General features: G+C 35.7%; 1 protein-coding gene and 1 long non-coding RNA gene across 5 annotated transcripts; both read right to left on the minus strand.

The window, feature by feature from the left end:
* Window positions 1-4,971: 4,971 nt before the first annotated feature.
* On the minus strand, window positions 4,972-6,343 carry LOC149529387 (uncharacterized). The gene is made up of 3 exons (XR_016359041.1): window positions 6,034-6,343; window positions 5,684-5,939; window positions 4,972-5,464 (listed from the first exon to the last, which is right to left on the minus strand). It is a non-coding gene; the product is annotated as an uncharacterized LOC149529387 (long non-coding RNA).
* Window positions 6,344-15,212: 8,869 nt separating this feature from the next.
* Window positions 15,213-117,606, minus strand: LOC149529388 (uncharacterized). 4 transcript variants are annotated; one of them, XM_089810082.1, is made up of 13 exons: window positions 117,315-117,606; window positions 117,027-117,230; window positions 116,878-116,937; window positions 97,811-97,978; window positions 96,657-96,741; window positions 79,659-79,712; window positions 79,312-79,526; window positions 79,077-79,220; window positions 78,828-78,861; window positions 47,259-47,407; window positions 16,056-16,112; window positions 15,773-15,847; window positions 15,213-15,680 (listed from the first exon to the last, which is right to left on the minus strand). In XM_089810082.1, exons 2-13 carry the CDS (start codon window positions 117,228-117,230, stop codon window positions 15,618-15,620), a joined length of 1,308 nt encoding a protein of 435 aa, XP_089666208.1. In that variant the 5' UTR covers window positions 117,315-117,606; the 3' UTR covers window positions 15,213-15,617. The 4 variants fall into 4 exon arrangements, with proteins under 4 accessions (XP_089666208.1, XP_089666207.1, XP_089666210.1 ...); XM_089810081.1 differs by having other exon boundaries at window positions 117,027-117,513; XM_089810084.1 differs by lacking the exon at window positions 79,659-79,712 and having other exon boundaries at window positions 117,315-117,451.
* Window positions 117,607-144,179: the final 26,573 nt, after the last annotated feature.

The following is a 144,179-nucleotide window of genomic DNA, read 5'->3' on the forward strand; positions in this document are numbered from 1 at the left end:
GGCTTGACATGTAGTAAAGTCAATCCAAGTCCAAAAGGTTAAAGCATCACTACATGTTGGATTTTCTCGTCCTGGCCAACAAGCCCAAAAGGGACTTCGTTCTCTTCGAAAGAAATCAAAATCATGAGTGAAAAGTCAAAGATAAGAAATACACCTCAGAGATCCATTATGTGATGCACTAAAGGTAAAACACACCTTTTGAAGAAGGCAACGACTATCTAGCCAGTTCATTCGACATGGTTGGATGCCCATAGAGCCACCATGCCCCTTCCCCAAGCATCATACTGTCAAATTTTATTGTTGTAGGCAATAACTCGACGTCAATGGAGAGGCATTTTTTTTTTGGTTATAGTACTTGTGTAGAAATTGTGGCTATATAGTTAATTAAAAATATAATATTAAATAAAAGTTCAAAAAAATAGTGTTCTCCTTGCTAAGATACCTATGCGTTTTAGTTTGTTCTTATACTTTAAAAAAAATAAACTTCAATTTTTTATTACTTATTATTTTGTACTTACATTCTAAATTCTAAACTATTAGATGTTATAAATTGTACTACATACATGTTATAATATAATAATTATTGTAGGTTACCAACTCGAGCCGAGTTCATTGAGTACAACTTTTCATTTATAGCTAGCACATTCAATGAGAAGAAAACAAGATGGAGAGGGGTTATGTCTAGAAAGTGATTCCAAACACAAAGGATCCCCCAAACTAAATTCCCAAAGACACTTTAATACTTTATGGCTCTAGTCTAAAATGAGAAATTGTGGACATCTTAATATTTCTATATGGAGTCAAGGGCAGTGATAAAGCCTTAAATTTTGATAAATTTTCCTTCTTCTTATTAATTGGAAAAGGCGTATTACAGACAAATTGTCCAAAGGAACGACATTAATTGGGCTTGTGTCCTCTTGGAAATGTTACATGAATGTATGATAGCCGCTAAGAGAAGCTTATATTTATTCACGTTGTCGTACTTGGTGTATGCCCTAGCCACCACCCCAATTTGGTTGGGATTACCTTATGTCAAGGATTTCAAGGAAGATGCCCAAATCTATGATTTTTACCCCTACTTACAACTTCATAGGAGTTATGATGACTTCAGGAGGGTGAATGATAGGTTCACATTACATCTTTGTAGAGAATTGCAAGGTTTCCCTAAGAGGAGACTATCGCCTGAGGTTGTCATGATAGTTTCCTAGTTTGATGTTATTTCACCGAATTGCCAACCTTTAGTTATATCAGGGTGAAGGTTTTGGTGATTTCCCATACAAGTATTGCCTAGATACCCAAATGATAAGATGACTCTAATTGAAATGTATAGATAGATTTTGGAGGTCAATGTCCTCTACGGTTGTATTCGCAAAACTTGCATACAATTCCCCATTGTCGTAAGTTTTTATTTCTATGCATCTAGCTCACATGCCAAGAACATGATGAAGCTAACTATATCCAAACTTAACTTCAATAAGTATGTATTTATTTGTTTGCAATGTGCTATTTCAGACTATGTTAAATTCATTTACAATTGGTCTTGTCATATATACATATACATATCCTAGAAGACTATTGCAAAATGGTTAGATCCAAGTTAAAGGGATAAGGTTTGTTAAGACCTTAGGTGACTTAGTGGGATTAGTTAATGGGGGATTAAAGTTAGGAGACATGACAAAAATAAATTAATTATTTAAATTTAATTCATTTTTGGATCAAAGAGGAAAAGGACTAAGTTAATTAATTAAAATAAATTTATTTCAATTAACAGAGTAAATAGGAAATGTTAATTAATAAAATAACTTATAGGTTATTATTAATTAATTATTAATATCATAGCCTAATTAATTAAATTAATTTAGCTAAGGGATAATATCAATTAATTAAATAACATGTTTTTATTTAATTAGAAAATGCATAAAGGTTAACTCATTTTGATTAATATAATTAATCAAATTTACATGTCTACAAGTTGAATATTATAAATTATATTGGCACACATGAAGATTAATAGGTTGAGATTAGATAGGTTATAAGTCATTATGAGTCCAAAAGTGCTTGACTCGCAATAATATGGTTGGCCCAATAACATATGTTGGTTTTACAAAACTTGATTATCAACTCATTTGCCATTAATGTTATTCCCCATGAATGTAATAGACATGTAAATGGTATGGATAGTGTTGCCTCATTTATGAGTCTGTAAATGATATGGATATTGTTGCCTCATTTATGAGTATGAAAGACATTTATATTCATATTAAATTGAGAATATTTCCTTTTAGTGCCAAAAAAGCATTCATATTTGCATATATGTCATTAGCTAAATATTTGATTCCTAGGGATATCATATAAATGATTTTAATGTTTTATTGCCTTGAATGATCATAAGAAATCTATTGCTCTTTATGAAGCCCATGTGATCAAATGTGGTGATCACGTTAGTACTAAGTGATTCATACTTGCTCATTCATAGATTCATACTTGCTCATTCATAGGTTACATCAATAAGTTGTATCAAGATATTTCTTTCTTCGTTTGTGTTACACGGGTTAGTAGTGATTTCATGACATTTATATTTATACTAGCACTTGTACCTACAGGTCCAAGATTACGCCGATTGTTATGCTGAAGATTGTGTTAATAGCTAGATAGATATTATTGATTCAGTTGTAATCATCTCTATGAAAAAATTATATTATTGCAACAGCAGAGGCCAAATTTCATATTTGCTCACCCAAAATTGAACATTCCAGCAATCAAACGATTGGATAACATGAAAACCAATTCATCAATAATTGTTAATTTCTAAAATTAATTTTGGTTTGCCAAATGAACTTAGATAGAAATTTGGTTGTCTCTATGCTTGGCATTTGGAGGAAGGGAATCCCATGAAACTCTAATGCATCAAAATTTTATCTGCTTCTCTGACCAATTTCTTGTCATGCAACTCTTTTCTGTAATGTGTGATTTTAGGACAGCGGGTTTTCATCTACTTTAGTCTTGCAAGAGAGTGAAACAGTTCAATTAAAGACAGTCCTCTCTATGTTTGAAACACAGTATGCTACAAATTTCAGTATGCTATGTTTTCCCCTATTTTTGGAAATTTAGATAATGGGAGAGACGTGAGTATGCTACAAATTTCAGTATGCTATGTTTTCCCCTGTTAAGGCCAGGTTGCGTTTCTTTACTCCCTGTGATTCTTTCTATTTCCAAATTCATATTTTGCAATCACCTTCATGTTGATTGCACTCATAAGATGTAGGGACATTTCTTGTTTCTCTCTCACATTTTTAAGAGTTTTTTTGGTTTCTTGTTTTCGCCTGCTTTCACCAAAAAACTATTATTTCTTGATGTTCAACTCAGTCTAAATTGATGTTATCAACGACTTGAATTTCAAACTTGTCTGTGAAATATAGTAGGGTTGCATAAAGTAACCATTTCGAAAACAAATTGCTCAAGAAGGAAAGGCTGACAGCCATCATTGATTTGGAATGGGATCTATCAGGACATTTAATTTTCAAGAAGCCAACCTGCCTGCTACATCTGATAATTTAGGTATTTGATTTTATCCTATATTGGAATATAAATATAAAAATATATATTATCATATATATATATATAATATTAAAGAAAAGTTCATTTAACTAAAAGTGCCATTAATCCCAAACAATGCATATGTCAAAGAGAAAGCAGCTAAAATGCAAAGGAACCTATTTTAGGAGGTTTTAGCATTTTATTCCTCTTTGTGATCAAAAGAGTAGGTTGGGTTTAAAGAAGCTTTAAAGACATTACTTCATTATTATTTGATCCCTAAAGCTATCACTATGAGCTTATAAATAAGCGCCCTAAAAAAATAGATTGTGAGAACTGAGAAGAAATGATTGTTTAGACTTATGCTACACAAGTTTTCATTCAATCCAAGAATTTACACCATTGTTCTGTTGTTGTGAGAATTTGACAACTTAACAATAGAGAAGATTTATGCTTACCTTTGCATAACATCTATCCTCATCATTTGGAGTAGCATTTTATGTTTCAGGGATATTATTCCTTGTTGATCTCATGCTTTGTCCCTGCCATTGTTCTTTTTTTTTAATTTTTGGTTCAATGGATCCATTTTGTGTGAATTCATCGATCTCTATTTTAATCAACAAATGACATTCATTTTTCGCTCATGTTATAGTTTAACTGTTAACCATTGAAACAAAAATGCTTATGGTGAGATACAGTACTTTCAGTCTTGTATCCAAACCTCCTAGACCAAAGGAAATAGGACAAGTTTAATTTCAACACTCTTTTACTTTCCTGCAAAACCTCTAAGGATGTTTTGTAAGGTATACATAAGTAGCAAGCTTGTTCATTGTTAAGATTTTAGGAGTAGATTAGACCAGGCAGCTTCCGCTACAGTCATGAGAGCACTTCCATAGACATTGTTCTGGTTTAAGTTGTTCAAAAAATGGAAAATTAAATGGTAAGACCCATTTCCCTAATTGATGCCTTCTTCCAATAACTAAGGCTATCAAATTGGAGCCTCAAACCATCAAATATTAGTCTCATCTCCATTCACTTCAATATAAAAACATAGACCAAAGAGAAATATGGAATCAAATGAGAATCAATACCTTCACAAGACACCTTGCTACCAATAATTGTCATAGGTGAGAAAAGACACCTGTCATTTCAGACGACATACCAAACAATCTTCATCATTTAGTAACCCACACTGCCACATTTTTTAACATGTCTAGTATTATTGGAAATGCATACCCTCACAGCCAGGCACATGAATGATTCCATTAGCATATTATGAAATATTTTGGAGACTACAGAGATTGTCTCTAGATTGCTAATGTAACGCTTAGATCCTTCATTGATCGGTGGTTGTCATTTCCTTGGTTTTTCCAAAGTTGCATATTCTCTTAATGTAGTAAATCAATATCATTCCTTGATGCCACATTTCCAGGCGGTAGTATTAGATATGTATGCAAATAGCTATGTTAGAATTGTATGCCTTTCTTTCCAAATTTGTGAGCAACGCACTTAAGCTAATATTTCCAGCTATACCTACAAACTCAATTTCATATCAGACTAAACAACCATAGAAATCTCATAATAGACTTTGCAGACAAACTGTTTGATGAAATGTATGACCCTAGACTGAAAATTTAAGCTCAGAATTAGACAGGGATGCTTTGGTCCGATGCAATAAACTATTACATCTGGGTGTTGAATAGTTTTACCTTTCTTTGATAATGTGTGTGTATGGGAGTTGCCAGGTTGCCGGTGGCCATTCAGACAAATTGCAGATGCTATTATGAAACTAGAAACCTTCACCCAAAACACTGTTGAAATAAAACTCAAACCTTCTCACATTTACCCGCCTGAGGAGACCGTTTGAAATGGTTTTCCCCTACCCTGCTACTAAGTGATATAGGCATTGGACAATCTATTGCTACACCTCCTGCATAAACTTGTAATTAACATATCAGCATGATATAAAAACCAAATCCAGTTTAAACTTTAAATACATGAATTTTTATTCGGATTTTTGCAGTACCTCCCATGAATTAGCAAATAAAGTAATTAAAAATCCATGACAAACAGGCATATTTCTTACAAGAGACAGTAATGAATTTTTCAGATACATTACAAAAGCATTAAAATTCCCAAACCTCCTTACCAAGGCAGTAGGGCGTAATCGTTGTCGGCAACCTAGATCCGTTATCCAACCCCTTCCTGTCTGCTTCTGTTGTCGTCTAGTTGATAACTCCAAACAAGAGTACAAGCAGTCAGAGATAATACTCTAGAATAAAAGTCGTTTAAACCCAAATAATCTAACAAAAAAAGATCAGAGATAGCCTGCTAGCTTGTTGAATGGGTGCAACGTAAGATCGATATCCTGCTGAATTCAATAAACTTATGAACCCTTCCAATTCCTGAAAACAAAAGGTTCACATTACAAAGTAGATCAACACAATAGATAAACTATCAAATTCACCATAACCACAACAGAACTAGGGCACAACAAACCTATTCTGATGCGTCTCAAAATCCATCTGATCTCATCGCAACCACTCCGAGGAACCAATTTATATTGTCACAACAACACCGACTAGAACGTTGGTCGCCCAGCCCACATTAACTTGTTGCCTCTGTGGCCAAAGCATCTATCGCATGGTTGAAAGTGGTAAAAATCCTAACACCACGACGATAGCAGTAACAATCCCAACATCTCGATGGCTTCTGGTGGCCGAAACGCCAGGCGAGAACACAGGCCACACAAATCCGTTCGAAGCAGCTTCGTGTCAAACCCCAGGCATTCAAATCTCGGGTTGAACCATTTGCCGGGCCAAACAAGACACTTCCCGGCAAAGGGCCCCAGAGAAGTAGCCTATCGACTAATTAAATTGGGAACATTTCTTTCTCGTGCTCATAAAAGCATTCATATTTGTATATATGTCATTAGCTAAATTTTGTATTCCCACGTATATTATTCAAACGGTTTTAATGTTTTATTGCTTCGATGACCATAAGAAATCGATTGTTCTTTATGAAGCCCACGTGATCAAATGTGGTGATTGATCACTACTAAGTGATTTAAAAAAATGAACACGAACTATTATTGGACTAAAATTGAAAAATATTAATATGATTTTGTTAGAAAATGTGGAATGCACATGTGCATGAGCTTCATCCAAGTTCTTCTTACTTGTTAGTAGGCAAGGAACTAATGTTTCTAGTTGCTCATTCTTAATTAGTTTTTAAATGAAAATTATTCTAGCTCTAACGTTTAAGAGAACATTTCTGTTGTTATATTTTTTAATTAATTTTTAAGCAATAATTATTATTTTCTCATTGGTTGCCCCTAATTGTGTTGGGGGTATAATTATTTTTTGAACTTAGAAAATAACAAATAAAACCTTATCTAGAAGTTTTTGGATAATATTTGGAAGTTTTTAAGTAAGATGAAGCTTGGAGAATTGGATTACGCAATAGTCAGCTCTTCTGGCTCCCTGCTCAGGCCGCTAAACCACCCAAAAAATCAACAAAAAGAGAGAGAAGAAAGCATCAAGAAGTTTAAGATTTCTTCTGTGGACATTTGGATTGATTTGATGTTGCAGCAGAGATGGAAGACTCCATTGCAATACCACGAATCAACTCCTCACTCTTCCCCTCTAAAAACAACTCCGTTGCAATGCAATTGGCAATAATCATAGCCCCCCTCAACTCTTGTCAAAGAATAAAAGGTAGCAATATGCCACTTTTATTCATCCATTTTAACCTTGATTGTTGATCTTGCATATATCGATATGGCTAATTAGATCTAGTTACTTCAACTTTTTGATCACATGGAATTCTTGTCATAGTCTCGACAACAAAATTAGTGGCCGCATAGCCTCCGTAGTCGGGCTTCATAGTCTCCAGAAGTGAGCTGCTCACATTCATAATGTGCTTGCGATCACCTAGTACAAATTTGTTCACGGCTTCAATTTATTTTATTTTGAGCAAGTATGGCTAGGAACTATTCCCGCCTTTGAATAAGACATCCTCGATTTCCTCTCTTCTCTATGAAAATCGTAGGGTAAATTAGTAAACAGGGTAGAGGGAAAGAACAAACTTTTCGCCAAAGCCAAAGGTAGAAGATAGTACAGAAAAGAGAGGAAAGGGAAAGCCTCTACATAGTCTCTAGGTGCCATGTCTTCAAAAGGTACGAATCAGTAAAAATGTCTCTATTGAATTTTCTAGAAATTAAATGTCTAAAACTTTCAAGCAAAATTAGTTGGAAATGTAAAAAGCCCACTAAGTAATTATAATTTTTAAATTTGAAGAAATATTATTAATTCAATTTTTATTTAGTTTTACTTTATATTTATTATTTTCTTGTTAAGTTAAATTTTCAATTTCATTTTACATTTGTTAAAACATTATTTTATTGATTTAAGGTTATTAAAGAATTAGTTAGTTAATGTATTTTATTTAAAATTTATATATTTAATTTCTTTAAAAAAACTTCTTAAAGATTATATTATTTATTATATTATAAGTTTAGAAAATTATAACTTAGACAATCAAATTATTTTTCCTCATGCATTCCTAGAAATTATGATATTATTTATTTTAATTATACTTATATTGTCATAATATAAAATATTTACAATAATTTACAAAATTATTTTTTGGGTAATGTTCTTATACATTCTTTAATTTTACATGTTTAACTCTCTCTAAACTATTCTAACTAATATCCCTAAGTAAATATTGCACCTAATCATCTACTTTGTAAGAAAATCTCTTCATCTATTTTACCAATTTGTTTCTTAACAAGTTTTTCTTGTCCTTCAACCATTCTTTGGGCATATGGGAATAATTTATGACTTTTCTATTGTTAATAATTAATTACTTTTCCATTGTCAATAAGAACCAATATCTTCTTGCGAATTGGATTAGACTACTGCAAATTGAACTCTAAAACCATAATCTTTTAAACAATACTATCAACTAACAAGTATACAACCTTCATATATAGCCCATCTAGCATCTTTCCCTCAAACAATAGGCAGGGACTCTAGCTCTACCAGAGCTCTTATTTTCTAGATGGTGATGTTATTTGATTGGTAAGATTTCATGAGCACCTCTAGCGGGGCTCATCTTTATAGTGGCTATGACTTATCTTATTAAGAGGTTCAACCCATCCTCCTTAAACCCAACACATCATCGAACATTTGTGTTATTTCATGGATAGTATTATTTATATAGTTGCATTGTCATCTACTATTATTATCAAGGCTCATTGTACTCTCAGCATTATGCAAAATGGCAACTTTCTTATTTTGGATCCACAATAGAAGGGTAAACATGGAGAAGATTCAACCGAAAGATTAATTGGTTCTCTCTCGGTCCCTTAGACCATTGATCCCGTGGATGTCATTAAAATTTGCTCATTTATCTCCTCCTTTGGTGAGAAGGTTAACTCCTTCAAAAGAAATTTTAATATGACAATGGATGGAAATGTGTACATATTTAAGAATAATTGAGAGAAAAAATTTATTCGAATAAAATCATTATCCAACAACATTTCTCTAGCGCTAACTATCCCCAAGTGAATCATTCAAATGCTACTTCATAAAAAATGGTTGACAGAAAATTTCCTTTTGTAGCTCATGATACCAACCATGTGTTTTTTGGTCTATACATGGTAACAACAATATGGGACTATCCAACTAGTGCCTAATTGTGATACAAATGAAATGTACATGCACTGCCTCCAGTGGATTTTGAACTTGTGAGCTCTTGTTCAAGAGTACAAGTTCCAACCCAAGCTGACAAAAATAGTGCAATTGGCATACATGTGTTATTCTTACTCAACATTTTTATCAACATGTTTATTGGTATACATCTTACTCATTTTCTTGAAGCATTAATACATTATGCTCCTTTATAGTTAGATGACATCTACATGTGTTTCTTGTCATACTAGCATTGTTATGCATATCTCAAAGGCGCCACTCAATTTGAAAATCATTGACACCTGATATCCAAAAAGGATTAACTACATGACCAACAGATAGATATCTAGCAGAGAAATACCCCATAAGGAAAATGGAAAATTTTAACCAATGTAACTAAACTGTGCCATATCATTGGTCCTATTGTTTGTAATGGTGTTGAGGAATTTTTTGGTTCAAGAAACCTCCTTAGAGAATTAAATGGGACCTTCATTGCCCTTATTCCTAAGAAGCCAGGTGTTGATAGTTTGGATCAGTTTAGGCCTATCAGTTTATGCAATTCCTTTTATAAGATTATTTCCAAATTTCTGATTCTTAGAATTCTTTCCATTCTTCTAGTTATTATTTCTGGTCAGCAAAATGGCTTTGTTCCTGGCAGGTAGATCTTGGATTCCATAATCACGGTTCATGAAAACATCCATTCTCTTGTGGCATCTAAGAAAGAAGGGTTTTTGCTTAAGCTTGATCTCTCTAAAGCGTATGATAGAGTTGACTAGAACTTTCTCCTTAGGTGTTTAGAAGCATTTGGCTTTAATAAGAGATTCAAGTATATTATCTTTATGCTTATCTCTTCGGCTTCCTTTTCTGTTATGGTTAATGGTTCCCCTTCCTCCTTTTTTAAGACTTCCAAGGGCCTTAGACAGGGAGACCCAATCTCTCATATTCTTTTTATTATCCTGGCTGAATGCTTGGGAAGATTCATTAATAATATGGTTGTTAAAGGAGACTTTGTTGGTCTTAGCCCTTCCTCCTCTTCCCTAGTGTGATTGCATCAGCAATTTGTGGATGATTCTATTGTCATGGGGGAGGCCTCGGTGAGAAATGCTAGGAATATTAAGAAGGCTTTCACTGACTATTGGGATGCTTCTAGCCAAATCATTAACTGGAATAAAAGTGTGATTTATTTTATTAATGTTAGTGAGGCTAGACAATTAAAGATTAAAAGGATTATTGGGTGTGAAAGTGGATCCTTGCCTAGAACTTATTTGGGGCTACCTTTGGGTTTATCTCCCCCTGATAATTTTTGGAACTCTCTAATCAACAAGATTCACTTGAAACTTGCTAGTTGGAAGGGATTCCTCCTTAGTCAGGCTGGGAAGGTCATTGTTTTGAAATCTATCCTCCAAAGCGTGTCACTCTATGATTTGAGTGTCTTTAAAATCCCGAGAAAGTTTGCACTTGCTATTGGGAAAATACATAAAACTTTCTTGTGGACAGGTATGGAGACTAAAAAGAGACTTCCTCTTATTGCCTGGGAGAATGTTTGCATTCCCAAGGGGAACGGAGGGCTTGGGCTTCGAAGGATTTCTTTTATGAATGAACTTTTATTGGCTAAACTTCTTTGGAGATGGCATAAGGAAGAGGGGGAATGGAGGAATATTTGGGATTATAAATATAATTGGAATAACTTTGATTTTTAGCATCTCCTTCTTTCTGATTCTGATCAAGGGGGATCTCAAATTTGGAAGAATGCTCAGAAATTTAAACACATTTTAAGGAAAGGAGTCAAATGGAAGGCTGGAAATGGGTTGAAGATACTTTTTTGGGAAGATATTTGGATTTTGGATTACCCCCTCTGTGAGGATCCAAGATGGAATGGGTTTATGGAGCAGCGCAAGACTCAGTTTGGTACTCTGGTTAGTGATTACTAGAAGAATGACTCATGGGTGAATCTTCTTAGCGTGGATTTGAATCTTGCTGAGCTCGCTAATTACTTAAATGCCTATTGTATGAACCATGAAGATGATGTTCTGATTTGGAAAAAGGGTCCTAGTGGTGTGTACTCTACTTCATCAACTTTTGCTAATTCTTTTAAAGATTATGAGGTTCCCTGTTGAGCAATGGCTTGGGTAAAAGGTATGACTCCTAAAATTAATATATTTTTTTGGATCCTTTTGCAAAACAAAATTTTAACCCTTGATAATCTCAAGAAAAGAGGATTCTTCATTGTTAATTGGTGTGTTCTTTGTAAGAATGATGAGGAATCAGTGGATCATTTAATGCTCCATTGCCCCTTTACTACTGAGGTTTGGGATAAAATTTGGGACTTAATGAATATGGACTAGGTCCCTCATGCTACTATCCAATTGTTCTTTTTGTCTTGGAAAGCTCCTTCTAAGAACCCTCTGATTATTAAATTGTGGCATTTTATACTTCCTTATCTTTGATGGGGGGTTTGGAAAGAACGTAATGATAGGATCTTCAGAGTTGTGGAATCCAACTCTATTCAGGTTTTCCATAAAATCAAGGTCCTTCTGCATGAAAATATCAAAATTTGCAGTAAGGGACAGCAACCTTCTAATGATTGGGATGTGGGGGTGATGAATAATTGGAATATAAGTTACCTGATTCTGGATGCAAAGGATCCTAACCCAAAGGAAAGTGCTAAATGGGATTGTCCTCCGACTAATTGGTTTAATTTGAACTTCGATGGGGCCTCAAAAGGGAATCCGGGCCTTGCTAGTTGTGGAGTGGTGATTAAGAATTCTAATGGTGATTTTGTTGGTGGTATTGGTATACCTTTGGGGTATCAAACCAATCATGTTGCGGAAGCCTCAACTACTCTTTATGGTCTTATGTATGCCATAGACCTGAATTTGGCAAATATTTGGATTGAAGGTGATTCCCTCAACATTATAAATTGCTTAAAGAAAATATATCCACCATCATGGAATATTAGTAACATTATATTTAAGGTTGGGGATATTATTAATTCTTTTCAAAATTGTATTATTTCCCATAATTATAGGGAAGCAAATGGCTTAGCCGATTGGGCTTCCAAGGTGGCATGTTATAATGATCAAAAAATCATATGGGATTCATGTCACTTTACCTGCTGATGGCCGCGAGTTTGTCAAGCATGACAAATGGAAATCCCAACAAATATCTTTTAATAATGACACTGTCAGTGAATTATGATTTTTACCTCTTTGTAATGAAGTGGGCTATTATTTTTGGAAATGCGAGCAGCTCGCACGGATTGTGGGTTACTTCTTTCTATCAGTGTTTAGTTTGTGGTGATTGCAAGGTGATTGGGGTTCTTCAATGTGAGGAAACCAGAGCCTCATCTTGCAAAGAGTTTGGGGTTTCTCAATCAGAGCAATTTAGGGTGTTTGTTGCAGAGATTATGGGGGTAAAGCGAAAATGGGTCGAACCGCCTAGTTGTACGGAATGGAAGAATAAACTAGAGGTTTGGAATATCCTCAGGCGTGGCAATTTTACCAGCTACATGGAGAGACTTAAAGGAAATAATCCTACTATCATGCACCAATTTGTAAAATCTTGGAAGGATGGCTCGATTTTAGTCAAGAATCAGAGGATGGAGGTTACGATTGAGACCATTGCAGAGGCTACTAGGTTGGATTTGGACGGGAAGAATTTCTATAGGGAAAGGAAGATTTCGGACAAGGCAATTAATGATTTTGTTGAGACCGAACAGGAAAAAAATCGTCTGGTTAAGATAGGTACTTCTTACTTTAACCCAGCTTCTGTGTCTCGTCCATGGCAGTTTATTTTCTTTGTCATTATGGAATATTTAACTTTGGATGGTCGATATACCAAATTGTATGGTTATCACTTTGTGCTTGCAAACCATTTTCAACATAATATTAGGGTGAATTTTCCTTCTTACTTGTTGCAATCTCTTGCAATTTCTACTCAAACCATTCAGCATGACCCAACTTGGGCACATGTATGCCATGAAGGGCTTATGGTTTTGATCATGAATGTGCTCAAATATTAAAAAAATTAGAAACCAAAGAATTTTAAAGTGGAAGATCAAGATACGGAAGGGAGTATTCAAGAAAAAGGCTATGACTCTAATACACAAGATGAGATTGAAGGAGGTCTAGCTAGCCCTAAAATTGGTTCCAGTGGCAGCAATAAGAAAAAGAAGAAGAATACTGAGAAGGAGGATTATAACCGGGAGAGGGAAAGTGATTTTGTTGAAGAGATTGTTCGCGAGCACATAAAAAATAGGGTAGGCAGTAAAGGTAAAGGTAAGGGTTGTTTAGATGAGAGAGTGTCTATGCATTCTGATGATGAGCCTTTGGCTCATCGCTTGGAGAGGAAAAGGAAGCCTGCGCGGTATGAGGTCAATAAAAATGCTAAGAAAGTTAAAGATGATTTTGATGCTGATATTGATGAGCAGGGATCTAAATCTGACGGGGGTGTTAGTGGGTTAGGGTTTTCTAAAGGTATGTTTGGCAACCTGGGCTCTATTCGGAAGGACATAGGCATCTTAAAGCATAAAATGTTTCTGCTAAACAAGGAAATGGAACAATTTTCCAAAATGTCAAGAGGGGAAAGAACTCTAGGACAGCATATTGACAAGCTCTCGAAAGTCATAGGAAATGCTGAAGAAGTTAAAAATTTGATGCATAAGATTCCTATGTTGGAAGCTAAACAGAGGGTTATGGACAAGGATATTACTACTATCCAGGGGAAGGTGTCAAAACTTGAATCCAGACTAGGCAACATGGACAAACAGCTTAAGCAAATGGTGGAAAATGTGTCTACCTTCTTGAAGAAGAATGAGGCAAGTAAAGACCAGGATTCTCCCTTGGGGGGCTGATTCTCAAGGACCAAGTGTGCGTACCCGAGCTCATTCGAAGAAGATTGAGGAAACCAGTAGGAAAGACAAGGTCAAAGCTGCTGCTGAAACGATGCATTCTCTGGTGGACCAGGTGGTGAATCTAATCAACACTCCTTAGCTGGTCGGTTGCTATTCCTTTGCTGGACTTTTGCTGTTTCTTCCAGCACTGTCCTCTATGACCTCTTTTTTGTTGTCTAAGGTCTGTTTCATCCTTCGTCTTGGTTTCTTTTCTCTATAGTTCTTTTCTCTTGCTTGTTTCAAGAGCTCTGATGTTGTATAGGTTTCAGGTCCTTTAAAACCTGCTTTTACTTGATCAAAACTAAACTGTGCCAAAAATTGTTAGTGATCCCATTTGACTTGAAACACCACTTATTCCTATGTATTAAAGCACAAATCCATGGTACCAAAAAGGTTGAAACTCAGTTTTACTGCATTTTTATCGGCAAAATCATAATTTAATTCCAATTTGATAGAGCTATTAAAAAACACTAACTTCTCTAGTACAATTGACTATAATATCCTGTCGCAGGCAAAAAGAGGTCACAAGATTCAATTGCTCCCATCCCTACAGTGCTGGAGGGCATGTCAGACCAGCATCGACAGTCATTTGAATAAAGTTTAACACACTGCAGTTTATGGGGGTGCTACCTAATTCCTACAGTCTTCAAAAACACTACTCTCTCTCTGTTTTTATGAGTTTCAGACCATTTTAAATTTCCCAGTTTCCCTTTGGTTTTTCCAATTAAATTGTGATTAATTAAACAAATATTTATCATTTGGTTTTGGTTAGCCATTCCTTTAAAAGACTTTTGCTGCTATGATTTCACCCATAACGTGATATCTTAGAAAAATACAAGCTACTTAATGAAGGGCATTGTGATAAGCTACATAATATGTCCATAAACATCTGTTTTAAAGGATATCAACCAAAAAAACCTAAAGAGAAATTGAAAAGTTGAGCAGATACAATATATCAATCATGTCCCTAATTTCTATTTTATAAAAACTACCTGGTAGAAATTTGAATTTATAATGCCTAGAGCCAATCTCTAGATGTCTGTCAGCACAATGTTATGGGAACTATAATTTTGGTAAAAGAAGAGGAAAACTTTTTTTTTTAAAGGAATGCTTTTATTAACACATTAATGAAGATACACTTGTTCATTACAGGTGCTAGCATCAACAAAAATGGGTCAATACAGCACAACCATTCTCACTCCAATCAGATGATAGCGTCACCAAAAAAGGGTCAACATAGCACATCATGCTCGCTCCAATCACCCTTAGCTAGACCCTATTTTGCACTCACCTACCAAAACTAGTCAATAAGAAATACCTGCATTGGCACTTCGGGATAGCATATAATTAAGCACTGGTTTCCAAAATGGAGATACTCCAGATATAATATGACCAAGACCAACTCCCAATATATGTCAGAAAATACTCTGTTCCTCTGCATTGTGTATTTCTGCCTGCTCAGGAAATGGAATCCATCAAAATAAACAACCATAGCATTAACGGTTGGCTTTCTGCATCTTGAATCTTGAGACAGGTCTTGATGGCTTTGATTCAGAAACCTACTCAGATCATAAAAAAGAAAAAAAATCAACATAAAAGTTTGTAAATGCATCTTATCCCTTCGAAAGTGATTTTTCACATGAATCCTCACCTGTGAAGTATTTAATCCTTTCATATTATCAGAAACCTCATTCACACCATGCTCTACAACAAGACCTGTAAAAGCCTGAAATATAGGAAAGCTTTAATGAGTAATATGTTTCATAAATAGAAGTTGGCAGTGAAATGCCTAGTGAATCCCAATTTCCTGCAAGATTTCTTTAGAAATTTGCATATCACCTAACTTAAAGACCAAGAATCAATTTCAGATCTCAAGCATGGACCATGCTTTTTATAAAACTACAAATAAGTAAAGAATAGAGTTCACTGCATGCCTTCCTTGCATCGGTTTGTCTTTCATCCTCGTGCTCAACTTTAGGATTCTTGGAAGCCTGCAACCAAAAGTTAACAAATGCTATTCAAAATAATAATATTTGCATATTCTTCCTCAAATAATTATTTTAGTCGAAACTGAAACAACAAATCATACAGGAAAAATGCCTTGAATTCTCAGAAGTTGGGAATGTTTTTATAAGGCAGAAGAACATAGGTACATAAACTTGGAAATGAGTAAATAAATTTGTGAAGACTCATCTAAGGAAACTATGATTTAAGACAACTTGAGGCATCACCCCATGTAACTAGAATAAAGATTAAGACTCCACAGCATTCATGGAAGGAAGAAAAAAAAACTTATTCCTCTTTCTTCCTGGTTTCTCAAATGGCGATGTTTTTTCTCACAGTGAGACATTTTCTAATTTGTTGAGTATTCTCATTCAAAACATGCAAATTAGATCATTTTTGGTGTGCAAAAAATTCACAAGCAGCACCATCAAATATGCGTCAATCATTCCCATTTTTCGCTAGATTCCCCCATCCCACCTACCTTGCTTTGGGGATACATTCACAGTCAAGCTATTCACAGGAAGAAGAACAAAAGAACAGTGTTTGAAGCCAGATCAAATCTGCTCCATTTGTTCTACCTTATATTAGACTTCTTGGTTTTTATTTGTTTAGAATTCTGGCTTTGCTTATTGTAAGTCCCTTTGTTTAATGGATTAGAATTCTGTGTGATTAGTTTGCAGTATTATGTTAGAATAAATTGTATCTTCTTTTATATTTAAATTGATTGGGAATAGGTTGTTTCTCAGAGATTTCAAAACCAGCAACATTGAGATGTATAATCCAGACCTCATACTCTCATTCTTCAGAAGAAAAAAATCTGGTTGTGCTACGATAGATTTTCAATAGAGTTTTGTGCTTTATTCTCTCTTCTTCGAGCGAAAGTAAAATTTCCAACTTAGAAATGCCAGAACAAATCAAGCATGTTGAATCACTTCATTCACATTCCCAAGTGGACTTTCCCTATTCTGAAAGATATAGGGGTAGATTCTTAGTGGAAATTAACTTCAAATCTTCTCAGACAGTTTCCAGTATAGCAAAGTTTGTTGCAGTGTCCTTTCCGTGGTGATTGACATTTCAAGTTCTCATTAAATATTTGATTCTCTGTTGCATACGTAAGTTCATCGAAGATTTAATTTCTTGGTCAGAAAAGCTAAATATTTCCTGTATCAAAAAATCTGAAAAATATAATTAATTGTATTTAAATTGGTGTCATGAATTTTACACTTATTTCCGCAAAAATGAAAAAATTAAAGCATTGTTGATATTGTTTTATTATTCTTGCACTCTAGAATAAATTATTTTTAACATTTACTTCTTGCAATTATATAAGATCCATTTATATCTAATAGTGACCATCAAGTCAACTCACAACCAAGAGCATCCTAAAAGCCCTTGTGACCATGACTGATGTGGGGTTTGGATGGGATATGGGCTAAATTATCTCAAGCCACACTAATGACAATACCATATGAAGTTATGAACTAGTAGCAAAGGCAGCAACTTAATTTTTGCGGCAGTTGCATTTGACTCGGCAACTTTGTCCATAAGAATAAAAAGTTTGAAAGCAAGATCGGACTTTGCACCAAGCAAGAGACAACTATTGGGTCATAGAAATTGCACCTGATGCAACAAGAGATCCAAGTTCTATGGCACTACCTAAATATGTGGAAGTCATGGTAGGATTAATGGTGAAAATTGATAACAGTTGACTGAAAGTGACCAAGAACCCTAACATTGATAAAGGGTACTCCCTTAACTCACCCAAACACGCAACACAACAGATAAATAGAAAATTTCATGAACAGGGACACTTTCTTTCTATTATCTTCAATGAAATGACATTACCGCATTCTAGAAATAACCTGCTACTGTCACATGGGCCTTCTTATTAAAATAATCTGCAAGCCAGAGCCACAATCTGCACTATCAGAACTGTCTCTTGTAAACCGCATTTGTCTTCTTTATATTGGGAAGTTTGAGTGTCCTACAATGTTCTAGAACTAACTTACCTCTTTTGAGGCCGGCCACTTAAATATTATTTTTCCCAATTGTAAATGTAGATTGAATTTATTTCAGATTAGAATAAGGGATGTCTTTTCTAATTCAGAATTTGATGATTCCTAATCACAGATTTGTCGTATGCAGATTTAAATCAGAAAATATGGATCTTGATCATATGGCAAGTATGGATGTACTGCAAATTCAATATTAATAAATACTTAATATTTGCAAGGTCTGAATTTATTTTTGGTTATACTCGATCTGCTCTAGATGGCACATTACTTGATTTCAATATCTCCTTATGTGGATTGGATCTGCATTAAGTATTCATGGAAGAGACACATCCCATAAAAGGACATATCTCCATACATGTCCGTTCATGACATGTCTCATGAATGTGCCTTTTTCATATCAAATTAGACACCCAATCTGTAATCGGGATTTTATTACTTAACAAACACAATGTTTATTAAGTTCAATCTGATTTGATCTTGCACAAATAAATAAATATCCAATCTGAAAATGATTGCCAATAATAACACTCAATCGAGATCCTATATGAAGCATGAAAGAGCAATAATCTGCAAGTAATAATCTCTAAATGCAGATCAATAATATACTTGGGACATATGGTGTTTCAATCAATTATATGTATTATGAATGATAAATCATTTCCATAAATAATGATATAAAAAATATAAATATGTATGTGTATATATCAGTATATACAAAGTATGTACACACACACACACATACATGTGTATATATTCAAGATAAAATCAATCATCATTCTATATCTGTCGGAAGCTACTATCCTCAACCCTCCCTCTTAGCTAGGAAAGATAAAGGCTCATCTATTGTGAGAAGAGATGTCACCTAACTCGTGATATTGGAGGATATAATGTGCCCAAGAATATCAATTCACCTGACATTCTTCTTATATATCCAAGTTATGGTATGTGCACTGACATCAAGGCTCATGATGTCTACCATAACCAATCATGGCATATCTACGAATACCCTTATTCACTATGATTTATCTCATAAGGAACACAATGATCTTCAATTGATATCAAGTCTCATGATATTTATCAAAATGTCCAAGAGATTCTATCATGACATGTCCATAAATATCAAGTCAAATGATATTCATCATGATAGTGAACTAATCATTGTAAAGTTATCCCCTTACAATGTTAGAAACAAGTGTATATTATCTGAAAGATCGTCACCTTTCAATAATGTACACAAGGGGCCCATAAAGTCATGGAGTCACACACATGATAATAAAAGATTTTACACGGAGTCACCATGGATTTTCTCACATAGTGTTGTCATGTCGTTACACACATGACATCCACCATGAACCATATCAGAGGGTGGATACATCATAACTACTCCCAGAGGGTGGAACAAAGATTTCACTTTAAGCTTCTCTCACACAGAGAAGAATCAAATGAAGTACATTTCAAGAAATCATTGATGCTAAGACTCCCTCTTAGCAAGGGCTTCATTCTTCACAACTCCAAGCTAGTCTCCAAATGCACAAACTTTACATCAATAAAAGACTTGATGAGAATATTAGTTATTCATTCTTTAGCGATAATATACCTTGTCTAGAAACCATCTCCACGGTCTACTCCCTCTCAATAACTATGATCAAAGATCTACTCCCTCTCAATAACTATCTTCGAGCAACTCTCTTTGTTCTGGTCATAACATTATTCATAGAAGTAGTTTCTCGTACACAAATGTACTTGTCTGATTTCATAGTAACATGAGTGAATGTAACTAAGTATGGATTTCATCTGGGATTAGGCTATACCAAACATTCATGCTAATGTGACTCCCATCTTGAAACACCAATTACATGCATCAACCTCTTGACTTCCAAGTTTACCAATGACGGATGCGCCAAACTCCCCTCTTGATGGTGTCTCCTCAACAGGGACAACATTCATACAACATTAGAATTTTATATACTAGCTAGGGAGGATTCAAATTATTCAACATATCATCACCATGACAATCTTAGAGGGTGACTTTGAACATCATGGATTCTTTATATGACACCATCTTGCATACTCAGAGGATGGATCTAACTTGTATTGCCTGCAGAGAGTGTCAGATACAACTAAATGTATCAATGAAGGTGGTTAGCATGATCTCTCATCTTCCCATTGCATCCTCTTTTGAAAAGAAATCGTTCGTTGTTAGAAGGAATCACAGACACATCTGGTACTCTAACCTTAGTGCCATCCTGAAATCTTTTCACACAAATTAATAAAAGTCTAAGAGAAATATCAATGCCTGAATCCTACATGATTCACTATCCAAATACTATGGCATGAATTAATAACAGCATGAGAGATTGATGAGCATTATTCAACCATAAAGAATACTTATCTCTTTATACTTCTTGGTCTATCCTCAGTCAACAGATGTAAGCATAGAAGCCAGACTTGTTTGCATGCTCAAGTCATTAAACTTTCCTTGATGAGATTCTACAAAATGGCAGATTAAGTCCATAGCTCGCAAAACTACATCAGAATAGCAATGTAGTGTTGTATTTTGACTTCATTATAATCCATGACCTTCTAGAGTAGTATGAAATAGTAATATGTAATTTGGTTGCTTAATGATGGAAATTTGTTTCTATAACATTCATATAAGAGACTTTACAGCTTCAGATCAAACATCAGGGCTTCCAAATCTGAGCTAGTATCTCCTCCAAAACAAGAAGGTGTCCAGTACTAAAATTCACAACCTTATCCAGTGCCCAACACTAATGGGCAAGGTCAGTAATGAATATTGAATTAGTGCTCAGTCTCCTTCCAGAAAAGATTCACTCTAAATCCATTTGGAGGGGTACTGTGAAGAGAAGAGTCTTCTAAGAGTTCAGGAAAAGACACGGGAAATAATGTTGGAGGCTAGGTGAATACCATAGCAGAAGTTGCTTGCATCGTAGTTTCTTTCTAAGTTGTCATCATTATTGATTCTTATCGAGCAATTATACTTCTGTGTTTCTCCTAAAATTTTGACTATGTTCAATATTGCAATTTAACCATCCCACAAATCCTACTGGGCATGCATTCAGACATATATATATCCCGTAAATTCAGGTGGTGATTACATTTATATCAGAAGACATCATCATCTCAAAGACCATGACACACACCCAGTACAGTATCAATGTACCTGATGGAGCATTAAAATTTTGTAATTTAAGGCTTCCATTTATATCCCACTTTTAGATGATTATACCAAAAACAAAGTGAACAATGGATTCCTTGCAATAAAAGATGGATAAAGTTTGAATTATTATAAGTTGATGAAGACACGAACATGCAAATGAAGATCTTAGATAACAATCCAAATTACCTATCATGTGTAGAGTACAACAGTCTGTAGAGTTCCTTGTAATATTGTATGCAGTAAAACAAATATATACAAAGCAAGCATATTATCCACACCCAAAGAACTCAGAAAAATATGATGGAGTTCATGCATACTCAGAACGTATGCCCAGATCAGCAAATGTGGAAATGTTCAGGAAATATGTCTTAGTATCTGGAACATTGGCTTCTACTCCTGCAAATTCAAATATAAAGCAACAGACAAACTACAAAGATGACAAATATGTACAGAATGACTGACGGTTTGAGCAAAGTTTGTGGTTAAAATCTAGTCATCGTGGGTGGTTTGATCGGCACATTTGTGTTCCCAAATGGCATTGTTATTGAGTCGAGGATCATAAGTGTTGTTAGCAAAATCTTCTATTTTTGATAATGAGTTTGAAGAAATTTTTGAGCAGATATGATATGCCATTCAAGATGCTAATCATAAATTACCGTGTGGTACCTATGAAAGGAGAAGTTCGACTGACGGAGGGAACAAATCTCACAATGCTTGGTGCATCTTGAGGGTGGATGTTTATGAAGTTCCAGAAATAAGAATCAACACCACAAAACCGTAGATGAATCACCGTGAATTCACGAGAGTATTTGGAGTTTTATCATAGGTATTTGATCGGATTCAATTTCCAAATGTCAAACTTGCCAAATGCACAAAGCGATCTTAGACAACAAGGAGCAAATGCCATAGAAGAAGAATCTAAAACGATACAAACACCAATCGATTTATTTGTTTTGGTTTGATTTCTAATATCTATCATGTTGTGTTTGTTGCAGCCGTCTGAATAATGGAAGAAGGATTTGAATAAAGCCAAGGGTGACTCGTTCATGGTAGTCAATACTCTTGGAAGTTTGAGGGCCTGTACATTTGTCGTATTATAAAAAGAAGGTGTCATCCATGTGTGAAGAATTCATAATAGTTTTTGGAATAATTTCAAGTTGCTTGACTCTTCAATTAACCCATTGTGTAATCTAATCGAGCTATTATATGCTCTAAAACAATTGGAAAGATTAAATAATCCATGCGGTTATAGTCATTAAGCTGGGATTAGGTATATTGAGGAGGTGTGATGGTTGAGGAATGTTTCTCCATCCTTTATAAATATGAGATACAAAATCAAAGTCAGGGAGATACACAATTCATATTTTATATTTTAAAAAAATTATATATACTGATGCACTTATGATGTATTATATTTTCCAATTGGCGAAGAAATGAATTCTTGATCAAAGCCTGTGGATTGAATCATTGGGTGAATTTTGTGCAATCCGGATAAATTCGCAATAGATGGATCATCTGTAAGGAATGTCTTTATTGTGACTTTATTTATGGCATAATTATTTCTTTTAAATTTCGGAGTTTTAAATTATTATTAAGTTGTCCTTTATAAATATTTTTATTTATTTTTTACAGCCATTTTAAAATTTGGATAAGTGGACTGGGTCATTATTGCCTTTTAAACTTGATAAACATAGATATTGTGAAATATTTAATCGTTTCCATATTTATGTCTAGTTTGTCTCCATATCACAGGAGTTAAAGTGCATCCTCGACTAGTTTGGAATTGCATTCATATAATTGATCCGTTGCGTCTAAATTGTTAAAACTGTTTATAGTTTAAATACATTGAACTTTATAAAGTTATACGTTTCAACTTATAAAATTGACTCTGATTGCCCATTTAATTAAGCACTAGTCTTTATATTATTCTTGATTTATAATCCATATGCTAGCAACTGTTTCATTTCTTTCCACTGAGGAATTAATATATTCATTTGTTGTGTTCATTCTTTATTTAAAACATTATCACATTTATTTATTAATTCATAATTTTCAAGTTTAAAGTTTTTCTATAATTCTTGCTGTTAGGAAAACTTTTAATATATTCACATTCTAATCAATTTGCTATAAGCGTCTTGGATCTAAGTGTTTTGTCTAGGATCAGGTACACCCATCTTGGTTTTGCAAAGCCAGAAGTGCAAAGGATTTGGATCGCATCGATCAATCCCGTCAAGTTGGCCTTAACCGGTTGGATATCCCAACATCGAGCAAGCAAGGCTCATAGGATTCCAATCTACAATTTTAGGAACCAAAAATACCATCGAGCTTTATCTCTTGAAGAAACGACTCTATATTGCATCATTACATCTTCTGCAATCTTCTTCGATACACAACATGCATGCTACTGTTGAATACACACTAAAGGGTTTTTGAGGTTTCACTATAACCTGCAAGTATCCATTTCTTTCCAGTAGGTTCTAATCTAGACCTCTTCTCTTTAGGCACATGGATGAAGATAAGGCAACTAAATATTCTTAAATGACTTATGTTAGGTTTTACACCAGTAAAAGCTACTTCTAGAGTTTTATTGCCTAGTTGCAAATGGGGAACATCTATTTGTAGACACCTATCCTAGATGCTTCTGCCCAAAATGATGTTTCTAAGTTTTGGTCATACAACATTGCTCTAACAGCTTCTACAAACTTTTTTTTTTTTTTCTCAACCACACCATTCCCTTGTGGATTATAGGGTACAGTGAACTCCCTCTTAATCCTGGCATTAACAAAAAATTCCTTAATTTATGAGGTGTATTCCTTCCCATTGTCTTTTCTCGGTAATTTAATTTCTTCTCAGAAGAGTTTTTTGTCAGAGCTTTGAACTCCTTGAACCTTTTAATGATTTCTTCTAACTCTTTACACTTAAGGAAATATATCCAAGTCTTTCTTGAGAAGTCATCCACAAAGATCAGATTATACAAGAATCCTCCCATGGAAGCTACAAATATGGGTCCACATAAATTAGAGTGGACTAATTCTAGCACGTTTTTTGTCCTACTCAAAACTATTTTAGAAAGTCCCATTAGTGTTTATCCCAAAGGCACACCCTTTGCAAGCCCCGATATGAGTTTGATTTAGTTTGGGTAGCGTTGATACCAATTTCTCAATTGAAGATACGACACAAAAAATGAATATGTCCTAATCTTCGATGCCATATTTCATTTGAGTTAGAAGTCTCATGAATAAGGGCTTGATTTGTTTCAATACAAAGTTTGTATAAATGTCCTTGTCTTGTGCTTATAGTTTGAGCTTTCTTTATGGTGGAGTTCTTTGGCCATGCTAGAACTTTCCCATCCATAAAGGTAACCCTATACCCGTTATCTTCAAGGGCAAATATGGATACTAATTTCCTTATAATTCTTGGTACATATAACACCCCAATGAGTTGAATGGAGATGCTAGATTTCAATTTGATGGTGCAAGTTCCAACCCCAAATTATTGGATGTGTTAAATCATCCCTAATTGTTACTTCTTCATGAGTTTCTTCTACCACAGTATCTAAGTGTTCTCTGAATCCTATGATGTGTCTTGATGAACCATTATTAATCACCCAGGTGTTAAGTTTGTTTGATACTTGGCTTAAAGTTGACTAGAAAACAAATTTCTAAGAATCACGTTCTATATTTGCTTTTCCAACTTTAGTAAATGATGCTTGTTTCGTTGTTTTGTCAAGGCATTTGATTGCATAGTGTCCATACTGATCACATCTAAAACATTGAATTTGGGAGACATCTTTCCTTTGCTTGGATGAACCCTTTCCATGAAAATTATCTTTCTTTTGAAATTCTTTTCTTATTTTTCTTATGAGAAATTGTGTTTAAAACACGAATATCCTCATCTATAGATTTCTATTTGTTTCCTTTTGTCATTTGTCTTGTTTCTTCTTGTAGACAATCATATCTTAATCGATAAAATTTTGGGATTTTTGATCTTACACTTATTCCTTGAACAAATGACTCCCATGAATTTGGTAGGCCACCTAAAGCTATCATTGTCAACTCTTTGCTATCAATTTCATACTCGACTGTTGACAATTGATCCCTTAGCTCAGTGATTTTCATTCTCATGAAGTATGCAGTGGTAGATTCTCCTCTATTCATGCTTATATGATTAATTTCTCTCTTTGGTGCAAGGGTTTTGCAAGTGTTATTTATTTCAAATGTGCTTTCAAGGGATTTGAACATAAGATATGCAGTCTCTTGTTTTGTCAATATAGTTACTATATGATCCCTAACTGCATCCACTACAAATTTCATGGCTTTTTCATTGTTCTTAATCCATTGAGTTTTCTCCACGTCATTCTCAGGTTCTATCTTCTTTTCTTTCACAAATGAGTCGAACTTATTCTCTTTTAGTATCATCTGTCAAATCTGAACTAGAAACTGATAATAAACATCTTCACTTATCCTGGAAAAACCCTCTGATACGAGGGAAACAACCCAGCCCCAAAAGATGATTCCTTTATTTATATAGAAAAGTTGATTACACAGCACACAGATATATCTCTATAAATTCAAGAAACAACAATATAAGCAACTGATAGAACAGGTGAAAAAATCGATCATCAGAACCTTTCCGAGTGTTCGAGTTAGAAACATTACATAAAGGTTAAGAAAACAGATCAAAATGCAATCTGTAGACTATGCATGCTCAGAACGAGCAGACTGCCTGCTACACTTGAAACTGTTCACCTTATAAGAACAGATCGTATTTTCCATAAAGACGTACGATGCTGAGAGATAAAGATCAATTTGTATTAACACAGCTGCATGATTTTCTAATTGCATAAGTAGTGACCAGTGTTGGCGGTGACGGAGGAAAGAAGAGAGAGCACCCACATGCTAGCCGTTTATCTTTTATAAGTCGAGTTACCTTCACTCGTTATTCTCTTAGCCAGAAACGTAATCGCTGCCAGTTAAGATCCTTCTTCATAACTGTTGCCGGTCAATTTGCGGGACCCGGAGTGCAAGAGGAGATGTAATATAGTACACCTGTAAACTGCGTAAAACAAAATCTTCCAGAGACATGTTAATTAATAAATAATACAAATTTGCCAATACTAAATTATAGTGTTTGCAATATCATATAAAGCTAAAATATTTAACATCATAATACTCAACTTCCACAATGTGAAGTTGTTTGCACCTTCAAGGCAGTCCTCAAAACTGATCATGCTTGACATCATGAAGAATGAGATGTGACTGTAATATCAAGAGAGTAATCTGATATCTCAAATTTATTTGTATCTTCCTTAACTTGGCTTTGATACCATGTAAATGTAGATTAAACTTCTTTCAGATTATAATAAGGAATGTCTTTTCTAATTCAGAATTTGATGATTCCTAATCACAGATTTGTTGTAAGCAGATTTAAATCAGAAAATGTGGATCTTGATCATATGGCAAGTATGGATGTACACCAAATTCAATATTAATAAATACTGAATATTTGCAAGGTCTGAATTTATTTCTGGTTATACTCGATCTGCTCTAGATAGCACATTAATTGATTTCAATACCTTCTTATGTGGATTGGATCTGCATTAAGTATTCATGGAAGAGACACATCCCATGAAAGGACATGTCTCCACACATATCCATTCATGACATTTCTCATAAATGTGCCTTTTCATATCAAGTTAGACACCCGATCTCTAATCGGGATTTATTACTTAACAAACACAAATGTTTTAAGTTCAATCTGATTTGATCTTGCACAAATAAATAAATATCCAATCTGAAAATGATCACCGATAATAATGCTCGATCAGGATCCTTTATGAAACATGATGTTAGTTTATAGGACCTCTAATAGAAAGAATATCAGATTTATATCAGACTTTACTTAATTTGTATTGCTTGTATGCAGCAGGTGAGTACTTTTAGAATGCTCCTAAAGTGCTGTGTCTGGAATGCTGAATGCTGACAAGAATGTATTTAATAATCTGCAATGTTGCCCTGTCGATTCTGGGACTGCAAGTATGTTATGTATTTGATATTTCCTTGTCCACCGATGAGAGCAAATACTTATACAAAGTGAAGGGTTATGTCCCCGTAGGAGCATGGCTCTACATGGTCAAAGGCCATGTAGGGTCATGACCCTACATGGTCACAACCAACCGTTAGTTTAACATAAACAATTGGCGATTAATCATGCCCAATAAACATGTTCGATAACAATACTTAATGTGTATATCGATGGCAATATAAATAGAGCCCGATCCCTGATCGGAGATGACAATGTTTATTATATCAATAATGATAGTAACCCGATGTGAATCGGCAACAGCACTAGTATCAATAATGACAGTAACCCGATGTGAATCGGCAACAGCAGTAATATAGGCCCGATCTGAATCATGTCTTGTGTAACTTATATACATACATATCTATACATATATATGTAGGCATATATATATATATATATATATATATATATATATATATATATATATATATATATATATATATATATATATATATTCAGATACTCGATATTACTTTGACTGATGCTAAACTTTCAACACTCCCTCTTTAGCAAAAGAGAAGTAATAAAGAATCCAAATACTAGAATATCTACACATAATAAATTATTTGCCAGTACCACTCTAAGAAATAGAGACTCGTCAAATAACATAAATCACAATGTTATGAACACTATCATAACACAAATTATGATATCCGATCGTCCAAAACAATATCTAGAGTAATCATAATGCATTTGTTATTCATGACTTCCGGAACATTCAGACCAACAGTCATAATAACAGGCCTATCATTTGTAAGATTGTCACCTTACAAAGATTACCTCCTGAATATATATGTCATGAAAGATCATCACCTTTCATTACATATCTGAAGCAACAATCATAGAAGCATAAACACATATGAATTGAAATTAAATTCAATGTTCAAAATTACGATTTAATCATACTAAGTTTTTCTCTAAAGTATACCAACTTCACTTTAGCAAGAGGCTTGGTAAAAATGTCAGCTGTCATTTCATTAGTATTGATGTACTCGAGTTTGATGATATCTCGATCCACCATATCTCTTATGTAGTGATAGGGAATTTCAATATGCTTGGACTGATTGTGAAACACTGGATTAGATGAAAGTTTAATACAACTCTGGTTATCACAATGAATATTAGTAGGCTTCAAAGTTTCTCTAAACAGATCAAATAAAAGCTTTTGAAGCCATGCAACTTCTCTGGCTCCTAAGGAAGAGGCTATGTATTCTGCTTCAGTAGAGCTTAATGCAACTGAGGATTGTTTCTTGCTGAACCAGGAAATCATCCCAAATCCAAGACTGAAGCAACATCCTAAAGTACTCTTACACTTAGTAGAACTGCTTGCCTGATCTAAATCTGAAAAACCATGAAGATTTATCTCAACTTGATCATATATGATTCCCATGCCAATAGTTCCTCTTAGATATCTTAAGATATGTTTATTTGTCATCAGGTGTATCTTCTTCAAAGTAACCATGAACTGACTCAAGGTGTTAGTAGCATAACATATGTCGGGACGAGTATTCACTAAATACATCAATGAACCAATGATCTATCTCTAGAGAGTAGGATCAGCAAGTTCAGATTTATCCATGTCATCCTTTAGTTTATGTAGATTAAGTTCCATAGGAGTAAGAGCTGGTTTGCAGTCCATCATTCCAAGCTTTGTTAGAATATCAATAGTATATTTTCCTTGGTTTAGAAAGATGTAGTTTCCCTTTTGCCAAACTTCCAGTCCTAGGAAGCAGCGAAGAAAACCTAAGTCTTTCATGTCAAATTCAGCTGTCAATTCTTGTTTGCATTTGCTTACTAGATGTTCTTCCACTATAATTAATAAGTCATCAACATATAACACAAGAATAATCATGTCATTTCCATCCATTTTGAAATATAGATTAGGGTTAGCTTCATTCTTAGAATACCATAGCTTTGTAAGATAAATGTTTTTTCTTTCATATCATGCTTTGGGAGCTTGTTTGAGCCCATATAGTGTGTGCTTTAACTTACATACATGAGTATTCTTGTTCTGAGTAATAAATCCTTCTGGTTGCTCAATGTACACTTTAATTTCACCATTTAGAAAAGTTGTCTTAACATCCATTTGATGGACTTTCCGTCCTTTAGATGTTGCAATGACCAAGATGGTTCTGGCTAATGTATACCTAGCAACTGGAGCAAAAGTTCCTCATAATCGATACCTTCCTTCTGTGAAAAACCTCGTGCTATGTATCTTGCCTTGTATTTCTCAATGATGTTGTCAAGTGCATGCTTGATTTTGTACCGCCCTTTGGAAGAAACTACTGATTTGTTTTTAGGTCGGGGTACAACATCCCATACATCATTTTTTAATATTGAATTGTATTCTTCAATCATAGCTTCTTTCCAAGGTTGACTTGATAAGGCTTCTTTAGTGTTAGAAGGTTCTGATTAGATAAGTTATGTTACTAATGCAACATAACAAGATTGAGTTCTTGTTTTCTTGCTTTCTTTTAATACTTCATCAAGTTCAACATGATTTTCTTCTATGAATTTTCTGGCCCAAAGTGGTCTCTTTTTATTATTATTTTCAGCATCATCCGAAGTAGGTACAAGAGATGAAGTATCATTCTCCCTCTTAAACTTTGGAATTTTCTCTGTACCCGATGAGAATTCCTTTCTTCCCAAATGGTTCTAGCTTTGTTCTCTTTTCTTTAGGAATGTTCAAATAGACTCGACACCCAAATATCCTTAGGTAACTTAGATCTAGTTTGATGCCTATAAATACTTCTTCTTGGAGTAGTATTTTCCAAGACTGAGTGCGGACATCAATTTTGAATGTGAACAGCAGTGTTAGATGCTTCAGCCCAGAACGAAGTATGAAGGTTTGATCATGCATCATAGCTTTGGCTGATTCAACAATTGATCTATTCTTACGTTCTACAACTCCATTCTGTTGAGGATTATAAGGTATAGAAATCTCCCTCTTAATCCCAATAGTAATGCAAAAATCTTTACAAAATTCAAAGATGTACTCTCCTCCATTATCTGATCTTAAAGTTTTAATTTTCTTTCCTAACTAATTTTCTACTAGGGCTTTGATTTATTTGAATTTTGAAGTACTTCACTAGATTCCTTTTGTTTTAGGAAATAGATCCAAGTACTCCTAGAATAATCATCAATTAAAGATTACGTAATAGAGCACCCATTTAGAGAGGGCATAGACATAGGACCACATAGGTCAGCATGAATGAGTTCCAATATTGCTTTTGATTTATGAACACTTTTGGGAAAAGTTTTCTTGACATTTTTACCTAGGGCACAACCTTTGCAAACACCTAAGTAATCTGATTTTAGATTAGGTAACCCTTTGACAATTTTCCCTATAGATGATAATGCTTGGAAATGTAAGTGACCTAATCTCCTATGCCATATTTCTGTAGACTCTGGGATTTCATGACTTAGTGCAAAATTTTGTTGATTACAAAGTTTATATAAGCTCCCATCTCTAACACCAATAGTGATGGCTTTCTTGATGTTAGCATTTTTAGGCCAAGACAGAACTCTGTCTTCTTGAAAAGCAATTCCATATCCTTGATCAGAAAGGCCAGATATAGAGACTAAATTTCTTTTAATTTCAGGTACATATAAAACATTGTTAAGTTGAAGAGTAAAACCAAAATTTAGATGAATGGAACTAGACCCAATACCTTTAATTGGATGAGTGGAGTTATCCCCAATGGTTACCTCTTCTGAGTTGCATTCAGAGAAGTTTTTGAATTTGTCTCTGAAGCCTGTTATATGTCGAGATGCTCCATTGTCTATGATCCAAGTGTTTCTATTTGAGTTTAACTCACTGGAGAGTGCTAGATAAAAGCCATGATTTTCTTCTACTTCCTCCTTTTCTTCTTTTATTTCTGCAAGTGCAGCTTGAAATCTTTTCCGTTCAAGACAGACATTATGAGAGTGGCCAATTTTGTCGGATTTAAAACATCTCACTTTTGACCAATCTCTTTTCTTATAAGGTTTGTTGAATTCTCTCCTATTTCGATTAAATTTTCCTTTCCTGTTGGAGCTTACTTGAAGTGCATGAATGTCTCCCTCTTGGTTTAAGATTATCCCCCTTGAGACTAATCTTGATTCCTCTTGAGTGCATTCATTCTTGAGTAATTCAAATTTAGGAAGCTCAGGTCGAGAGCTTTGTCCTTGAATAAAAGTTTCCCAAGATATAGGAAGTCCCCTTAGGGCAATCATGGTAAGTTCTTTATCATCAACTTGACTTCCAATTCTAGCAATTTGATCTTTTAGTTCAGAGATTCTTAGAAAATAGGAAGTGATAGTTTCTCCACCGTTCATTTTTATGTATAACAAATCCTATTTTAATGTCAGCAACCTGGTAGTGTTATTTATTTCAAAGGTGTTCTTGATGGTGGAGAACATTTCAAATGCTGTAGAAAGGCTAGAAATAGATGGGAGAATGTGATCCTTCACAGAGTCTATAATTATTTTCATGGCTTTATTGTTGTGCCTTTTCCACGCTGTTTTGTCTAGATCATTTTCCGAAATAGTTTTATTTGATTCTACATACTCTTCTAATTTCATTTCTCTTTGGATTATCATGACACGAATTTTCCATGAAGAGAAATTTGATGCCTTCTCCAATCTATCCTCTAACCTCATGTGGTTAACCATTTTGATTTTGAAAGAAAATAAAAATTCAAAAATGGTAAAATCTGAATTAATTAATTAATTATGTGTGTGTGTGTGTGTGTTCTGAATAAAATTTCTTATCAAAATGGCTCTGATACCATATTAGTTTATAGGACCTCTGATAGAAAGAATATCAGATTTATATCAGACTTCACTTAATTTGTATTGCTTGTATGCAGCAGGAGAGTACCTTCAGAACACTCCTAAAAGTGTTGTGTCAGGACTGTTGAATGCTGACAAGAATGTATTTAAGAATCTGCAATGTTGCTCTGTCAATTCTAGGACTGCAGGTTTGTTATATATTTGATATTTCCTTCTCCACCAATGAGAGCAAATACTTATACAAAGTGAAGGGTTATGTCCCCGTAGGGGCATGGCTCTACGTGGTCACAACTAACCGTTATTTTAACATAAACAACTGGCGATTAATCATGCTCAATAAACATGTTCGATAAAAATACTTAATGTGTATATCGATGGCAATACAAATGGAGCCTAATCCCTGATCAGAGATGACAATGTTTATAATATCAATAATGATAGTAACCCGATGTGAATCGGCAATAGCAGTAATAGCAATAATGACAGTAACTCGATGTGAATCAGCAACAACAGTAATATAGGCCCGATCTGAATCATGTCTTGTGTAACTTATATACATACATATCTATACATGTATATGTATGCATATTATCATATGTGTATATATATATATCAAAGCATAATAGATTCAGATACTCAGCATTACTTTGACTGATTCTAAACTTCGAACACATGAAATAGCAATAATCTGTAAGTAGTAATCTCTAAATGTAGATCAATAATAGACTTGGGGCATATGGTATTTCAATCAGTTGAATGAACGATAAATCATTTCCATAAATAATGATATAAACAATAGAAATATGTGTGTGTGTGTGTCAGTTTATACAAAGTATGCTAATATATATATATATATATACACATACATGTATATATGCAACATAAAATCAATCATCATTCTATATATGGCCAAAGCTATTATCTATTACGATAATAGACAAACATCTATTATTAGTTAATGGTAACCTATTGTAAATATTAGAATGTTTCTAATATTTAATTAGTTGTTATTTGTTAGCTTTTCTAGCTTTCTTTCAGCTAGAATAGAATGTTTCTATTCTTTATGATCGTTTCTTAAGGAAAGATCGTTCCATTCTTTTGTATATAATGACCTCTTGGTCTCTGTCAATAATAAGCAAGTATTTTACCAATTACTTCGTAATATGATATCAGAGCCTATACTTCAAATTTTTTTGAAAATTTTATAATTTCTTTTGAAATATTTGTTCAGATTTTTCAAAATCATTTCTAAGGTTTTTTCTCCAAAACCCGCCTAGGCTTTCTATCCTTGTGAGAAATTCCTCTGTGCAAATCACGGGTCTTGGTCTTTGGTCATGTCTGAAATCATTGCAGGGCTCATTTCTTTTGAAAATCGCATCACAAATACATTCCTTGGCAGTGTGTGTCTGATATATCTAGAATCGCAAAATCATCTTCTTGGAAATGCTCATGATTTTCTCTGTAAAAATCGTGTTTTTTGGCTTGCAACTCGCAATTTTGATCAGCGCCATTTTTTGGTGTTTGGACACCTATTTTCTCCCATCTACGTACCCTAAACACCATTCTTTGGTGTTGTTTTTGCATACTCCAACAGTTTTGGCCTCTCTCTGCTACAAATCCAACCAGCTTTTTGCTTGCAAACACCATTTTTCCTGCAAATTCGACCTCCATAACCGCTGACTAGGGTTTTATTCGAAACCCTAAACTCTAACCTTGGAAAAAAAAATGATTTCAAATTCTTGATGGATTTTTTGAGAGCTCGACTAGGTTGTCATCTGTCTTTTTGGGTGCCTCAATTTTCATGCCTCAATTTTCGAGCCAGCGGATCTAGAAACCGACAACATATTTTTTCTAGGTTTTTTGAGCTCCCTTCTAGGTCATCCTTTAAATTTTCTAGGTCTTCCATTTTTTGCTGTAATGGACGTGCCTTCACAGATTTTCATGTTTTTTCATTGAAAAACTAAGTTGCCATATTCGCTGCTTCCTAGGTAAAATCGCTAGTCAATTCGATGCCAAGTCGTATGCGATTCGAAATCGCTATAAATTTGCCTACAGTCTGACATATTCACTCAAAGTACAACCCGCAGGACCCTGGACAAATTGCCATGAGTGCCAACGAAATTTGTTTTCCATTTTTGCACCCGAAACGACTTTGACCACGGTCAAGCAAATTCAAGGTGAATTTTGACTTCAATGGGATTTTTTTTGAGTTTTTTAATTTATTTTGTTTGCTACGTTACTCAACTTAACCCTAAACCAATGATCGACATTGATTCGGCTAAGTTAAAAATTAAAGATTGTAAAACTATACACAGTCACAAATACAAGGAGGAACGGCTGAGACATTTGTGACCTGACTTTCCTCTTTTGCGACAGGAAGATTGACGGGCATTCAGGCTATACACACCCGCAAGTGCAGATACAAGGAACGAAAACGTAGACTTGGAGGATATATGCAACCACAAATATACTATATGTGATATACCTGTATGTAAATACAATTAACGGCACATTTTTTTAATTTTTTTGCAGATTTTAATATTTTATTGTTGTTAGCAGTTACATAACAAAAGTTAATAGTTAATACTTCTATTTTAGAGCATAGCAAAGAATGACCATTTTTTATTATTTAAAGCATCATCACTAAATTAAAATAGACATTTCTCTGAATTAAAATGATGCTCTGAATGCAAATGGAAACCACTTCTAATCCTGTATAAGGTTAAAATTATAGTAACATTGCGAGTATTACAATGTCAAGTATTCATTTCAAATTTTCACATGGTGAAACTCTTCTTTTCTACTAGATAACTATTTCATCAAAATCATAATGGTTGTGTGTTCTTTGTAGATTTACATAATGGTTGCAAGTGGTTTTGGCACCGAAAACCCCCATTTCAAAATCAACATATGCTCCCCGTTATGGAAGTACGTGGAAATAGTTCGACCAATGTCAGGTGGAGGAGGTTGTGTACGGATTTGCAGCCGTTGGAAAGAGGAATCAAGTAGTTCCTATAGTAGAGTGAAAGCACGTCTATGCTTTACTCCTCAAAAAGGCATTAAACTTTGTATAGGGAAACCGAGAGTAAACGAAAGGCTACCTAAAACCCTCCTTCCAAACCACATTGTAAACAAATGTGTTCAAGAACAAAAGCAAGCAGATGAAGTTGCTAGGAGGGCAAGTGTTCCTCATCTATTACAAAGTGGTAGGCCTTCAAAGAAAGAGAAAATGTCATCTATGTCTTCAACTTCTGTTACTAATGAACCACTGGCTGAGGGTCATCCATTCTTATGTTCTCCCCAACAACAGCTTGTAAGTAAGAAAACAACGTGACCATTGGAAGCATCATTTCAAAATGAAGCCAGAGACATTGTCGATCAAGCCATAGTGAGATGTGCATATGCAAATGGATTATCATTTAATGTTGTACACTCACCATATTGGCAATACATGGTGAGAGCAGTTAATGAGGCTCCAAAGGGGTTCAAGAGCCCTGGTTATGAGAAGATACACACCACTTTACTTGATGATGAGGTGGCCCATGTAGACGCTGCCATGCGTGAGAGCAGTTAATGAGGCTCCAAAGGGGTTCAAGAGCCCTGGTTATGAGAAGATGCGCACCACTTTACTTGATGATGAGGTGGCCCATGTAGACGCTGCCATGCTTCCCATCAAGGATTCATGGACCGAAACAGGTGTCACAATAGTATCGGATGAATGGAAAGATGCAAGGAACCACCCTCTGGTGCATGTTATTGCAATATCTACAAGAGGTGAATTGTTTTTGAGAGTTGTGGATTGTAAAGGTCAGGTAAAGGACAATCCTTTTATTGCAAACATTCTCATCTAAGCCATTGAGCAAGTTAGCCCTCAAAACGTTGTTCAAGTAGTAACTGACAATGCAAAGAATTGTAGGGCTGTCAGCTTATTGGTTGAGTGGTAGGAACACATTTTTTTGACACCTGTGATGTGTACTCACTCAACCTAATGCTGCAAAAAATTGTCACCAAGGTTGAGTGGATTAAAAATTTGTATGAAGAGGCACAAGATCTCCAAATGTTTGTCACAAACCACCATATGACACAAGCCATATTTAGACAATTCTCGAAATTGGAGCTCTTGAAGGTAAGTTCAATTGTTTAAAATTTAAAGTTTAAACATGTTTAGAAATCTAGTTGCATTAGTTTAGTAAACTTTTTATGTTTTTAAATTTAAATAGATTACTTGATTTTAAATTTTTAATCTACTATTGTTTTGATCTTAAAATAGGTTGCTAAAACCCCTTTTGCCTCCAACACTATTGTTTTGAGACGCCTTATCAAAGTGAAAGAGGCACTATCTAGAATGGTAACCATTGCTAATTGGACCCTATGGAGGCAATCTAATAGTGAAAGGGCAGCTATCATTAAGTAAAGGATATTACGAGACTCTTGGTGGGATCGTGCTGAGTACCTTCTGAAGTTCACTAAGCCTATAGTAAGCATGATCTGATACACTGACATGGATAGCCCTTGCTTGGGTGAGGTATATGATGGCATTGATTCCATGATTGAAGCTATTAGAGCCATCATAAATGAGAAAGAGAAAGACCCTGATGAAAAGTTCTTCAAGGAGCTAAAAGTAATCATGGAAGAGAGATGGAATAAAATGACTACCCCTTTGCATCTACTTGCCTTTGCATTGAACCCAAGGTTCTATAGCCAAGTTATCCTCAAGGGGAACACCACTAGAGTTGCTCCATACAGAGATCCTAAAGTTTCTAAAGGGTACAAGGCAGCCCTTCGAAGACTCTTTCCCGAGCACCTACGATCAGCAGTGAGGGCTGAATTTATGACTTTTGCAAGCATCGATGATTGTGGTCTTGATGCTCTTGAAGACAAGAACAATGCTGATTCTCATAAATGGTGGTACTTCCATGGACAAAAGTACCAGCTCTTGCAGCCCGCTGCCATCAAAATTTTATCACAGGTAAGTTCTTTAATCTTAAGATTCTAATATGTAATTTCTTGTTCATAAATATTTAAAACTCTTCACTCTATAATTTCAAATTTGCAAATCTTGATACGTTGCTAGTTCATCATCATCTAAGAGGAATTGGAGCACATACTCCTTTATCCACTCAATAAAACACAACCGACTAAACTCCAAGAACGCAGATAACTTGGTCTTTGTGCATTCCAACTTGAGGCTCACAATTCACAAAGAGAATACCTACAAAAAAGGGGAGGCAAAACAATGGGATGTTGAACCAAAGTCTATAGAGTTGGAAGCCCACTTTGATGCATTAGCAATTGATGATGGTGAACATGATGATGAGATACATAGTGATGTTGAAGTTGATCCTAGTGCTACAGCTGAGACAACTGATGCTACTAGCACTAATGGTGTTTCTAATCTACAACTTCCTAATGATGAGGAATTCTTTGATAATTTTTTATCACATGATTGATAGTGATTACTGATTACAAAAAAAGAAAGGAAAGGAAAGGTGGTTTTATAGTCCACGACACTATGCCATAGTTTTTGGGTTTACATATGGTGACAATGATATGGGACTACCTCGTACTCTTTTTCGAGAGGCGCTTGGCGCTACAAACGAGGTGTACATACCCTACCCCCCAGTGGGATTTGAACTTGTGACCTCTCTTTCAAGAGTACAAGTTCTATTCGAAACATTGATATAGTGGTGTATTTTGACATTTTGTCATGCTATTCGAACTAAATCGTGAATAGGTATGGTGGTGTATGTTGCTAAATCGCCATAATATTAGCATAGTGGTGTATAAACTTATTTGTTGCAGCATATGTTTACATATATATAATTTTTCTTTTAAAAATAAAAATCTTGTACGAACGAACCAAACCTAGCCCACAAAAATTTTGAGCAAATGTCGAACCTACATACGAACCAAAATCTGAACTGGCAACTTAGTCAAAAAACGTGCCATGGAATCTCTAAAAAACATTCTGCTCAAGCACAGTTCAAAATTCAATGGTCGAAATTATGGCACTTGGAAGCAGCAAATCATAACAATTTTTGAATATCAAAACATCAATCAAATTAATCTAGGTGTTACGAAGCGTCTGACTGCTCCTAGTACTGATCAGGATAGTTGGGATCTGAATAATCGAGAGGCGATGATGCTTCTCACATTATCCGTGGCTGATGATCAGCTCTCTCAGATTCCATCCAGCAAGTCATGAGAAATCTGACAAAAGCAAAGCTTTCTTTTTGAAAAACACTCTATTTTCTATTATCATGGATGAGTAAACCTCGTTCCAAGCACACCTAAAAAGGATTCAGAAAATTTGTGATCAGTTAATTACCATCAGTCGCAAGATGAGGAAGAGGACATTGCGGTTATCACTCTTCGAAGTTTACCAAAGTCCTCTGAGCATTTTATCGAGACTCAACATCACATCTTGTAGTGTTGATCTGAAGTTCACTGATCTTTACACACTTCTGCTTCAGCAAGATCGGTGGAAACAACAGTTCGGTAGCAGTTCCAACTCCACCTCCACAGAGCAAGCCTTTACTACTAAATCTTTCAAAAGAATAAAGGCAAGTTTCAACAGTCGTCTCAGTAGAAGTCTTATGCTCCAGCTTCAAATAGCTCCCGGAAGAACATTCAATGCAACCATTGCCACAAGTTTGGTCACATGAAGGTTGAATGTCAGAAACGCCTAGTTGCACAATCTAAGCAATCAGGTTCACAGCCCAAAGTGAACAATGCAGAGCACACTGAGGAGACAGAATCTGCTTTTTACACCTTCATGGCTAAAAGATTTGCAAATCATGTGAAGTCGTCTACCTTGTACATTGATTTAGGTGCCTCTCGTCATTTCACTCACCACAGAGACTAGTTTACTAACTACCATCTTTTTTCCGATTCTATTATTTTTGGTAGCGGAGAAGAGTACATTGTTGTTGCCAAATGCAACATTCAGATTCAGCTTGCTGGGAGTAATCTCATTTTCCTTGATGCATACTATGTCCCAGGAATGGAACTAAATCTACTCTAAGTCGGTCAATTACTACAACATTCTCCACACTTGGATGTCACCTTCTATTCACATCAATGTATCATCACTAATTGGGCGACTCAATCTACTGTTGCAGTGGGTCTTGAGGATCATGGTCTTTTCCGACTTATTAATTCTGGTGATTCTCGGGACTTAGCTATGGCTGCCCCGCGATCTTCTATTAGCACACTTTAGCATTAGCGATATAGGCACTTAAATGTGCATTATCTATCTCAACTTGCTCGGAATGAACCTGTCCTTGGATTGCCAGAGATTCAGACTCAGTAGGTTAGAGTTTGTGATGCATGCCAAGCTAGGAAGCAACATCGCACACCTTTCACCAATGGCGATTCATGACGAGCTTCTCAGGTACTTCAGCTTGTTCATGTCGATATTTGCGGCCCTATTACCACTCCTTAGGTATTTTCTATTGTTTGTTGATGATTTCAATAGAAAAATGTGGGTGTATTTCCTTAAAAAGAAATCAAATGCATTTCCTGTTTTTAAAAAGTTTAAACCTTTAGTGAGTCTAGGTAATCAATTATTACTCTTAAGTCCGACAATGGGCGGGGAAATTTTGTTATAATGTGTTCTCTAGCTTCTTGGATACTCATGGCATGAAAAGTTAGTTAACCAAACCCCACACACCACAACAGAACAATGTAGTTGAACATCGGAAGAGAACAATCACCGAGATGGCTCTATCCAAGCTCGAACACATACATGTTCCAAAGTTCTAGGCAAAAGCAATTAACACTACAGTTTATCTATTGAACCAATCACCCACAATGGCGGTCAAAGGTAAAACTCTGGAAGAGGCCCAATCAGGTCGCAAGCCCAGAATCAGTCACCTGAAGGTTTTTGGCTTCCATACTTTTGTTTGGATCCCTAATGCGTCACACACCAAGTTAGATGCCAAGAGTTAGAAACTCATTCTTGCTAGATGCAGTAGTCGTCACAAAGCCTACCACTTGATCGACGCTGAGACATCTCGTCTCATCTACAGTCGTGATGTAGTCTTTGATGAGCAACGAGAACCTTTCATGCCTGTTTCTCCTGTTCCCTGTTACATCCCAATTTGACCTAATTTAAAATATAACTATTGAGGTTCACACGAAGTCAATTGACAGATAAATTTGTTATAATCCTATGAAATGGTAAGATGGTTAGTTGTTATAATTATTTATCATGAATTCATGGAATTGAATAGGCGGTTAGCCGTTATGATTATTTATGATTAAATAATTTGTTATGGTAATATGATTTAACTGCGGAGAATTCCTTTGTAGGAAGCACGTCGAAGGGGTGGAAGCATTGTCAGAAAAGAATTAGGCACAGAAACATCACCATCATTGGGCAAATGGGTTGAGGACCTAGCGACTTGAAAACAGGATACATTTGTGGGACCCGCATGAGCTATTTATATAAATAATTTGAGAAACATAAAATAATTGAGTTAAAATATAAAACATACCTCAAAGGATTTTTAATGATCTTTCACCATATTATTATAATAAATATTTATATACATACATATAAATATAAAAATGAAATGGCACCAATATATTATAATAACTTAATATAATGATGTCACCCCATTGATATACTTACATGAATGTATGCAAGTATATATTATAAAAATAATATTCAAGATATTATAACATTCGAATTATAATAATATTCGAATTATAATCTTCCAACTCTATTCTTTCCATTTTAATAACATTCGAATTATAATAATATTCGAATTATAATCTTCCAACTCTATTCTTTCCATTTTAATATTCTTTGCTTTTAAACGATTAACACTTGGCATGATAAATTGACAATAATCAAATTATAACTTTCCAACTCTTCTTCCATCCTTTTTATTCTTTTCTTTTTTAAATAGATTTATTACTTGGAAATTTGAATCGACTATAATCTTTTGTAACCGGTGGGAGCCAAGGAGTCATGTTCACTCTCCACTTAAAGAAGCCGTGAGGGAGAGACAGGCTCACCTTTTTCCTTGGTGCCCGAATTTCTTCCTACCTTGCTACATTCCAGATTTCCCTTGTTTCATTTACCAACTCGTCCCTGCATTATTACGACTGCATCTGCCATTGCAACATCTTACAACCTGCCATTGGAACGTCTTACAATCTGCCATTGAAATGTCTTACAGTCTGCTATTGAAATGTCTGCAATTGCCATTGATACATCTTACTATCTACCATTGATACATATGCTATTTACCATTTTTAAAAACCTTGTTCAGATTGTGTGACTTCAACTTCAAGTAACTTCCGGCTAGGATACTGAGGTCAAGCACCGAAGAAATCAAGAGGGAGCCCATCAGATTGCAAGTTCCCCAAAGGATACATATCAACTCATGAGTTACCCTTCTATATTTTTGAATGCATATTCTCCTGCAACCAACTAAGCTTAGTAGTCTCTTTCTTTAAGACTGTGATTATATTATGCAATTTGCTAACTGTACCCTGAGAATTATAATGAGTTTTTCTTTTCATCTTTCACTGTATCCAGTTGAATAATATCTCTTATGGGAGAGTTTTCCAAATGCAATAAAATCTGAAATAAATGGCACAATAACATCAAATTTCATAGCAACAATTCCCGGCATTTATCATGATGATATCTTGTTTGAATTTACAGATTGAACTTCTTTAAATTTAACCTTTTTCATGGCAAGTGATAGCCAAGTAACCATAGTATGGATCCATAAATCATTATGGCAATGGATATTAGAATTAAACAATCAATTATGCGATCTTTAAAGAATATAATCTCTCAATTCACAGATTGTGACAAGCTAGAATATATGTTAATTATGAAACAGTTGAGAATCAATAGAAAGAATCGGTTGTTCTGAGAATTCCAAACACCTGGGACTCACCCAGCTCTATAGCCAAAGAAAAGGGTGAAGAGGTGAGAGTAAGGAATCTGCAATAACATGAAACAGTATCAATTATGACATAACAATGTTTATCATTTTTAAAACGAAACATTTAATAGCTCACGCATAATCCTGTTTATTGTATTTCCCTACTGTCAAGTTGAGTGGTGTGATTAGATACCAGGATGTTCAGTGGATGACAAGATGTTCCCTATCTATTTCGGGTAGGGAGGGTCTTTCTTGTTAGAGATTGTATGGGGACAAGTTTTTGTCCGAGGTTGGGTGGTTAAGCCCCTAACAATGTTTCACCTCTCCCCAAGTTGTCGGACATACAACAAACAAAGATAAGCTATGCATTCAATTGTTTCTCAAAAACAAGTATTTTTACTTTTATGAAGTATATGCAAGAAGAAGGTAAGATTAATTGAGTTATATTATCGTTGCAGTTATTTTACGCTTAGTTGCGAGAGAGATTTATCTGATGGATTGTTATTTCAATCTTTCATTTATATGAATATTGAATATGAGCATATCTTCTAATCTTAAGTTATTGCCATAGTTAAGAAATCGGAAGCAAAGGAATGATATAGTGGTATCCGAAGCCCTGATTGATTTAGTGGTATCTAGAGCCCTAAATGATATAGCGATATCTGAAGCCTTAATTGATTCAGTGGTATCCGGAGCCCTAATTGATACAATGGTATCTTAAGCCCACTTGATTCAGTGCTCTCTGAAGCCCTAAGTGATATAGTGGTATTCGATGCCCTAAATGATCCAATGGTAATCAATGCCCTAATTGATACAGTGGTATGTGATGCCCTAATTTTATAGAGTGGTATTTAATGGTAATCGTCATTTGCTTTTTGATATAGCAGTATTGAATGAAAGTCGTTATATGATATTGTTATAGTAGTATTTGTAGACTAATCTGGGTGATTGCAAAATCATCCCTACAATGATTTCTCGGTTCAAATTCCACAGTATGTGGATTTTAATTTCTATAGTAAATTCCTTGATAGTGTTTTAAGTTCTTAGTTAAAAAAATTTGTTTAACTGATTTTAACCATCAATCTCTTTCATATGAATGAAACTGATTTAATTGTCTTCCTATGAAAATGAAGTAATGACTGTATTTCTTTGAGTATGATAGTTGTTAATTAAGACCTGGGAAAATTGGTTTTTACATTCCCAATCCAGCAGACCAGCCTATAAAGGCCCATGATTTGGGAGTTAGGCTTCCATTAGGTCCACCTAATGGGTGGGCTCCAGTAGCTCCTCCAACTCTAGTTATACTAGTGATCCCTATATAGACACCTCCAGCTTATCTTGCAAGATCACCTCGATTTGTAGATGCTTCACCTAAGTTTGATCCAAATTCTTCTGATGAGGAACCTAATCACCAAGCATCTCTTGATACTAATGTTGGTCGTTCTCCTTTCCAGCCTAAGTGGTTGGCTAAGACACTTACTGATCTTCATGATGATGAGCTCATTAATGGGAGAACTGCTCGAAGAAAGAGCAAACCTACAAACTCTGTTAACTTTGCTCTCATGGCCAACATTCATAGTGTGTTTGAACCTCAAACATATTCCGAGGCTAAAGGAATTCTAGAGTAGGAACAGGCCAAGACATATAAACACTAAAGCCTGCTAAAGAATAACACTTGGGTCCTTTCTAATCTTCCACCAGGGAAGAAACCCATTGGTTGCAAATGGGTTTACAAAATCAAACACAAATATGATGGTACTTTGGATAAGTACAAAGCTCATTTAGTTGTGAAGGGTTTTTCTCAGCGTCAGGGCATTGATTATGAGGAGACCTTTGCTCCTACTGCAAATATGAGCACAATCAGATTAGACCTGGTCATGATAGCACAGTTTGGCTGGAAGGTCCATCAGATGGATGTCAAGAGTGCTTTCCTGAATGGTGATCACCATTAAGAGGTCTACGTGACACAACCTCTTGGTTTCAAGGTTGTTGGTAAAGACCATCAGATTCTCAGATTGGTAAAAGCTCTCTATGGCTTGAAGCAGGCCCCTTAGGGATAGTAGATAAAAATTGATAAGTACCTTAGTGATCAAGGCTTCAAGAGGAGTTCTTCAGACTCAAATTTGTACATCAAGACTACTGACAATGACATCATCCTTCTGGTTATTTATGTGGATGATTTGATCATCATTGGCAGTTCGTCATCTTTGATTCAAGGAATCAAATAGAATTTATGCTAGTTTTTTGACATGACTAACCTTGTGCTGATGCATTATTGCCTAGGTCTTGAGGTTTGGCAACAGTCTTCTGGTATATTCATCTCTCGGTCTAAATATGTCAGGGCTGTGTTAGACAAATTTTGTATGCAGGATTGCAAGCCTACATCTACACTTATGGAGAAAGATCTCAAGTCGTTAGCCAAGTCTAATTCTCCTCCCATTGATGATACTACATACAAGCAACTAGTAGGCAGCCTCATCTACCTCTTTGCTACTAGGCTTGACATCAATTTCGCAGTCAGCTACATCTCACACTTTATGACAATTCCAAAGGGTGATCATTGGATGGCAGCAAAGCATGTGCTTCATTATGTGTAGGGTACTTCAGAGTATGGACTTCTTTACTCTCGAAGATCTAATCCTAGACTCAATGGGTTCACAGATTCAGATTGGGAAGGCTCTGTTGACGATAAAAAATCAACTTTTGGATATATGTTCAGTTTGGGATCAAGTGCAGTCACATGGACCAATAAGAAGCAGCTAGTAGTTTCTCTCTCCTCTAAAAAGGGACTGTTAAGGCAAGATGTGAATTTGTTTGGCTTCGTCAAATGCTTGGAGATATGCAGAGGTCACCAGTAGGACCAAGTACTTTGTTTGTTGATAACGAAAGTGTTATCAAGTTAGTCTGAAATCCAATCTTCCATGAATGAACCAAGCATGTGGATGTTCATTGTCACTACATACGACAGTTGGTTGAAGATGGGACAATAGCTTTGCAGTATGTTCCTACCACAGATCAAACTACAGACATTCTCACTAAACCTCTTAGTCCTGATAAGTCTATCAAATTTAGAGGACAGCTTGGTATTGTAGATAGATTAACCATTAAGGGAGGGTTTTACAATAATAGATAAATGTCTATTATTAGTTAACGGTAAGCTATTTGTAATCTATTGTAAATATTAGAATGTTTCTAATATTTAGTTAGCTGTAATTATCTGTTAGCTTTTTTAGCTTTCTTTCAGCTAGAATAGAATGTTTCTATTCTTTACAATCGTTTCCTAACAAAACATCATTCCATTCTTTTGTATATAATGACCTCTTGGCCTCTATTGATAATAAGCAAGTATTTTACCAATTACTTCGTAATATTATCCTCAACACTTATATTGGAATATGCTGAGAATATGCCCAAAATGGGTTTGGCACTCACTAAAATATTTAAAGAATTTTTTATTTTCCTCCTAAAGTAGCACAAATTCCGGGAATCATATCTTTGAATCCAACCATTGGATTGTCAATTATCTTACACCATTCGAAAAATCGCTAAGAGATCTAAACCATGCCTTGTCAAATTTGTAAGATCTACCTTGCTCTGATGCAGGGCTTCTAAGGCCCTCAAAAATGCATTTTGAAGTTTTCATTTGAGAAATTTCCCAAGAAATTGAATATCTCCCAAATGCCACAAGATATTGGGCAAATGCATTCACCAATAGCCCCATTTCATTGTTTCAGAGGTCTATAATTTCATGCAAAACTGACAACTTACAAAAAATAATAACCCTGCCAAAAATACCCCTTATTAACAACCAAACAATATTTTGGAGTGATGTGAAATTTCTCTTACACCCTGGATACACGATTTTGGTGTCCACTTCACAGAACTGGACCATACAGCTAAGCCTGCTGACATGCAGTTGACGGAACAGCTGACTAAGAAAGATCTGAGAGCTCTAAATTCAGCCCCTAAGATGTGAGCTAAATCTTGTCTAATTGCTGGTTCTTTTGTGCCACTCATGGTTCACATTGTGTGGGCAATGTCTTTATCTCTGTCATGTTTTTTGGAGTTTTGTGGTTTTTTTGTTGATTTGTCAAGAGTAGTTATGTGCATGGATACTTTCAGTTGATGGCAGTATTTTTTTGTGGTGGAGCAAGGCCATTGTTTTTTGGCTCACCACTCACGACACAAAGCATTTTGTCGGTGCCCATGAGGCATTTTGTGGAGTGCTCTCACCTTTGGCCTTTTTCCATTTTTCAGTCCTGCCTTGGCTTCTTAGTACTTACTCTTTTTTCTCAGATAGGGACCCCTAGAGATTTCCACAACAACTTAATCTAAAAAACAAATCTGCTTGTCATAACTAAGGTTCAATAATATGAAAGCTACTCAGATTGATGATTTTCCTGTTATTTGTAAAATAAAAGCATCAGCAATGAAATTTCTCGTCTTGTTGCACAGCTAAATACAAAAATTATCCGGAATATGCTGATATTATGGTCAGTAGATACTATAACATATTCTTGAACTTGGATTAAGTCAAGAAGAGAACTCCATTACAATCTCGTTATATTATCAGTGAATCTCATCGAAAAGATGTTTACTTGCATACTACATAATTAGCCAGAAAATATTGGCCAGAATGATAGAGTGTCATTGGCATTATAAATCAGAAATGATGCGAATGCCACAAATTCAAGTAAACACATTCCTGTAATGAACTTACAAAAAATTCCCTTGGGCCTTCATTCTTTCAATTAAAAATTGTATTCAGTGTAGTTTTTCAGGAAATGCATCCAAATGTTTGCAAATAAACACTGCAAAATAGTGGCACTGAACAAGCAACCAAAGGCTTTGTTCTGATGATTTTTTTTCTTTTTAAATATATTTATCTAATAAATTTTTAAAAAAGACCAAAAGTAATGCATCTACCAAATACGATGTAAATTCTGATTATTCTATTCAGAAAATAAATGCTTTTTAACACTAAAATTACACAAAAATTACCCATCACTTGTATAACAACAAGGACCAAAAGCAAAATAAGACAGTACTTTATTATTGATGCTTTTCACTTTCTTATACTCCATGACCCTGTAAACAAGAGAACACATATAACCAGGAAAAGTAACACTGTAAACAAAGAGAACACGTATAGCCAGGAAAAGAGAGTAGTACCTGAGTCTTTGATGGAAAATGTTGCTCATATTTGTCTTGAAAACTTGATGTTTTTCCAATCTTCTTTTCTTCCTTTAATCCTTTTATAGATGTTGATTCAACTGGATCCAACTGGAAAGAAACCTTTTTCGGTGATATGCGATCTACATCTAAACACAAAAATAACCTACCAATAATGAGTACAAATATATTAAATTAATGATTCCATGTTGATGATGCAGTTAATTGAGCTGGAAGGACAATGGAACAATAAATAAAAATTGCATTAACTCAATTTTCATGTCGGTTCCAAAACATTATTTAATAACTGGAATGTAAAAACCCTGTCTGGTTATAGCTTAATCAAACACCAATTTTTTTCACAATTTAAAGGTTTGTCATTTTTGTCAGGCACTTGGCAAGCAAGCTTGTTATTACTGCAAATATATAATGTTTGGAATGTATTCGCACATTTATCTCATTTTTGCAAAGATAGAACAATTTGCACAAATGATAAATGCTGAAGATGTAACTAACAACTCGTCACTAAATTTTGAATCATTTCAGATAATATTCAACCATAGATTTTAAATTCAATTTGTATGAACCTTGCATGGTCAACAATAATGAACTTGGTAATGGAATTAGAATTCCAATGCAACCAGATCCAAGCAACTCCACACACACGCCTCAATGATGCTGACCAAGGACTGCAATGATACTCAGGCCAAGACCAGGGTTCCCGAACTTGCAAAGATGCTGCTATTGGTGTCAATTTCATTTCACACGCAGGGACTGATATGCATAGAATAAACGCCCAATTTTGCAGGGCCATTAGCAGCAGTATCATGGGCAGTATTCCCACTCTGAATCGGCCAGTAGTGACACCCAGAATTCAGTCACGTTGACTTGAATGTACAGAAATAATACCACCCAGTCTTCAAGACAAATCACAAGCAACTTAAACTCAGTTGCAGGTCTCTTTTCTTGATTCAAGCCTCCCTGTGATGAACACAGATCCCCTGGAAATGATCACAGATCATACAGCCTGGATGCTGCTTCAGACAATTTCCACAGCCTCACAAAATACACAGTAGCATCCAAACGCAGGGTACATATTCTAATGGCAGCCACAACTCTCACAAAGATGAAAGACTCCCTTAGTATTCCACTCAAATGCTGAACAAACTCCAATGATAATGCAGTGGCCACAATTGCAATGCAAAAACTTCTCAGAAATAATTTGATGTCTCCCACATCAATTCACAAATCCCAATAACAACTTCCACCTGCAATAACGACATCTCCCTGCCATCGATAAATACAGTAGGAAATTCAAATAAGTAAACCAAATCACTATACTTCAGCAGTGATTCAAACAATTCCCAGGAAACTAATTCACAATACCTCAGTTGTGAGTTACAAAGCACTACTCAGCTCCAAAACCTTATACTTCAGCAAGGGAATAGGCCAACCTCAGAAATGTCACAAGACAACAAAAGCAAATAATCATCCGGATCCCTTTCTCATCAAATCGGCTCATAATTATAACCCCCATAAGCACAAAGTTTCCCAAATGCAGGTTCACTTAAGAAGCTTCACGAACACAGTATCGTTTTATAACATCATTATAACAAACTGATATTATAATAATGAAACTTTAATAAATACATAATAAATATAAACCCATACAACAAATATCCCCATCCGATGCATGTGACGACCAACTTCCAATGCCACCATCTGCACTGCCAAATATGGCAACTGCCTAAATTTGACTTAGTATAAATAGTATATCCACAACTAAGACCCACAAAACACCTTGTCAGCTCACGAGAGTCACTATAATAAACTGACTAAATCCAATGTACAAGCTTGCCAAAAATGGGGACATTACAGTGCTCCCTCCCTAAGATTGCTTGTCCCCAAGCAATCCCAAAGCATAAACATATATCACAGCCCACCTAGATCCCAGAGGTGAAACTGCGCAATACCTCTGTCACACACCGCTGACTCCTGAAGCACCAACACCCAAATAAAGGACGGCATTGATAGAATCATCTGAAAGCTAATTGTAGCCATTGATGGAGAAAACAATTCATCAGGACTCAACCCAACTGAAATACCAAATCTATCAACACCTAAGTCCCCACTGAGTTGACACTCACACCCAACTATATTGTGGAGATGATAACAACCATAGGTACCTCAATCACTATCACCAACTCCAACCTCTGCTAAGCTTTTTTGGGTGTGTCGATACTACAAGTGATCTAACTTGCAGCTACTGATCCTGTCGACAAAAGATGGTGCTAACCCATCCCATAATGGATGGTATGAAGTTGGAACCAACCCACACCGATGTGAAACAAAATCCTCTGCCAATGGGTCTAAAGTGAAATGATGAGCACTCCTCACTATGTAATGTTGATAAAAAGCCCCAGTATCTGATAATGGCTCATTGATACCAAACTATGAATCAGAAGACGACACCAATCTCTAACTCCGAACTACTGATCAGGCAGGATCTTGGGCATTCCTCACCATGTAACGTCGACAAAAAGCCCCAATATTTGATAATGGCTCATCAATACCAAACTAGGAATCAGAAGACGGCACCAATCTCTGACTCCAACTACTGATCAGGCAGGATCTTGGGCAACCCTCTCAACAAACCCGACCACAAAATCCTTGTAGGGAAGCACCACAAGGAAGCACCATAGACAAGGTCTCTACATTCTTTCCAACCAACCTTCGTATAGCAGGAGAGTCCTGAATCAGAGTACCCTTAGATACTCTGTATAAATCCTCTTGCAAATCCGAACTCTCAAGTAAACACTCCATGAACAACTTAGTCCAATAGAAATTGTTTGTTGAAGCATCAACTTGCTCCCCGCAACACACAATTGATCCCTCTGAAAATGTGGCACTACCAATTGTCCAATGCTACCAACTGTATGAGATTAAGGAATAAATTTGCTTCCAGCAAAAGGAAGCAAATCACCATGAGAGCTCGTCTATACTAATGCTCTCACCTCCTTAGTAACTACTACACTCATATCCTAGATGGACGTGACTGCCACATCATCACGACCCTCATCCCCAATTGTGGAAGCAAGCTCACCACCAACCACCACAATATGCAGTTGAACTAGATTTGCGGTTGGCTTCAACTGTACCCGCTACAACTCCACGGTAACCTCATCCAAACATGATTGTGACTACTAGAGAGCCAACTAAGTACACTGAAGAGAGTCCACAGTCACCCCAAGCTCATGGGTGAGCTCAACCACCTCCTCCTCTTTCCTTAACAATGTCTCATTGCAGGTGCTACTTTTAGAATATTTAGAATAACTAAGAGGAGGGGGATAGGGTAAATCAATTATCTCGGGTCCAAATTTACCAATTCAACTTTTACTAACTTCAAAAAACTTTAAAGTTCTCATTAAACCACTCAGTCCATATAGCAACTCATCAACAACTTAACATTTTGTTCAATATATATCGATCAACAGTAAATAGCATGCATCACATACAACATTCATACATACATGACACCAAGATTTAATGTGGAAACTCAATTTGGGATAAACCACCAAGTAACATACTATTCACTCTTTTGAAGTGAGCTTAGTTAAGAGCCAACCCTATTAAAGGTTACAAAACACATTGTTAGGTGTGACCCCGTTAAAAGATTTAATCACCCTATTAGGAGTGGCCTGGTTAGAGGAATTTGGATCCTTTCATTAGAATGTCGCCTTGATTAAAGGATTTACAAAATGACCGTTAGGTCAACCTTGAATCTTCTACTGAAAGATTGCTTACTGAGGAGGTGTTGTGAGGTTCTCACACCATCGCCAAAAAACTTTGGGGACCCCCCTTTTTTAAATTGCCTTGGCAAATATTTGAGTTGTCCAAAAAAATTTGATTCAATTTTTTTTTTTTTGAAAATTTTAGGTCTTGGACACCTTCGAGGCCAGAGGGGAGAGGGCTAGTTTTAGTTTCACCCGGTTCTAACTTGATTTTCTAGAACAACCAATTTCATCCTTAAGCCGAACAAAATTTCAAAAGGCAACGCTTGGAGAGATAAAATTGTAAATTTTGTACTTAAACGATTTCTTTTGAAAATTTGGATATAATTGTGTAAATTTGGATAATTTTCAAAAATGAAATTTTGTTAGATTTGAACTTTTTTGGAAAATCTTGAAAAAAAATTCGGTGAGAAAATTAGTTTTTGTTATGATGAAAGCAAATTGCAAAATCGATTTTAGACTTTAGAAAAATAATTTTATATGTTAAAAAACTAAAATTGCTTAGCAAAATCGATTTGAATTAAATTGCAAAAAATTGGCTTTAATGGATTAAAGTTGCCTTGAAAACTTTTTAGCCTTTAATGAAATTGGTAATTTAATATTGAGAAATGGCTTTTGGCTAGCCAAAATCCGATTTTAATGACACATTAATTACTAAATCTTCATTAAATGAAAATATTTAGCACCTCCAAGGCATTATCTATTTTCTTTTTGCAATTTTGGTCCAATTGGCAATTTTAAAAATTTAATTTTCATGATGGCAAAGTTAATTTTGGTTAAGCATTTATTGTTGGGCCAGATTTATAATTTAACTTTTGTTTTTTCCCCTCCAGGTCCAATTCGGCCAGCGGAGGAAGACATGTGGAGTTGGGTATAAGAGGAAACTTTTTCCTCTTCTCTCCTCACTTCTCATCTTCTCCTCTTTGGTGTTTGGCGATTTTTGGCAAGGGCAGTCTTTTCCTTTTGGGCGAATTTTACCTTGGAGCAGCTCTTCTCCTCCTTTGACGATTTCTCTTGGGAGGAAGATTTTTTGCATTTTGGGTAATTTTGCTTGTAATTAAGCATTTGCAGTCCTTGGCAATTTCTTTTGGAGGCAGATTTTTGCATTATTTGGTGATTTTTCTCCTTCTATTAGGGCTGGGATTTATGCCCTAGGTGACTTTGGAGGGAAAATTGGAGACTTCCCATGCTTAGGCAAATTGATTTGAAGGCAAAACTTTCCACTGTTAGCATTTTTTGAGGGCAGACCTGATTTCTGTGCCATAGGCGATCTATGATGGAGGTCTGATTTTCTCTATTTGGGGACTGTATTTTTCACATCAGATTTCGGCGATTTTATTTGGGAGGAGATAAATGAGGAAAGTCTGGAATTTTTGTAGACAAATGGTGGACAGTTTCAAGTGTTTAAATTTCTGATTCGCAAGAAGGTTTGAAATTCTCAAGGTCTGATCCTAAATTCCAAAAGAGTCAAGATCCAGCTATTGGTAGAGGTGACTTTTAATTATTTAGAGTTGAAAGGGGTCCTTAAGCTGACTTCCTTCTTTCATTCTAGTCTAAGGATTGCCTCTCTTGGTTCTACTAGTCTAACTGTCCACCACTTTACCATCCCGTAATAAGGCGACGAGATGGAGGATGTTAGAACAAGCAAGAATCCTAAGGGGACAAACATTAATAAAGACAAAGAGGATATGATGCCCAAAACACCTTTCTTCTTGAAAATGAAGCGAATAACCGACACCAATGTCGGTATAGTAAACATGATACAGGTAAAGGTAATTTCAAATTATTTAGAGTTGAAAGGGGTCCTTAAGTGGATTTCTCTCTTTCGTTCTTGTCTAGACATTGTCTCCATTGGTTTTTCTTGCATTCATTATCCACCACTTTACCATCCTATCATAGGTTGACAAGATGGTAGATGTTAGTGCAAGCAAGAACCCTAAGGGAACAAACACTATGAAAGAAAAAGAGGATATGATGCCCAAAACAACTTTCTTCTCAAAAATAGCTGATACCAATATATACAGATAGAGGACAAACTAAAGAAAGGACAATCTGCCTTGCCAAAGAAGATACAGAAAACGGTTGCACATCACAGCCCAAGTGTCGACACTTCCATTACAACCATGATGAGCGACATCAGAGCAGCACTTGATTTTGAAGACATCAAAGAAGAGGATATCAATGAGACAAGGCTTGGATCAAGATTGGATGAGCTAGGAAAGGCTACTATCAAGAAGAAACATTCAAACACCCTTTCCTCCCTAAATGCCTTTATTGGATTTGCAAAAGAGTATGAGACGGATCACAAGAAGATACTACAAGCAGCAAACAACGTGATGAAATCAGCGGAGCTCAAGATAAAGCACACACCTTGTCCTCCTATAGAGGAAGTCAACGAAAAGCTAGCTAAGTTCATTGCCTTAGCTAAAAGAAGAAAAGAAAAAAGGAGATTCGTATTAGAAGATCATTTAATGTAAGCCCAAGTGGCAATTTCTCTTTCTTCTAGGATAGGACAAGTGTCTAATTTTGATTGGCCACCATTTTGGTGCCTTCTCATTGGTTGCCACTTTTACACTTTTCATTTTTCCATTGACGAGGTGGAGTCTTTTCATTGGCCGATGGGGTGGCAACCCTAATTAGGGTTTCTAGGATTCAATTTGGATCGTCGGTTTTGTTTTTGATCTCTACTGTCAGTTGTAATTTCAGCATCTATAAAAGGCCATTTGCTCTCATTTGTAAGGGTCGGAGAAAATTGTTGCATAAGATAATACCAAAATTCGCTATTTCTTTCTCATTGTTGTGACTTGCATGGTGATTAAGGGTCTTTGGTATTATTGCATGGTTTCTACTTCCAAAAGTTAGAGTAGATTTCTTTTCAAGTTGTTGAAGCAAATTTCATTTCAAGTTGCTAAGTAGGAGTAAAGTAGATGGTTAGTTGTATGGTAGCATTAGTAGATGTTTGATAGGGATCAATACTAGATCACTAGCATCCCAGCGACTTATTGGGAAGCCTTGTGTAGTAAACTAGTGCATTTTTCCTTTGAATCATTGCACTTGTGGAAGTGAGGCCGCTGGTTAACTTTCATTAGGTTCGATCCCCGTCCATTTGCTAATCTTTCCATTCATAGGAGTAGGAGTAGAATAGTGAGTAGTTGAAGGAGTAGGAGTAGAATAGTGAGTGATTTGGTAGTTGGAGTTCGCTCTAAGAAAGTGAGGAAGGTAGAAGTCATTAGAACCATCATCACCTCCTCCTCACGCAATCAACATTATCTGGCGCTACATCCTCCACCATCACCGTCACCATCAACATCACCTGGCACTCACACCGAATCACCATCACCATCTCACCAAAAACCCAAGCCATCCTCGAATAAATAGCGTAAGGCCACCTACGTGATTACCAGCAAATCACATTGATAAAACTGAGCATCCACAAGTGTAAGGAACATTGGAGTTATTCTCATATCCCATGAGCATTAACTTTTCAAGAGAGGAATTGTGTGTTTGATACCCTATATCAAATATTCAATTACTAATATGTTATGTAGTGGTACAAAAACTCACATCAACAGGAGGTAAGGGAGGTCATGTTTGCTGGTTGGAGGTGCCCTTGTTGGGACATTGATTGGGGTAATGGTTTCCACCACAAGTAAAACAACCTTTGGCTGGTCCCTTCTTCTCATTCACCCTATTGCCATTGTTACCGCAAAAATTTCCTTTTGATTCTCTATCATTATTCCCTTTGAAATTAGACTTGTTGAGCTTACAGTTTCTAAAGCTCTTTTTGCGAGCTCCTATTTCAGGATTGGTGGTACTCCAATTAGCCTTTCTTTTGTTATCTCAAATGGAATCATCCCTCCTTACCTTTTGTTCCTGACGAATGACCCTTTCAAGAGCTTCTTCCATGGTTCTAGGTGTTAGTACATCTACTGCTCCCCCCATCCTATTGTTCGGTCCCATGACAAATTTCCTAACCTTTAGGTTCCTATCTTGTTGATAGGCAAGAACATATTTCAACAATCGGGTGAAAATTTCGCAATAAATGTGCATTGTTAAGTCCCCTTGCCTAAGGTTTTGCAAGTATAATAACTTCTTATCAAAGAAGGTTTGTGGTAACCATCGGTTCTTAAAGATATTGACAAACCTTTCCGAGTGAAGTCCTTAGTCTAAATGTTCAATTCTATTTTGGTGTTTCCCCACCAAATAGCTGCTTCCCCAAAAAGATGGTAGATCCCCCAAACCATCTTGGAAGATTTAGAAAAAAATTTAACTTCAAAATATTGCTCTATTTCCGTCAGCCATGCCTCAGCGACTTCACCGAATTCAAATCCTAAAAATCTAGGGGGTTTAATCTTCTTAATACTAGCAGACAAATCACTGACTATCTCCTAGTTCTTTTGATTTTTAGGTGGTGTTAAAGGAGGTCTAGTTTCGTGTGCACTGTGAGCAGATAATTCTTGCTTAGTTCTAGAGAAGGGTGAGAAGTGAGTGTCCTCTTGTCCTCGCCCAAGTTGGGCTGCTAAATCATTTATCCTTTTCTCCATATTTTCCATTTTGGTTTGAATATATCATAAGACTTGGACCAAAAGGTCCATAGAGTTCTGAGGATTAGCCTCACTGGATACCTCATTTTCTACGAGGTAATTTTTTTCGTTACTTGCAATAGTGTATGTTTTGTTTTTCCTCAAATATAGAGTTGGTTCATTTATCAATATTATGTTTACATACATCATTTGAAAGAAAGACGGTACAATAGTAATGTTTACCAAAAAAAATAGATTAATTACAAATTTACCATTAGTTTTTCATTATTTTCAATAAGCAAAATAGAAATCCTTTTGCCTGTTGCAATTGCAACCATACTTACAAAATTCTCCCTCTTCTAAGGGTGCAAATTGATAATTCAACATAAATACTTTAAGGAAATTAAACACCCCATATTCCTAGGTATCCTGTTTGTTTTCTTCCTTGGGCTTATCCTACCCTTTACAAGGTACATGATAAGTGATAAGTGGATTAGTTTGTTTGGCACTCCAAGTTTGGATAAGTTGGGTTCTCATAAGTGCCTTCCTGGCAAAGACCATCTAACTCTTTCATTCTTGACCGGAGCAAGGCATGCGATAAGAGTCTTGTCATCTTTAGGTATGGAACAATTGGAGTACTCATATTTTTGCAAGTTCTTTATCGGAAAGAAGTATACAAGATGGCAATGTTCCTTTTGAGGAGTAATTCGGGTTTTCATACTGTCCCATTTTAACATTACATTTTCAGTCTCCTTGAAAACAATGATGTACCCAAGGCTCAGTATCGAACCCAAAGCTCTGATACCATAGGTAACAAGTTATTTTTCCTAACCTTAATTAAAAATTAATTAAACATTGATTTAGTTACTATCCATGTTCACATGCATGAAAGTAAGTTATATTAGTTACTTTATAAATTCATATGAAAGAAAGTTAACGGCTATAACAGAATAACTGAATTTTCTTTAACTAACAAATGAAAGAGTATTCATAACAAACCATTACTTGATGGAAAGAGAGATCATTCAATGCTATCAAAATATGAAGATTTACTCGCAACAATTAATTGAACTTGACTTAGTACCTAAAAGAATAAGACCCAATAATTTAGGAAGCAGATCCTAACTTTGTCTTGTGCAAGTCCTAGCATTTGGTGGAGAGGACAAACATTGTCAAAGGCTTAACCTCCCAACCATGGACCCTAATTATCTCCACACAATCTCAATTGAGAAAGCCCCTCTCTGCACAGGATAGGGCATGGGACACCACTTGTCCTACGACCTGAGCATCCTAGTTGTAGAGTGTCATCTATACAGTCGGCTAAGCTATCAAGTCCTTCCCATCCATCCATCTATCCGACTACAAGCTACCCTAACCTCTAGTAATCATAGCAGCAAGCATTATCACTAACCTACCTTGGCCAAGGATTTGCATAAGCACTTTGTACTTGATCACCCATCACTCGACTTGACAAACAAGACCTATACTTATTGACCACCACGGGCTGACTCTGTTTAATACACACACATATTCATTTATTGATTAGTTTGTACTGACTTTGCACATTTTGTATTGTAGGTTATTACCCTTAATCATTAGTTATCAGCCTACACCCTTCATCTCAACCTTGATGGTCATCCTTGATGAAGCCCAATGTGGTTGTCCATGATTCTTGATTTAATTTATGCCTATTATAGACAAGTTTTCTCTACCCATCCTGGGACTTTAACAGACATTATGAAAAGGTTCATGGCATTTCATAAACAATATCATTGACTTTCTAATGAGGGTGCCTCTTCTTATCTCAAAGGTATATGGATTATACCCCAGTATAAGAATGTACAGATTTGGTTTTCTTTCCCACTTATTTAAGTTTTTTAAATGAAATCATGAATAATATACAACAGGTAATTCAACCGATTATATGTACATAAGCATTCATGCTAGATGATTGTAACTCATATAAACAATTCATTCATACACTGTCTCATAATACTCAAAAGAACATTCATACTACATGCTCAAATCTCAGAGCTTCCATTCATAAATAATAAAATAAAGGGAAGAGCAGAAGGGCGCATGACCTGACTGTAATAATGGGTATGTCACCCTGGAATGCTAGTATAGCTGGAAATTCTTGTATTTACCCAATCTCCTCTATGGCTGTGATAGCCACTTATAGATGAGGTATGAGGATGCTTGAAAAGGCTTGAGTTACTAAGAAAAATAAATCACAGGTAGAGACTAATGGAGAGTCTAGAAAAGTATGGCCGATTGTTATAGATCGCAGGTATGAATGCTACCGTTGGTGTTGAGTGCTATCACAGGTATAAATGACTGGCTTCTTGCACCTCGCACATGCTTGGTGACAATATACTCTTTCCCGATGAGTTACCAGCAAGAGAAGTAACAAGGTGGTGGTTACTAGTTACGTTGCTTTCTGCATAAACACAATTAAAAGGTTGATGGAAAATAAAAGGCCGATGGAAAATAATATCAAAGGACCAATTGAGAATAATATCAAAGGACTGGTGGAGATAATATTAAAACATTGACATAAGATGGAAATACTAATTTGCTTCTAATGCTTTAGTATAATGACACCATCTGTATCTACATATATTTGTATAAGTATGTACACATATACATATGTATACATAGTATTCTAAATATATGTATTTTGTATATACATCATATTTTAAGTAAACATATACATTCATGTACTCACATTTGAAAATATGCATATATATGTATATATGTATGTACATGTGCAAGTACGTGAGTACCATGGTATCACTATACTAGAACATGTTCGGCATAACAAGGAAGCTGTGAGATCGATCCAAATCATAAAGGTAACAATTGTTCTTACTTCGTTCATTTTATTATCTTATTAAGTGTGTTGACCCAGTTAGCTATCGTGGTCACTCGGTATACCCTAGCTTGCCTAGTTATTTTCCTTGGTCAAGGTTTTTAGGACTCATACCTATTGGTTCAATGGCAGGTTGGTGCCCCCATACCTAATTCCCTCTCTGGTAATGCTTACCCCTTCGTCGCATTCTTGCAAAAGAAATTTATCATGGTAATAACATTTTTCCAAATCATTTAATCATAATCAAATAATCATTTAGATCAAACATCGTAACAACAACCAATATTTCTAATTATCATAGAGAAGGTTTTTAAAAAGCTAGAAACTCCAGAATATTCAAGTTTGACAAAGGTGAATTCACAAATAAATATGGATAATGAAAAAGCTTGATTACATCAAGTTTTCAAATGATAAACTTGCAATCCATCAAAGAGAATCAAGAGGCAATCAAAGTATGCAATACCATGGTTATCCAAGTGAATGCATGCAATGGCTCAGAATACAGGAACTCCTGACAATTCCAACATTTTCATTATTTGGTTTCAAAATACATGTTGCGTTGTAATTGGTTTGCATGCAAGCGAGTTATACGTGCCTTCAACAAGGTTATTGAATAAGTCTTCTTTCATGTTTGACTTAGTCAAGGTGGTTGAGTTTCTCCGACCTTTTTCTCCTCCTTTCTCTCACTCCTTGGCTTATATAAGGGAGTGCCTTCCATTGTAAATATCATTTTCTACATGCAAGAAAGCTCTGCAAAATTTGTGCAAGCATAACTGTGATTTGTAATACAATTTTGGAAGAAAGGTGAATAGGAGAAGCAATTTGTTTTGAAGATGTGACTAGAAACAATTGTGTTGATACAAATTAGAAGTTGTGACTATAATTTGTATTGCTATCTTTATTTCATGTTAATCTTGTTTATATTTGGTGCAAAGTTAGTAGGAGAAACAATTTATTTCAAAGCTGTGTCTGGAAGCAATTGTGGTGATACAATTTAGAAGTTGTGACTGTAGTTTTTATTGATGTCTTATATTCATGCATATTATTAGAATTAAGTTACTTTCATGTCTGTGAATTGGAATAACTTATAGGCTTAGAGTTTACAAACCATCTACATTTGGAAGTTTGTATGCCCCAATAGTAGTGATTTATTTTCATAGAATATAAGATATAGACATAGATCTAAGCCGGTACGCTTTCAATCAGCCTGTGAGTTTATCGGCATCACTATTTTCAATTTTAAGATAGAAGTGCAGTCAAGAGATTCATCTTGCTCATTACCCGCTCCGTGAGTAAGTGGATTCTTTCCTGAAACTAGAGGAAAGAATATTGGAAATACCCTCTAAAAGTATCTCTCAACTTCTTGCTTACCTTGAGTTGATCCAAGGAGCAGTGAGAAGGGGGAGCCTTCCCTTTAAGGTAGGAGAGACTTTGTCTCACACGTTGTGACTGGTACTCCTATTTTGCAATGAAATTTATACAAACTATCAGTTGCAAATATCCACCCAACAAGTAGAACACAAAAATGCAGTCATAGGTTGTTGCAGCAGTATGAGCTAGCAGATAAAGAAAGCATAATAAACTTCTAGAAACTCCTAAGGTTAGCCTCAGCATTCGAATGAATTGGAATAGACATAGAATTTGTCCTTGTGGAACCACATCAACCCATGTTGTGGGTATAAACCTCACTGCATATGGTTAAAATATGCAACAAGATAAATTTATGCATTTAGTAATTGATCTAAAAGACCTAAGTATGGAAATTGCTTCTATAACTACTCGGATGAATAGAGGAGAGTGTCGCCAGTTTAAGACTATAATGTGGAATGCTAGAAGCTTGTGCTTTTATAGCAGGTAGATTTAGCCACTATGAGAACATAAGAGAAAGGAACCAAACACAAGGGACTATACCCATCAAAGTAAGAAACCAAGATATGGTATCATGGCAAGAGAACCCAAATCAAATTACTCATTTTAAGGAAACATAACCAGCAATTTAGCTTGACTAAGTAATAAGGAGGATGATTGTGTTCGCCTAAGTGTTAAAGACTAACCGGTAGAGAGACCGAGAAATTTAGTCATCAAAGGTGTTGTCATTGTTGGCAACACAAGCGAAGGGATCATGACCAATATACAGGCACAACCAACAAGGCACATCAACATGCGACCCTAGCACTCAAAGGAAATCAGGAAAGACAACAAACCCAATGGAAGTGCTGGCAAAAATAATCCACTAAGACAAAGCATGCTAAGTGAAGTCCACACTAGCAGAAGAAAGTCAAGAGGTAGGAACAACAAACAAAATAGCAAGGTGACTCTGTATGATGAGCACAAAGCAAGATAACCGTGACTACCTACTCACATAGAGGGTAAGAGTGCAATCAACATCGCATTTAATGGTGATGGGAGAAAGGACTCGGGCACAGTCAGAAGAACTCAAATTTGAATTCTTTACAACTAAAGCTAGTCACCAGAAACACACCACACTCGTGACTCTTGTACGAACATGCCACAACCTAACAAGGGCAACGCACCACTGCAACGAGCGATTGAGTTAGTAATAGGGAGGGAACTCAAATTTTGAATTCTTAGATCGACGCTTCCAAGTGAAGCAAGAAGAAGAGTATAAAAGCGAACAAAGTTGAAGCGAAGAAGGTTAGATTGCCAAGTTGATAGCCTAAGAGCCAAGTGCAAGCTAAAGTGGAATCTCATAAAGGGAAGAAGAGTGATCAGGGAGAGATTATCTTCAAAGTAGTGATTGCTTTGGGAAGAGGAGAGCAAGCCTAAAAAAGCACAATGAGTATTGTGTGCTCAAGTTGGGAGAGTAAAGCACACTAGTGACCGGAGACTGAAGTTGCCGAGCTCGAGGAAGGTAGAGCACAGATCTAAGATTGATCAAGTAAGTGAAAGAAGGATCTAAATCAAGCTAAGTTCAATAACTAAACTAATAGGTCCTTTCTTTGTTGTTTACTTATCTATACAACAGCAAATCCTGTAGATGGAGGACCCTAACAAGTTATTCAAATCCCCTGAGAGGGTGACACGTTAACTTGTGTTTCAAAGTCCTTTAACCAGGCTACTCCTAATAGAGCAAGATCTTAACGGGTCTTATTCAAATCCCCTAACAGGGTGGCACCTCACAGTGTCGTAATCTTTTGGCAGTGTCATTGAAATCTTTTAACAAGGATAAGCCCTAAAGTAAAAAGTTATGCATAGTGAGTATGCATATTGAAGCTAAATTGATAGGTCATTTCTCTATTGTTTACTCATCTATACAACAACAAATCTTGTAGAGGGTGGAACCTAACAAGTTTTTTGTACAAATCCCCTAACAGGGTGACACATTAACTTGCGTTTCAAAGTTCTTTAACCAGGCTATTCCTAACAGCGCAAGATCTTAATAGGTCTTATTCAAATCCCCTAACAAGGTGGCACCTCATAGTGTCGTTGTAATCTTTTAACAAGGATAAGCTCTTGACCAAGCAAACTTCAGAAGAGTGCAAACTTGTGAGGATCAACTCACACACCGTGGTTTTTACCCTAGCTGGGTTTCCACAAGATAAATATTGTGTTGTGTGTTGCTATTTTCATGTGATATGTTTTTGCTTAACCTTGACCAGTTGAGTTATAGCCTACACTAACCTATGAAGTAATGAGTATAATCTGTAGTAAAAAGTCAATCATAGTAAGTATACTGAATCACCCCTGTATATACTGGCCCGTGGGTAGGACTAAGAGATTGATGTTGTTCCTTAGGACAAGTATGTCAATAGAGTAAGGTTAGATAGAAACGCCTTTGTGCATTGTGTACATTAACTAGAAGAGTAAATCTAGTGAACCATGAGTCCTATGTGCTTACAAACTAGCCTATTACATTTTATAGGGTGCAAGTTGGTCTGGGTGAAGAACTAGATGGCATGTTTAACATGTTACATTTATCCTTAGGCAAGGTACACTACAGTATGTGCAGTGTTAGTCAGGTCATAAGGCTCCGGATACATCCCTAGTCAAGTGTCATACTAAGTCAGCAATAGCTATAGATTGTGTCAAACTAAGGCTTGTAGGATCCTACACTAGTTCCAGAATGGCTTGTTTATAACCATGCTTACATCCCTTGTGAAGGACTGGGCCTTTGAGTAAGGGAGTGAGCAATGTTGAGTAACATGGATCTTTTCTGCAAATGTAATAATATGGCCATTGTAATTGATATGTTCCAAATGCAGATTTGGATCTCATATAAATATGAGAGGAGACATGTCTCTAAGGTTTAATTATCATTTAATTTATATAATTAGTAATAAATTTGTATATATATATATTAATTATTACATGAATATATATATATATTTACCAATAACAACAATGTATCTCAAATCGAATTTATCCGATTGAAGCTACAACTTTAACACTCCCCCATAGCTAGCGAGGGTTTGTAGAACACTTTGTGCTCTCAAGTATATGAAGAGATATCATCTCAGTATGATATTCCTGGAATGACATATATAAGGATATCAACATAAATCCATCAATACACACACACACACACACACACACACAAATTACATATGGAATTTGCTTCAATTCACTATGAGGCTAAATTTCTCAACACTACATCTTTAGCAAGGAGAGAATTACAGCAATTATAATACAAGATTTGAACAACACCTTTAGTGTGGTCTATGATAGATTTAAGTTATGGTGTCCGGCAAGATCCGGCCCAAAGAACCATGATAAGTTGGTTATCAAGGTGTCTGGCAAAATCCGGCCCGAAGAACCATGATAACACTTGCTCCAACACATTTTGGTGTTAGGAGAAAGGTCAACTTGATGGAGCCCAAATTATTTCCAAAAATTTATGGCCTCCATTTAAGAAATAATATTAAATTGCGGGAATAATTGGCTAAATGTTAGAGTTATGTAGTCAAGATTATTGAAGGATGCACAAAAGAGCTACAAGCCATAAATAACCGATAATTAAGGAGAGATCAAGTTCTTTTCTTTCAAGTACAACATACCTATCATTCATCATTGAATTATTAGGAGGATTACAGGCAGTCTAAAGATTACTATTGCTTTATAAAACAGAGAATAGATACATACGACAACCATTGAGGACTTGGCTAGCATTTTACATTGGAACTACTGCTTAGAACAAGTGAGTTCAAACTCATAACACAATAAGCGACAATGTTGATCATCAAACATTGTTGAAGAAGATACAAGCCTCTATACGAATGATAGAGCATTCAACACTAAATAGCATGGTCAATAAATAACAAATTGGTTTGATTATGAATGAGATAGCTGATGCTCTTTATTGAACCGAACATATGAAAGTAAGCATAACAGTGATGTTCAAAATATCCCAATCAAAGGTCAAAGTTTACAGCATACAGGAAGCACTAGAATATCACGAATTTGTGAGGGCTAACACATAAATCAAATTAGAAGTCATCAGAATAAGTATACACAATACACGTCAATTCACACCAAGCATATATGTAACAGAATGAAAGCATTAAACATAAGGACACTATTTTCACTGTCAAGGAATACTCTACTAGAAGTTGAATGTTCAGATTCATAGAAGAGGACTCCATGGTAACATCGTCGATGTATGTTGCTATGAAATCAACCTAATACAAATTGCGGCAAATATCCAAGTCAGAATCACATTGAAATGACATTAAAAAGTGCATAGAGATGAAACATTGACAGTTACAGAAAGTCTTCATTGGTAAAGACGGCAATAGAAATGTCTAAAGTATTAAAAGGCATAACGATGGACTTCTGAGAAAATATTCAGAGCCTGGTACAATATGCATGCTAAAGACAAGATGATAAGACAAGATGATGGACAGGCTTGCTGGAGAAGAGCCACTGAAGCATTGTTTTTCACCAATCGTTGTTCAATGATTTATATCTAACGCATATTTTGTATTTGTTGTAGGCCGAAGGATTCCTTGCGGAGCTGGAGTATGGAATATTTTGAGCATGCTATGATCGTTCCTTGAATGCAGATCTTGATTGACATCTATGCATTCCAAGACTGGAGAGATTCGAAGGCCACGTATATCCTTGCCCGTGATTTTATTGTTGTTCAGAGTATATGAGGATAGTCGTGAAGTGTTGGTTTTAATCCCTTACAATAATACCAAATCATAAATTAAAAGCTCACGCTATATAAACAAGTGTTTAGTTATTTGTTTTGAAGCAGTGTGTCATTTGGAAATAACCATGTGACCCATCGTTCTTTATAAATAGGAGATTGAAAGCAAATAAAGATATAATTCATATTTATTTTTAAAAAATTACATATTATGATGCACTTATGATGTATTATATTCTTCGATTGGTGAAAATATGAATTCTTGATCAAAGCCCGTGGATTGAATTATTGGGTGAATTTTGTACAATCCAGATAAATTTGCAATAGATTGATCATCTGTAAGGAGTGTCTTTATTATGATTTTATTTTCGACATAATTATTTATTTTAAATTTCGGAGTTTTAAATTATTATTAAGTTGTGTCCTTTATAAATATTTTTATTTATTTTCTATAAACATTTTAAAATTTGGATAAGTGGATTGAGTCATTATTGCATTTTAAACTTGATAAACATAAAAATTGTGAAATATTTTATTGTTTCCGTATTTATGTCTAGTTTGTCTCCAATCGCAAGAGTTAAAGTGCATCCTAGACTAGTTTAAAATTGCGTTCATTTAATTGATCCGTTGCATCTGAACTGTTGAAATTGTTTATAGTTTAAGTACATTGAACTTTATAAAGTTGTATCTTTCGACTTATAATATTGACTCTGATTGCCCATTTAATTAAGCACTGGTCTTTATGTTACTCTTGATTCATAATCCATATGCTGGCAACTGTTTCATTTCTTTCTATTGAGGAATTAATATATTCATTTGTTGCATTCATTCTTTATTTAAAACATTATCACATTTATTTATTAATTCATAATTTTCAAGTTTAAAGTTTCCTTTAATTCTTGTCATTATGAAGAATTTCATCGCATTCACATTCTAATCAATCTACTATAAGTGTCCTGGATATAAGTGTTTTGTCCAGGATCAGATATACCTGCCTTAGCCTTGCAAAGTCAGAAGCGTACAGGATTTGGATCGCATCAATCAATCCCGTCAAGTTGGCCTTAACCAGTTGGATATCCTAGCATCAAGCAGGCAAGGCTCGTAGGATTCCAATCTGCGGCTTTGGGAACCAACAGATTGGCGACTATATTGGGGAACTATCCATTAGATATTTTGGAAGTTTACCCACTTTGATTTACAAAAGATCTTGAAAACTTTTACTCGCCCCATCCAAGTCCACCAACAGATTGGCGACTCTACTGGAGAGAGTTGATCACAATAGATCATTGTGAAGTTACCCAGAGTTTCAAATTTTGCAAACCAAAATCAGCAAGTAGTTATATTAGTTTGTTTGGAAGCGTACTCTGCTGGAAGTGAGAACCCAAGAAGATCAATACATTCCTCGAAAAAGGTGGCGACTCTATTCAATAAGATTTTAGTTGGTAGCTCTGCTGAGGGAAAAGACTTAGAAGGAAATGACTAGATTACCTAACATGGAGAATACATACTATGACCAGGAAGTAGATTTATGTTACAAGAAGGAGGAAGCAAACATACACCCCTTGGATGCCTTTTTCAATCTAGAAAGATATGAAGGCAAGACATCGGCACATTTGTTCATAAGGATGGTGGATATTTTTCGAGAAATACCTTCAAACATAATGCCTACACGCAAGGAATTGATAAGAAAATTTTGTGAGTTGGGAATTTTGCCAAAAGATCCTGATTTGATGCTTCTCTTCCAAATATTGGATGAAAGTCTGAGTTATATATCTCCTTTGGATGCATATTTGAATTTAGAAAAGAAAGAAGATGAATTTGCAACACAATTCTTTATGAGGATGTTTAATGCTTATCAAGAAATACCTTCAGATTACAGACCTCCATCATCTGATCTTCTCTACAAGATGCAAGAATTAGGCCTCTTATATGATCATCAGTTTCTTAACTTTCTCAAGCTTATGGATAATGAACTAGTTGCAAAGGAAAATGAATGCGAGACTGAGGCAACATATGAGTCAATGAAGTTTCATATTCAAATGGAGATGAAAATTTTGAACATTCTGAAGGAGAATCAGCCCATGTGCCTACTGATGACAGTGAATTTGATAATGAGGAAGAGGATTCTCTTAGTGTAGAGGAGATTTCAGCCTTGTTAGATCTGGAATATCAAAAACATGTTGAAAGAAATGGTCCAATTTTTTTCTCAATCCACCAAGGTGAGCAAATTGATGGATCGATGCACACTCGAGAGGTATTGGATGAAAGAGATGATCATTCCAAGGAATCATATAGTGAGGATGAAGTAGAACATCATATGGTGTATGAACAAGAGGAAAGTTCAGAAGATAATGTTGATGAAGAAATTAGTCTTGTTGATGACACATTTGTTGATCCGGACGAAAGTTCTCATGATAGTATGGCTAAATCTCTATATTCTTGAACCCATTGTTCGAAGAAGAAGTAATAGAAGATAGGTCTGAATTTTCTGTATTCTTGAATTCTTTATTTGAAGAAGATTTTCCATGCAGCCAAATCCATCAGCACCATGATGAGGATAGCAAGCCTAACAGTTATTTGGAAGTTGAAGAAACTCATGACATACATTCACAAGGTGAGATATCTTCTATTTCATCCCATAAGCAGGAGTTGCAGCAAAGCTTTGAAGGAGATACAAAATCAGATATGCATAATAAGGAGAATGTGTTGAGTAATTCTAAAAAATTTCCAAGCATCCCACCTGATCAAGCTCTTGGTGAAAGGGAAAATGTACGTCTAGAAGATAAGCTATTCTCAAAGCCTTGTTGTGAAGAGAAACAATATTTGCAGTATGGGGCAGATTGTGTAGAGAAGAGCATCCAAGAAGATGTTTGTGCAATTGATCAAATACATGACTATGGGAATCTTCTATTCAGCAAAGACCACATTGCACCCCATAATCTCTCAAAGGCAAGTAAGATGGATACCAAAGATTTTATTGATGAAATAGAGCCAATGAATATTCTTCATGAGGATGGCGCACCTACTACTAGTTTGATGTTTGGTTAACAGACTGATATGATGAAAGGAAAGCATATCATGATCAGAAGAAAGGTGTTACATGATCAGAATTGGGTGTTTGATAGAGAAAAGAACCTATGTTCACTTTTTGGGGGGCCTGGGGCCACCCAATTTCACCTTGCATCATGTGAAGCATTGATGCTCGATCTGCTCTTCCAGAGATAGCTATGATCTCACTATGCTCACAGGGAGCATACGTCCCCCGGAAGAGCCACTGATGGAACTCTAAATTTTGGCAAATTTAAAGTCCCAAACACCATGTCAAGAGGCTAATTTTTAGATCTTACCCACTACTTATATTCACAAACAATATGCTTCAAAATACAAAAAAGTTATGGTTAGAGGAATATGGAAAAGGAAGTTGTTTGATTTAGGCATGCATTTCAGCACTATCCAAAGTGGCTTGTGCAATTCATCAAACAATTTATATGAAGAGAATATAAATACCAATACAGACAGCCCTGATCTCTGTTGCAGAATAACCAGATATCTTATATGTATATAGATTATTGCCTGAGAAGTATAACAGCAAGTGTGATATTGGGGGCATTCTGATTTGGAATGTGATGAAGATTTGTGGCATCAGCACCAGAAAAACTTGCCAAGTATGAGGAGAGGGACTACTTCACATTCCTTTTGCTTGTTCTTCCCAGCTTATTATTTATCACAGGTTGGGTGATTGTAAGGCAGATCTATTACCTGGATCACCATTGACTCAAATAATGCTTCCAGCACTTTGTCCCACTATTGGAAGCACCTCTAAATTCAGATTAGGTTAGCTATTTATCATCATATTCACTCCACATGCAACATCAACGGTGACAAGGACCAATTCAGCAGCAACTATATGCACGTAGTTTCAAATAAAAAAGTATGCATCTACGGAAGGAATATTGGAGTGGGCTCAAAATGGAAAAAATAGATGAAATGATAGACGCAAGGATTGGATGCTTACAATATGCAAGAGGGGCATTTTCTCATCCACGGCAATCACCAATTAACTTGTTTTTGACAATACAAAGGAGTCGCTGGAATCCCCGTGAATGCTGCTGGAGGTCCGTGTTTCATCTGAAAAGGGTTACAGATGGTCGTCAAATGTGAAATAGGTGTTTCTGTCAACATCCAAACAACTTGGATAACACAGTAAAGATGAAGGCTAATCGCAGAAGTTTCAAAGCCTCCAAGAAGTGCAAACATCGAGATACATTTTATATGCAGAAGCTTATCAGGTTGAGCTCAAAAGGTTTGAAGATAGGCGTATTGTGTGTTGGAACCATCAAGCACGGGATAAATGGAAGGAGCCGCCTCTCAAGCTCTGTCAAGAATAAATAAATTCCCCTATGTGCCAATACAAAGTGTCGCCTGAAATAATACTTCAATGAATTAATAATGGAACTATATATTTTTAAGCAACTCATACCCCCCGGTCAGAGATAAATTGATAAGTATGGCCGTTAAAAGCAAATTATAATGTCGACATTATAAATGTTATAAACATTTCTATTAAAAGGAAATAGCGATCAATAATTTGGTGAGATTGAAATTAAAAGGTATAATTTATTTTTAAAAGAGATGTGACTTTTCTTTTGAAGAGTTGCATCTTCTATTAAGTAGAATATATAGGGTATTTTGGAAATAAAAAATATAACATAGAAATATTTGAAAAACCATCATTCTCAAGAAGAAATATTTATATTATTTTGTATGGAGGGATAAGGGCTATATATGGCTTTTCTAATGTAAATTCCATTATTTTATTTTTATAATAAAATAAGAAGTCTCTTGTTTATTATTTATGGCATGGAGATTTAAACTGCAAAGGAATCGTCCTTTGTAATTATTTTTTGGAATTTGTATACAATTTAAATGTCAAATAAGTGGACAAGGTCATTTAGCATTTAAATTGGATCATCACAGATAGTATGAAATATTAAATTGTTTTCATATCTGTGTCCAATTTGTCTCCCTACCAAAGGAGTTAAAACTCAATCTGAACTAATTTAAAATTGCATAAATATTTGATCTGTCGCATCTTGATTATTTAATTGTTGGCAATAAAGCGTATAAGAACATTATAAGATTGTACATGAAAATTCATTGAAGTTGACTCTATTGCCTAGATGAGCACAGGCACTAGTCTTTTTATTATTAAAGTCAGAAAATCTATAACTTCCTTCCTACAAGCATCAAATTAATTATTATTCAATTATACAAAACATTCCACCATTATCTAGCATCCAATTTTCATTTTAATTGAGTTCAAGGACCTTGCCAGCCGAATAACTCCAGAAGTTTAAATTCGCTATAGAAAAGCCTTGAACCAAACAGTCAGCATTCAAGGTGAAGGTTAACCCACCTAGGTGTAGTGGAACCTGAAGTGGAGGGGAATCGAAAAGTATTCCTGTTCGTTGGCTAGAACTGATTGAGAAGTCCTATCAGAGAAGTGGCAAGCTCTTGGATTTCCAATCTGTGGTTTTGGGAACCAACACAACTATTGATAAGGTCGTCACCTTACAATGGTTACCTTTTGGTTGATAAGTTTGTTATCAAGACTTCCAGCACTCTGGGACAACTTAATGAAGTCTATCATGATAACAAGTCTACTATTTATAAGATCGTCACCTTATAATGGTTACCTTTTGTTTATATATGTCAATGAAAGATTGTCACCTTTCATTACATATCATATGTAAAATAGTAACCACCATGAACCTAGTCAGAGAGTGGTGCAAAGGCTTTCACCTTAATTTTCTCTCACAGAGAAGAATGCATTACAAGGAGTTTCACTTAGAACTTATCCTCATAGAGAAGATATCATTCACAAAGGATTGCACCTCAGAAATTCTCCTTCTGAATAATGATCTTGGGATGGCAAGTCCTCTAGTTACTCCATTAGAAGCTCTCTTCACCTAAGGAATTGTAGGGCCACATGAACACCCGCCCTAGTGCCTTTCGAACTCCCTCTAAATCTGATATCAATCTTCAGACTTTATGGTGATAAGTCAATACTTCCTCATGATGCACTCAAGTGTAGGCCCATCAAAATCATGCAGTCACACACATGTATTTCTAGACTCCCTCTGAGTATTAATCTTCTAAGCTCTTGCGTTGCCTTCGAGGAAGTGTCATACTCCCTCTTAATGTAGAAAGATATTTGCTTCAAGAGCCTCACTTTATCTAGCCTAATCACAACTTCTTTTAAGCTATTGTCATAAGTTGCCTAATGTGTCATTCTTCTTTTCCTACAAGATCAACTTCAGATACGAAGGAAAAGATCAAGGCAAATAACTCTTATAGTATGTGTAGAATTACAAATAAGAGAGAGACTACAATAAGCAAGTAAATATAATACTAAAGGATAACAAATACTTATCTGCACATTAATGTTCTTGATACAAGTTGCTCCAATGAAGGTCCATATGTATCAAATAAGATGATGTCTTTATATAAACCAAAGTAACAAGAATCGAAATCAGATCGAAATCGGCAAGGCCAATTCGAATCGTGAATTGGCCATGAATAAGAATCGAATCAGCCGCGAATCGGCAAATTTAAAAAACCCTTGAAATTTAGTGAGTAACTTATTTCATAAACTCTTTATGGCTGATTCGATTCACCAATTCACAAAAAATCGTTTGGCTTGAATCGAATCGCCGAATTGCGTGACTCGCCGCAATTCTCTGAACTATGGTATAAACATTTGTCAACCATTAGGAATGAAACATCGGTTATTATTTCCCCCTCCCCCCCACAATGTAAAATTACCACTCATTCTATCAACATTGTTGAGTGATAGTATCTATTTAGTGATACTTAGTTCTCATGAGCGATCATCTTGTTCTATGCAATTCGTATCTTGAGGAATGTAATGAAGTTCTGCTTCCATGAATGATCCTTGTTATGTTGAATGTGGAGTTTATCTTCATATCAATATAATACTCAAATAGCTATTCAAAATTGATGTGCAGATTGGTTATACACCAATTGGATACTCTATTAATTTTAAATAATTTCTAAATGCCCATAATACTTTCCTTCCCTCTCCGTGATGTCTTTTAATTCATATACTGAGTTCCCTTAAGAACGATAGCTTTCCTTAAGACAGTGCAAATCTTAATAAACAAAACCCAATGTTTGATATGAGATGTAAGGAAGACTGCTATGAATCATGCTTTGATTGTATTGTATAGTAGATTCAATTAAAATTATCAAGAGAGTATGACTCCCAAAATTATGTAATTGTTTGGTATTAAATTGGATGGTCAACTGAGCTACATCGTTTTTTCCAAACTTGTCTAGTATCTTTGTGTTTACGGTGTTATCCTTATCTAGTTTTATGAGGTTATAGAATCATTATCTAATGCTCATCAATCTCTCTACACTTTTATTTTAAATTGGTACCTATCGGTATATTTATTTCCTCTACTATAGATGAGATGAACTTCTGATTACATTCATTGACAATTCTCCAATACAGCAAATCTGAGATTTATGTCTGAAAGAATAGATAACACTTCTATTTTCTTGGTTGAGAATAATAGTAGTGATTGATGCCTTTGTTGAATTTATTCGTGTTGTTTATTCCCAATTTGTCTTATGTTGATTGTCCCATCACTCCAATACTACATCTGTAAGTTCGACCCTAAATTTGGAATATGTATACTGCCTAGCTGATTGTCTTTCTCTTTCATTGATAACATTTGAGATATACTACTCTTGTCATAGGCCAATACTTACATCCTTGATGAATGAACAATATCATTAGTATTCAACCATCTATCAGAAATTAATTTGCGTGTATAATTTGTGATGTGGATTGTATTCATTGGTTAGTTCAATTATTCATTATATGCATCCTTTGAAAGAATTCCAATTCCACTCATATTCCTCCTTTCTTTTGGTTCCATCACCAACTTATATATTGAAACTTGTGTGTCTTTTACTGTCTCCACTCCAAATGTGTTGCATCAATTGTTGCCAATCATTGAATTGTAATCTTTTGCTGACTAGGATTCTTAGGCTTTTTTGGAAAAATTTCAGTGATTGTAGAATACTTCAAATACTATCTCAAAAAGGAATTGTGCTTCAATGTAAGAAGATTTTTCTCAACATTTCCCAGTACAAATCCCTTTTACGCTAATTTGAGAATGCTCGATAAAGGAGATGAAATGGAGGTTGTCTTCCGTTTGACTAATTGATGTCACCTCTGGTCATTTATTTCCCCTACAAAAACTGAGTAGATACTTTATTTTTATTTTTCTTATTTTGTTCTTTCCATTTCTCTTTTTTCATGAACCACCTCTAATGTGCATTGTTTCCTCTATTCATATAGTTCTCGATCTTGTTTTATAGAGCATATTATTGCTTTTTAATATTGATCCCTATTTGTTTGTTCACCCATCATTGTTGATGGTAATAAATATTATCACACTGGATTAGATATATGCATGCTCATCTTAGTCTGATGTCTCTTTCCGAATAAGCTGCTAATATTGTAATGCCTACCCCTATTTGACTTTTTTGTTGTAGTGTCGGATTCTTTTAGGTCAATTTTTTGATTGTGTTTTATGATTATCGGTACTTGGTTATCGGATTAGATTAAATGCATTTCATACTCAGTTGATATATGTATATTCAGTTAGTTATTTCAGTTATTTCATGATTGTTTCGATGATGATAGATCTATGTTTATTCAGTGAGTCAGTTATTTAATGATGTTAGCTAGATGAATCATTTTTATGTGGTTTCTATGGATACTTAACCCATACTTGCATGTGTATAGTGTGCGTGTATGTTTTCTTTATGTTTGACGTTTCTGATGTGGTTGAGGAAGGGAGTCGTAGTCACCTGCTAGTTGGGATCTACACGATGAACCACTTCCTGCCATTGTTTGTTTAGTTTAGAGTATTGTGTTTGTACATGCACGGATTTTATGTAGATTGCAGGTACTGAGTATCGACTTCCCTAAATTGCCAGGATGAGCGTATCCTATCGCAGTATTTCAATGGTACAAGTGGGAAGATAACTCTCAAGTCCAAATTCTAACCTAAGCCAATTGTCCTAGAAAGTAGAACACGTATCTGAGTTAGTTTCACCTTTCCGAATTTGTCAAATAACATGAATTCATGACTTTGACCCTGGAGTTTGACTTTGTTCTTTGACTTTCAATTGAGTTGTCGTATTTGGTTTGTGGGTCTGTTGTGATTTTCTGTTTTAATTAAATCAAATTAAAAGATAATTTAATGATTTAATTTAATAAAAAAATTATAAAGAAATTTAATATTTAATTATATTTAATTAATTGAGAAATTAATTAAATTTAAAAGATTATATTAAAGTTCTATTTTTGACGTATTTATATTTATTTGATTTAATGATAATTATTTAGGAGTTTTATTTTAATAATAAACTCTAAATAATGTTATTAATTAAGTTAATAAATATATTATTAAGAAAAGTCTTGTGAATTAATTAAATAAAAGAATGAAACTTAAAGATAAAGTAATGGTTCTGATTTAGGCGTAATTATATTTATTTAATTTAATAATTATTATTTAGGAGTTTTATTTTAAATAATAAATTCTAAATAATATTATTAGTTGAATTAATAAATATATTATTAAAACGTCTCGTTTATCTAATTTAGGCCTAGTTATATTTATTTAATTTAATAATTATTATTTAGGAGTTGTATTTTAATAATAAACTCTAAATAATAATATTAATTAAATTAATAAATATTATATTAAAAGTGTCTCGTGGGTATAATAAGTGAAAGTAAGTATAAATTTAATAAAGTTTATTTTAATTAAATTGCATAAAGCGTATGCATGAAATTAGAATATAATAAATTAATTAAAGAGAGTAAGCTAATTATTTAAATTAATATATTTTGTAATTAAATATCTTAAAAAGTTGTGCATGAAAAGGTAAAAGGTAATAAAGTAATAAACAATAATTAATCAGCAAGTTCCCCCTCATGATTGCATAATCAGAGCCCCAAATTAGGGGAGAACTCTTTATCAGAGATCTAGAGCTCATTTTGCAATTACACAGGTTTTGGAGGAGCAATTTTAGAGAGGAAGGTTTTCAGAAGAAAAAAAAAGGAATTGTTGCATGTTCTATGCATTCGTCGTTGTAGCATCAGATCTAGGTAGGATCTCGTGGTTAAATTGTACAGTGGATTTCCATAGGATCTCGTGGTTTAATTGTACAGTGGATTTCCATTCTTCGAATTTCTGTTTTCTTCGTGTCTGGACAAATCTGTTTTTAGATTTTTTTAATGTGGTAGAAAACCCTTGCATTGAAATCTTCTCTACCTTGTTTTTAATACGTCCTTGAGCAAAGTAATTTGATTGAAACACTTGTATATTTTAATTGATCTTCGTTCTGAGATTATCTATATATGAGTACAGTGAATTTTGAAACCCTCGTTTGATTAATTTGATAATTCGTAGTTTGAATCAATTAAGAAATTTGTGTTTTCGGGATAGGATTTGGAAAGTTTTCATTTTTAGTAAGTTTCCATTTTTGAAAAGTTCCCATTTTAGTAAGTTTCCATCTTTGGAAAGTTTTTATTTTTAGTAAGTTTCCATTTTTAGTAGGTTTCCATTTTTGGAAAGTTTTAATTTTTAGCAAGTTTCAATTTTTGGAAAGTTTCTGTTTTTAGTAGGTTTCCATTTTTGAAAAGTTTGTATTTTTAGCAAATTACTATTTTTGGAAGTTTCTATTTTTAGCAGGTTTCCTTTTCGGCAAAGTTTTTTTTCCAAAGTTTAATAAATTTAAAATTATTATGGTAATAATTGATAATTATTATTATTATTAATTTTAATAAGTATTGTTAAAATTTGTAATTTTATTATTTGAAAATTTGATGTATTACTTTATTATTTAAATATAATTCTGAAGTAAATAAAAATTGGGAGAATTAATGTTTTCTTTTATAAACTTGGATGTGTTTATATGGTTCAAATATATGAATATGATTTGTAATACTAGGAAAATTTTATTATTCAAAAACCTTAGTAATTATAATACTTCGAGAAAATGAAAACTGAAATCCTGATTGAGATTGAAAACATTATCAACTGTAATATTTATAAATGAAAACTTGAAAACCTATAAGTGAAAATGGCACTGTTGTGTTTTCTAAACCAAATATTTTGTGAAAGTTACTTTTGTATGTACTTTTTATGACGTGTAATTTTACTGTTGGGTGTCGAGTTGACTTAGTTCTTTCACCAGTGTGGATGTTTACCAGAGGCTTGGGAGGTTGTTCTGTGATTTCATAATGATGTTTTGATCTCGATCTTTTATACTCAACCATGGTAATGTGTCTGGTATGCTCTATGAGGTGTTTGATGTATTGATTGTTATTGTTTTCCAGTGTTCTTGTGTGAAACTATTGTTTTCCAGTGTTCTTGTGTGAAACTGAAGTGAATGGTGTGACCTATCTGATATAACCTTTGAGTCTTCGATCAATTGTATTTGGATTGCCTTTCAATCACTTGTATAGGACTGAGGTGTTTGTATGATTTGTTCTTGGTGATGTCATGTTATGACGTGGATTGGTTTATGTATACTTGATTTTGGGATCAGTCCTGTTAGGATGATCGTATTGGTGGAATCCGTGATTATGATCAGTAATTTTTAGTACTTATCAGTTGCTTGTTTAAGAACTGATGTATGGTATGTGGTCTTTTGTGATCTTTTGATTTTATTGAGCTTAGGGTAGGTTATCTGTATGTCATGTTGGGAAGTGGCTTGCAATGGAGGTCAGAGCCTTAAAGAGGTTGCCTGGATAACCCATTGTAAATTATGTTAATAAGTGATAACATTTCATTAAATGGGTTTTAAATGAATTAACAAGATATTGGTACTATAGAAAGTCACTAGGGGGGCGGAGGATTAAAAGACTAACCGGGTAACCTTAAAGCTGACTCATTAGTATGCCTTGATTGTACGAAAGGATACTAATGTTGCATAGAGACACTAGAGGAACAGAGTCCAAAGAGGCTACCAAGGTAACCTTAGAGTTGGCTCATGCGATGACACTTGTTGACTTGCATGGTAGATTTCCTACGTGTCTATGTTGCCTCTAGGTTTAGTTGTTAATTGTGTCTCGGTACCCTTTGAGATAGTTTGCTTTCAGGTGATTTCTTGAACTTAGATGTTGGTTTTGACTTGTGAGTTTGTTATCCTGTTTGGGACTTGAGTTTATCTCCTCAATGTGATTGGAGTGGGCCATTTAGGTTCCACGAGGTCGAGTGGTAGTGTTTTTTCTTATACCATTGAGATCCGACCGTCAGATGTCGTTGCTGGATGTGTTTGTGCAAATGTTCCTTTTTATCTGGTCTTGTATTTCTATGATGGATGGTTATACTCTAGTGTATTGCATTTGATTTCATAGATCTTACAAGATGATGTAATCTATTTCATGATGTATATTATTTCAGTCTCTCATACCCTGTGACTTGTACAGTGGATGATTGTGCATTCTGTCTATTGCCAAGTGGCATCCTGTAATTGTATATTATTTAAATGGAATTTGTACTTCTACTTATTCTTCAATATGGATGTATTATATATTGGTTTTAGTATTAATTAGACTTAAATGTGATTCAACATCACGGGACCCTAAGAGATGTAATTTGTTTTATGTTATGTGCTTATGTGAATGTAATTGATGCTTCGACTATATTATATCTGTTGTTGTTAAGTTTTTTTTTTTTTTAATGTTTGACAAACTTAGTGAAACTTTAGGTTAATTTCTTTTGGATCACCTGGCAGGGCGTTACAAATACAGTCTCAATGTTGATGGCTTGTTCCTGGGTGTTGTTGAGTATGGTATTCTACATTTACATTAATGAATTTATATGATAAAGGCTTTTACATGATTCGTTATCTATCCATTCTTTGATTGATATATATTTTTGTTTGAACAAACACCCAACTATGATCGTCCTTGCATTCTAGTTTGTCTCTGTTCTATTTGATGTCCTCTCCTCCACTACAGGATTATCATGCTTTCATTTGCATCAATTCATTATTCCTCCTTTGGCCTCCTCTATTAGTGATATCTTCGTGTTTGGTTATCTCTATTGACTCCCTATTTATTTTTATTTATTTTTAATAACTTCAGGCAATTCGTTTAGATTATTGCTGTCCACCTTGCCTTATGCTGATGTCAACTTACAATTGTCTCATAATAATAATTGATTGTTCTCTTTTTGTTTTATTCTCCCTGTAGACTGGACTACAAATTTTTTCATTGATGCTTGTACATAGCTTTTGTAAGAAACCTTGCTGTGATACCATGGATCTTTTCAGCAAATGTAATAATATGGCCATTGTAATTGATATGTTCCAAATGCAGATTTGGATCTCATATAAATATGAGAGGAGACATGTCTCATGAAATATGAGAGGAGACGACATGTCTCTAAGGTTTAATCGTCATTTAATTTATATAATTAATAATAAAATTTTGTGCGTGCGTGCGTGCGTGCGTGTGTGTGTATTATATATATATTATTTACTATAATATTTTTTACTATTATTATATATACAAATAGATAGATAGATAGATAATGATGATTTACCAATAACAACAATGTATCTCAGATCAAATTTATCCGACTGAAGCTGCAACTTTAACAAGCAAGGGGGAACCAGTAATAGATCCGTGGTTGGGTGGTAAAATGCCCCAGTGTTACTTTCTCTCCCATGTTACACTGTGGAACATAAAGAAAGACTGAATGGATTTACGTGTTGCTATATATGCACAATAAGAACTCTTTTCCTTCCTTCATATTTATTTCAAGTTGATCAAGATAATGTCATGTTTAGATATTTCTTGATTAACTTTAGGATTTTAATGCAAATTGTTTCGATGTGTTTTTATTAAACAAAAAAAATATCAGCACTAGTATGTTAGTTCAATTTGTTCTTACAATTTCATTATTAGTTAAATGTTTATATGGGTTGGTTGTTATTCACTTGCTTAGAAGTAATAGCATGTTACACAACCTAAACCCTGTTTTGGTCAGATGGGCAGACTCAATTCAGCTGGTATCCATATGGTTACTATTACTTATGAAGTTCCAATAGATTTTACATATCAAACCAAATGTCTCAGAAAAAAGCACTAATGTCCAATAATAACCAGAAAGAAAAAACTTTGAGCCTTTTTATTGAAAAAAAGAACAAATGAACCTGTATTCGCTGATTTTGTCTTCCACTCCTCAAACTGCAATAAAGAAATACAATTAAAGATATAAGTGTTTGAGGAATTGCAATTTCAAATCTCAATTTAAGGAAACCTAACACAAGTGATTGCATGATAAGAGCATTTGCATGAATGACCTTTAGGCTACACCCAATCTGAGCTATAATATGAAATTAAACCAAATTAAAAACATAATTGCCTTTCAATATGATAGTAAAGAAAGCAGGAACCTACACCTTTAAAATGTCAGCTGGACTCTTTATTGTGGCCTGGTCCCTTGGTGATGAAGAAGAACCTTTGCTCATTGGCAGTTCCATGCCAGCCAAAGATACTTGTTTACCCATGCTCATTCCCAGGGAAATTTGACTTTGTGACTCAACCTATTGCATCAAACATGTAAATACGATCGCAATACATAAAAGATAATATAAGCTTGGTCCTTGCTGCATGTGTAAAGATTTGCATAAATACCTCATCATCCTCACTATCCTCAAGCTCATGATCATTCATTCTGCCAAATTCTAATGATGCTTCCTCACTTTCATCACTGCTCTCTCCATTCTCTTCCGCCTCAGCCTGTTCTAGTTCAGAAAGCCTTGACATGATACGATCAAATTCTTTATCTTCTGTAGAGAGATCGTCATTGACATATGTGGCAGTAGCAGGAGTGCTTTCTTCAAGTTGAGCTATACAGTATAAGAAGATATAACAGAACCATCAGTGAAAAACTGACAATCCCTTATTGTCAGGGAGTTTTATATAACCTTCTACATTCTGAAAAACATAATCAATAAACCTTGAGTAGTCCAAAAACATACAAGGTACTACTTTCTTTCCTGTGATTTTATCATCGCCCACTGAAAGTGTTTCACCTATAAAATAACATATTCACCATGAGCCCAATGTTATATGAAAAAAACAAAAGAGAATATGCTTGACTAAAAACATGCCTCCATGCTTAGGCACGAAATGCCCAACAAAAAACTCTAAAGCACTAAAACATCTCAGCACAGAGAACTCAAAGGCAGCATTATGAAGATGCCACAAGAATTCATGTTGATATAACTATTGTTAAATTAATTAATTATAGTTGCAAAATTAATACCTTATTCAGGAATGTTGAATTTCATCTCTTCTTGAGATGCTTATCCTTGAAACATGGGATGAATGTATTAGGAGTCTTAGGGTGACCCGACGCATCGGAGAGGTGGCTTATGAGTTGGAGCTACCCGAGGACAGCAAGGTACATAATGTGTTTCATGTGTCTCACCTTAAAAGGGGAATTGGTCAAAATATGCTGCCTTCAACTGAGCTTCCACCACTAGATGAGGAGGGGAAATTAATGTTGATACCCAAGTTCATTTTGGATACACGAGAGAGAGTATTGCGTAAGAGGACTATCAAAGAGTATTTGATTTAGTGGAAGAATCTACCTCTCGAAGATGCAACTTGGGAGAACGAGGAAACATTGAGGCAACTGAGATCGTGGCCACTTGAGGACACGCAAATTCAAGCACCAGGAGTCTAAGGTGGATGGCACATTCCACCGTAGCTTGGTCGAGCCATGTGTTGGACTCCTAACGGATGAAATATGGTGATTACCGACAAGAGATGCTTGGCATTACACAATAGTGTCAATTACATTGGAGGTGGGAAGCTAAATGGAGAAGCATCATAGAGTAAAGGATATATGGTGATTGTGGAAAACTGTGGAGTTAGAAGCAACAGGCCCAAGTTCAGTCTGGTTATGTGTAGTAGGGACTATGGAACGATACCCCCACGAGTTCAACAACCTTGACATCATTGAGAGATGAATGGTCTTGGGGTTTTCCATTGCAAGCAGCTTGAGTGATTGTGGTTTGGTATTCGTGGCTCGAACAAGGAACACTACAATGTGTGGACGCGACTGTAACAGAAGGTATTGCGAGCGCGTCTCTATCACAGCAGGGCGAGGAGGGTGATAGACGCCTCTGCTCACAAAGGATTTACATTGACTGCAGTTGGGGAGCTGACCCGCATTGAAGTGGTCACGGACAGACGTGCTTCAACCCATTCGAGTGATTAACCAATGGAGACTGTGCGGGTTGGGTTACACAGCACAAAATTGTGTTGGGAAGGAAACGAAGCGCTCATACATACAATTCTATAACAGGTCGTTCCATTGTCTATACTCCCTTGCCATCTCTAAAACATTCCAATTTCCATGTCGGAATAGGGAGTTCCTATGAATATTATAATATAATTTGTTTGGATATAATTGCATTGGATAAATTGGCAAAGTATATATTTATTCCTCCTATTGTTTTCTGATTGTTATGTGAAGCAAGAGTCCTTGAAATTAATAAAAAAAAGAGACATCAGACAGCCACCATAATTAAGAGGTCTAGCCTAAAACTGGATATCAGCCAGGCCACTACAATGTGGCTCAAGCTAAAAAGTAGTTGCTTCACCAAACTATGCAAAGGATCTAGATGAGGAGAGTCTTTGACTCTCTACTACAAAGGATTTTGTTGAATAGCAAGAAAGAAAAATCAAAACCACTACAAACAAGAAATTTGTTCAAGACAAGATTTAAGGCAAGGTAAAATGTTGTGAGGTCATATTGGACAACAACAAAACCGATAATATTGTGTCAGAATAAATGGTGAAGATGAGGCTAAAGAATGTGAAACATCCCAATCTAAACAAAGTATTCTGGTTGTAGAAAGAATATCAATTGCTGGTAAGTGAACAAAGTCTTGTCAAATTTCAAATTTCAAATTATAAATAATGAAGGTACGCTCTGATACCACTTGATGAAGAAGTACTGCTCTGATACCACTAATGTAGATACGCTCTAATACCACTGACAAAGGGCCACACCACCCTTACCAACTCACAACCAAGAATGCAACAATATGAAGACAACGAGATAAAATGCTTCCCAAGTAACCTCCTTGTTTCTAAACCGCAGCCACTAGCTCTTCTCCAACTTTATCCAAGATCCAAGTGTAAACTGCCTCACATTCGGCGCTCTGTCTACACACTCACAAGTCCACCACAATCCTGCTATAAACTACCTCACATTTGGCACTCTATTCACAGACTCAGGAAAACTCACTCTTCACTTCCTCCTTTTCTTTCACACCTTGAAGCCTTCCAAGCTTTCCAAGCTTCACCTTCCACAACTTCTCCTTCTCGAGCTTCTCCTTCTCAAGCTTCTCCTTCTCCAGCTTCCACTTCTCAAGCTTCTCCTTGAGCTTCTACTCCTCAAGCTTCCCCTTGGGCTTGATTTAGAAATGCTCATATGCCTTGCTTAAATAGGCACTTACCACCCCATGCATGACTTATCCACAACCTTCTAGAATTCCTCCACAATCTTCTACAACTTCCACAACCTTCTACAACTTCTACAGCTTTCTACAATATTCATAACTTTCTAGAATTCTACCCACACACCTTGATAAATGGAATGACGACCATTTATTTTTTTATTTTTTTCTATTATGCCACCTATGCACCTTGAAAATAGAAATCTCCTTTTCCTTTCTTTTCTCCTTTTTATTTTTTTTTATTATTTCTCCCCTAGTTCTTCTTCTTTTTTTTCTTTTCTTTTTTTTTTTCCAATAATTTTCCCATGCAAGATGCTCCTGCATCAGACTCCCCCGGTAGATAGAAAAGTGTGTCACACACTTTGACACCAAAAGAAAGGTCTACAACCATCTTCATCTTCACCAAAGGTTTCCACCTCAATGGGGACAAGAAAACCACCATGCAAATCTTCCACATCTGCATTACTCTATCAAACACCAGAATCTCAACCACCCAATCAGCATGCTCACCCTCAGAAACAAACTGAACATAATGCTTCATTAGCAAACTCCCATTCACATCAACAACTAGTGAATCCATACTAGCAATAACAAGCTCCGCATCAACATCAACATGTAGATCTCCATCAACACATTCCACACTCACAACATCAGGAACCTCATTGCTCACAACAAGATGCTCTGCAACATACAAGTCACCACCAACAACAACTGGATCATCCACGACCAAGTGCTCCACAATCTCCATGTCAAACTCAACCAACTGATCATGAGAACCAATCTCCATCCCAACATCAACAAGTTCAGGAATATCCTCAACAACAACCTCTAGTTTCTCTATAGGTTCTGCATCAGGCTCCACAAACTGATCAACAAAACCATCCTCTCCCACCTTGACCTTCTTAGCTTGATTAGCCAATCTAGCATCCAATCGAGAAATCATCTTAGAAAAATTCCTCTCCACTATATCATGGATTTTCGCAATCATCCTAGGGTCCAATCCTCTTGGAGCCATCTCCCAAGATCTTCGTAAACCCTCTGCAACAAATCCTTCCCACGCTCCTTGTGACAACCAAATTGTTTGCAAGTCAGATCGCAACCTGCCACCTCGCACGAACAATCAGGGACCATATCACAAGTCTAGGACAACGGATTTGCAATCCACCAGCTCGCCACAATCATGCCTCAACAAGTCCAGTCTTCCATCTCTGCATCCATCAATCAATCTGCATGTCCTCCCAAGGTCCTGGTGCAAACTGCCTCAGCTTCGGCGATCTGTTTACACGCTCAAGAACTCCCACTCTAATAAACTTCACCCAACCAAGGTCCTGGTACAAACTGCCTCACTCCTCGGCAATCTGCTTGTACACTCAAGAACTCCTACTCTGATAAACTTCACCCAACCAAGGTCCTGGTACAAACTGCCTCACACTTCGGCGATCTGCTTGTACACTCAGGATCTCCTGCTCTGATACCACTAATGAAGGTACACTCTGATACCACTTGATGAAGAAGTACTGCTCTGATACCACTAATGTAGATACGCTCTGATACCACTGACAAAGGGCCACACCACCCTTACCAACTCACAACCAAGAATGCAACAATATGAAGACAACGAGATAAAATGCTTCCCAAGTAACCTCCTTGTTTCTAAACCGCAGCCACTAGCTCTTCTTCAACTTTATCCAAGATCCAAGTGTAAACTGCCTCACATTCGGCACTCTCTCTACACACTCACAAGTCCACCACAATCCTGCTGTAAACTACCTCACATTCAGCGCTCTGTTCACAGACTTAGGAAAACTCACTCTTCACTTCCTCCTTCTCTTTCACACCTTGAAGCCTTCCAAGCTTTCCAAGCTTCACCTTCCACAACTTCTCCTTCTCGAGCTTCTCCTTCTCAAGCTTCTCCTTGAGCTTCTACTCCTCAAGCTTCCCCTTGAGCTTGATTTAGAAATGCTCATATGCGTTGCTTAAATAGGCACTTACCACCCCATGCATGACTTATCCACAACCTTCTAGAATTCCTCCACAACCTTCTACAACTTTCACAACTTCCACAACCTTCTACAACTTCCACAACTTTCTACAATATTCATAACTTTCTAGAATTCTACCCACACACCTTGATAAATGGAATGACAACCATTTATTTTTTTATTTTTTTCTATTATGCCACCTATGCACCTCGAAAATAGAAATCTCTTTTTCCTTTCTTTTCTCCCTTTTATTTTTTTTTATTATTTCTCCTCTAATTTTCGTCACTTTCTCTCTCCTCTAGATTTTTTTCTTTTTTTCTTTTTTTTTTAATTTTCCCATGCAAGATGCTCCTGCATCAATAAAAGATGAAATTTCATGCGATAAATGCCCAAGGAAGCCTACCCTATCCTTTTGGGAAGACCTTGGCAATCTAACAGACATGTTCCAATACTAGTTTCCCTTCTTCGTTGAGAGGTGGCAGGTTGGCAAATACAATAATGTTTTGTTCCATTGCTTTCTTCAAGTAGGAATCATGGAAGACATTGTGGATGCAACTTCCCTTTGGCAGCTCAAGTTCATAGGCAACCTAGCCTAAGCAGCAACTTACATGGTATGGACCGTAGAAACACAACCTTATCTTTTCTTTTCTTCCTACATTCAAGGGTGACTATATGTGTAGTTGGAGTCGGAGATATACTAGATCACCAACCTGAAAACTTCTTTCAATTCGATGTCTCTCGGCATATATCGTTCGCTGATTTTGTCCACTTTGCAATTTTTCCTTCAAGAACCTCAATGTCCTTCCTATAGCCAGTCTTTTGCCTAGGCACAGCTATCACTAAAAAAAATGTCCACAAATGACGGGGGTGCATATCCATAGAGTGCTTTGAAAGGCACCATACCAATGGACATGTGATAAGTGGTGTTGTAGCAGTATTCCCCCAAATGCAACCATTTGACCCACATCCAATATTGTGCTGACAAATAGTTCTGAAGGTACCTCTCCATCCATTTATTAACAATTTCTTGCCTGTCAATTTAGGGGTAATAGTTGATGCTTGGCGACAACTTGGTCCCTACCAATCTAAATAGTTATGTCAAAAAGGTGTTGAAAAATCGACTATCCCTAGCACTGACTATGTTTAGGGGCAACCTATGCAGGCAGAAAATATCCCTGAAGAATAAGTTTGCTACTTCTGTGGCCTAGTACTTAGTGGGAATGGCGAAGAAGTGTGTGTATTTTGTCAACTTGTCAACTACCACAAAAATACAATCCCTTCCATTTACTTTTGGAAGTCCAATGATGAAGTCCAAGGAAATGCTATCGCACTTTTGTTCAGATATCAACAAGGGTTCTAACAAGCCCGTCAGTAATGTATGTTCCGATAAGATTTGTTGGCACATTGCACATTCCTGCACATACTACCACACATCATTCTTAAGTCCTTTCCACGAGAACCTCTCCCTTATCTGTTTGTAGATTTTGAGAAATCCTAGGTGTCCGACAAATGGTGAGGTGTGCATTTCCTTCAAGATTTTTTGTTTCGGTGTGGATTTAGGTACCAAGTATATCATGTCCTTGTAGTAGATGATGTCATCAACTACCTTGTATTGATCATCTTAAATGTCGCCCTTCATTAGCTTACACGCAAAAGGGTTTTTGGAGTATTCCACCAACAAGTATGCCTCCCAATTAGTTGAAATCTAGGAGGATGAACAAATGGTCGACTTTTTTGACAGAGCATTTGCCATGACATTATTCTTTCCTTTCACATATCCAATATCAAAGTTGAAGGCTTGTATCTTACTTACCCATTTATGTTGTCTCTCATTCATATCCTTTTGTTCCAAGAAGTATCTCAGACAATTGCGATCAGTATGGACAACAAACTTTGTACCAACTAGATAATGTCAAAACTTGGTCAAGGTCTGCACAATGGCCTACATTTCTTTATCATACATGGAGTATAATCATTCACCTTACGTGAGCTTCCAATTCTCCAAAGCTATTGGGTGTCGATCTTGCATCAATATGACACCAATGCCCTCCCCGGAATCGTCACACTCCAAGATGAAGGGTTGAGTAAAGTCTCGTTGTGCAAGAACCAGACAAGTACTCATTGCATCCTTCAATTTATCAAAGGTGTATTGTGCCCTTTCACTCCACTAAAAAGAACCTTTCTTCGTTAGATATGTTAAAGGTGTGTTAAGCTAAGAGAAACCCTTTACAAATCTCATGTAGTAATTGCATAGTCCAAAGAATCCTCGCAACTCTGAGAGTGTTTTTCGCTGAGGCCAACCAAGAATAGCCTGGATCTTTTCTTGTTGAACTTGTACTCTGTATCTACTGACAACATGTCCTAGGTATAATATTTCGTCATCCTAAATTCACACTTGGATCTCTTGGTGAACAAAGACTAGGTCTTCGTGATCTTGAGGACTTCATCCAAATGCCTCAAACGCCCCTCCCATGTTTTACCATAACTAAGAATGTCATCAAAAAATACCAACAAGAACTTACACAATTATTTATTGAAGATGCAATTCATGTAGGACTGAAATGTAGCAGGTGCATTCATTAACCCAAACAGCATGACCAAAAACTCATAATGTTTGTAGTGAAACCGAAAAGTTGTTTCTCCACATCTTGCACCCACATGCAGATCTGATGATATCTAAAACAGAGATCTATTTTAGAAAAAAAATCAGGCCATGCAACTCATTAAGCAGTTCATCGATCCTGAGAATAGGGTATCTATTTTTTATTGTCTTCTCATTCAACGCATGGAAATCCACACACGTGTAACATCCAATCCTTCTTTTTCACAAGTACCACTGATGATGCAAAGGGACTAGAGATGGGTTGGATCCAGCCTTTATATGGTAGCTTCTGAATTATCTTTTCAATCTCATATTTAAATTTCTTAGGGTGACAGTACAGCATGGTGATGAGTGGTTTGGCACTAGCTTCTAGTTCGATGGTATGCTCAAAACCCCAGTGGGGAGGGGTGCCCGGTGGAATGTTAGCAAAAACCCCATTGTACTAATCCAAAACAGCATGGCCATGCAATGGCCATGTCAAAAGATGGTCTCCATCTATTGTACGGATACCTCCTTAGGCCCCTCATTTTCCATCCCTCTCAGGACAACCTTCTTCCCATCAACAACAAAAGAGAAATCCATCTGCTTGAAGCTCTGTGTGTATTTGTCCAATGATTTCATCCATTGGATGCCTAGAATGACCTCCATATCATCCAGATTCACTATAAAGAAATCCCCTTTCACCATGTGGTTTCCCATGGTGATTCTTAGTTGGGGAACTAGGTACGTACATTGTAAGAGTGTTCCTCCAACAACCTTGACTTGGAAACCTATGTGTGCCTCTGTAGGTAAACCACTTCTCTTGACAAGTAATGAGTTAATGAAATTTAGTGTGGCTTCACAATCTAGCATTATTATGGCCCTTTGTCCCTGAAGGGTTTCCTGTACCCTGAAAATTGTACACCTTGGGATGCCTATGAGAGCGATGGTACCCCTACGTCGTACGAGTGTGGCTATCCTCTGTGTACGGTTTAAGCTAACCTCTTGTCTGTTGTCCCCTTCGGGTGTTGAATCCTCTGGTTCTTCCTTACTATCCAACATGAGCTCAATGTAGTGTGTTTTTCCTTTCCCTAGACATTTGTGCCCTAGTTCCACAGCTTTTTACAGTTAAAACATAATTTTCTCCTCCTAAGTTTTTGTCTGGTAACTTCATCTAGTTTAGGATTCTTTGGTAGGGTTTTGTTGTCTTTTCCCTTTGGAACCAACGGTCGTTTGGTGCGTGAATAACCACAACAAGATGAGGCTAATGAGAATGCTATACTTCAAGCCTTCTATATAGCTTCCTAGAGGATGACAAGATTGAAACCTTTTACCCATCCTTTCAACAATTCTTTTATGCCATCCATGAATAGCACATTCTTCATCTCTCTGATATGTCTGTAACTGGTACAAAGAGTCTTTGAAACTTTGTGATGTAGATGTCCACCGACCCAGTTTGCGTTAGCTATGCCAATTTTGTAAAGTTGAGTTCTGGATATTTGTCATTGAACCGATCTGTCAATTTTTTTTGTAAACTCAGCATAAGTGTTCACTTGGTCATGTCCGAGAGTAACCATGTCAAAATGCCATCATTCCTGTGCCACTCCCTCCAGATGGAGTGTGGCAAAATTTATTGCTTCCTCTTCTCGCATCAGGTTAAGTTGGAAGTAGGTGTTTGCATTCATTACCCATGTTTGTTCAGATATTAATCGAGATCCATCAAATGGCAACAAATTCAACTTGTATAATATTATTTAGGGATCAACATTAAAATACCCATGATTGCCACCACTTGAGTATCTCATTCTCAATTCCGCATAATCTTTGTATGATATATCCCCTTCCATATTTGCATTCCTCTAATCTTCCTGCAACTGTTCCTGCACTTCCTCAAAGGTTGGTTCCCTTCTTCTATAAGATACCTCCATTCGTGGAGGGAAAGTTGGCGTGGAAGGTCGAGAAGGTGTTGGATGAGGATTTGCCTTTTCGATAATTGAGTCATCGTTGTGACCATATGTTTGGCTAGTTCTCGTAATGTTTCCTCCATAAGTCATTGAGTCATTAGTCTGTGCCTAATTCTTGAGAGCTCCCATAGTAACACCATGACTTTGTCAAGAGTGGGTTCTCGTAAATCTCCCATTCTATCAACTAAGTGGGACCATCTTCATTTTTGGCTATAAACTTTCATTCATTGTCCATAGGCTAACAAGATCACTGGTTTTGATACCACTGTAAAAGCTCGGATCTACCCAGGAGTCGAATGCAAGATCTAGAGGTGAAAATTTCAAATGTCCATATATCTATTTGTGTTTGTCACATAGTGGAGACAATGCAAATGGGTTCATATGCAGTCAAAGTGCCAAGTGAAACAACCCTTACAATAGAGGGAGATCAATCTTTACGATGGTGTGGATGGTCAAGTCGTAGAGTGCATGTGTGTTAGCCGTACGAAATGTAATGGAATGGCAGCCCGCATGGATAGCAATGTTGGTTGTATTGTGAGTAGACAGAGTGTACGACACATCTGGGGAATTCATAAGGTGTGAATGTTGAATGTCTTTGGCGTATGGTGAGAGTAAGTACAGTACAGTGCAGCAGGAAGCCATACGTTGCAATAGGTCGTACAATACAGTATGTTCTACAAGAAATTGATTGTGACAAGCTATGTTCCTTTACGTCAACGAATTCACCAAAACCCACTTTAGATACAAATATTTAATGAATTGAACGTCTAAGTCCAATGTGATTCCACTAACATAAATACGGACAAGATTGATTTAGATTAACCAGTTACCATCGATCAGTAAATATAGTTGCAAACAATGATGGTACTCAAACTCGTCAAATCTGAGCAAAGTAAACCAGGCAAAATAGGGCAGGGATAAAACTTACTGAAACTACGACAAACCAAGTACAGAAGGTCTTGCACTTCTGAAATAGCGCACCAACAGAACCCAAATGGTTCGCAATACAAAACAACAAATCAAGTCGCATGCCCAAACAAAACAACCCGTCGAACATATATATTATGTCAAGGTAGAAACCAAGTGTCAATACAAGACACAGCAAACACCTACGAAATAATTAAAATAGAAATGGGTCCGAGATATACTAAATCAATTAGTCCCATAAACAAAGTTTTGATATCTTATTTATTTTACGACAGGGAAATTATAGAAATATGGATTTTCCACACACAGGGAAATTTTTGGAAACATCCAAAGCTTAGTTGTGTTTTTTGGATTTTATCCACACTAAGTTTCATAGCCCTCTAGACTTGGGCGAACTTTATATAGAATTGTGGAATTTCCTAACACTCGAATAACCTTTCCATGCTTTCACTAGTACTTCTTTAGGGATTAACAAGCCTTTGACAATTTCCTTACCTTTCAAGACCTATCTCACCAATGCAGACTTTGCTTGCTCTTCTGGATTTTACCATGCCTTGGACAAGTTTCTCAACTTCTCATAATGAACTCTTCATTGGTTTGAGGATTTCCCAACATCTTGGAGTGGGCTTTGTATGCATTCAAGGATTCTTTAAACACTTACCCAAATTTCCTCCTAGCCTTGGAAAAATTCTCATAGAGGAATTTCCAAGCATGGGTGGCAACAAACTTCATCATGAGTTTCGGGGTTTTCCTTGCTAGACAAGGCAAACGTTGTATAGAAATGGGAATTTTCACGCCCCCTTTGGCAGACTTGGCTTGGAGACAGGATTTTTCATTAAATCTTGGACGTACTACATTTGGCATTGAGACTTTTTCATACTTTTAGCATTTGGCAAATTTTTACAACTTTCCACACTTTTTCATAATATACCAAACGTATTTGGAGTTGAAAACAAGAATTTTAAACTCGGGCAATTTCCCCCTTCTCGTAATTTTTTGCCTACTAAAAATAGAAATTATGAAAAAAGACAAAAAGTCAGGCAAAACAAAAGTAAACCTCATATGGCCTATACATGCCAGAAATGAAACTTTCTATAAAGAAAAAAATGCAGAAAACATAATTTATCCTAAAGAGGGAATTGTCAAAATCGACCTCAAGCAATTGTGATCTTCATTTGTTGGCCTCTCTAAACACTTTTGTAGCATCAGAATACACATTTTGTCATGCTTTCTTCTTTTTGCTTTTTTATTAGTCTTGAACTTGGCAAACTTAAACTTGAAAACCTTAAACTCTTCAGACTCTATGAACTTTCACTAACAAAAGACTGGAGATTGAAGCAAAGACACTAAAACCTAAAACTTCAAAAAGCGAAAAACTAGGGGTTCGCATGTACAATGGGGCAATGTCTGAAAATGTCACAATAGGTTCATCATTCTTGATCAGCCCATGGTAGTATTTGCACATTATTAATTCTTTGTTTCGAGCACTTTTGTTATAGAGTCAAGATACTTTGACATTTTAAATAGGTCTTCGTTTTGACAAGTTTTAACATTGTTAATTAACTAGTTCTTCACTTTGACAAGTTTTTAACTTGATCCTACCTTAGCACTATTCACCTTAAATAGAAAAATATAGGAACTTGTTGTGTCATTTCATACTTGCACCATACATTTTATTTACTAGGCCTATGTTATTTTGTATTGATGTTAAAACTTAAACCACCATTTAGAATGAAACAATTAAAATGAAACTTTTGAGATTATCAAAAGACATTCTTGAATCCAAAGTCCAAACATACACACAATGATACAAATTACCTCTTTTAAATTGAAAATCATAATATATAGTCAATGTTGTCTATTTGACATGAGTTTCTTGTTATAATTCCTCAACTTTTAAAAGACTTTGAATTGGAAAAAATCAACGTCACAACATATAGTCAATATTGTTGGAAGATGGATTGAACGTACAATGGCACTCCAAAGCTGCTTGTAGACTTCCAATGCTAGGGTTTCAGGGACAACAAAGGGTAATTTGTTGGGCTCCAATGGCCTCAATAGGTATGTGCAAGTTTCCATCAGTGCCCAATACGCAGTTAAGGAGCAAATGGAGGCTTGGATATCGTTGAAGGTGTGTTTGAATGAACTAAGGTCTATATTTTTTAATAGAGAGTCCTCACGCATGGGCAGAGTGCGGCAAAATGATAATAGAAGGTGGCCTGAAGGGCACAACCTGGTTGCGGATGGTAGCGACCAGTGTGGTGTTACAAATAGCAGTGACCCGCAATATTTTACTGCAAGCTTTCATCCTCCTAAAGGTGGTGCGAGGAGGAATATAAACACGCGGAATGCAACGACAGGGCATGGACATTCCTTGCAGGGGCAGAATGGTTTCAGCAAGGTGAAGCCAAATCAAGACAAGGGAAGGTGCATGGCGGAACCTATTGGATAGCGAGCGCATACGAGTGCATGGGCAAGGCATTGCATTATACCCCTCATCGAAGGCTGTCACAGTTGCAATCAGTGCGGAGGTAGAGAATGAGATTGCCCACAATCTGTCTTTTTCCGAGTTGGGGGTTATTGGTCATTTCCATGGCTTTTGATCGAGCTTGCAAGCTCTTCATTCCTAGATTTCACAGCATTGGAAGCGCATTCTGGATGGAGATGTCCAGATTTACCCAGCAGCTAAAGGTTTTTTCATTGTTGTTTCTGAAAAAGTTCAGGATAAAAATAGGTTTCTGTGGGAACATTTTTGGCATTGGGAAGATAAGTTTTCATTGATGTTGAAGCCATGTTACCCGGATTTTTGTCCAACAACTAAAAAACTTTGATAGGGTTCCACTTCAGCTAAGGCTTCTGAATCTGCCCTTTCATCTCTGGTTTGATTCTATGTTGGAGGCTATTGGTAATACTTTATGTGCATTTCTGATGATCGACGATAACTCTTTAAGTCTTCTTCATTCTACCTTCGCCTAAATACTAGTTGAAATGGATTTTGCAGAGAATTTTCCAGCTGAAATCACAATAAATCCTCAAAGGGTTTTTGAACTCAATCAGCAGATTATGAAGGGATTCCCTTCAAATACAAAAGATGCTTTCAAACAGGTTATGTGGCTGTAGAATGTGTACAAGGGAGAATCATTAAGTCCCCTACAGGGTGGAAGGATGTATCGACCCAACGTTATTCAATAGAGAAGAAAGGTGAGAAGCATCGTATTTTATCTCAGGTTATGGCTACAGAGGGTGGTAGCGAGGTGCCTCCTGCGAAGGATCTTTCTTCACCAAAGTTGAAGGATAATGATAATAAGAATGGCAACGTTGGGAGGTTACTCAAGTGGAGATGGAGACACTGGTGGAAGGGAAAAATCTAGAATGATGGAACACAAAGTACTGGACAAACTAATACAGGAAGAACATTTGATGGATGAGGCAAAATCAGGGGCAGAGGAATGTGGGATTGACCCTGATGAGCTTTCAGTACTGAGACAGGCTGCAGTTGATAGACTGGAAGAAGGATGGAGGGTGGTCAAGGAAGAAGAATAGGCTTCCAAGGAAACTAGGAATGGTTCTCAGATCTCATAATAAAGAGGGGGGCTGCTGAGGGTATTGTCTTTCCTCAGGTTTTCGGACTATTGGATTTATGTTGTGCTACTAGGTTGTTTGTTTGGATTGTGGAACCCTTGTTTCTACACTTGTTTAGAGGGCAAGCTCCTCTCGACTTTATTTAATAAATAAATCTCTATTAGCAACCAAAATCCAAAAATATTGTTGGGAGATAGATCCCAAATAACAAAGTAGGGTTGAAAAGCAACTATAAATATGCTGAGAAAAGTATATTTTACTTTTAAAATTCCTAGATGCTAGCAACTAAATTAAGGCTCGCACAAGTTTATAGCCAAATGCAAACATAAGAATTTCTCAAAATTCGCACATCAAATAATGCACTCGTTAGCATTTCAAAAAAATCAACTTCAAATAATGCCGAATTGCTTTTAACATTGACTATATACCTAACTACTAGGCAAAGAACTAAATTCACAGCATAAACTATTCCCAAAAAATGTGTTTTGCTTGTTGAAGTCCAAATGCTAAATTATGTTTCTTTAAGGTTTTATATCATCAAGCTCTAGATTGCCATTTGACAATTGGTTGTGTATTTTTGTTTTTTGTCTACAAAAAAAATGCTATAGAAACCTCTAAGCTTCAGAACAGATTAGAGTATTAAGAAAAGTAATTACCCAAAGAATGATTGCCAAGATATAAACAAAGGAGCTAAAGTCTCCTTGACAACTAAGAAAATGGATTTTTGTGTTACTTCCCTACTCAACAAGCTCTACAAGCCTTATATCTCCTACTAGATCTCAAATCCAAGGAAGAAAAGAAAGCTTGAGATGCCAATCACACTAATACCAAATAATACTAATAGCATATGAATTCTTTGCAGCCACTACATGCTCTTGAACCTCTCCAGTGTCAACAGGTCGATACAAACCATGCTCTTGTATTCTAAATGCAATAGTTTTCTTGGGCTCCCTATTAACAATATGGAGCTTATGCATGCTGAAAATGACAACCAATTTGTGACAATGGTGCATAATCTGACTCACTAGAGTATATTGAGTTCCATTCGTAGAACATAATATAAATTAAGGAAAATAAAAGATTTCCTTCCAGAGAATATTCGGTCATTGTCTCCACTGACCAATCGAAAATCACTAAACCTAAGCAAGACATATACTCAACGAACTAATCCTTCATATATAAAAATTTGTCTAGATGCTCCAAAATCAATGTACAGTGCACAAGGCTTATTAGAGTCATCTGCTTATTATTAGTCTACAAAAGCGTAGAAAGCTAACTCATCAAAATTCTCTATGACACAAGCTTTTGGTGAGGCCATGCCTACCTAGGATTTTTTCAACTGCCAACCTCTTTTGCAATGCTTCTTCATGTGGCCAAGTTCACCATACTAGTGAGATGTGATAATCTTCAAATTCTTTGAAATATCTACATTTTGTGCTGACAATTCTTTAGAGGTAGCTTGCCTTTGCCCTTGTCCTTGGTTGCACAAGCGAATCCCGTACTCATTGAATCACTATTGTTACCAAATCGCTCCTTCCATCCATCTAGCTGCAAGAACCTGTTGCACAAAACTGCAAGCCAACACTAGTAGACATGGTGTTGATTGTTTCTATGAAATACTTATAAGACCATGGTAAGCTTTCAAGCATTATGACCACCATGTCATCTTCTGCAATCATGTAACCAATAGCCACTGATTGATCATGAATGTCTTTGATCTTTGTCAAATGATCCTGCAACGACATCTTATCATCCATCATAATCAAGAATGTCATACTCTTCAAGAAGAATGCCCTCCCTTTATCTAACACCTAACACAGATCTCAAAGGAGTTTCCAAATCTCCAAAACAAGATTTCCAAGAAGGAATCTCCAGATTCATTTTGTCAGTAACAATTTAATACTCATATATTCACAATTACAGTCTTGAACATTTTCCTTTCTTTACCCGCAATCATTGGCCAGGCTTCTATGTCAAGGACAATCCAATCAGGAAAACATTATTTGAAGATGTTAAGCATCCTCTATCTCCAAGTGCTGTAATATTTCCAAGGAACCTCTCACTACCTCCCAACACGATGTTGGTCAATGGAGCCATCATTCTCATACTCCAAAAAAAATAAAAACCAAGACTTCGCAGGATAAAGTTTGGAAAAAAGTTATCTAAAAACCCAACAGCAAGGTAAAACCCATGATTTTATCAAAAAATCTTTGAAGAGATCTAGAAATAAGCAACCCAAAAGCCCGATGTACTAGCCATAAAAAATGACCATGACTTTTCAAAAAAATCGTCAAAAATTGATAGAAATTAATCACCAAACCCTACCTACTGATAAGACCCACTTTTTAAAAAAAAAACAATCAAAAGAATACAACTGAAACACCACAATTTCCTAGAAAAATCATATAAAACCCTTAGCCGACACCAAAGCAAAGAAAATCATCTCAGAAAGAGACATGAAATTGTCTAAAATTCATCAAAAAACTGCCTCCAAATCCCATAGCCTGTCGCAACCCAAAAAACCTTCACAACCTAAAAACAGTAGCAAAACATCAGGATTGTTGATGGAAAACCCGTCGAAATGCCTCTAAACTGGTCACGCACCAAAAAGTCTTCGAATGCAGCCTAGGAACAACAAAAACCACATTTTTTTGAAGATCAGCCAAAATTACCTACAACGAATTTGCCCATGATTTGCACACCAACTGTGCAAAAATACTATAGAAATCAACAAACTTGTAGAAATCTTGGCAAAAAACCCAGTGATTTCTGAAAAGACAAAGAAACACAATTTGTTTCAACGAGTAAATATATTTTTTTATATGGCCACTAAATGTTTTTGGAAATCCTTGAAATTTTTACAAGAGACAGGCCCTCCAATTCTATAAAAAAAATCTGACAAACAATTTTCAAGAAAAAATCCCATGAATTTTCCTTGGCTGATCCTTAGGAAATCCTTTTGGTAAATCATTATCTCTATTGTAGACACAAACTCACATTCTCCAATCTTGAGGCACTCAAAACCAGAGCTCTGATACCATATTAAGAAAAATGACGACATAAAGAATAATTACCAACATATTTGATATCAACAAAGGAGCTAAAGTCTCTTTAAATAAGAGTTGCAAACAATCAGTCCGATAAGGATAAGATCAACAACTAAGAAAGGCATATGACTACTAGAAGAATAAAGAATATTCCTTAAGTCTATCTTAACAACTTAATTGACCATTATCACTAAATATTATAATATTATTTTAATATAAAGAAATTAAAGAATGTTGCATGGGTAACAGAAAAATCAAGTTATTCATTTATGTTTAATTAAACGAACAATTCATCCAGAATCATGGCTCCACATACATAGCAATGAACTACCAGTACTAGATCCTACAAATACACAGTATAAAGGCATTAAGCCAAGGTTCAAAGTGAATTGCAACATTCTCTATGTAGAAGATCTCACTACCTGACGATGAATGATGAGTTAAATTCGATTTCTCTTTCAATGGAGGCTTTTCTACATAGTCCTCTCTTATTTCCATCACACCTGCCTGCCACAAAGATCACAATTTTAGGCGGGGGGGAGCAAAGAGCAATCACTAGACAAACTCAACAAGAATCGCAATATTTAAAAACTTCGATAGAAAACAAGAATAATGCTGATGTAAAAAGGAAGGTGCTCCTCTAAAGATAGCGAGGAGGATGAAAAATTAGGCTGCATGACAGCTCTTGGAGCTTCATCTCTTCCTACGATTGAATTTGGTTAATATATTGTCTTATTGGTTCTTAGATTATTTCTCCCTCTTCTTTATTTTGCCTTATCTTGTTATCATATGTGTTTTTTCCTTTAAATTTATATTTAATCATGATCATTGGACTATTTGCTCTCTACAAGGACATTGATCTGTCACATACATTAGCAGTGTTTGCTTCAAGAATTGTGTGTTTATTAATTCTATTTACCCCTTACGTAAGATCATCCCTCGGAATCATTAACTACGAGTTAAATCATTTTTTGGGTGGCTGATATGAATCTGCTCCACCATTAATGGCATACAGAAGAGTGGCCAAATCTGCAGTTAACAATGGCAGTGAAAGGAGGAATAATATACTGGGCTAGCTTACAATGGTAAGAAAAACAGTGATTAGGCATACTCTACAAGCAAAGAGGAATACTGTGGTTCCCGAAACAGCCTCTTTTGGAACTCATCTTTGTTGTGGAGGCCACATCAACGGCCTCATCAAAGGCAAAGATCCATACTGCAGAGGAGATGTGCAAGGTAATGTATGTCCTGATCATCAAATGCTTGTTGTTACCACTATGAGGAAATAGAAGAAGTGATTAGAATGGAGGAAGAAAAGTTAAATAGTATTGCTATCATTTTGGCCACCTTAATAGAAATGTAAGCCAAAGCGTACATTGCACAGCTGAACCCAGCCATAACAAACCTAGGAATAAAAAACGTCAATGAACAGACAAAACAAAATCTGAATCAGAAGCATACATCAAATTAGCAAATGGTTTCTTTGTTCCATGATAACTATCTATCCTGTCAGCCTCTTCTTTTAACCCTATTCACCTTCCTCGCTCCTGAAAACAAACAAGAGAAGAAAACTTACATCAGCCTCAGCAGCTGTACTTGCGAAGAATAAAGCCTCTGCTTGAAGATCCTCCATAACAGCCTTAATGCCCTCAATCTTAGAATCCAAAATTTTGGAACGTCTATGTAAAACTTCCAGAGTTTGCTTTGCTGTGCATTCTGCATGGTATCCTTCGCCCAGTAGTACCTGAACTAGCCGCAAAATTAGACAACAAATCAAACAGGTAAGGGAATGACAGGTACATTGGAGATTAGAGACATATGACAGATCTATAGGAGCTTCAAAACCAGTTATACTATAAGGAAACGGGCGTACTCCACCAAGAAAAGTTTAAACCACAATGAAAAATAACTGGACATATTTCAAATGTTCAGATGAATCAAAAAGTTAAGATGATTAAAAATAGTTTGACAAAACAGTACCAGCCTAACAAGATATCCTTAAAAAAGGATATATTCTCTCAAATTCTAGAAGCATATTTCCTAAACATCCAAAGAATTTTTCAACATGTAATATGTACTGGAGGGTAACTTTAAAACTCTATAAACTGTCTGCAGAAGCCAGAAAAATACCACCATACAACCTGATTGGCTTCAAGTATAAAAGTAAAGGTCTGAAGTATTTATTTTCACATAATAACTGAGCAGCATACAGTGTTGCCCAAACAAGCTCACTGTCTGGGTAACTTAGTAATTTAACTTCTTGTATTTGCCACACATTTGAACAAAACTGAGATGCCAGTATGATACATTATAATGTAGGAGTTCACACTTCACTTCTATGACATGATTTTATTCTAAGTCATTGAAAAATATCTTTCACATGCATGACTCTACAGCTTGCTGCTAATAATATGCTTGCAATCAAATTTGATCCTTGTTTCATTTCTCATTTGTGAAATTAATTGGCAAAATCTATAGTGCTGAACTTAATGGGATTAGGAAAAGATCAAAATATTGCATTATGGGATATAATTTATAAAGCTTTGGTTTTATAACTAGAGCTCCATCTAGTGTCAATTGGGTTCAATAATCAATATCCTCAAGAGAGAAGTACTACAAATCTAATGTACGGGATTAAATGCCCTCCACAAAAAGGGTTTAGTAAATGAAAATGACAATTTAGAATAGCTACCAATTAGTTAGAACAACCAATCATGATGCTATTGGACAAGAATATAGTAATAGTAACAAGCAATGATGGAACACAGATCCCAATGATGATGACATTGTAAGGCACACAATATACTGAGAGGAGTGGAAAGTGAATCTGCATATGCAACTTTCCACTTGATTGAACAATATTATAACCTTCCTCCAAGCATGAGCCTTAGGACCTCAATCTAGCTCTAACAAATTTTCATAAAATGTAAGTTTATGTAACTATTAAGCAATCTATAAAACATTCATAAACACCCATGAACATTAGATATATGTCGAAACCCAAGATGGGAAAAATCAGTGTCAATGGCTGTTTGGATCTACTACACTAAATCAGCCTCACATAAAAATGAATCACTTGCAACCATGAAGTAGGCACCAACCTACCAGAGAACCAAACCCCTACTGTATTTCTGAGCACCAACTCACTGATTACATCAAACGACTCTGCCCAAATTTGAGAAACAACCCAATAACCAAGACTTCAATCTCAAATATGATGTGAATTGAGGACCTTCAACTTCTCTTGAATTGATCAATCATTGGCCAACTCTCTTACATTGTAATACAATGATTGAGAATGCAACTTATTCCTTTACAGTTTACCCTTCTCATCATATCAGATGTTTCTCTACGAAGCAAATAATTATTACTTTTTTACATTCTAGGACAATTCCTAGAGTCATTATATATGTATTACAATTCCCATTACATACATAGGTCAGCTGAAAATAAAGATTGTTGTATTTGCAAGTCAGACTCCAACCCATTTGCTAAATCAAACATGTAGTAGGCCACATCCAATAACCCATACGCTTCACCAAAAGGTAGAACACACTATTTGTATGCCAATGTAGCCTTAACTGGTTCCGATGGTCATCCTCATGATCTCCAAAAGGCACACTGCACGAGCTGCTCACACATTACGCCGGAACAAAAACCAGATAAGTTTAATAGTACCATGATACTTCTGATGATTCAAGTTTGCTAACTGTTACACACAGCTTTCAGAAATACAAGATAATGTTGAAATACCATGATACTTCTGATGATTCAAGTTTGCTAACTGTTACACACAACTTTCAGAAATTCAAGATAATGTTGAAATACGTGTAGGCATATCTCCCTTCAAACCATAAGACAACAAACCTAAACATTAATAAATGTGGAACATAAAGGGTTGTCAAAACAAGCTCGTAGCCTAGGTAATTACACAAAACTTCCAGTTCAAGCTTCTAAACCATCATCAACATGAATGCATGCAACATAGTGTTACAGAGATCTCCCAACTGATTCCACAAAGACAGTAATCTATAGTGATCTCACAACCCAAAATGCAGATCTGACATGACATGAAAAGTAACTTACCTTTCTCCAAATATTGTAGCTTCCTAATACTTCTTGACAACTCTCCTCTCACCATTCCTATGACATCAATGACAGACACCACTTTAATACAGGTGATTTACCCTTCAACATCAATTAGATATAGTAGTCAATGTACATTCGCGGTATTTCAATCTATTTAGTCAGAGAATGACTGATGGAGTATTCAACCTTTCTGGAATTGTGCTTGGCAATTCAATTGTCTGCTACCATTTATCATTAGCGAAGGCTGCAATTGCTCAAGTGGAGATTATAGCATTGAAGAAACTTCAGCATTAAGGCCCAATTCCATGTCCACATATGAGAGAGGAAGAAATTTTTGGATATGTTCAAGTGTGACATCAAGCTAGAAGATTTGTTGAAAGAATCGGGAACTCATGCAAGAGGAATTCAAATAAATGATTGCTAGGCCTGAGCTTTGTATTCAGGAAGAGATAACTGGATGGTTAAAATTGATAAAGACTTTAGGTTTACACAGTCATATATAACATGATGGTTTTAATTCCAATGTTTGGAGTCTCTGTTGACGATAATCCTCGGGAGAGTTACAAAAACAATAATTCACAGTTACACACTTAGAGGGAACCCCTTACTAAAGGGAACAATTGATGTGGCCCAGCAAAGAATTTATTGCCGGTGTCATTAATTGCCAGGAGAGGGCTAATGCAGAGTTGGATGGCCTCCTTCAGAGAATTGTGTGCACTAAAATACCCTGGCCGAACAAACCTGAGGAGGCAGGGTACTCTCCTTAATGTCTGTATCAACAACCATGGCTCCCTTAGACCAGAAGAATCTGGGGCACCTTGTAATTTTAGAATTTTATGATTTTTTTCATAGAGCTTATCTAGTCAACCATGAGTTGATGTCTATGAGGATGACAGACAACTAAAGAGTTGGTGCCTGTCACTGAGAAATGTAATGTAATAGGATATGTGCAGAAAACTTAGCCTAGTGTTAAAAACTTAAAACTAATCAGTTGTTTACCAAAAGTCCAATCACCTCATTCTCAAAAATACAACTCAAACTCAAATTTCAATGCAAAGTAGTAGACTTCCCAGAAACTACATTATTGAGATAGCACCGGCATCAATCGTATTGATCAAGAAGACTCTGCTTTCCTTATATTCATGCATCCATAATCCATACGTATCATTACAAGCAATGACAATCATACAAGATGGTAAATAGTTTGAAGGTGTAATGCAATTCAACTCAAAAAAACAAGCAATGGAACCTTAGTCACAAGGTTCAAATTTGAATTTGAGTTCAGGGACCATAAAATTTGGATAAAAATGACATTAAATTTAGCTTATGTATATTTATTTATTTTTAAAAATAAGTAATATAATTGTCAAAATGGTGGTCTAACAATACTAAATAATTTAACTAAATAACTCTATTATTTTATAAATAAAACAATATTATATTACATATCATAAAATTTGGATGAAGTTCACAAGGGTAAAAATTTGCTGTAACTTGAATTTCATTCATCAATGAAATTCAATGAGTATTGTAACTTAGATGGGAATTATAACCCGCTATTCACTGAAATCATAGATTTACAAGTTCGTTCCACCTTCCCCAATGTCATAACTACATACAGATTTCTATGGTTGACCCCAGAGTGCAATGGTTGTTGCAAGGCATGATAGTACAGAGTTTGAAGCTTCAAGTCTGTTGCAGGCCCGTACAGAGAATGTGCCGGTGTCTTGTCAGAAGGTGATGAAGAAGAATATGCATTGACACTTCAGTGGCTGGCTAATCGTTGGAGGTAAACTACTGATTCATTTGGCGGCAACTTCGGTGGTATGAAAGGATGAATGCAAGAGATCAGATGGAAGCCCGATGACAGAGGAAGACAAGAGGAGGCAGAGTTTGCAAGCTGTTGGTGACTGGGGAATAAGGAGAGGCAGGAGGAAGGAGTCAGGAGGACGGGAGAAAGGAGTAATAAGGAAGGAAAAATGAAAGCAGAAGATAGAGAGAAGAGACAGAAGGGAAGAGTGGTGGAATTTGAAGAGGGGTGATAAGAAGGTGGAAAGAGGAGTAGCAGGTAGGAGAACCGTGAGGAGGGATAAGGAGATGAAGGAGGGAGTAGTGGAGAGAAGTATAGGGTGAAGTGATAAGAGTAATCAAAGAGATGATTAACAGAGAAAGGAGATGAGGATAGGTAAGGTGAGTTCAATGCTGAAACAAAAAAGCAAGAGAACAGTTACCAGCACGATATAAACACAGAGGTGTTAATGTCTCAGCATGTTCCTAGGGATGGATCATGGGGTCCTTCATTGTAACCCCACTGGTTCAAACCTCCAGTCAAAAGCAACCACCAATCAAAAAGGAACTATATACAGATTTCAGTATTCTATATAGAACATTATCTGGAAGGTCTAATTTGAGATTTCTCTGGCAAAAAAAAAACATTATTTCCTAAAAATGAATTGAAAAATTAAATAACCATTCTTTCATAAACAAAAAAGAAAAGCTTAAATGAGCATTCCTTTAGAAAAAAAGAAGGAATGTCTTCCTGATTAAAAATAGGGATCAGAAGGTCTCTTCCTTATGAATGAATTCCTGAAGGCTCTCGACTTCCTCCACGCTTTCATCAGTCCAGGCCTTTGCATTCCAACACAAAACCATTGTGGCCATGTTCATAGAAATGAAATAAAAGAGGTTAAAATAAAGCAAAATAAGTTTTAGGGAACTAGGAGTAAAAATATATCAGGATTTTCAGGATTGATATGCTCTGCAAGTTAAGCACTTGGAAGGTCGGGCCATACTTGTAGGGCATCTGTGGCAGGACACCTGTGTGGTGTTGTGTCTTGTCTTAAACTCTTGCTTTTCTTTCCTTGTTTGTGTGGTGTACTTAGTATTTTTGTTCTTTTTTGTGATTTCACGCATGTATTGTCTCTGCTTTCTTGTCTTAGTGTCATCTAGGAATATCCTAGCTAGATTTTGTCAGTGGTTATTTCGTGTAATATGGAACATGGTAATCATACTTCAGTGATGCTATAATGAACCCATTCTGGGGGTCATTAGTTTTACGACTTTTCCCTTATTTGTATCCTTTTTGTCATGCATCTTATGAATGTTTTGAATAGCAAACCACTGTTATTTCTAATATGACAAGAAAACTATGCAATGCACCTTCTTATGAGGCTGTGTCTGATATAAATGTTTACAAGTCATAGACGATTTGGTGATGTATCTGACATGTCAATATGCTTGGACAATCACAAGATGCTGCTATATATAATATGACAATGTGTATGCAACAAAATGGTGATCTCCTTAGAGCAGTGAGGTTGCTGTGTCTAATTTGAATATGTTTGGCACTACTGTGGTGGAACCCGACGAGAGCCTCCAGAAAGCTTTGGCGCTGATTCTCTTGTCTCACGCTTTTGGTTTCTAAATCTGGTTCCTTGCTGTTTAGAATTCGGTCATCATATCCTGCTTACGTTCCACGCTTGTTTCTTTCTTCCAATCCCACCATTCTATCTTCCTCGGTCCGTTCCATTCCTCACATATACCACTGACCTGTCTTGAGTGGACGTGTCTCAAGATGTGGCTCAGCGATTATATATGTTAGATTATGTATTAGTTTGTAGGTTTATTAATATGCTTTTGTGTTATGTTTATTAAATTTATATTAAATTATCTAATACAAATGCCATCAGCATGTATGTATATTTCATAATTCATTTATTAAATACACTATTAATAATGTTTATATTTATTATTATTATGAATAATATTATCTTATTATTATTATGGATAATATAAATAATTAAGTAGAATAAATAGACCATAAATATTTAATTCTCAATTATATTATAATATGATCCTTGAATATGTCCATTTCATAATATAATATCATTAATCGTTTATCTATATATTTTTATACTATAGTAATAATTAGATATCAATATTATATAATAACGCTTGATTCACTACTATTAATACTTATATATTCAATATTTATGTAATAATAGTGTACATAATTTATTAATAACATTATTGTTATTATTTTGTGTAAAATTGATATCCATTAATCTTGATTGCCTTACTAATATTATCAATCTGTTATTTATTATATTTTAATACTATTATCACATTATAATTATAATGTAATATCATACTGTATGATAATAACATTATTATTATTATTTTATTTATTAATAATGATTTGACCTTTAATATTACCTTATTACCTTAGTAACGTATTATTATTATATCAATAATATATTATTATTTATTCTTTAATATATTTTAACATTAAGAAATAATATATTTATTTATTCATAATAATTTACGTATACTACCCTAATTAAGGGGACATGACAGATGCAGAGGGGAGAGTGCAATGAATGAGAATGGAGAGCCGAATGATAAGATGCCCCAAGGTTCAGGTGATAATGGGAAACCCTCGTATAAAACAGTGGTAGAAGACCATTTTGTTGTTTTTCCTACATCTGCTTCTTTCAATGGAGAAGTCATTTGTGCCCTACCCTGCAGAGCAGGACGAGCCTGTGCCAAAGCCAATGGAGATAGATTGGGAACCAGGGACACCGCTGAGAGTGCTAACCCTGGAGGAGGAGAAATGGGTAAGCCCCCTCTTTCTGGGTTGAAAACTCTGTCGTTATCCTTGAATGAGGACATGGTAAAGGCTATCAATTTCGAAAAGTCTCGTCTGAGGAATGTTGCTATTTTCTTTGTGTGTATGTACTATGGATAACAAGTTTTTGCCTACAAGAAAAATTTTAAATGACTGGTTCAATAACGTTTAGGGTAAAAAATTGGGCATTTTTTGTTAATTTCAATCGTATGATTCAACGAGGGTTGTTTGTGTTTTTTCTAAAAAATCATAATATGCAGGAGCGGGTGTTAAAGAAGTCTTTTTGTAATGTCAGTCAACCTCTTTTCAGGGCCTTCCCGTGGTCTCCCAAAAGGCAATTTTGAGAATGTAATCGCTAGGTCTTCTGCTCATTAGGTAGAGAATGACAGTTTGCATCCCAAATTCTCGCCATTCAACCCTTGGGGTTTGTTTTGCAACTGGAAGAGTCCAAAATCACCCTGCCTCATCTTAATGCCAGGATTCTTATTGCACTGGACCCAAAAATTGAATTCCCAGATGTTATCTCTCTTGATGTTGATTGAGATTTTTTCTCTTGGAACATAGCTGTCCTTGATAACCTTGGAGCTTGTTTGCATTGTAAGTTGAATGGTCGTACGAGAAAAGAATGTTCATCCTTTAAAAACATTCAAAAGACCTTTGGAGTTTTATGTCAATAATAATGATACCCAGTTGCCAAAAATCCCGCCTAGTGTATCGGAAAATGTCCCAAATCCTTCTAAAGTTGACTCTATTCCATGTCCTCTCAAGAAGAATCATGGTAATGCTACTGTTGAGAACAAAGACAGTAAAGAAAGTTTTTAAATGACTGGTTTAATAACATTTAGGGTAAAAAATTGGGCATTTTTGTTAATTTCAATCATATGATTCAACGAGGGTTGTTTGTGTTTTTTCTAAAAAATCATAATATGCAGGAGCAGTTGTTAACTAAGTATTTTTGGAATGTCAGTCAAGCTCTTTTCAGGGCCTTCCCGTGGTCTCCCAAAGGCAATTTTGAGAATGTAATCGCTAGGTCTTCTGCTCATTAGGTGGAGAATGACAGTTTGCATCCCAAATTTTCGCCATTCAACCCTCAGATTTGCAAACCCTTGGGGTTTGTTTTGCAAGTGAAAGAGCCCAAAATCACCCTGCCTCATCTTAATGCCAGGATTCTTATTGTGCTGGACCCAAAAATTGAATTCCCAGATGTTATCTCTCTTGATGTTGAAGGGGATTTTTTCTCTTAGAACATAGCTTTCCCTGATAACCTTGGAGCTTGTTCTCATTGTAAGTTTAATGGTCGTACCAAAAAAGAATGTTCACCCTTTAAAAACATTCAAAAGACCTTTGGAGTTTTATGTCAATAATTATGATAACCAGTTGCCAAAAATCCCACCTAGTGTGTCAGAAAATGTCCCAAATCCTTCTAAAGTTGACTCTATTCTGTGTCCTCTCGAGAAGAATAATGGTAATGCGACTGTTGAGAACAAAGACAGTAATGTGGAATTTGATATAGGAAATAAATTCATCTCTTTCAAATCTTTTGTTTGATGAAGATTTTGATGTTGTACCCACACGTGGGAGTAGAAGGAATAATGATCCGGCTGGTTGTCGATTAGTTGATTCTATCTTAATACCACCCCCCAATACTAGCAACCCTCTGATTCAAAAAAAATGCCTAGCAAATTGCTTTGCAAAGCCTGAAAGAGAGGGTCAATAAGATTAGGAATCCTTCCGCACCTTCCTTGGAACAAAATAATGTCTCATCTGAATCTATGGTTTCGACTGAGGAGGAGATACAGAAACAAATTATTCCCACAGTTGATTATGATATTATGATATTATAAATATTAACAATAGTGAGTAATTCACCGAAGTGCTTCGTAAAAATACCACTAAAAAAGGAAATATATTGAAATATAATCTGTTTCCAAGCAAAAAGAAAATAACAAACATGTGCATTTTGAAATTCCGGAATGTTTTAACAGGCTTTATAAGAGTAAAATATTCAATTAGATTTTGTTTATGATGATAAATGTTCGCAATTGGAATGTTTGAGGGCTTGAAATGCCCGATTGAAAATACATTGTCAGAAAATAGTGCAATGATGCTGTTCCTAAGGATATTATTTGTCTGGAAGAAATTAAGGTGTAGGATACCATGCTTTTCATACTCTTAAATTCTTTATACACTAACCACGACCGAGGAAAAGGTGGAACTGCTTTCCTAATTAGTTCTTGATGGGCTGACAAAATTATCAAAGAAGAAACCTCTCCTTGTCAAAGGGCACACTGCAATGATAAAACTATCGGGATCTGTAATATTTATGCTGCAAATGAATATGGAGATAAAACGAAATTTTGGGATTGGTTAACAATTAATCTTTTGAATGTTAATTGGATATTTGTTGGTGATTTCAATATGGTAGAAAATAAAGTTGATAAATATGGGGGCGAAGATCAATCTTGGAAAGGTAATGAATTTTTCTTCTGGTCTGATTCTAAAAGGGGATTTAAATTGGTGGATCCAATGGAAAAAAATGTGATGGGGGGTATATGGTATACTTGGTGCAATAATCAGTCAGGTTATCAGAGAGTATATTGCAAACTTGATAGATGCTTTTTTAACTCCTCTTTTTTGTGGTTCCTCGTGCTTCCAGTCGGTATCCTGTTACTATTACTCTGGCCAGTATTTCTGATCGCTCTCCAATCTCCATCTCTGTAATACTTGACAGTTCCATGATGATATCCCCAAGCCTAGAACTAACAACCTTTTCAAGCTTAATGTCTCTCTCCTTAAAAATAATGATGTTAATGATGCTATCCAGATGGTTTCCTGTTTATCTAAGTTCCAAAACAGTCACCTCTCCCGTGTGGACCAATGGAACCAAATGGTTGATAGCCGGAAAGAGCTTTCTCAAATTATTGGGAAGAAAAAGGCTAGAGATAGGAAAATCCAAATTTCTTACTACCAAAGAGTCTTGGATGATACAGAAGAACAGATCCAAAGAAAAGGAAATGATACTGAATTAGAATCTTTAATTATTAAGTTATGCAAAAAGAGAAGTAAGGAGGTATCAAGATTCAAAACTATGAGATCCAAGGCCAAAAAATTAGAAGCAAAATGAATAGGATTAAAGAGGGAGACATAGGTGCTAGATATTTCTTTAATATCATTAGATCCAAGAAGAAAAGGGAATTCATTGATGAAATTCTTACTCATAAGGGGATATCTAACGATAACTCAGTGATATTGAATACTTTTTTCAATTTTTATAAAGATTTATTCACCTCTGAACATATGGGGGATAATCAGCAAGCTCTTACAACATGTATAAGGCTCATTCCTAAAAAGGTATAGAAGAGGCTAAGATGCTAAACAAATCCATCGAGATTAAGAAAATTTAAGAAGCTATTAACAGTATGACCAATGGCAAGTCTCCAGGTCTAGAGGGAATTCCCGCTGAATTCTACAAACAGAACATCCACTAGATTTGTGAGGAGTTGATGTTTCTTTATGAATATGCTTGTGATAAGGGCTTTCTTGGGGATAAAAATAAATAGAGGATTGATTAAGCTTCTTCCTAAAAATGGAGATAAAACCCTTGTTAAAAATTGGCGCCCTATTACACTGCTTAATCTCTCCTACAAGATTATAGCAAAGATCATTGCTAGACGTATTCCTGGTATCTTCAATAGAATCATTTGAGTCACCCAAACTAGTTTTCTTAAAGGAAGATATATCTTGGAAAATTCGATCAAGTTGGGAAGCAATGAATTGGGCAAAATTCTCTGAACAAGATGTTGGTATGATCCTTCTAGATTTTGAAAAAGCATATGATAGAATCGAATGGCCTTTTGTTATTAGTACACTTTTCCTCCCCTTTTCTACAAATGGATTTCTATCCTTTTCAAAGACTCTTCCCCAGTTATTGATTTTAATGGTGAACTCTCAGAACTTATTCCTCTTCAAAGATCCATCAGGCAAGGATGCCCTATTGCACCATCTTTGTTTGTTATTGCTGCAGATCACTTGTTTTATATTTTAAGAGACTCAGAGTTGGGTCCCCCTATCAAAGGCATTTCTCTCCCCAACCATGATACTTTACTTAATGCTCAATCTGTTGATGACACTGTCCTTTTTGTGGAGCTTGACAGTTTGAATTTGATAATGTGCATATAGGCTTGAGTTTTTTTTGCATGGCTTCTAGTTCTAAAATTGCCCCCCAACAGATCCATCATTATTGGATGGCCTAAATCCCCCCCACTAATTGGTTATCTCAAAGAGTTTGGTTATGGAATGGCCCTAATAGCATTATACTGTGTATATAGGCTTGAGTTTTTTTGCATGGCTTCTAGTTCTAAAATTGCCCCCCACAGATCCATCATTATTGGATGGTCTAAATCCCCCCCACTAATTGGTTACCTCAAAGAGTTTGGTTATGGAATGGCCCTAATAGCATTGTAAGATACCTTGGTATCCCATTTGCTATTGACCCATCCTGCAAAGACGTGTGGCAATTGGGTATATTCCAAGATTGAGAGGAAACGCATTAAATGACAGACCCATATGCTATCCCTGGCTGGTCGAGTGCAAGTTGTCCAAAAAGTTTTAGCATCTCACACAATTCTTTATGCTTCATCTTGGTTATTTGCTAACTACCAGAATAATAAACTTGAGAAAATCCTCAAGGATTTTTTGTAGATAGATGGCTTGGGCCATAACAATGGCACTATGTCAGTTGGGAATGGTGTTGCACTCCACGAAGTATGGGAGGCCTGGAGATTAGGGATTCAAAAGTGCATGGGATGGCTCTTGCAGCTAAGTGACTTATCAATTACATTGAAGATAACGAACCTTGGAAACTTTTATAAGAAATAATATTCTCAGATCCAAAATCAAGAAAGGGAAGCATTGGAATGGCATACCACTCTATGATATTCTGTTTGGAAGGTTTGAGATAAAGATCTTTGGTTCAAAAGTATTCAGTTCTCTGTGGAAAGCATGGATTCAAGCGAGGCATCTACTCTATTCCATGGATGTTGTGGAAGGGCCTCCTCTTTTCTCTGTTTTTGATAGATCCATTTTGTGGGGTGTTTACCTTAATGATAAACCTTTAGCCTTAACCCAATTGTTCTGCTAGGGATCTTCTAATTGACAACCATCTTGGAAGTTGGTAGACATTAAAAGAGAAATATATGCCTCCTTTTGCACAGAAGAAAACTTACACACTCATTTCTAAAGCTACTGGCCGTTTTTTTCTTCCTGGAAAGATTATTAATTTTGAGCAGTTCTTGCATATGCTGAAATGGAAGGATGGAAATCTCTTCTTTGATACTTCTACCAAACTGATTTATAGCATATTGAAAGATAATAATGTTAGTTTGTGGTGACTAATCAAGGAAGTATTGTACACTCACCATAATTTCTCGGCAGGGTTTGGGGCTATTTTATCGGCTATTTTTACGAGGGCCAACATGTTGTAATTATTCTAGCCCTAATTTTGTAAGCGACAAAAATCTTGTATTAGGGATTTCATAAGGTGAAATGAGATAGTAGCTTCTTGCGGCAGTATTGAGTTGTAAGAGATTACAGATTGTAATCAAGTTATAATCACTGGATGATAAAAATATTGGACTCGTTGTTTGGTGGACGTAGCCCAAGGATTTGGTGAACCATGTTGAATCTTTGTGTCTTGTGTTCTCTTCTGTATACATTATTACTTTTTGATATTGGATATATTTGCATGTAATTGTTATTCTTGTCTCATTAATCCTAACAAGTGGTATCAAAGCAAGGTTGTTTTCAATTATCTCATACAAGAACGTCTCATGGTTGAGTGGGAGCAATGACAGACGAGGGTAAGTTGAAGGTTGAGAAATTTAATGGGCAAAACTTTCAGTAATGGAAAATGCAAATGGAGGACTATCTTTATCAAAAGGATTTATGGCGGCCATTGCAAGGAAAATCCAAGAGACCAATGGCTATGACAGATGAGGACTGTGATATTTTGGATAGAAAGGCACTTGGAAGTATATGTTTATGCTTGACGCAATCGGTGGCACTTAATATTACAAAAGCGAAAGCAACTAAAGAGTTGATGCAAACCTTAGCAAAGTTGTATGAAAAGCCTTCGGCTTCAAATAAGGTATGTCTCATGAAGCATTTTTTTAATATGAAGATGGCAGAAGGTGGATCTATCACAAATCATTTAAATGAGCTTAATACAATTACCGGTCAATTGCCTTCTGTAAATGTTAATTTTGATGAAGAAATTAGGGCTCTCTTGATTTTATGTTCTTTGTTGGAAAGTTGGAATGGTAGTGTTTTGAGCGCACAAAGTAGAGGCAAAACGAATGAGAGAGGAAACAATCTGAAAATCGTGGAAAATCAAGAGAAAAATCAAAGAGGAAGAGGTCTCAATCAAGAGGACCAAGAGACTGTTGGTACTTTGGAAAATCAAAACATAAGAAGAAAGATTGTTGGAATTGAAAGAACAATGAAGGAGACAAAGAAGAAGGGAACAATGAGGCAAATGTGGTAAGTAATAAATCTGAAGAGGATGCTTTGCTTCTTTCTTTAGAAAGTGTTGATGATTCATGGGTTTTAGATTCAAGGGCTTCATTTCATGCTACACCCCATAGAGGTTATTTTCTTAATTATGTCCAAGGGAATTTTGCACTTGTTCAATTGAGAGATAACGAACACTGTCAGATTGTTGGAAAGGGAAAAATTAAGATGAAGTTGCAAAATGGGAGTCATTGGCTACTACAAGAGGTAAGACATGTTCCAAAGCTGAGTAGGAATTTAATTTCAGCAGGGCGATTGGGTGATGAAGGTTGCACAATTACTTTTAATAATAAAAATTGGAAGGTAGCAAAAGGTTCCTTGGTAGCAACAAAAACTGTGAAAGTAGGCACCTTATATCTTTGTACATGTCATATTGTTCCTTCTACTTTAATTGTTTCAAATAAAAATGAATGTTCAAGAATAGTTGTTGCAGTTAAGCGAGGAGAAAAAACAAATGTTGTAGATTCTGACACAACATTATGCCACAACAGACTTGGGCACATAAATGACAAAGGTGTGAAATTACTTCATTTAAAAAAAGTTTTACCAAGTCTTAAATGTGTCAATATGGATTTCTATGAAAGTTGTCTATGGAAAACAAAAGAGAGTGATTTTTGTGAAGAGTGGGAAGGAAAAGAAAAAAGAGAAATTAGAGCTTGTACATACAGATGTATGGGGACTAGCTCAAGTATCTCCCCTTGGTGGCTCTCATTATTATGTTACATTTATTGATGATGCAACTAGAAAAGAATGGATTTATTTTGTTAGACAGAAATATGATGTATTTAAAACTTTTAAGAAATGAAAATGCTTGGTTGAAAATAAGAATAGTAAAATATTAAAATGTCTCAAATCTAATAATGGTGGTGAGTATTGCAGCAATGAATTCGAAGGTTATTGTTCCACTAATCGTATTCTTAGGCAGAAAACTATTTCAAGGACTGCACACGAAAATGAAGTGATTGAATGCATTAGCAGAACAATAATGGAACATGCAAAGAGTATGAGGTTGCATGGTGGGCTACCCTTAAACATGGGGGCGAAAACTGTCAACATGGTTGTATATTTGATTTAGTGGAGGTCCCTCTACTCCTTTGGGTTGTGGTATTTCAGAGAAAGCATAGACTGCTAGAAGGTGAGTTACTTTTTTCTCAAAACTTTCGATTGTGAAGCATTTGCACATACAGATTCTGAAAAATAGAACCAACCTAGAAGCTAAATCCAAGAAATATATTATTGTTGGATATGGCATTGATTAATTTGGCAATAGCTTTGGGATTTTGAAAATCATAAAATTGTAAATGGGAAGAAGCAATGATGTCATATTCAATGAGAAAGTGTTGTACAAAGATCCGTTGCAGAAAATGATCATGTAGTGTTGAATGATACTCAAAAAGATGATGTTCGAACAGTCCCTCGTGCTCTACAACAACAAATACCACACACCCCAATGAATGTTAGACAATCAACAAGGCTAAGTAGACCTCCAGCAAAAATTTCTCCCTTTTTGTATTCTATTTTATTAACAGATGATGGTGAACCTGAATGTTATGAAGAAGTTGTGCTAGTGGATACAAAGATTCAGTGGGAGTCTGCAATGACAGAAGAAATGGACTCCTTGCTGAAAAAATCAAACTTGGGATTTATGTAAGTTACCTAGAGGTAAAAGGTTTTACAAAATAAATGGGCTTACAAGTTAAACAAATAGGATAGAGATAAGAAAAGATTAAATGTTTGGTTAATTGTCAAAGGATTTAAACAGAAAAAGGGCATTGATTTTGAGGAGATATTTTCTCCTATTGTTAAAATGACTTTTATTCGCACTGTATTAAGTATTGTGGCTACTGAAGATTTGCATTTGGTGTAACTTGATGTTAAAATAGCTTTTTCTTCATGGTGATTTGGATGAACAAATATATATGATACAGCCACAAGGATTTGAGGTCAAAGGAAGAATTTAGTGTGCAGATTGAAGAAAAGTTTATATGGCTCGAAGCAAGCACCTCAACAATGATATCTTAAATTTGACAATTTCATGCATGAGCATGGATACACTAGGTGTCATTCAGAGCATTGTGTTTATTTTAAGACATTATCATTATCTTATGTTTATATGTTGGTGATATGCTTGTAGTTGGGTCTAACATGGATCACATTAAGGGGTCAAAACAACTGTTAGCACATTCATTTGCTATTAAGGATTTGGGGGCAACAAAACAAATCCTTGGTATGAAAATTTGCAAAGATAGGACAAATAGGAAATTGACTCTGTCTCGGGTTGATTCTATTGAGAAGGTGTTGCAACAATTCTCTATGGAGAATGCCAAAGCTGTCAGCACATCTTTCCCTGATCGTTTAAAATTGACTAAGGAGATGTGTCCAAAGACACAAGAAGAGGAGGATAAGATGTCCAAGGTACCTTATTCTTCAATTGTAGGGAGGTTAATGTATATCATGGTATGTATTAGGCCAGATATTGCACATGCAATGGGAGTTGTTAGCGAGTTTATGAGTCATGCTAGGATTGAACATTGGAATGCAATCAAATGGAATCTCAGTTATCTGAGAGGAACATCTAGTAAATGTTTACATTTTGGAGACTCTACTACTAATTTACAGGGCTATGTTGACTCAGATTTGGCAAGGGATCTTGATACCAAGCGGAGTACAACAGGTTATGTATTTATTGTTGGTGGGGCAGCAGTGAGTTGAATTTCTTGGTTAGAGAAAGTGAATGCTTTGTCCACTACAGGGACAAAATATGTTACTGCTATAGAGGCAGAGTATGTTACTGGTACAGAGGCAGCCAAGAGGATGATATGGCTTCAATTCTTCATGGAAGAATTGTGACATCTACAAAGGTAATTATCTATATACAAATAGTTAGAGTGTCATTCATCTTGCCAAGAGTTTTGCTCTGCATTCAAAGACAAAACACATACAGTTGTGGTACCATTTCATTGTTAAGTTAGAGAAAGTGAATGCTTTGTCCACTATAAAGCCAAAGTATGTTACTGCTACAGAGGCAAAGTATGTTACTGTTACAAAGGCAACCAAGGGGATGATATGGTTTCAATTCTTCATGGAAGAATTGTGACATCCACAAAGGGATAATTATCTATATACAGATAAGCAAAGTGTCATTCATCTTGCCAAGAATTTTGCTCTACATTTGAAGACAAAACACATACAGTTGTGGTACCATTTCATTCGGTTATTTTTGGATGATGGACGGTTAAAGTTGGACAAGATACAAATAGATGATAATCTAGCAGATATGTTTACAAAGGTAGTCACAAGGGAGAAGTTGAACTCATCTTCAACTTCAGTGGGTCTTCTAGATTGAATAGAATAAAGGAACAGTTGAGTCAAGGGTAGTTCAATCCAATGGGGGCCTCATGGAGTAGCGATATTGCTACAGTATCATTCTCCAAGTGCGAGATTGTTGTCTACTGTGGAACCTGATCAGTCACCAAGTGGGAGATTGTTAGTTTGGGGTGACTAATCGGGGAAGTATTGTATACTCACCATAATTCTTTCGAGAGGTTCGGGGTCGGTTAGGCCCCGAACAAGGGTTTGGGCGTTGCAGCCCCCAATAAAGTTGGGGGCAATAGCCCATGACTGTCGAGGCCGAGCAAAAAAAATTGGGGCTATTTTATCAGCAATTTTTCTAGGGGCCAACATGTTGTAATTATTCTAGACCTAATTTTGTAAACGGCAAAAATCTTGTTTAAAATGCCTTAGGGTTAGGGATTTCATAAGGTGTGATGAGATAGTAGCTTCTTGCGGCGGTATTAAGGTACGGGATTACAAATTGTAATCAAGTTGTAATCACTAGATAATAAAAATATTGGACTCGCTGTCTAGTGGACGTAGCCCAAGAATTGGGTGAAACAGGTTAAATCTTTGTGTCTTGTGTTCTCTTCTATGTGCATTATTATTTTCTAATATTGGATATATTTGCATGTAATAGTTATTTATGTCTCATTAATCCTAACAAATAACTCCATTATTAACTGGATTAATCATAGATGGATTTTTAGCTGGTCTAATACTAGATGGCACCTTGTTCTTGATTTGTTTTGGCATTACCCGGGTGAAACAAAAGAAAACATGTTTTAAATGGATTTTGATTCTTAAAAAGCTTGCTGTTGATTCTAGGCTGACACGTTTTGATTTTGGTCTGGAATCTATGCACTGCTCTCTTTGTGGGTGTGATGAAACTTTTGAGCACCTTTTTTTGAATGTCAGTTTGCTATTAAAATATGGTCCTTGCTTCTTGGTAAACCCGTAATCTGGAATTACATTCAAGGAATTACTTGAAAAGAAATATTAGTTGGTTTTGCTGAACCATTTGATTTAAATATGAAAAAAAATTGGTTTGTTCTTACCATGGAAATTTTATGGTTTCTTTGGACAAAGAGGAAGGAAGAGGTTTTTCAAAACAAAAAGAGGGTGCTTACTGAGTTTAATTTTAAACTCACCCACTTCCACATAATGTCTCAGTTCTTTGCAGTGCTTGAAGTACCAAAAGACAGATTTATGACCAAGATCAGGGACGGAGCAATGATCCTGGTCAAGAAAGATGTTCATTCCATCCAGTATGATAACAAGTTTTCTCATTCTGATATGCTGAACGAAAAGGAAAAGGAGAGACTCAGATTGTACACTCAGAAAAGCATAATTGACAAAGAAGCTGAAAGACATCCTAGCCTGGGAGGGTGAAACCAGTAGTGCCAATTTGCAAGGAGATATTGGTGCTCAGGAAGATGCTTGTCCACATGGCAATATCACTAATCAGTGGGAACGATTTCAGTTTGCTAAAGATCAGTCCAACTGGGAAAATATGTAATGGTTTAGTCTAGAACTTAATACTACCTTGGATTGGTGATTCATTCACCTTGAACTCCTCATATTTTGTGATGTTTGGTTCTACATACTACTTAAATACATATATAATTTTATTTTTTAAAAGTTTAGGCAAAAAGGAAATCGAGAGAAAGGAACCACCAATAGAACTTATCCGGAAACCCCAAAACGTGTAAAGCTTCCTTCATATAGAATTCTGAACTCAAATAAACACGAACTATGATTCTGGAATCTTTCTAGTACATGAAGTATATGCTACATTTTCATATAGAATATTTAATTCAAGGTAAATACCTAACAATAATCATGTCAAGCAACTGCGAGGAAGCTTCTAGCATTCAAATTATACTCCAACAAGACTTTGAAAAAAAATTAAACATACGAAAAACCTGGTTTTCTGGCATTCGGAGAATTTCCTAACTCTTTTAGCAACAATGCACAAATGCAAAACGGCCACATATATAAACACACGTGTGGTAGGGCTTTCGTACCAGAAATTCATTTGTGTGTATCATTCGTCCCGGGAAGAACGCTGCTTTTCCAAAGGGAACCTGTTGACAAACAAGTTATTGAACCCCAGACGAGAGAAAAAATTATAAAATTGCGTAACAGCATGAGAATGAAGCAACTGACAACCCACCATTATGTTATGAGACATTTCATCAGGCAATTTCTGGACGAGCTTCATCAGTTTGCGGTTATCTTGGACGAATTCCTCCAACTTGTGCAGCTCCTGCCGCGATGTCTCAAGCGATTCCTCCACTTGTTGTGCAGCTTTCTTTGCTTCTTCAATGGGAAATGCGCTCGCCAGCGGCGTCACCGTTCCCTTCGCCCAACTCTCCATCTTCACAGAAAACAAGCAAACTATTGCATTTTGCTTAAATTTCACTCTCGAATAAACTGAAATTGAGACTACTCCTTACACTACCTTGAAACGTCTTGCCACAAGTGGATGGTACTAAAGAGTTTGCTACGGAGGAAAGAAGTTCTCGGTTTTATTTGCTTGGTCCTGAAATCGGAAGAAACATTTTTGGCCCCGTTCAAACTGTGACAGATTTAAAAACCCTCAAAATTTCAGTTTGCGAGACAGAAATAGACTTCAAAATTTTGGAACGTCATAATCACGCCTGGAATTTGATGATCCATATGGCCATTTTTCACTTCGCATCACACGCATGGATTTACATATTTTATATTTTATTAGTCCTTACGTATACAATGGTTTCTAATGCTCGGCCACAACGATACATATTGACATTTAAAGTTTAAAATAGTTTTATTTTTAAAATATATTTTTTTTATTTTAGTTATTACGTAATAGCAACTTAATTGGAATTGAACTTTCTTTAAAAATATTTTTTAAAAGTATTTTGTGAAAACTAGTAGTTTTTGTTGTTGTTCTTACGTTCTTGAAGGTTTAGGAGAATACTATTGCATAACTTCAAATTGTTTGCAACAACAAAATCTAACAAATTCTTCTTATACCTCGTGTAATTGTAGCACCTAGATTCTAATCCTTAACTTTGACTTCATTACAGGTAAGAGAATAGCAAAATAAGCTTTGTTTATCTTCTACTTCCCAAACCTTGCAGCACTCGAGCCATCTTCTTAGGTGTGGTGTTCTTGTATTTTTTAATTCTTTTCCACCATGTGGAAATAGAGGACTTCTTGTCTTTCCCTTGTAATTTTATGGCTAGAGATTGCAAATAGTTTGCCACGATGGACAGTTGAACAAGACAAAATTTGTCGTACCAGCTGACATGAACATCGGCAATCTTTGTGGAGAGGAAAGGGCTTTTATGATAAGTTAGAAATCGTGGTTGATCCTCCATCAAAGTCATTGAATTGCACTAGTTGTGTAGAGTTCTATAGCAAATACAAGGACAAATACCCTAAGATACCCCATATTAGACTCTATAGAACCACAATTTGTAAATTCAGGAGCAATCTAAATATAGCCTTACGTTCAACTCCAAACTAAGTATTGATGATTGAAGACTATTACGGGTTGGTACACAATCATGGGCAATCTCTTAGGGTCAATGGAATGAAAGGGAAATCAAATGGGATCGCGTATCACCACACCTTTGCCCGTTAAAATGAAAATAAAATAATTTTGTCTAACATTTTTCATTTTAATGTTTAAAGCAAAAGAAACTTTTTTTTTAAATGTATTTTTTTATAAGCAAGAGGTTGAGGCCATATATTGAACATAAAAAGAGTACAACCCAACTTGTGAGGCACTAAAAGGACGGAGTTGGCCTTAGTTTAGCCTAATTTTTAAAAAAATATAACCTTTATTCCATATCCAATGGTTATAATTTTTCATATTCTCCAAAGAGATCCACTCTTGTGTCTTAAATTACCTAAAACAACACAAAAACACTAACCAAAATAGACAACTCCATATTTCTTTATTAGGGGTTAGAAAAACTTAAATAAAGTTATAATTAAAAAGATAATAGGATGAAACTGCAGGAGACCAGCAACTAGAGATTGAAGAGCAAAAACCCATAAGTCTTAAAGGAGCATTTAAACAAAAAAGCAAGACATCAAATTGAATAAACATCAACACACCCAGAGTTGATATAATACCATCTTAAATACTTCTAGAAACCAATCAAACTGATATATCTAAAAATTTGACCAAACAGAGAGTAAGAAAGGCAAGAAAGGGGATGAGCACAAAAACTAAAGAAATCTCTATTTTCTTACTTAAAAGACAACTAGTACTTACCACCTATTTTGAGCCTTGTAACTAATAATTAATAAGGAGGACGAGGTAATATTTAAACATTTGATGCGAGAAAGGCATTAATCCCCATAGTAGCTAGCTCATTTGATGCTAGAAAGGCATTAATCCCCATATTAGCTAGCTCATTCACTCGCTTATTACCTTCTCGATAGATCTAATTGAAAACTATTTTGTCAAGATATTTGCAAAGCTCTAAAGCTATAGCCAATTTAGCATCTATTCACCAGTTAGGAAAGGAACCTTTTCTAAGGGCATTAATTATAATAGTGGAATCCCCTCAACTGCTAAAAGTTTAACATTTAAGGATTTACATAATTGAAGGCCCTCCACTAAAGCATAAATCTCTGCTCAATAGTTAGTAGCTTCACCTATACATTCAGCCAAGTCAGCTACGTAAATCCCTTGATCATTATGAATGTTGTTGGAAATCTGATTGAAAAAGTCATTGTTGAAGATCAAAGAGGGAGATTGTTGCAAAGGAGGAAGTTGGTTGATAAAGAATGTTTTCAATCATGTTTTGTCATTGATGTCAAACCTGTTATTTGTAGGAATGACATTTGCTTATAAGATCCAAGCACTATCACTTAGTTGATTGATGAAGAGGATTTAGTCAACAAGATGTAACAAGAGCACCTAAGGGAAAGCTTGAGTTATGATTTTGTAATGAAGTGCAAGGATCAGTTAAGACAATGGTAAGATGATGTATTGGTAACATACTTGAAGATACGGATGTTGGTCACACTTAGAAACTTTGGAGGAATAAGTTGTAATAAGGTTGACTGCAAAGCTTAACTAAGTTCATCAGTAAGTGCCAAGTAAGCTAGTTCAAGCTCGGCAAATGCAAAACCTAGTGTGTGCCGAGTGAACTTTAGGTGTCGAGTGAAGTTCAAGTGCCGAGTGATATAGAAGGAGCCGAGTGTCAGAAAATCTTAGTAGATGCCAAGTGAACTTTAGGTGCCGAACATCAGTAAAACGTAGTTGATTCTGAGTAACACACTATGTGTTGAGCACCAGAATTTCAATAGTGTCGAGCTACTACATTATTGGAAATGTCAAAGATTCGCCAAATCTAAGCCAACAGAGTTGTTACCTTGAATTTTGTGAACCAGCTGGAGGATAAGGATGATGAGCTAGTGGCATAGAATTCTATGTAAACTATTTTTGAGCGAATTCAAGAGGATTCTTCATGATGTTTCTAGAAGAAACAAAATGTGGGTTAGATTCAATGAATCCTACCTAATCCATTCGAACAGAAATTAAAGGAGGGAAGAATCGAGCGGGAAAAGAAATTCCAGACTTCTATTTAAAGAGTCACAGACCAAGAAGCAAGAGATGTTGGAGTGCCAAATTGCAAAGTGGTTGAAGGGTGTCAAGGAGAAGACATCTAAGAGAAGGAAGAACAAAGCATAGAGACTTTGCTTCGATAAGTGGTCAGGAAGAGATGATTGCACTAGTACATTGAGCATGGAGACTCAAGGAGACAAATCTTGAAAGGAGGGTAAGCTGTCAAAGATGAAGAGACTGAAAGCCAGGCAATGTGAAGAGCTAAAGAGTGATCTGAGATCTGTAAGATAAGTTTTATATTGTAATTAGGTAAAAACCTCTTATTATTACTCTCTAGCAATTGTATCAGTTAGGGTAAAGGAAAATCCTATGGACTTAGGTTGGTCTAACAGCCATTTGTAAATCCTTTAATAAGGTGACATTCCAAGTGAATGTTCTAAAGTCCTCTAACCAGGCCCACTTCTAATAGGGTGGTTAAATCCTTTAACTAGGCCACATTTAACAGTGTGTTGTAACTTTTAACAGGGCAGACCTTTCACAGGGCATCACTTCAGAAGAGCAAGAATTGAGTAGCATGTTACTGGTGATTTTTTCCAAATTGGGTTTCCACGTAAATCACTGTGTTATGTGTTGAACTTTTTATCTATTATGCTTGCATGTTGATTTATAATAAGTTGTTGAATAGGAATGTAAGCATGGATGAATGAACAAGTTTGATGGGCACACTTTACTTGAAGAAAAGTTTGAATAGGACATTTGGACCTTGAATAACTAATTCACCCCCCCCCCCCCCCCCCCCCCCCCACCAAATTATTCTAAAGCATTTCTAACAATTGGTATCAGAGCCAACTGTTGATTTAGTTCCAAGGTACTAGAAGCAGGAAGATCAGGATGTCTAAGAAAGAAGTTCCCAAGCTCAACAAAGACAACTTTGTTGCATGGCAGAGTCTGATGAAATTGCACCTTGGATCAATAGGTGACTATGTGAAAACCTCAATTGGAGTGGAGCATGTAGACCCAACTGGACCCGTCTCTGCAGATGATTTGAACAAAAGGAAGGAGCGCAATCAAGCAATGTTGGAGATTGCCTCTACACTCAGCTATGTTGAATTTGATGACATCAAAGGATGTCACATTGCATTCAAGATGTGGAAAGCCCTGTTAGATATCTATGGAGGAGATCAAAATGTTCAGAGAGCAAAGAGAGAAAGCCTTAGAGGAAAGTTTGATGACATGAAAATGGAGGAAGGTGAAAATGTTGCTCAATATGGCTCTAGAATGAAAGAAGTAGTAAGTGCAATAAGAAGTTTAGGTGGTTAATTAGAAGAAGAGATTATCAATAGCAAATACTTGAGAACCTTGCTCCCTATTTATGCTATTAGAGTTTCAGCCATCCAAGAGCTAAGGTGTGTGCAAGGAAACACACCAACCTTTGAAGGTATAGTGGGAAGACTCATTGCATTTGAATTATCCAACTTTGACAATTACCGACCTGTGAACTTTGAATCTACTTTCAAGGCCAAGCTAACATTGAAAGACACTGAGGAGGCAACATCAAAGAAGAAGAGTAGAAAAGGAAAACATGCTTCCAGTGATAGCAACACAGATAAGGAAGATGTGGAACAGTTGGAAACACTATTGGCTAGAAGATTCCATAGAGGCAAAGGTAAATTCAAAGGTAAGCTCCCCATCATTTGTTTCAATTACAATGAAGTAGGTCATATTGCTGCAAGGTGTACACAGAAGAAAAACCAAAAAGAAGGAAACAAGTACAAAAACAAAAGAGAAGATGATAGCAGAGATTACAAGGACAAAGGCAAAAGATGCTACATTGTTGAAGAAGATTCTAATGAGAATGATGATGAAGTAGTCTATGTGGCCATGAAGGATGAATCAGATGAAGATGAAGCAACAACACTGGTGACTTGTGTGAACAAAAATGACAAGTGGATCATAGATAATGGATGCTCACATCATATGACAAGAGACAAAAGTAAGTTTATTACCTTTACTCAGTACAATGGAAATAGTGTTAGTTTTGGAAATGATGCTCCATGTCAAATCAAAGGAAAAGGTTCAAACTTACTGAAAAAATTCCATGTGATAATGCATACTATGTTGAAGGATTGAACTACAACTTGTTGAGTGTACCACAGTAAGGTAATGTAGGTTGCAAAGTAGAATTTGGAAACAAATCTGCCAAGATCTATGACATTGATGGAAATCTGATAGGAAAAGGTGAACAAACTAGAAGTAACTTATTTTGCCTAGATATGGAGGATACAACCTGTCTTGTTGTTAGACTTGATGATGTGTGGTTATGGCATAAAAGACTATGTCATGTTAACTTTGACAATCTGATTAGCATCAACAAAAATAAGAAAGTCAAAGGTTTGTCTAAACTGAAGAAATCTGAAAACGCAATGTGCAAACAATGTCAACTAGGAAAGATTACTAAGTCAAGCTTCAAAAGCAAAACATACAATTATAATGTTATTTGTGAATGACTACTCTAGGATGATGATTGTCATGTTTTTGAAGCAAAAATATGATGCATTTCAAATGTTTAAGTGGTATTTGGCCAGAGTTGAGAAGGAAACAAGAAAGAGTTTGAAGTTCCTAAGATTAGAGATTACATCAAAAGAATTTGAGATATTCTACAATGACAAAGGTATCAAAAGGCAAACATCAGCACCAAGAACTCCACCACAAAATGGTATTGTTGAAAGAAGGAATAGATCAGTGATAGACTGTGCAAGAACATTGATGATGGAGAAAAATGTTGTTCTAAAGTATTGGAGAGAAGTTGTAAGTATTGTTGTTTACACCCTGAATAGAGTTTAAGTCAAAAAAGGTTCAAATGCAACACCTTTTGAACTATGGTATGGTCATTCACCTAATGCAAAACATTTCAAAGTATTTGGTTGTAAATGCTATATTCTTAAAGATGTTAGAAATGACAAGTTTAATGCAAAAAGTGACAATGGCATATTCCAAGGATACTCCACTAGAAGTAAGGCATATAAGTGTTTGAACACTAACACTAACAAGATAGTGGAAAGTGCAAATGTAAATTTTGATGAGCAGGCAGAAGTCCAAGGTGATGATTCCTGGAAATAAAAAGATTATAGATCTTTTGTATACTTCTATGAAGAAATGACTGTTGAAGATAATGTTTCCAATAAGTTGGAAATCAACAACAAATTTCAGTATCAGCCGAGTCACAGCCAGTGAATATTGAGTTGCATTCAGAAGCCGAGTTGTAGAATGAAGAAAATGCACATTCTAACTCTGAAATCAGTTCATATGAAAGAGGCAATGAAGTAACAGATGAAGAAGAACAAAATGACTCTTAAGCTAAAGAAATAAACATGGAAAGAACAATAGAACTAAGATTAGCTAAGTATGTGAGGATGCATCAGCCTACAGATCAAATCATTGGTGACAAGGATGCCAGACCAATGACAACGAATAGACTAAGGAATGAATCATGTTTTTTGAGCAAGGTTGAGCCTAAAATAGTAAAAGATGCACTACAAGATGATGACTGGTATAAAGCCATGGAAGAGGAGATAGACCAGATTGAGAAGAACAAAACATGGACCCTAGTTCCTAGACCATCTGACAAGAATGTAATTGGTACCAAATGGGTGTTTAGAAACAAACTTGATGAGAATGGTGAAATAACTAGAAACAAAGCCAAACTAGTTTGCAAAGGCTATGCACAAGAAGAAGGATTGGATTATTGGGAAACATTTGCCCCTATTGCAAGAATGGAAGGAGTAAGAACACTGCTTGCATATGCTTCTTACAAAGGTTTCAAAGTCTACCAAATGTATGTGAAGTCTACTTTTCTGAATGGTATATTGGAAGAGGAAGTCTACATAGAACAACCTGAGGGATTTGTTGATGACAACAACAAGGATATGGTCTGCAAATTGCACAAGGCACTCTATGGCTTGAAGCAAGCACCTAAAGCATGGTATGAGAGATTACATGAATATCTTGTGAAGATAGGATTTAAGAGAATAGATGACAAGATATATTGATATCTGAAATCTTTGTAGATGATATAATATTTGGAGGAAAAGATACTCTATGCAAAGATTTTGCTAATCAAATGAAACATGAGTTTAAAATGTCAATGTTTGGAGAAATCCAATTCTTTGTTGGATTATAAGTACATCAATTGAAGAATGACATATTTGTGACCCAATCAAAATGCATTAAGGAAATACTCAAGACATTTGGATTAGAAGACTCAAAACCAGTTAGCACACCAATTGTAATAGGGCATAAGTTATCCAAGAATGATGAGTTAGCAAAAGTGAATCAGATAATGTATAGATCAATGATTGGAAATTGCAGTATGTTGTACATAGTAGACCAGATATTGCATTAGCAGTTGGAATAGTGGCAAAAAATTTAGCAAATCCAAGAGAAAATCATCTGATGGCAGTAAAGAGAATATTGAGATACCTAAAAGGAACTGATGACTTTGGTTTGTACTATAAGAGGAGTGAAAAGTTTGAGCTAAGAGCCTACACTGATGTAGATTGGGAAGGCAATATTAATGATAGAAAAAGCACCAATGGAGGAGCACTCTTCTTAGGTAGAAGGTTGATCACTTGGACCAATAAAAAGCAAAGTTGTACCTCACAACCCACAACATAAGCTTAATATGTTGTAGTTACTATCAATTGCACTAATATTGTATGGATCAAACATTTGTTGCAAGGTATGAAGGAAGAGGTAAATGAGCCTGTGATACTTTAGTGTGATAATACAAGTGCCATCAACATATCAAAGAATCCTGTAATGCATGCCAAAACCAAGCATATTGCAATTAAGTATCAATATCTAAGAGAATTGGTGGAAGACAAACAAGTGAAGATGGAATATGTTAGCTCAAAGGAACAGATTGCTGACATCTTCACAAAAGCACTACCTAAAGATGCTTATGAGTATCTTAGAGGTAAGTTAGGGGTGATACCCCTAGCCAAGGCTACTTTAAGCAAAAGCAAGACTGCCCTGCATGAAATGAGTTGATTGTTGAAATATTACACATTGATGCAGAGGATACCTACTTTAGGTTTCATGCTTGAAGTAATCAAAGTACAGAAGCTACAAAATCAATCACAAGCAAGGCGATAGAGGGAGAAATCAAAGGAACCTACAAATTCTACACTTGCATGTTAAGATGTTGAGATATTATGTCTTTGGCATTGTTGTCAAAGAGGGAGAAGTAGCAAGAAACTGATCAACAATTGAAGAAGAATTGGAGGAACTAATCAAATTTATGGATAGAGAAAGGAATAGCAGAAGATGAGCAATGCATACAGAGGGAGAAAATGTAAGAAGGCCAGAAAGGAAAGAAAAAGGATACAATAGCTAAGAAGGAAAGTAGAGAGGAATAAATTGTGTAATTCAATTTTCTTTTTGGCATTTGACTTACTGTTCTAACCTAGTTAGCATTTTGATAACATGGTTGAATAGTTTGGTCTGATGGTTGATCAGTTTGGTTTGCCATCGATGCCAAAGAGGGAGATTGTTGGAAATTTGATTGAAAAGGTCATTGTTGAAGATCAAAAAGGGAGATTGTTGCAAAGGAGGAAGTTGGTTGATAAAGAATATTTTCAATCATTGTTTTGTCATTGATGTCAAACCTACTATTTGTAGGAATGACATTTGCTTATTAGATTCAAGTACTATCACTTAGTTGATTGATGAAGATGATTTAGTCAACAAGATGTAACAAGAGCACCTAAGGGAAAGGTTGAGTTATGATTTTGTAATGAAGTGCAAGGATCAGTTAAGACAATGGTAAGATGATGTATTGGTATCATACTTGAAGATATAGATGTTGGTAATAGTTAGAAACTTTGGAGGAATAAGTTGTAACAAGGTTGACTACAAAGCTTAACTAAGTTCATCAATAAGTGTCGAGTAAGCTAGTTCAAGCCCAACAAATGCTAAACCTAGTGTGTGTCGAGTGAACTTGAGGTGTCGCGTGAAGTTCAAGTGTCGAATGATATAGAAGGAGCTGAGTGTCATAAAATCTTAGTAGATGCTGAGTGAACTTTAGGTTTCAAGCATCAGTACAATGTAGATGATGCCGAGTAACACAGTACATGTCGAGCACTAGAATTTCAATAGTGTCAAGCTACTACATTATTGGAAATGTCAAAGATTCACCAAATCTAAGCCGACAAAGTTGTTACCTTGAATTTTGTGAACTAGTTGGAGGATAAGGATGATGAGTTGGTGGCACAAAATTCTATGTAAACTATTTTTGAGCGAATTCAAGAGGATTCTTCATGATGTTTCTAGAAGAAACAAAATGTGGGTTAGATTCAATGAATCCTACCTAATCCATTCAAACAGAAATTAAAGGAGGGAAGAATCGAGCAAGAAAAGAAATTCTAGACTTCTATTTAAAGAGTCACAAACCAAGAAGCAAGAGCTATTGGAGTGCCAAATTGCGAAGTGGTTGAAGGGTGTCAAGGAAAAGACATCTAAGAGAAGGAAGAAAAGAGCACAGAGACTTTGCTTCGATAAGTGGTTATGAAGAGATGATTGCACTAGTACATTGAGTATGGAGACTCAAGGAGACAAAGCTTGAAAGGAGGCCAAGCTGTCAGAGCTGAAGATACTGAAAGCCAAGCAATGTAAAGAGCTGAAGAGTGATCTAAGATGTGCAAGATAAGTTGCATATTGTAATTAGGTCAAAACCCCTTATTGTTACTCTCTAGCAATTGTATCAGTTAGGGTAAAGGAAAATCCTATGGACTTAGATTGGTCTAATAGTCATTTGTAAATCCTTTAACAAGGTGATATTCCAAGTGAATGTTCTAAAGTCCTTTAACCAAGCCCACTTCTAACAAGGTGGTTAAATCCTTTAATTAGGTCACATTTAACAGTGTGTTGTAGCTTTTAACAGGGCAAGTCTTTCACAGGGAATCACTTCAAAAGAGTGAGAATTGAGTAGCTTGTTACTGGTGGTTTTTCCCAAATTGGGTTTCCACGTAAATCATTGTGTTATGTGTTGAACTTTTTATGTGTTATGCTTGCATGTTGATTTACAATAACTTGTTGAATAAGAATGATTTAAGCATGGATGAATGAACAAGTTTGATAGGCACACTTTACTTGAAGAAAAGTTTGAATAGGACATTTGGACCTTGAATAACTGATTCAAACACCCCCCCCCACCATTCTAAAGCATTTCTAACAATTGGTATCAGAGCCAACTACTAATTTAGTTTCAAGGTACTAGAAGCAGGAAGATCAAGATGTCCAAGAAAGAAGTTTCCAAGCTCAACAAAGACAACTTTGTTGCATGGCAGAGTCTAATGAAATTGCACCTTGGATCAATAGGTGACTATGCAAAAACCTCAATTGGAGTGGAGCATGTAGACCCAACTAGACCCCCTTTACAGATTATTTGAACAAAAGGAAGGAGCATAATCAAGCAATGTTGGAGATTGCCTCTACACTTAGTTATGTTGAATTTGATGACAACAAAGGATGTGACACTGCATTCAAGATGTGGAAAGCTCTGTCAGATATCTATGGAGGAGATCAGAATGTTCAGAGAGCAAAGAGAGAAAGCCTTAGAGGAAGGTTTGATGACATGAAAATGGAGGAAGGTGAAAATGTTGCTCAATATGGCTCTAGAATGAAAGAAGTAGTAAGTGCAATAAGAAGTTTAGGTGGTTAATTGGAAGAAGAGATAGTCAATAGCAAATACTTGAGAACCCTGCTCCCTATCTCTAATATTAGAGTTTCAGCCATCCAAGAGCTAAGGTGCGTACAAGGAAACACACTGACCTTTGAAGGTATAGTGGGAAGACTCACTGCATTTGAATTGTCCAACTTTGACAATTACAGACCTAAGAACCTTGAATCTACTTTCAAGGCCAAGCTGACATTGAAAGACACTAAGGAGGTGACATCAAAGAAGAAGCGTAGAAAAGGAAAACATGCTTCCAGTGATAGCAACACAGATGAGAAAGATGTGGAATAGTTGGAAGCACTATTGGCTAAAAGATTCCATAGAGGCAAAGGTAAATTCAAAGGTAAGCTCCCTCTCATTTGTTTCAATTGCAATGAAGTAGGTCATATTGCTGCAAGGTGTACACAGAAGAAAAACTACAAAGAAGGAAACAAGTACAAGAACAAAAGAGAAGATGATAGCAGAGATTACAAGGGCAAAGGCAAAAGATGCTACATTGTTGAAGAAGATTTTGATGAGAATGATGATGAAGTAGTTTACATGGCCATGAAGGATGAATCAGATGAAGATGAAGCAACAACACTGATGACTTCTGTGAAAAAAAATGACAAGTGGATCATAGACAATGGATTTGAACTCCAAGAGCAAATTGTAAATAGCAAAATTAGAAGTCCACTTATACCCTAAATTGGCAAGTGGCTATTGTAATTGCACTAAGTATAAAGTGCCTAAAGAATTCATTTGGCAGGAGGGGGGGGGGGGGGGGGGGGCGGAGGTGTGAGTGTTTGGGGTTCTTTGATTGAGTGAAAGGGGGGAGTGTCTCTTGGTGTTGTGTTCCTTTCTTCTTGTTGTTATCTTTCTTTCCTTGTAGTATGGGAAACATTAAGGCTCCAAAATTAATGCCACATAATCATGCCACATGGTCAATTAAAAAATGGTGTGAATTAAAGAATGAAGAAGTTTCTCAATATGTTGATGGATCTATTCCCAAACCCACAATTGATAATGTAACTCAAAGTGATATATGTGCTTGGGAATTAGCAGATAGAAAAGCCCTGGGAATCCTTAGGTTGGGGGTTGATGACAAGATCATTTATCAGATCATAAAATATAATACATCCAAAGAAACTTGGGATGCCCTTAAAAAGCTATATGGGAAAGTGACTGAGGAGGATATCTACAAGATCGAAGATTAACTTATCTCCCTAGATCCTACGAACTTTGATTCCATCTAGGATTTTATCATTAAGGTGAATGAGTTGAGAACAAAACTTAATGATTGTGGTAGTTCCATTAAGGACGACCAATTGATTTATCTAATTTAGAATAAACTACCATCAGACTACTCCACATTTGTCTCTTCTTTTAAAACCTCAAAGGCTACCTTAGGGGCTTCTTATTATAGACTTAGTTTTGATGACTATGCCCAGTTGTTAGAGAATGAACAAGCTAAGTTGATAAAAATGGGGATTCTCAAGTCTTCAAAGTCTAAGGCATTGGTGGCTAACAATGAGAGCTCCAAAAATCTAACTGGTGAAAGTTCAAATAAAGGTAAGGGCAAAAAGAAGAAGTGGAAAGATAAAAAAATAAGGGGACACAAAAAAGTCACCACCTAAATCAAATCAACAACAAGGCAAGTCTTCTCCTAATACCAACCAAAAGGGGGACAATGACCAAGAAAAGAAGAAGTGTGCCTATTATAAAAGAATCATGATGAACATCAGTGTTATCACAAGCAGATTGATGAATTGAAAAGCATCATGAAGAAGCACAATGTTCCATTTCCTAATGCTTATAAGGAAAAGGGGTCTTCATCTTCAAATTCTAAGATCAAATGACAAGCTTTACTCACAAACACTATCAATCAGGGGGAATGGATTATTGACTCAAGTGCCACACATCACATGGGGGCTTCAAAGAGATATTTTTCTTCAATGACACCTTCAGAGGTACCTCACATCTTTGTGGGGGATGATACTAAAGCAGAAGTTGAAGGAAAAGGTGAAGTTGAGATGGAAAGTGGAGCATTAAAGGATGTTCTCTATGTTCCTGATCTTGCCTCCAACCTTCTTTCAGTCTACCAAATCACTCACTGTGGAGGTGGAAACAAGGTTGAATTTCTTGCAGATTCAGTTGTTGTGAAAAGCATTAACGATGATTCTATGGTTGCAATAGGTGAAGTTAAGCATGATTCAAGGCTTTACACTTTCTCTTCCTTTGTGCCTAAATCTAATGTACAAGCCTTGTTAATTCATTCAAATACAGAAAGCAAACTATGGCATGAGAGGTTTGGACATCTCAACTACAGGTATCTTCAACAACTTAGCATCAAGAACATGGTTCATGGTCTACCTCAAGTCTAGTTCTCAGATGGTGTTTGTTCAGGTTGCATACTTGGGAAGCATCTAGAAAAATTGTTTAATTAGGGGAAGTCTTAGAGAGCACAAAGTGTTCTTGAACTAGTTCATAGTGATATGGTGGGCCCATTTCCAGTGTCATCATTTGGAAAGTCTCACTATGCACTCACCTTCATTGATGACTATTCTCGCTATACTTGGGTATTCTTCATGGCTCATAAGAGTGAAGTATTTGAACAATTTCTCACCTTTAAGGCTCAAATAGAAAAGCAGTCAAAGAAATCCATCAAAGTTCTTCAAACTGATAATTGAAGGGAGTATATGAACTCAAGACTTATAGATTTTTGTACTCAAGAGGGAATTGACCTTCAGCATTTAATACCATACATTCCACAAAAAAATGGTGTTGCAAAAAGGAAGAATAGATTCCTCAAGAAGATGACCACTTGCATGCTACTACATAAGTCTCTTGATCAAGTTTTTTTGGCTGAAGCAATGGATTGTGCAAATTACATCTAGAATAAGAGTCCTCATAAAGCTTTGGATGGTTTAGCTCCTTTTGAAGCTTAGAATGGAAGGAAACTTACTGTAAGGCATTTTAGAGTCTTTGGTTGTCCAGCATGGGCATGTATACCTCCACAGTAATGCAAGGCATTGGAACCTCAAAGTAAACCTTGTATTTTTGTTGGTTATGCTAACTCTTATAAAGCCTAAAAGTTGATGGATCCAAAGACACATGAAATTTTCTATGAGAGGAGTGTACACTTTGAAGAAAGTTGTCCAAGCTTTACTTCTTCAACTCCTCTTTCTTCCTCCTTCATTGAAGAGAGTGATAGTGATGACAATGACTTGGGAGATGTTTGTCCATGACCCAAACAGAGGTAGAAGATAGATGAGGTTGAGGAAATTCCTTCTACTTCTACATCTACTTCCACTAGACCTAAATGGGCTTAGAAGACATTGGATGCAGCAGGACCATTTGTAGGGAATCCTTTAGATAATAGGAGGACAAGATCACAATACAACTCACTCCCTCGTGCTTATATTGTAGTTGCTTCCAATCCTCAGTCATTTAAAGAAGCTTTAGGAATTCCAGAATGGGATAAAGAAATGGAGGAAGAATGCAATTCTCTTATGAGAAACAACACATGGGACTTAGTCTCTCTTCCTAAGGGAAGAAAATTGGTTCGGTGTAAGTGGATCTATCATACCAAGTTTGTAGTGAATGGAAGTGTGGATAAGTATAAGGTAAGACTTTTTGCAAAAGGCTTCTCTCAAGTGCCTAATATTGACTACACTAAGACATTTTCCCCAGTTACAAAAATGAACTCCATTCGTTTGACACTAGCTATAGTTGCAACTCAGAGATGGGTTGCTCATCAGATGGATGTGAAGAGTGCATTCTTTAATGGTGATCTATATGAGGAGATTTATATGGAGTATCCATAGCATTTCATTTAGGATTCTACCTTGGTTTGCAATTTGAAAAAGTCTACCTATGGACTAAAACAGGCTCTAAGAGTTTGGTATGTCAAGACAGATTCTTTCCTTCTCTTAGCAAGGTTCACTGGACTTAGATTCGAATGTCTACATTCTTCACCAAGATGATTCTCAATTACTACTTGTTCTTTATGTTGATGACTTAATCATTACAGAGAGTACAACATCCATCATTGATAGTGTCAAGTCTACTTTGCAGGACAAATTTTCCATGATTGACTTGGGTCTACTTCATTATTTCCTTGGTATTGAGATACAACAATCTTCATTAGGGATCACATTATCACAACCCAAGTATGCTTTTGATCTACTTGATCAATTTCGCATGAGTGATTGCAAGGATGCATCTACTCCATTGCTTTCAAGTGTTAAGTTAGAAGCAAAGTGTTCTGCTCCAACTGTTGATGCTACTTTGTAGAGACAGTTGATTGGAAGTCTCATCTACTTGACACATACACACCCTGACATATCCTTTGCAATTGGCATGGTTTCTAGCTTTATGCAAGAGCCACATGAACTTCATTGGAAGGCAAAACACATCTTACACTATATCCAAGGTACACATACATATAGGATATTCTATGCAGCTGGTACTGGACTACAGTTAATGGGTTATACTGACTCAAACTATGCAAGGGACCTTGTGAGGCAAAGGAGCATCAAGCATGGGCCAAGTTGTTGAGTAATGGACTGTGACTTTTAGGTAGATATTGCTTGACATGTTCTCAAATGTCCTAGACTTGTGGAAATCTTTTGAACATACACATGATGATAGTTCTAGGGTTTTCTTTTAAGACCCCACATATGCTTGTATCATGAAAGGTTGCTTTGTCCCTTACTTGATTATTTGAAGACTACTTCATGTGTCACTATCTTGCTTGGAAAGAAATTGCTTTTGAACATCAAACTTGCCATGCTATCAACTATTGTCAAACTTTGTCAACCAAGTCAAAGCATCAAGTCTTAACATTTTTCTTATGTTGCTTGCTAAGGTGAGTCTCAGCATTGTATCTAGTTCTTGAACATGCTTAAGGTGACCCTTTGGTCTTAGTGCTCTTGGTCTTTCTATCTTCATGGTCTATGTCTGCTTGCTAGTTATCCTTTTGTTGAAATGGTTACCTTGATTTCTTGACTACACTCTTAGTTTGGGAAAGTTGTTCAATTGTCACCCTGCTTACTCTATCTACTTGGCTATTTGGATTCTTTCCTAGATCTTGACTTGAGTCACTAGCATTGTAAGTTTCTTGGACACTTTCTTGACAAGTCACTTTACACTATCTTTACTACTTTGGCAAGTGAACACTCTACCTCTCTAGTTTGGACATCAAGTTATCTTGCGTCACCTTCTTAGCTTCCTCTAGTCTCCTTCATGCTTAATTATCTATCTACCACTATGGCATTCAAACCTTGTGCTACCAAACCTCAACCAAATATAGAAGATCATGATATCCTCCATGCCATTAAAGAGTTTCAAGATCTATACGCTCAATACAAAAAACTAGAAGATACAAATGATCTTTCTTACCTTCATTTCTCTAAGCCTATGATAGAAATGAAGTCTAAACTTGAGAAAAAATTAGAGTAGAATATTTCATTCTTAAATGAATCTCCCTTAAGACCTTTACATACACATGGTTCATCTTCTCCAAGGTCTACATATTCTACTCCAAGACATCAAATGTCTTCATCTTCTAGATCTGAAGACCTCCTTAGAGAGAAAGAAAGTGATACCTCCTTTCAGCCTATTCCAAGCTATCATTATGGACCTATCTTTGACCAAGACAATGATGAAGACATGAATGTACACCTTCACTTGAGAAACAACAAAAGGACTCTAGACATACTTTTGATAGAACTTTTACTCCCTTGGAAGATTCTTATTGCAAACACTTTTTGGCACCAAGCTCATCACGTTACCTAAGTCTAGCTCATATGGAAACCCATTCTTGGATATCTATTATGCTTAGCATCAGCATAATGAACATAGTACTTTAGATTGCATTGAGATAAAACATAAAATCCAAGATCTTATTGATAATGGGATTATTGATACATCTAATGTCTCATGTGATGGGGATACTTTTCTTGAGAAAGATCATATTAATGAACCTATGTCTAGTGAGGATTTCCTTGATACCTCCACTTCTTCCAACACTCATGCACCTCCCAACACTTCAAATCTTTCCAACATGCTTCCATCAAATAAAGAACCTAATGCTTTCCACACTAGCTATTCATATCCTCAAGGGTTACCTCTAAAAGAGAACCAAGATAATCTACACTTGGCTGCAAACCTTTTCCATGCTACTAAAGCTAAAAAGGCTCAACCTTCATGCAAATCTATGCTTTCTTCTCCCACTTCTGATAATTCTCCGATCTCTCTACATTCCCCCTTGTCCTTAGAAGTGGCTCCATGTCAAGAGGACTCTCCAAAGGATAAAGATCAAGATCAACAACTCACTCATATCCTTCAAAATGTCATCCTTCCACATCTTAAGTATGACGATGACGCTATATTTGAGCTTACTAAAAATTATGAGAAACCTTCCATGCCTATACTATCTAAAGGAACATGCCAAGATCAAAGTATTCCCTCTTGCTCCACTTCTCAAAATCCACTTCAAACATATGCTCCTACTAAAGATGTTGCTCCTATCAAAGCTACTTGTAAGTCTATTGATGGCCTTGGCTATGTTGCTCACTCTAAAGATGTTGATACCCCTTCTGACTATCCATTTGTATCTTCTAAATCTATCCTTGGTCCTTATCCATCTAAGCTAAAGCCTTCAAAACTCCCTTCCATATTGGGGCCTTATGTTCCTCCATCTCCTATCTCTCCCATCACACCTCAAGATCAACAAAGACACTCATCCTTGATGGCTTTTCACCCATCTATCCATCTAAACTAGTCATATCCCCCTTCTTATTCTACAAGTCCCAAGTCTTTCTTCTTCTACAAGTCCCAAGTCTTTTGGAAGTAATTTGAATGTTCAATACAAGAAAAAGAAGAAATACAAGAATCCATCTAAAAAAGATCACCATGTCTCCTCTGATCGACATAAAGGCATAAAGTCAAAAGATATATCTAAGAAGAAAACTACAAAACAAGTATGGGTTCCAAAATCCATCATTGAAGATAGTCTCTCTAAATCATCAAAAATAAATGAAAAGCCTACGACTATATGGATTCCAAAGTCTCTCTTGAAACAGTCTAATGTTGAGAAACAAGTGAAGTTGACATTCAAGGTTCCAAAGACTTCCACTTCATCTTCTTCCAAAAGAATTCTTACATTCCATTTGCCTAAACCACAACCTCTTCTATCCATTCACCATATTCCTTGATGTATTCCTTCATTTACATTTCCTCCATCCTCTCGTTAGCCTTCAAGGTGTGTATTGATGTTGATCTTGCCTTCCTTTTTGTCTACCCTTTTCACAATCCTTCCATTCACAATCCTTCTACCTTCTATCCTTTTCCCTCATTTTCCTATTCCTCCTATCTTCCAACCTCACTTGCTTTGCATAAAACCTTATCCTCCATTTTTCTCTTCCATCTTCCTTTCCCTATCAACATCTTTGAGCATATCATTTTGAATTCTTGGCATATCATGGTTTATCCTTTCAAGGAGCATTATCTAAAAAACTTGCCTTCTTTCTAAAAAAATCAAAAAAGAAAAAAGATAAAAATTCAAAAATAAAAATAAAAATGAAAATGTGCCTTGGTGAAAACCACTTCTTGTTGCACCTTGGTAGCAAAAGTAAAAAGAAACAAATTCATCCTATGGTGAAAACTACTTCTTGTAGCACCTTGGATAAGTACCATGATGAAAACCTGGCAAACATGCATCATGTGTAATTCTTCCATAATCCAGCCATTCCCTCTTCTCTCTTTGATCTTGACATTGTTGAGCTATCCAAGCATATTGGCTATCTTATCTATCACTCACCCTATATTGCTTGTTTGCTCGTATTGTTTATATCTAGCTTTATTCCTATTGCTATCTTATTGCTATCCTATCGACTTGAATCCTTGATCTTGATCACTACACTCTCTTGGCATGTTCACTCTTTGGAATGCTTGCTTTCATGACATCTCATCATTATGCTCTTGATATTGGCTTCTATGCCTCTACGCTATCTCGCTTATCAACTTATGCTCCTACTATCTCTTGCTCCTTGCTTCCACTGCTTATCCAAAATCTACTTCATATGGCTATATTTACCTAGCTTGGGTAGTCTTAAGGAGTCAGTCCTTGAGGATAGATTTCGCTCACTTCATACTCCTTGCCTCTCCATCTTTACTTATCCATAATATCCTACACCTTGCTAGACATTGGGACAAATTGATGTGATCTTGCTTAAGAGCTAGCAATCTTGAAATTCTTAAAATAAAAAAGAACTCTCAGTTGAACTTTAGAAATGCAACCCTTGCTAGTAAACCATGAGATGGGAGATTCTTTGAGCAAGAGCAAGAATGTTAGTGTCAAATAACTCTTGTGTATGTAATGCAAGAATGATAGATAAACTAAGATGAAATGCACAATGCAACCAAGCCAAGCAAATGGGAGTGTTACATCCATACTAGTTAGACTATGTGAGCTAAGCTATTGCAAAAGAACTATATTAACATGCAACTAGACTAGAATGCTATATGAAAAAATGTCATGGGTGAAGGAAATGTAGACAAGAAATAAAAGTTCTCCACAAAAAGCTCCTCAAGAATCCCAATAGAAAACCTGCAACACAACAATACTCAAGAGTGTGGATCCTTTGAGGGGGAAAGTTCTCTCCCTTTTAAAGAAAAATGGATGGTAGAGATCAAAAGACAAGAATATCCCAATCAAGGGTTGAGACGAATCTAGAATAACTGGTTCATATTCTAATGGACGAGACAATTCGTAGTGGAGGAATAAAGAAATGAGGAGAGTGGAAGACAATTCATAGTGGAGGAATTTAAAATTGAAGGTAATGGGGGACATGTCATAGTGGAGGAATAAAGAAATGAGAAGAGTGGAAGACGTGTCATAGTGGAGGAATAAAGAATTGAAGGTAATGGGGGACATGTCATAGTGGAGGAATAAAGAAATGAGGAGAGTGGAAGACATGTCATAGTGGAGGAATAAAGAATGAGGTGAGTGAAAGACAATTCATAGTGGAGGAATTTAAAATTGAAGGTAATGGGGAACATGTCATAGTGGAGGAATAAAGAAATGAGGAGAGTGGAAGGCATGTCATAGTGGAGGAATAAAGAATGAGGTGAGTGGGAGACATGGAGGAGTGGGGGATTAAAGAATGAGATGAGTGGGAGACATGGAGGATAAATGAATTAAAAATTCATTTTGAGGGCTAGATAGATAAAGGGGGAATAAATGATTTAAGAAATCATATATTAAACTTGGTGGATGAAAGGTTAAGGTTAAGATTAATTTAGATTAATCTTAATTAGATCTAAGAAACTTAAGCATGTAGAGGATTTAAAAAAATTGAATTTATTTAAAAGGAAACATATGATGTCACTATGCATTAAATGAACTTAACACATTAGAGGGGAGTATTTGAATTAAATTCAAAATACATTAGGGAAGTGAACTTATTTAATTAAGTAAAATCAATTAAATAAGTAGAAGAATATGAAAAAATATAATTAATTAATTAATAATTAATCATAATGTCAAAGGAGATATTAAATTAATTAATATAGTGTTAAAGGAGTGAAATGAATTTAAAAATAAGATCCTTCATTCCACTAAAATGGAGTGAATTATTAAATTAGGCCACTTCATTCCACTATAGATAGAATATTATCAAATTAAGATTTCTTATTCCACATTGTATTTTTAATTTGATTGGAAATATGACTCATTTTAATTTTATTAAAAATAGATATTCATGTATTTTTCTTAAAGGGGTTCAAATTTGAATTAAATTAGAATGTCTAACATTTAAATAAATTCAAATGTATAGCCATCCTAGGTAGAAATGAGAGATTAATGAGTATGAGCTAGAATTTGATTCAGTGATTGTTCAATTTTGCTTGATTTGATCATAAGAATTGATGAATTTGGCAATTTGATTTTGCAGGGCCAATTTTGGATGATTACATTTGCCCCTCTTTGACTAATGTGTGATCAATATGGGAACACATGTGGTCAAAGAATAGATAAGAAGCTAAGAATTCCTCATCTAATATGTGATCGATATGGGAACACATGAAATGAAGAAGGCATGATAGCAAATAGATAAAGCTCTAACTTCAAAGTATGACGTCATTCTCTAACTAATGTGTGATTGATATGGGAACACATGTAGTCAAAAAATAAAGAGACTATAATAGCACTAGCAAGCATTGAGTGATCAAATTGATAGTGATAGTCTAGAACACTAGATAGATCAAGAGAAAATAGAAATGGTCAAGCATATGCCCCTGAAAGAGAACATGTTGCCAAAAAAATAGCAATGATAGATTATGTCTGCCCCCTTGGGATCAAAATCAAAATGATCGAATAAGCGTAGAAACTAGCAAGATATGATCAATAAAGAACAAGAACAATTAGCAATGAAAGTATGCCCCAAGCAAGGGTGAAATAGAAGAAACATAATATGAAGTAAATATGGTAAGTGAAAAGAGAATGGATGCAATGTGAAAATGAAGAAGTGAAGAAATGCCCCAGTGAGAATCAAGGATAGGTTCAAGCAAGTCAGCTAACTACATAAAAAGAAATGGATTTTAAAATGTAACTTTGACCTTAATCATGAACTCAGATTTTAATTTCGATCCCAAAATGAATTTAGGGTGTTGATTTTAGCTATAGGTGCAAGTAGGTCAAAATAAGAAATTTGAAGTGAGATAGCAAAATCACAAGATTACGAAAGATATGAAAATATGCTCAAGAAGAAGGAAGAAAAGATGAATGTAGCTAGCTAATACATTCCGAATGATTAAGAGAGGGATCTTTCTCATATGCAAGCCTAAAATGAACACTATAATGCAAGCTACAAATGCAATGTGGTTTACCAGCAAGGGACGCATAACGTTTAGACTCTTATTTCATCATTGAGCATTTATTAGGGACATCATGAGATCATACAATCATCACTAGTATAACTATGAGGATATGAATATGATCTATGTCAGATAGAAATGGGGGAATCTAACCTATGCATCAAAGACAAATAGGTCAAGATGGCTATGCAGTTGGATTCCCTAAGTTTAATATAGCAAGACTATACCTATATCAAGGCATAAGCACCAGGGTAATCCCCCGAGTAGAGTCTTGCGAAAATAGTCAAGGATGATATGTTTATAAATCCAAGTGTCAAATAGGACAAGCATGAATTCTTTGAACACTATAGATAAATAAAGTATACCTACAATAAAAAATCAAGAACACATGCCCCATGCCTCTAGTCTTCTAGTCAATGACATCCTCGAGAGACTATTAGGGAGTGAACACATAGTAAAAAAATCATCATAGACAACACACAAAGTAGATAAAGATCATCATAGCTCACTTGTTTAAGTGTTTAAGTGCATGTGTGTAAGTCACTTGGCCATTTCTGCAAGACTTGATTCTGATAATGAGAAATATCTCGACACCTATGACTATAGGTAAACTATATGAAAAGTGTTGAGAAACACTTGATGTCAAGTTGGGGGTAGTGTTGAAAAACATTGTTTTGTGAGGTACCAAAGAAACCCTAATGCACAAGGATATCTTAATAGACTAAGTATCTATGCCCTTGAGACGAGGACAAGAAATAATCCCAAGCTAGGAGATGTGTAGTGAAATGGGTGATTGAGACAGACAGACATAGGTGCAAGGCTCTAAAGCAGTGCCTGTATCTGAGTTTTCACCACTTGGCATATTTTTTTAGGACTTTTTTCAATTGTTTTTGTATTTTTGACTTTTTAAATTTTTTTGGTGATGCATCAAAGTGCCTATTGCTAGGTTTTCACTAAGATGCATCAATGTCCCCAACTTGACATCAAGTGTTTCTAAACACATTTCAGATAGTTTACCTATGGTCTTTGATGTCACGATATTTCTCACTATCAGAATCAAGTCTTGAAGAAATGGCCAAACAACTTACATGCACTTAAACACTTAAACGACTGACCTATGCTGATGTTTATTTTATTTATGTGTTGTCTATGCTGATTTCTTTTCTATATGTTCCCTCCTTAATAGTCTTTCGAGGATGTCATTGACTAGAAGACTAGGAGCATGGGGCATGTTTTCTTGATTTCTGTTTGTGGGTATACTTTATTTTTCTATAGTGTTTAAAGCATTCATGCTTGTCCTATTTGACACTTGGAATTATAAACGTATCATCCTTGACTATTTTTGCAAGACTGCACTCGGGGGTTACCCTAGTGCTTATGCCTTGATATAGGTATAGTATTGCTATATTAAACTTAGGGAATCTAACTGCATAGTCATCTTGACTTATTTGTCTTTGATGTATAGGTTAGATTCCCACATTTCTATATGACGTAGATCATATTCATATCCTCATAGTCATACTAGCGATGATTGTATGATCTCCTGATGTCCCTAATAAATGCTCAATGATGAAATAAGAGTCTAAATGTTATGCATTTCTTGCTGGTAAACCACTTTGCATATTAGCCTACATTTTAGGTCCATTCTCTAGCATAGTCTTTCATTACTGCATATGGGGAGAACTCTCTCTTCATCTTTTCATGAACATATCAGCTAACTGCTTTCATATCTTTCTTGCTTTCTTCTTGGTCATGTCTTTTCATCTTCTTGATCTTTTGCTTTCCTATCATCACATCTATATAACATTTTGACTCCTGGCTAATTTTGATGTCCTAGATCCATTTTTGGGATCAAAATCAAAATTTGAGTTCATCTTAAGGTCAAAATTGCATTTTAAAATCCATTTATTTCTATGCAGTTAGCTGACTTGCTTGAACCTATCTTTGATTCTCACTGGGGCATTTCTTCACTTCTTCATTTTCACATTGCTTCCATTCTCTTTTCACTTACAGTTTCACTTCATATCTTGCTAGTTTCTGCACCTCCTCGATCATTTCGATTTTGATCTTGAGGGGGCATACATAATCTATCATTGCTATTTTTTTGGCAACATTTTCTCTTTTAGGGGCATATGCTTGACCATTTCCATTTGCTCTTGATCTATCTAGTGTTCTAGACTATCGCTATCAGTTTGATCACTTAATGCTTGCTAGTGCTATTATAGTCTCTTTATTTTTTTTGACTACATGTGTTTCCATATTGATCACACATTAGTTAGAGAATGACTTCATATTTTGAAGTTAGAGCTATATATCTATGTGATATCATGGCTTCTTCATTTGATGTGTTCCCATATTGATCACATATTAGATGAGGAATTCTTAGCTTCTTAACTATTCTTTGACCACGCGTTCCCATATTGATCACACATTAGTCAAAGAGGGGCAAATGTAATCACCCAAAATTGGCCCTGCAAAATCAAATTGCTAAATTCATCAATTCTCATGATCAAATCAAACAAAATTGAACAATTAATGAATCAAATTCTAGCTCATACTCATTAATCTCTCATTTCTACCTAGGATGGCTATACATTTGAATTTATTTAAATGTTAGACATTCTAATTTAATTCAAATTTGAACCCCTTTGAGAAAAATACATGAATATCCATTTTTAATAAAATCAAAATGAGTCATATTTCCAATCAAATTAAAAATACAAAGTGGAATAAGGGATCTTAATTTGATCATATTCTGTCTATAGTGAAATGAAGTGGCCTAATTTAATAATTCACTCCATTTTAGTGGAATGAAGGATCTTATTTTTGAATTCATTTCACTCTTTTAACACTATATTAATTAATTTAATATCTTCTTTGACGTTATGATTAATTAGTTATATTTTGTCATATTCTTCTACTTATTTAATTAATTCTACTTAATTAAATAAGTTCACTTCCCTAATGTATTTTGAATTTAATTCAAATACTCCCCTCTAATTAGTTAAATTCATTTAATGCATAGTGACATCATATGTTCCCTTTTAAATAAATTCAATTTATTTAAATCCTCCACATGCTTAAGTTTCTTAAACCTAATTAAGATTAATCTAAATTAATCTTAACCCTAACCTTTCCTCCACCAAGTTTAATAAATGATTTCTAAAAATCATTTATTCCCCCTTTATCCATCTAGCCTTCAAAATGAATTTTTAATTCATTTATCCTCCATGTCTCCCACTCATCTCATTCTTTAATCCCCCACTCCTACATGTCTCCCACTCACCTCATTCTTTATTCCTCCACTACGACATGTCTTCCACTCTCCTCATTTCTTTATTCCTCCACTATGACATGTCCCCCATTACCTTCAATTTTAAATTCCTCCACTATGAATTGTCTTCCACTCACCTCATTCTTTATTCCTCCACTATGACATGTTTTCCACTCTCCTCATTTCTTTATTCCTCCACTATGACATGTCCCCTGCTACCTTCAATTTTAAATTCCTCCACTATGAATTGTCTTCCACTCACCTCATTCTTTATTCCTCTACTATGACATGTCTTTGACTCTCCTCATTTCTTTATTCCTCCACTATGACATGTCCCCCATTACCTTCAATTTTGAACTCCTCCACTATGAATTGTCTTCCACTCTCCTCATTTCTTTCTTCCTCCATTATGAATTGTCTCTTCCATTAGAATATGATCCACTTATTGTAGATTCATCTCAACCCTTGATTGGGATATTCTTGTCTTTTGATCTCTACCATCCATTTTTCTTTAAAAGGGAGAGAGCTTTCCCCCTCAAGAGATCTCATTTTGGCTAATATTATGCTGCAGGATTTGAAGACCTTCTTGCTGGTGGAGAGCTTCTTGCTTCTTGTCTCATTCTTACATCCACTCTTTCGCTACCGTTATGCTGTAGGATTGAAGACTTATGCTTGTGGAGAACTTCTATTTCTTGTCTACATTCTCTCATCCATGGCATTTTAGCATATAACATTTTAGCATAGTTGCATGTTAATGTTGTTCTTTTACAATAGCTGAGCTCACATAGTCTAATTAGTATGGATGTAACACCTTTATTTACTTTGATTAGTTGCATTATGCATTTCATCTTAGTTTACTCTCATTCTTGCATTGCATACACAAGAGTTCTTTGACACTAGCATTCTTGCTCTTGCTCAAAGAATCTCCCATCTCATGGTTTACTAGCAAGGGTTGTGTCTCTAAAGCTCAGTTGAGAGCTTCTTTTGTGCTCATTTGTATGCCTCTTGCACTCCATGACTAGGGAGCTCTAAGCTGGGATCTCAAGCTTTCCAATCTATGGAAAACCTTGGATAGAAGGCTTTAGAGAAGTGCACTTTTCTTAGTGTACATTATTAAGTTTGATTGTTCATGTCGTGAAGAGGGTAGTGCTAAAGGTTGTGATTTAGGTTCAAAGTTTTCTTTTTGTGTTGATGACTCTCATGAAAATATGTTTGATGTATTAAAGGTTTATTCAAATGAAGTGTTTGATGATTATAATGATAGTAATCAACATTTTAGATATGAACACTTACATCTAATTAAATATGTGATAGTGTTACAAATGAAATGAAATCAGATTTCATATAAACTCTACATTCAGTTACACAAAGGGAGTCTAAAGTTCATGGTATGTGTGATGCTTTTTTTAGAGTAATAAAGTATTTTCTTATTAATTAAATCATATTGATTTAATAATTAAGTTAGTTATTATCTCTAGTTTACTTAAGCTAAACTTTAGGCATATAATCATTAATTCTTTTATTATTTATTATCATGTAACCTAGGTTTTACTTGTTAGGGTTTTGATCTCATTTTATAAGGATTGATCTCTTTGTAATTTATCCATTCACTTTTGATTATAGCAATTTATCTTTTTGCTCATCAAGAATGTCTCATCTATGGATATGACAATTCCAGCCTCCATAGCTTTTGCTTCTCTCTGCTTGTGATAGGTGTTTCCATGCAGGTGATTCTTGGGAGCTGTGTGGTTGATCTTTCATCAACTTCAACATGGTATCAGAGCTCTAGATCTTCACTCCCTTGTTTTGTTTATGAGAAGTTTGGCTTGGCTTTCAGATCTATGTTTTTTTCTTTCAAAGGGTTTCATTTTTTAGAATTTTTTTG

The sequence above is a fragment of the Cupressus sempervirens genome, chromosome 11 (assembly GCF_028749045.1).
Source record: "Cupressus sempervirens isolate cs-2001-9-10 chromosome 11, ASM2874904v1, whole genome shotgun sequence".
NCBI classification, from domain to species: Eukaryota; Viridiplantae; Streptophyta; class Pinopsida; order Cupressales; family Cupressaceae; genus Cupressus; species Cupressus sempervirens.

Coding starts and splice junctions, on each gene's coding strand:
- LOC149529388 (XM_089810082.1), bottom strand. CDS start 117,230: ATGGAGAGTTGGGCGAAGGGAACGGTGACGCCGCTGGCGAGCGCATTT. Junction 79,221..79,311: donor AGGATAGTGAGGATGATGAG/GTATTTATGCAA, acceptor TTGATGCAATAG/GTTGAGTCACAAAGTCAAAT. Junction 16,113..47,258: donor ATTTTCCATCAAAGACTCAG/GTACTACTCTCT, acceptor TTTTGGTTGCAG/GCTTCCAAGAATCCTAAAGT.